The 118,970-nt window shown below is 40.8% G+C and overlaps 2 protein-coding genes across 9 annotated transcripts; one reads left to right on the plus strand and one right to left on the minus strand.

Moving 5' to 3' along the window:
* Positions 1–703: 703 nt before the first annotated feature.
* FYTTD1 (forty-two-three domain containing 1) lies at positions 704–32,576 on the minus strand. The gene is made up of 9 exons (XM_027536952.1): positions 32,365–32,576; positions 27,900–28,028; positions 20,202–20,350; positions 14,168–14,280; positions 11,048–11,144; positions 10,587–10,648; positions 9,142–9,216; positions 4,975–5,101; positions 704–3,114 (listed from the first exon to the last, which is right to left on the minus strand). Exons 1-9 carry the CDS (start codon positions 32,468–32,470, stop codon positions 3,016–3,018), a joined length of 957 nt encoding a protein of 318 aa, XP_027392753.1. The 5' UTR covers positions 32,471–32,576; the 3' UTR covers positions 704–3,015.
* Positions 32,577–33,110: 534 nt separating this feature from the next.
* RUBCN (rubicon autophagy regulator) lies at positions 33,111–95,653 on the plus strand. Of its 8 annotated transcripts, none has more exons than XM_027536940.1 (22): positions 33,111–33,198; positions 58,612–58,765; positions 65,044–65,127; positions 67,643–67,802; positions 68,662–68,768; positions 69,812–69,965; positions 70,599–71,132; positions 72,516–72,560; positions 74,648–74,743; positions 75,456–75,571; positions 76,500–76,707; positions 77,217–77,321; positions 79,376–79,450; positions 86,013–86,073; positions 86,938–87,070; positions 87,953–88,098; positions 88,678–88,742; positions 89,782–90,020; positions 90,554–90,615; positions 91,051–91,204; positions 92,531–92,624; positions 92,855–95,653. In XM_027536940.1, exons 2-22 carry the CDS (start codon positions 58,727–58,729, stop codon positions 93,031–93,033), a joined length of 2,856 nt encoding a protein of 951 aa, XP_027392741.1. In that variant the 5' UTR covers positions 33,111–33,198; positions 58,612–58,726; the 3' UTR covers positions 93,034–95,653. The 8 variants fall into 8 exon arrangements, with proteins under 8 accessions (XP_027392741.1, XP_027392676.1, XP_027392692.1 ...); XM_027536875.1 differs by lacking the exon at positions 33,111–33,198 and adding an exon at positions 44,584–44,844; XM_027536891.1 differs by lacking the exon at positions 33,111–33,198 and adding an exon at positions 44,584–44,844 and having other exon boundaries at positions 69,812–69,905.
* The last annotated feature ends 23,317 nt before the right edge of the window (positions 95,654–118,970 follow it).

Here is a 118,970-nt window from a genome sequence, read left to right on the forward strand (position 1 = left end):
ACAGCAAAATATGATATATCTATCTATTATAACAAAAAATAACCACTGGGCAATAAATTCAAAGTTTCTTCATACTTACAGTATTTTATGATTTGCTTATAATTAAAATTGTGGTGAAGTTTATACCTATTAGAAAAAAATACATAATGTTTGACAAGGAACACTGGCCTTTTCTAATAGGTCTACCTAACTGGAATGAAAAGTGATGAAATCTCATAATTATCACTGGCAGAGTGTATTTACTTACCATGTTACAAATGCTAGAGCATGGTATTACCATTTCTTAGATATCTGACAAGCCACACACCATTCCACTACTTTCTGTGGGTGTTCCATTCATGGAGAATTAAAGATCTAAGCTTAAAAAGTAACTGGATCACACACAGGTCTTGAAAAGCTGAGTATCACTGAACCAAGATGTAAAAAAAAAAAAAACAAAAAAACGGATGATCTCTAAAGGTTCATTCAGTCTAATATATTGCATTCTAAGAAAATTTGATTTTCTATTCTAATTCCCCCTGACTAGTTCTTGTTGGAGCTATAATTGAAGCAGTCAAAAGATAGTTAATGGAATGTCAATATGAGTCTAAATTGATTTACCAATTTAATTGTTTGGCAGCTTTTCAAATCCTAAATGTTATAGTCACTACAAAGTTCTTTGTAACACAAAACAATCTAAAAACCACAACTCAATCTTTTTAGCTAAGAATAAATCATGAGAGACCTGTAATATTTTATTTGTTAAAAATGAACAGCTTCAGATCTAAAGGTAACTTTTCCAAAAAACACCAAAAAGTACAGTGTAAAGCATCTCCTCATTAAATACAAACGTTCATTTTGTGATGCACTGCATCAATGTTTTTTACACACCTTGATGCAAAGGGAAATTTAAGTTGCATCTTGTTTTAAAAAAAAAAAAAAACTTTTAATAACTGAAATAGGATGACTACAACCACATTCTAAGAAAGGAAAAATTTCCTCCAAAAGAGCATATTCCTTTGTTTTTATACAACATGTTAGCACTCAAGAATTATAATTTGGCTGTAACAAAGGCAAGATTTTATATTTAAAAAGAAAATGAAATTACAGATGCATGAAGAGCAAAAGTTTAATATACCAAAGACATTTTGTTTGATGCACTTAATATCAATATTTGGAGGGATTTTTAAGATTTAAAAAGAAGGCATTAATAACAGCTCTGTACAATAATATTTAAAAGAACAAGAAAATGAAAACATCTTTATACCGTATTTTCACAAACTGCTCTAAAGACAGCAAACTCGTGCTCAGTTGTTTTTCCTTTGTTTTAAAATAAGTTATCAATAATTCTAAACCAGTCTAAAATGTATTGTTCATGAATCAAATCTAAGCATTCATACTTGCAAAAATGTTTTGCAGTGAGTCCTTGGCCTACAGAGAGACTGGAGTTTACTTTCAAATTGTATGACTGGCTTCCAATAATCCCTTATCAGTAGACTTACAAGCAAAATACCAGATATTAAGGATCAGATTTAATTCTTTGGTATAAGCATGAAACTGTTATTGATAGCTTTCCGTGGCTAGCATAAACCAAGTAACCAAAGGACCATGAGAAACAACAATGAAATCTAGTATACCCTGCAACGCAGGCAGGAGCCATAACAATGTTTTGTGTTTTAACAGGGAAAATCAACACAAATTATACACTGAAGGGAAAACTAACACCTACTTAGAGGTTTTAACATTACAGCAAATCAAAAAGTTAAGCTTCAAAATGACCAAACTCGTAACCTGTAGTTTGAATATTTTGCTGCATTTTGCTATTATATCATAACTTAAAATTTACAACCATCTGAGGACTTTCAGCACTAGCTTGGCACAACAAATTAACTCCTCCTAACCCTCCAGAGTATGAGGGGGGAAATCCTTTTCTCACCACAAATGCCTGAACTTTACACAAGAAATCAGAAGCAAAGGTACAGAACAAGGTCATAATAATGTTAACTCTATTATAATTTTGCACCTTTTACCTTGTGACATATATATTTTTTTAAGAGCTGTATGTATACTGTTCAACTTAGTAAACTTAAAATTTAACTTTTTCAAATAAGAAGTCCAGGACTTTATGGCTAATTTTCCTATCAAAATATCTATAGAACTCAATCCATTTTAATTATAATTATTCCAAATATCATCTGAAGAATACTTTGTGCACACTAGACTCAAAACTACACTAAATTCAAACAGTATACCTATGACCTAGCTTTTAAAGTCTTCATCTCAGTTACCATCTTCCACCTGCTACTTTCTCTCCACACAAATTACCAGATTTTTACTCTGGACTTTCCTCCAATTAGGCTCTATCAGATAACTTTGTAAACACCCATTTACAGCCTTTAAACACCAACATTTTAAACAGAAGCTAATGCCCGGAGTCACATTTCTTATTAAAAAAAAGTTCAGCATTAAAGATTTACAACTCTGGAGGATTAACTTAATGTTATTTGAAAAATGAACCAAGTTCCAGATATCCCCATAAATCTTAAACCCCCAAACTGAAATTCTAATAATTTTTTATATCCCTAATGCAGAAAAGTCAACTGCACTTATTACACCAACACTATTAAAGTATAAGTGACAGCAACAAAGGGACCTATTTCAAATCTTGAAGACCAAGATTTACAATGGCAAGGTGTAAAAAATGGGCAAAGGTGATGAGATCCCAAATACCACTATCATAAAATAATCAATTTCTATCTTTCCACCTTCTTTCTGCTGCATGAGGAATCAAAAAAGTCAAATAGAGAATTGTTCTGTCTGGGCCAACCATGAAATCTTTAAGAACACATAGGCATATTCCCTGTTATTCTTTCAGGGCATTATTTATACATGTTTAAAAAAAACTTCAAAAATAAAAATAAGAGTTATTTAGCCTTGTGAATATTTTGAAATAAAGTTTCTTGAATTTCTGTGATGAACTCTTCAAGCAATTAAATTTTTAAGAGTCATCACTGAAAAGTTCCTGTGACATGGGATCTATCCCACGGTTACAAAGCGGCTTCCTCCTTTGTTGAAAGTGAGAGTGGCTCTTTGTTCCTTCAGGATCCCAAATCGCTCATTCAAAGTCATACCTGTCTGGAGAAAACAAAACAAAACAAAAATTAACAACTTGACTGTAAGCTACATTTGCTTTGGAACAACAATGTGATCATAATGGTAATTCACAGTAACAATACCTAACATTCATATATATATACACATATATGATATATATGTGTGTATATATATATATATCTGAGCCACCTTTCCTGGTGGCTCAGACGGTAAAGTGTCTGCCTGCAATGCAGGAGACCCGGGTTCGATTCCTGGGTCGGAAAGATCCCCTGGAGATTTGCTTTGGAATAATAATGTGATCATAATGGTAATTCACAGTAACAATACTTAACATTCATATATAAATAAATGTGTGTGTGTGTGTGTGTGTGTGTGTGTGTGTATATGAGGGAAACACCCATATGAAATAGGTGAATTTAGTGAAGTTTAGGGAAGTCAGTTGTCTACTTGGAGGTCTAGAATTGAAACCTAGAGTCAGAATCCCTAAAAGGGCAATGAAAGAATGTTCAAACTCCCACACAACTAAGCTCATCTCACATGCTAGCAAAGGAATGCTCAAAATCCTTCAAGCCAGGCTTCAATAGTATATGAATTGAGAACCTCCAGATGTTCAAGCTGGATTTGAAAAGGCAGAAGAACCAGAGGTCAAACTACCAACATCCACTGGATCATAGGAAAAAAACAGGGAATTCCAGAAAAAACATCTACTTCTGCTTCATTGACTACACTAAAGCCTTTGTGTGGATCACAACTAACTTAGAAAATTCTTAACGAGATGGAAATACCAGGCTGAAAGGAAAGTAACAACAGACAAAATAAGCAAAATAAATTTGGTCAAATTTCTGTCTATACAGAAAATTTTATCTTCATGCCACAGTTGACATTTTAAAATGTAACACTCATTCATGATAAAAATTCTCAGCAAATTACAAATAGAAGGGAGCTTCCTCAATCTGATAAAAACAGCCTACTGCTAACATCAAACTTAATGGTGAAAAACAATGCCTTCTCAAGTCTGGAGACAAAGCAAGCAAACATGCTCTCAACACAGAACTGAATGTCCTAGCCATCATAATGAAGAAAACGAAAAGATTTAAAGATTGGCAAGAAATTCAAAGAATGACATGATTGCTTACAAAGAAAATCCTAAGTAATCTATAAAATTATTAAAAGCAGAAAGTGTATTTTAGCAAGATTACAAGGTTAATAATACAAAAACTGCCAAAACCATGGTGAGATATACCACTTGACATGCATCAGAATGTCTAAAATCAAATGACAGATAATAACAAATGCCGGTAAGGCCATGGAAAAATTCAGAACTCTTACATGTTGGAAGGAATGGTACCGCAGCTACTTCTCTGGAAAACAATTTCGTACTCCCCCAAAAGATAAACCCAGAATTATAATATGATCTAGCAATTCCATTCTTAGGTATTTACCGAGGAGAAATAAAATACACGCACACAAAAACATGAATGCACAGGTTTTTGTGTGAGCATATGTACATGAATGTTCAGAGGAGCATTATTCACAATAGCCAAAGAATGGAAACAATCCAAATGTCCATCAACTGACAAATAAAATACAAGTATATCCATATGGTGGAATATTATTCAGGAATAAAAAGAAATAAAATATTGATATACACAATGGATAAACCATGAAAAAATTATGGTAAGTGAAAAAAGGTTCACACATTATATGATCCCATTCACATGAAATGTCCAAAATAAGCAAATCCAGAGACAGAAAACAGGTAGACCAGTAGTTTCCTAGGGTTAAGGATAGTTAGGACATCCTATTTATTATACAACATTAGTTTTGTTAATTAAAATATTTTCAGTCAATGGCCAGAGAAATACAGGGGGGGAAATTTACCTGTTTTCCAACACTGTTTATGTCAAATTGTAGGGGGACACCTTTAGGAACTTTCTTTATATCAGATTGATCCCGTTTTGTCAAGAATGAGGGCACAGCAGTACGAGTTAATCGTGGTTTCTGAGTTCTATTAGAAAAAAATTAAAATAAGATCAATTAAACAATCAAAAGAAGAGAAATAAATCACCTGGTTCATTAAGACATCTTGACTTGTATACATGTTCAACTGTATGAAGGCTACTTTATTTACATTCTCAATAACCCCGCCAACCCAGTTTTTTTTATTTTTTTATTTTTTATTTTTTCTCCAAATTCCTGGTTTAATAAAGTCTTGTTTATTTTGAGAAAAAGGTCCCAAACATCAGGCTGTTCACAAAAATAACCCACAGTATCAACTTTAGAAAACAAATCTTAAGACTATTACACTAGTTATTTTTCTAGAGGATGCATTTAACTTGCCAACTCTCATTCACAAAAATACATTGTTACATTTGTGTTGAACAGCCCCACACAGCACTCTTATGTGGGGTTTAACACACATACCTCTAACTCAAAGCTGCTCTCAGGTTCCACTCAACTAATGAGGACTGCCTTTGTTGTCAGGGAAGCAACTATTGTATGAATGGAAAGAACTGTACTCCCTGTGTAACAAGAGATTATTTTGGAGACAGTTGATAAAACCATACATCCTTTTTATTGTTAAGTCATAAAGAGGTATCAAAATTAAAAGCAAAAATTACAGGGTAAGACTTAACGTAACTACTAGGAGGGTCAAAGAAGTGAAAATGGGACTAGGCGCAGGGCAATATGAATTAATGAACATGGGAAGGACAAGGATGGGGAGAACCGTGAGCATGTGCTGAAGATACTAGGGGAGAGGATCTGGTGAAAATTTTGATCTTAGACAAGCGCCTAGGTAAAGAAATAATGGGACAAGATTTCTAAACCCCGCTATGTGCTTAAGAGTCATCCTCGCCATTGGCGCTGTCTCTGTCATCCTCTCCTTCCTCAGCCTCTTTTTCATCATCCTTGATCAACTCCAGCTGGTCATCCCCCCGATCTTCATTATCATCATCATCCAGTAGGTCCCCCTCCTCTATTTTTTGAAGTATAGTTAATTTACAATATTGTGTGTTTCAGGTATACAGCATAGTGATTCAGTATTTTTGCAGATATTTCATTATAGGTTGTTATATGATAATGGGTCTAATTCCCTATGCTATACAGTAAATCCTTGTTGCTTATCTATTTTATATATAGTAATTTGTATCTGTTAATTCCATACACCTGATTTTTTCCTTCTGCCTTCTCTCCCCTCTGTGTAACCACAAATTTGTTTTCTATGTCTACAAGTCTGTTTCTGCTTTCTATATACATTCATTTGTATTATTTTTTTAGATTCCATATATAAGTAATATATAGTATTTGTCTTTCTCTGACTTATTTAAGTATAACATTCTCTCGGTCCATCCATGTTGCTGCAAATAACAGTATTTCATTCTTTTTATAGCTGAGTAACATTCCATTGTATATATACATATATATGCATATATATATGCCACATCTGATTTATCCATCCATCTCTTGATGTATACTTAGGTTGCTTCCATGTCTTGACTATTGTAAACAGTGCTGTTATGAAAAACACTGGGGTGCACATATCTTTTTGATTTAGTGTTTTCATTTTTTTCTAGATATATACCCAGGAGTGGAATTGGTAGTTAGTTCTATTTTTAAGAAACCTCTATACTGTTTTCCACAGTGGATGAACCAATTTACATTCTCACCAACAGTGTACATGGGTTCCCTTTTCTCCACATCCTCTCTTACATTTATTATTTGTAGACTTTTTGATGAGAGCTATTCTGACAGGTGAAGTGATACCTCATCGGGGTTCTGATTTGCATTTCTTTAACAATTAGTGGTGCCAAGTATCTTTTCATGTGCCTGCTAGCCATCTGTATGTCTTCTTTGGAAAAATGTCTGTTTAGGTCTTCTTCCCACCTTTTGACTGAACTGTTTTCATACTGACTTGTATAAGCTGTTTGTATATTTTGGATTTTAACCCATTGTTGGTTGCATCATTTGCAAATACTTTCTTGCATTCTGTAGGCTGTCTTCTGATTTTGTTGATGGTTTCCTTGGCTGTGTAAAAGCTTTAAAGTTTAATTAAAAGTCCCATTTGTTTACTTTTGTTATATCTTTTGTCTTTGGAGACTGATCCAAGAAAATACTGCTATGATTTATGTCAGGGTGTGACCTCCCACCTTCGTTTTTTTGTTTTTTTTTTTTCAGAATTGCTTTGGTAATTTGGGGGTCACCTGGGGTTCCATGTAAATTTTATCTGCTCTAGTTCTGTGAAAAATGCCCTGGGTATTTTGATAGGGATTGCGTTAACTCTACAGATTACTCAGTTATATGGTCATTTTAATGATATTAATTCTCCCAATCCAAGAGCATGGGATTATCTTTCCATTTCTTTGAATCATCTAAAATTTCCTTCATCAATATCTTGCAGTTTTCAACATACAGGTCCTTCACCTCCTTGGTTAAGTTTATTCATAGGCATTTTGTAAATACAATTTTAAATCCGTTTTCTTTTTTACTTTCTCTTTCTGATATTTCATTATTAGTATATAAAAACATATTAATCTTGTATCCTGCAACCTTGCTGAATCAAAAAAAAAAAAAAACTTGGTTCTTGACAGACTAATCTAGAGACTAAAATTTATAAATTGCTCACAGAATACCTCTGTAAGTAGAACTACAAACTTTTCAACAATTTGGAATTGGTCATTTCCAAGTCTTAATCTTCTACTAAAATAAAGCAACCTCTAAAACCTCGAGACTCATCTGATGTTTTCATCTCAATTATTAAAATGGATGTATAGGCAAAACAAAAACTCTGTAAACCTAGGAATTAAAAAAAAAATTTATTATTTTAAAAATATGTTCATCACAACTCACATAATTGACTTCATAACCTACTAATGGGTTACACACATCGACACAGACATTTTCCTCTGCTGTGTTAGCTTGAGTACGTCTGCATGAAGTTCCAAGAAATTAGCCAATCTGCTAGACCACTGGCTGATACGGGACTTTCTTTCAATTCTAAGTACACAACGTAGATTTTCATTCCTGATACTTTTTGATGGGAAAAATTTAAGAGTGAGAGTTACCATGTGGTCTAGTGAGGATCCAATGAGGCTTTTCCACGGCTAGGTCAAGTATCAGGTTGAATTTGATAATATGGTTTTAGAACTTTCTTGAAAAGGATCCTTTACCTCCAGCCCAGTGCTACAAGTCTCACATCTTGCCTGTGAACTCAGGGTTCAGCTCAACCCCCACCCCAGGCAATATCACTTCCAGCTTCAACCTAGAAAGTTTATAATGCAATAAATATAATGGAATGGTGAAGTTAATTAAGGTCATTTAAATTAAAGAATGGGCTTCCCTGGTGGCTCAGTGGTAAAGAATCCACCTGCCGATGCCGGAGACTTGGGTTTGATCCCTGGGTCAAGAAGATTCATGGAGAAGGAAATAGCAACCCACTCCAGTATTCCTGCCTGGGAAATTCCATGGACAGAGAAGCCTGGAGGCTATAGTTCATAGGGTCACAGACATGAATTAGCAACTGAACAACAAAAATAAAAGAATATACTATGAAGTCTTTAAAAAGAAGGCGGATGTGTATGTAATGAAGTCCAAAACATGTAACTTTTTTAGTTGTTTTGGCTTTTTTGTTTGCTTGTTTGCTTTGGCATGCTGTGTGGCTTGTGGAATCCTAGTGCCCTGTCCAATCAGGGATTGAATCTGGGCCATAGCACTCAAAGCACTGAGTCCTAACCACTGAAAGTGAAAGTGAAAATGAAGTCGCTCAGTCGTGTCTGACTCTTCGCCACCCCATGGACTGCATCCCACCAGGCTCCTCCGTCCATAGGATTTTCCAGGCTAGAGTACTGGAGTGGGGTGCCATTGCCTTCTCCGCCTAACCAATGAACCACCAAGGAATTCTCTACTTTTAACTTACACTTTGTATTGTTTCCTTGTCTCAGTTTATCCTAGCCTGGACATCATACTCCTGAGCAGAGTCAAATATTTTTCTATTATCTTACATAATGAGAGGTTATAATTTTTTCCAAAAAGAAAAAAAAAAAGACTTACACTGGACACTGCACTGCTCCTGGATTATCAATGGATACAGTCAAAATTCCTCCATTTGTGGTGGAAGTTCGCCATCTAGTTTCAAAAAACCAAAAATTTCATTAAAACGAAAGTTTACAAATCCTACTGTGTGTTCTATATAAAACATACATTTTAAAGTAGCCATTACTTTTTCTAAGTTTTCAGAAATTCTAGATATCTGAGCCCCGACATGATATAATTAATCAGCATATTGGTTATAAGAACTGGACACATGAATTTATAAATATTTTTCCATGTAACAGATATATGCACATAAAAAAATCAAATAATTCAGAAAAGCTTCTAATAAAAAGCAACAATCCTTTACTCCACTGTTCTCCCTTCCTGCTCCCCAGAGGCAGCACTTTTAACTTCCTGATTTTCTGCTTGTTAGTTACCTCCAGTTCACTAAACAAGATACTTAGGTAATAGTATCTTGCTATCATAAGGATTCAGCTCATCACACTATCCTCTAGTTTCTCTTCCTAGTTCGAAACATTTTGATGGCTGTATCACTATTTTATTTTCATTAATTTTATAAATACACTTGAATTTCTTTTTCCAGTAGTATCTCTTGACATTTTCCCCTACCTCCTTTAAAAGAAAGGACAATAGTATTTCTAATTCCTTCCCTCTACCTCTTCACCCACTTTTTATCAGCTTTACTTTTATATTTATATAGGTCAAAGTCTGACATTTATATTACATTGTTACCAAATTAAGTATCTTGTGCTTTGTTCTATACATTGATCCTCAAACTCCAGTGCAAAAGAATACTATCAGCATGAAGTTCAAATAGTTGCCATTCTTATACTCCAACTGCTCAAAATCATGCCCATTCTAGAAGGTATCATATCTGAACCGCGATCATGTGATATATGCTTTGTTTTCTAAGTAGCAGCCATAATTTTAAATGATTTAGTTTTAAACTCTGGTCATACTGATGGAATGTTACAACTCACACTTGCAGTGCAATTCTAAGAGACAAAAATATATTCTTAAAATACCTTCATGGGGTAAGGAGGAAAAAAGCAATATAAGAAGAAAACACTGTATTGTTTTTAAAAATTTATAAATATTCTAAAAGCTCTACTGGATTTTCTTCTACTTATTCCCTGAACTGGTTCATTTGTATAAAGTGATTATAAAAAAATAAAGAGCTATTTCATTAAAATGGAATAAACAGGAAAAAAAATACAGAGTAATGCATTTGCTGCTAAAACGTGTAACACTGACATGTGAAAAACCAAATGTTTTGGGGGGGAAATCAACAAAAACAAAACAGGATTTACTTATTTCAGGCTCAATGGTTAATTCACTCTGGGTCTCATTTAATTTCTTTTAAACTGCAGCACAAAGTAATTTAGGTCACTACTATTCTGGGAGTTTTGAAATGACATCTTGAAAAACAAATTGAAACTTACTGACGAGTTCTCTTTGCTACTACATCGTCTAGCAGTTGTTCTGAGTTCAACTGGGCCTGAACCTGAAGGGGAAAAAAAAAGCAGTAGATGCCATAGAAAGCAGAGGATTTGAATCCAAAGAGCTATCCTGCTCTGTAACTTTATAACCCTGTGTGGTGGGTTTGAATGCAAGAGAGGAGCATGTGCCTATTCTGACAACACCTCTTTCTTGAGGTTCCTGTATCAGAATAAGTAGTAAAAACAAATTTATTCCTAAATAACATGTTGAATTCTTATAGGACACTGCATTGATGACAACAAAAGAGAAAAGAGGGGAAAAAATTAATCTAATGTCATGTTCTCCATATCCTAAACCCAAACCCTACCTTGATCATGGGTCATGTCTATAATTGATGATTACTAAAGGTGGATGGTCAGGATCCTTTGTGTAAAAAGAAAACACTGTCAAGGGTTTTTTATACCTTCAGGCCTCTTCTGAAAAGAAAAGTTGCCTGACGAGTGTCTTTCTGATGACTTAATTTATTTCCACTCCTGGTAAAATTATTTGGAATGTTATTTCTGCAACAACAAAAAAAACACATGTACCATGAAAAGTCTGGGCCACTTAACAACTCTGAAACATCTTGAAAAAATAAGCAAAAATAGTTAAATGCATAGGCGAAAATACTGAGGTATACTAAACACAAAGATTCAATTATGTTCTTGTTTACATGAAGCTATTGAGATCTGATTTACAGGTATCATATAACAATCTGGTTAATTCTGGAGCTAATTTATCTTACAAATATTCAACTGTCTAAAAGAATTAGTACAAAGAAAATCATACCTAGGTACATCATTGTCAAACTGCTAAAAACCAACAATAAAGAGAAAATATTGAAATATAACATATTCTCCAAATCTCTCTCCTTCACTCATATGTATTGCTCTCCTTCACTCATAATACGTATTATATTAATATAAATCACACAAAACTCATACTGTTCCACTGTTTGCTCTCTCCTGCATAGAATACTGTAACCTTAATTATGTTTGACTTTACTTTCACCAATTTCTAATTTCTATAGCAAGTTGGTAAAAGACAACTTTTCATACTTATCTGCTTATTTCTATAAATAAATGTTTAACATGTCACCTCATCTTACCTCCAACCTTATAGAGGCTCAAATGCATAATTTCCCTGGCCATCTCAATTAACAAGGACTCATTAATGGCTCAGGTAATTGACAAATTTTTGAGAAGTTCCTCTTTTCCAAAAAAAAAGTACTCCCAATTGATTCTCAAAACAAAGAGATGATAGTTGAGTAAAGTTACAATTATAGCCATTCCACATATACAAAAACTTCATTTCAGGGTTTTTTTTTTTTCCTTTGAATTGTCTTTTATAAGAGATGAATAAATGGTATTTGAAACTGAAATAATAAAACTTCACAGCTTGTCAACTTCTACTTTATCCTTACAGAGAACAGAGTACCATAATCAGTTCAGTTCAGTTCAATCGCTCAGTCATGTCTAACTCTTTGCGACCCCATGGACTGCAGAACACCAGGCTTCCCTGTCCATCACCATCACCCTGTCCATCCCGGAGTTTACTCAAAATCATGTCCATCAAGTTGGTGATGCCATCCGACCATCTCATCCTCTGTCGATCCCTTCTCCTCCTGCCTTCAATCTTTCCCAACATCAGGGTCTTTTCAAATGAATCAATTCTTCCCATCAGGTGGCCAAAGTATTGGAGTTTCAGCCTCAGCATCAGTCCTTCCAATGAATATTTAGGACTGATTTCCTTTAGGATGGACTGGTTGGATCTCCTTGCAGTCCAAGGGACTCTCAAGAGTCTTCTCCAACACCACACTTCAAAAGCATCAATTCTTTTGCACTCAGCTTTCTTTATAGTCCAACTCTCACATCCATACATGACTACTTGTAAAACCACAGCTTTGACTAGATGGAACTTTGTTGGCAAAGTAATGTCTCTGCTTTTGAATATGCTGTCTAGGTTGGTCATAACTTTTCTTCCAAGGAGCAAGTGTCTTTTAATTTCACAGCTGCAGTCACAATTTCCAGTGATTTTGGAGCCCCCCAAAATAAAGTCTGTCACTGTTTCCATTGTTCCCTTGTCTATTTGCCATGAAGTGATGGGACCAGATGCTATGATCTTAGTTTTCTGAATGTTGAGTTTTAAGCCAACTTTTTCACTCTCCTTGTACTTTCATCAAGAGGCTCTTTAGTTCTTCTTCGCTTTCTGCCATAAGGGTGGTGTCATCTGCATATCTGAGGTTATTGATATTTCTCCCAGCAATCTTGATTCCAGCTTGTGCTTCATCCAGCCTGGCATTTTGCATTATGTACTCAGCATATAAGTTAAACAGGGTGACAATACACAGCCTTGACATACTCCTTTCCTGATTTGGAACCAGTTTGCCGTTCCATGTCCAGTTCTAATTGTTGCTTCTTGACCTGCATATATAGATTTCTCAGGAGGCAGGTCACGTGGTGTGGTATTCCCATCTATTTAAGAATTCTCCACAGTTTGTTGTGATCCACACAGTCAAAGGCTTTGGCATAGTCAATAAAGCAGAAGTACTATAATAGTAGGTCACATTTTAAACAATGGTCTTTTTAACATTTTAAATATCCTTAATTGGTAAAATACATGTGAAGTTTACCGCTTCGGCCAGTTCAGTGGCATTCAATGCATTCACGTCGTACCACCACCACCACCATTTCCAGAAACATTCACCTTCACAGACTAAACCTGTTCCCCTTCCAACTCACTGCCCACCTCCGCCCAGCCCCCAGCCCCCACCCCTCCGCTGCCTGTCTCTGTGAATCTGATTGCTCTGGGGACCTTGCAAGAGTGGAATCACAGGACATACCCTTTTTAATTTAATACCAAAATAATTTCAGCTAGGGACTTCCCTGGTGGTCCAGCAGTTGAGAATCCACCTTTCAATGCAGGGCACACAGGTTCAATCCCTGATCAGGAAACTAAGATCCACATACTCCTGGGTAACTAAGCCTGTGCACCACACTTATTGAACCCACATGCCACAACTAGAGAGAAGCCCACGCACTACAATCAATGAATGATCCCGCATGCTACAACTAAGACTGGACATAGACAAATAAATAATTTAAGCTTAAGAAGTATTCATGAAAAATCCTTTCAGGTTTGCTTTTCCCACAAATAACATACACTATTCTGTTAAGAGCCACTGAGAGTATGTAACAAATTCAGCTTTCAGAATTTTGAATAATTCTGGCTGAGGTGTTTTTACCAAAACAATCACCTTTTTCAGTCTTTTTCTATATGTCAAGAGAAACAAAGAAACAGAGTGATGTTTTTCTTAAGAAGTCTATAATTAAATTCATCAACAACACTGGTTCTAAAAAATAAGGAAGCTGTAACTAAATGCTTCCATACTGAGTGTTCAAACAGACATCCCAAATGACCTGTCTCAAAAATGACCAGACAACTACAACATCACCGCAAATTCATTGATTTGAACTCTCAGTATAAGAAGTCCATCTTTATTTATGAAGGATAACATAATACTGTCTTATATTTGAGTACTTACTTTCTATTTAACTGGTTAGGTCTCTTGAGAGCTGCAACTGGTTTTCTCTGCACTTCATTTTGTCTCAGAAGGTTTGCCTTCCTTTTTAATGCTGGAAAATATCGTTCTATATTCTTTTAGAAAGCAAGAAACTATGTTAATTAGATGGCTTCATGCTCTATAACCTACCATATAAACATTTCTGAAGCAGAATGGACAGGGACTGACCACTACTTAAGATGTACAGATTAGAGAGACAGAGAAGCTAAAACAACTTGAATATTTCCAGTCTAAGTGACCAAAAAGATAACCACATTATACTTAAAATACTTGCAACTAAAGAAGAATTCAAACAGAAGAAGGAATTTTTTCTATTTTGGTTATGTTCAGTTTGAGATACTCTGAGGGATACACAGGTGATGAGGAAACACGGCTTTGGAGCTCAAGAGAAGAATCGAGAGAGCCTGAAATGAAAATCTGGGAATCTTTCATATAATATGATTTTGATGTCAAGTGAAGGTGTAAGAGAGCCAAATTCCTGATGCAGGTGCAGCGCCATCGTGCTAGCCAAGCAATCTCTGATGGTTTCCTTGACTTTGAATGGACTAAAGTTGATCTTTAAGTCAGAGGAGAAGTAGAAGAGATATGTTATCTCTCCTTTGTCTCTTGCTCTCTTAGAGGGTCCTAAGCAGTGTGGCTTGTGCTTCTATGATTCTAGTGTTTTCAGTGAATTTGTGTTAAGCTTTGTTTGGTGTCTATTTGTTTCTATGAGATGTCTAAAGACTTTTGTGGGAACAAAGTGTATTACAGTGTGCTCACAATCACTCTTTCCCTCCAGCATTTAGAGTCAGTCTTCCTTTTAATTAGCTCCCTCCCAGGACCCCTGCAAACAGTCACCTGTCAGGGCATCCACCAAGTTTAAAAAGACTGGTTAATTTCCAGACATGTCTCAGACTCAGCAGTGGCATAACTTGAGCTGTTTCACAAGAGGCTCTTAGACCCCTTGCCAATAGGCTTCTCTGAAATCTATCTTAACAACTAAAGACTGAAATCCTGCAGTGGGCACAGCTTAAACTCAAGTTGAGAATTCCATTATATAAAGAATTTGACACGTTACAAAATGTTTAGAGCAGCTCTGTCTCTTGAGGGCATTCAACAAATATCTATCAGGTATCTATAATGGGACAGGTATATTAGTCAGATATACAAAGATATCTAAGTATAGTCCTCATCTTCAAGTAATCCAGTCTAACAGACAGATGCATATTAATGGATAATTATAATATACTGTGGTAAGTTATGTAATAGGATATGGGAAGTACGGTAATAACATTATAACAGAGACAGATTTGCATATGCACAAAGAGAAAGAGATATGAAAGAGGAAACTATGGCTTTAGATTCTTGGAATGTTGAGGTATGTTTATGGCGGAGAGGAGGGGGTGAAGGTAATGGTGTGGAATGTAGGTTTAAAGGTGGACATAGGCCAAATACAAATACTGCATTCCATGCTAAATAAAATCAACAATTTAGAATCCTTGAAAGATTTAAAACATATTATGTGATATAAATCAGAGAAAGACAAATATATGGTATCATTTATATGTGGAATATAAAAAAATGATATATATGAACTTATTTACAGAACAGAAATGGGCTCACAGACATAGAAAACAAACTTATGGTTATCAAATGGATAGCAAGTAAGGGGAAGAGAGATAAATGAAGAGTTTGGGATTAATATATATACACTATGATATATAAAAAAGATAAGAAACATGGATCTACTGTATGGCACAGGGAATTATAGTCAATATCTTGTAATAACCTATAGTGAAAAATAATCTGAAAACATATATCTGAATCACTTGCTACACCTGAAATTAATACATTATAAATTAACTATATATCAATACAAATAGTTTTAAAAAACAGAGAGAGCTAATTTCCAAAACAAATGTGTGAGAAGAAAAAAAGGGAGGTTGTGATAGCAAAGAAACCTGAGTAGAAATATAGAAATTTAAAAAATTCAATGTCATAGAATATTAGCACATGAAATGTCCACTTTTTCTCTCTCCACATAAATTCAGTCCATCATTAAAGCCTAATTCAGGTTTCCATATTTTCCATGAAGGCTTTTCAAAAGTCTTTGACAATATGAACTGTATATTTTACTTAATGTAGATTCCCTTGTATTTTAAAAATATGAGAAGTATCCCAAAGATACAGATTAAAAATTACAATAATCTTCATTTTCATGAACATTTAGAGAAAAAGTAAATGTAAAAGCAGGAATAAAGAATATCAACCATACAGAAGAAATGCTATGAAATCAGACTAATGATAGCCCATTCTGAGCTTAATATTTTGTCTTTAATACAAATACCAAAGACCGTTTTATAGGTAAATGTAAAAGTTCCTTCTATAATGTTACTGTCACATGTCATTTTCCTTCAAAATACCTGCCATATGATAATCATTTAGTTATCTGTGTGATAAATTATTTAATATTTATTTGAGTTCTCCATGAGGACAGGGATTTTAATACAGAATCCCTTGCATCTAGGACATACTGAGTATTCAGTCAACATGAATTAAATGATGATACATGGTCAAGAACTGTCAATAGTCCAATAATGTATTGGGAAATTTGTGTTCATGAATCTAAGGTTTGTATATGTGTACAAAAGTGTTTACAAAGAATATTTAGCAGTAAGTTTTCCCTACAGAATTTTGATATCAAAAATTATTCCTTGAGGGAAAGAAATTAAGGTAGTCTATTTGAATGTTTTTCTATTAAAGTAGTATTTTATTACTTAAGTATTAAAAGTAATAAAATTTTAAGTGTACAGTTTGATGAATTTGGGTAACTACATGTAGTCATGTAACACATCATAACCAAGATATAAAACAGTACCTTTAACCTTAAATGTTTCCTTATGCCCCCTGCAATTTCCTTCCCTCACATGACTCTAACCCCAGGCAATGCCTGATCTGTCACTATAGTTAGTTCAGCCTTTTATACAATTTCAAAGAAACAGGATCATAGTACATAGTATTTTGTGTTTGAATTCTTCTGCTCAGCACGATGTTTTGAGATGTATCCACACTGTCTTGCACATTAACATTTATTCCTATTTTACTGTTGAATTCCACAGTATGAAGATAAGGTATTAATAAACTATCAAAATCAGACAAATGATCAAAACTACCCATTAGCAGAATATAACTGCTATTTATGCAGTTATTTTTTTAAGTTTACAGAAGTACTAAATAGTTTAGTGCTATTACAGTCCAGTTAAAAGTTCTACAAAACATAACATACCCTCAGTTTTAGGAAATTGTGAATCTAAAAGGAAAATGTTATAGAACTGACACTGACAAGGTAATATATTCCAGTCAAAAAATTCCTTAAGAACTTTCACTTGGCAGATACTTTAAGCTTTCTCTAAATAAAAGAAAAAAATTCATTCTTAGAGATGTTCATTCCCCTCCTAGCACAGTCATTTGCTAGTCATAGCACATCCCACTTAGTATTTCACTTCATCTGTAAGAAAATGTAATTTTTATTGAAATAAAATCTTATTATTTCATATAAACTGTGGAAAGGAAGAGATAAAGGAACAAAATGTCTAATTACGGTCAGGAATTTTTTTTAAGGTATAAAATTTCTAAGTATATTAAAGTATTTGGGTAATTCATTTAATGAATATAAAAGGATGGTATAAGTTATTTATATGTAAAAAGAAATTTCGTAAATTGCTAGAAAATGATCTGCTTCACAAGTACCATAGTCATTCCTTTTCAGATATTAATCTACATTCAGGTTGAGAGAAAGGTTCTTAAGTACCAGAAAATTTCAAACCATACCTTTTCTAAAATCATTCAGTCTTTGAATAAAAACATCTTACCATTCAGTACATTATTCTATAATTTATAGAGCTTGTAAGTATTCTATAATTTAACACTTTCAATTTTCACTATTTTTAAACAACTCAAAAGACTATACCATATGTTGCAATCTAAAATTTTTACTGGAGCAAGTTCTGTGATGAAGTTTTAGAGACAGCTGTTGGTGATAGCAGAACTGAAAAGTTAAGGTGTAAAGAGAGTTGTGGTTAACCAGAATACATTCTTAAAGATATTTTAAGAAATGATTCATGTCCTGAATTTTTCAATTAAAATGTCTTACTTTCATAATCAGAGAAACCAGACAGGTTAAAAAATAGAAGAGTAGAACATTACATTCCTTGGTGGTTCAGACTTACTAAACATAAGAAATTAAAGAAAAACCATGTGTGAAACTATTTTAAGTAGTGCTTTATTTAGCCAATTCGAAATTTACTCCATTGAGATGTAAATAAAAAGTCAATTAAGATTTGAAAAGTAGTTAATTTACAGTGGGTAAATAAATATAACTCTAATTAAAAATATAAACTAGAGGAAACAGTTATCCACCCAAGAGAAATGAAAACCTGTGTCCCTACAGACTTACAGGGATGTAAGCAACAGTATTTACAATACCCAAAAAAGTGAAAACAATGAAAATGTTGTCCATCAACTGGTGAATGGATACACAAAATATAGTATATCCATATAATGGAATATTATTCAACAATAAAAAGAGATGAAGTACTGAGACTTGCTACAACATGATAAACCTCAAAAGTATACAGCTAACTGCCAGCCCATATACTACTGTATGATTCCATTTACAGGGATACCTTGGAGTTACTGGGGATTTGGTTCCAGACCACTGCAGTAAAATAAATACCACAAAAAACTCAGTCACAAGAATTTTTGGTTTCCCAGTACATATAAAAAATTATATTTACACTATAATGTAGTCTTTAAGTGTGCCACAGTATTATGCCTAAAAAAAGAATGTACATACCTTACTTTAAAAATACTTTATTGCTAAAAAAATGCTAACCATCATCTCAGTCTTCTGTGAGTTTTGATCTTTTTTCAATAGTACCATCAAAGATTATGGATCACCATAACAAATACAATGATGAAAGAGTTTAAAATATTGTGAGGATTACCAAAATGTAACACAGAGACAGAAACTGAGCAAAGGCTGTTGAAAATAAGGCACCAACAGACATGCTCAATGCAGGGTTGCCACAAATCTTCAATTTGTAAAAAACGCAGTATCTGTGAAGCATAATAAAGTGAAGTGTAATAAAACAAGGTATGCCTGTATATGAAATGCGTGGGAAAGACAAATTTATAATATATTTACAGCAAGTAGATTAGTGGTTGCTTGGGGGCATATGATGGGGTATGACTGTGAATGGACATGAGATTTCTCTTTAGAGTGATAGAAATGTTTTTCTAAAATTAATTATTGTGATGATTGTTCAACTCTAAATTTTCTAAAATTCACTGAACTGTACACTTAAATGAATTTTATAGTATAAAATTATACATCAATAACCTATTAAAAACTGCAGACACACATCTGTTAAAAACTGTATACACACACACGGGGGCACATGTACAAGCAAAATTAAGAACCTATTAAAAAAAAAGTTTATATTTGATAATGTGGAAGTTTAGGTATTCTTCATGAATGACAATCATTTTTATTTAATTATTAAATTTTTTATATAAGCCCTAAAGTACTACATTAAAAAACCAAAATATTCAAATAAAATGTTCTCTCAAGCTCATTCACAAAAATACTAGTACAAATAAAATTTTATTTTTTTTCCTTAGTTGAAATATAGTTGATTTACATATTGCATTAGTTTCAGGTGTACAGCAAAGTAATTCAGTTGTAAATATATATCTTTTTCAGATTATTTTTTATTATAGGTTATTATAAGATACTGAATATAGTTTCCTGTGATATACAGTAAATCCTTGTTGCTTATCCATTTTATGTATAGTAGCTTGTATCTGTTAATCCCATACTCCTAATTCATCCCTCCTCCCCTCATTCCCTTTGGTAACTGAAAGTTTATTTTCTATGTCTGTGAGTCTTATTTCTGTTTTGAATACAGATTCATCTGTCCCAGAGTTTCTGATTCAGGATTAACTATCATCCTACCTTGTCACTTAGAGGTGGTCGATTCATAGGACTAATTCCTTTTCGAATTCCAGTTGCTTTCCTAGCTGCAAGGCCAGTGATAACTCCATAAGGACGTCTCTTCCCAGGCATCACTCTTCCTCTACGGCTCAGACTATTCTTACCAAAACCTGTAAGGAGAAGAGGAAAAAACAATCTCAGAATCAATAGGATACTGTCTTTCTTAAGCAGGGTGGAGGACATGAGAGTTTTTCACTTATTATTATATAATACTTCTTTTACTATATTGTATAAGCTGCACTGAAAAGGGTTCTGCTACTGGTAATGGACTGCAAAGGACTAGAGGATTCTCACATTTCCTCCTAGCTATCTTCTCTTCAGAATTACTCTCAACAAAGAGAACAGTCTCAACTTTCCCTGTGCAGCTGCTAATCACATATGCTTATTGAGTACTTGAAATATGACTAATCTGAATTGCGATGTAACAAAAGAAAATATATTTCATTAATAATTTCATATTAATCATACATTATAAAGATATCTCAGATGTATTGGGTTAGATAAAATACATTATTAACAGGTGCCTCACACTTTATTTGTTTGGTGGCAACTGATTTAGAGTGGAATCATTATCTCCTATTTACTTACTATGCTGCAATCTGGGTTCTTTGTTTTCAGTCTTACTGTATTCCAACTGGTTTTGCTAAAGTCTGCAGTAAACTCCAATGAATATTTTAATCTCTGCGGCACATGACATTACTTACTTCACTCTTCCATTATATGTCTTATCTATTTAAACATTCATTTTCTAATTATGGAAAAGTAAACATGTTCAACTGCATAAATCTTAAAAATATATAAAGTATAAATAAGAATATAAAAGTCACCACCATTATTAGGTCACCACTTAGAGATAACAACTACTAACATTTTACATTTTTCTAGTATTTTACTTATACACATATATTTCAAGTTAACACTTTTAGAATCAACTGTTTTTAAGCAACACAAAAGACTGTATCACATGAGGTAATTTACAATTTTGTAGTACTGTGGGCTGAGAAAGCAGGCCAAGTCAATCTTCCAGCAAGCATATTTCACACTCAAAATACTACTTTGTAGTCTATGTTAACACTGTATTGTGAATATTGTGAACTACACTAGGTAACAACTGTGATATTGGCCATCCTTAATTCTAATGTCTTTAATATTCACACTAAACCATTTCAGTTACTTCTACCATTACTCTACCATAAAGATTACAATAACACTATAGATAACACATTTTTATACACAGCCATGATCATTTCTTCAATATATAAATTTCCCAAGGTCAAAATGCTGTATCAAAGAGTAAAGCAAATTCTTAAGGATTTTGATTCTTTTGGTAAAAAATCTCCTCCAGAATGACTGTATTTATGTATATTTCCAGGAACATAAGGGTGCCCATTTTTCCACATCATTGACTACTTTGACTATTATTCTTTTTAATCTTTATCACTTTATGTTTGAAAGTAAAAAAAAAATCTCATCACATTTGGTAGTTTACTAGCAATAATGAACACTTTCCATGTGTTTTTTTTTTTTTTTTTTATCTTTCATTCCCAAACTGCCATGTTCATAATCAGTCTTTCAGGATCAAGTTCTAATTTTCTTTGATGCTCTAAGAATTACTTTAAATTTATAATTAATTTTTCAAGGATTGATATCTTTACAATATCCAGGAATGTGCTGTCTTTCCACTCATTCAAGTCTTCTTTGGTCACTAAATTGGCACAGTAAAGTTTCAAGGTTTTTCCCCCATAGGTCCTGTACAGTTCTCATTAAATTTATTAAAGGTATTTCATATGTTATTAATCTCAAAAAAGATCCCTATTAATAATTTTCATATTGTCATTCCTGGGATTATAGAAAGCTATTGAGCTTTCAATAGCTTCTAATCAGCTATCTCACTGAATTCACTTATTAGTTCTAATAGTTTTTCAAATTATTTTCTTGGGATTTCTGAGTGACAATCATATTACTCACAAATAATACTATCTTCTTCCTTCCAATAATTACACCTCGAATTCTTTTACTTCTTAATGCAATGGCCAGAAATTCCAGAGGACTATGCTAAGTAACAATTGTGATACTGGCTATTCTTAATTTTAATTTGTGGGGGAATGTCTTTAGAATGGAATCCTGTGTAATACTATACACCTTCAATGTGGTAACAGGTCTAACAACTTGCTTCACAGTCAAACTAAATAAAATAGTTTACTGTAGGATTTCTCAGGACTAATGTGTGTGATGAATCTAAGTCATAATCATGTATATGTCATTCTCAAATATATAATTCCATAATGCTTTTTTGTGGTGTACCAATTTTGAGACCAGAATTCAACAAGGCAGTTAGAAAAAACCTGTTATGATGGTTGAACCATTTATGAATTCATTGCCTTTACTGCCCCACTTCTGTTACTGGAACATGTCTCTTACCAGTTGGCTTAATATTAGGCTTTGTCAGCAGAGGGAGCTGCAGGGACTCTAGAAGCTTTTCTTTCAAGTTCTAGTGTGCAACTCAAGGTTTGTTTCTGTGGCATAGGACAGTCAATGGCAATCATTATCCCCTCCCCTCAAGCTAAGACTCTGGTGAGGTAAGAGAGGCGCCTAAGGCACAAAATTTGAGAATGAATGACACCTTAAATTTTAGGCCCAAGGTATCTATCTAGATCTAGTCCTAGGTATCACTCTAATTCTGACCCTGCTCATCCTCCAGTAAATTAAAGCCCCCTCATCCCTACAGTGGGAGAAGGCAATGGCACCCTACTCCAGTACTCTTGCCTGGAAACTCCCATGGACTGAGGAGCCTGGTAGGCTGCATTCCATGGGGTCGCTAAGAGTTGGACACAACTGAGTGACTTCATTTTCACTTTTCACTTTCATGCACTAGAGAAGGAAATGGCAAGCCACTCCAGTATTCTTGCCTGGAGAATCCCAGGGACGTGAGAGCCTGGTGGGCTGCCGTCTATGGGGTCGTAGAGAGTCGGACACGACTGAAGCGACTTAGCAGCAGCAGCAGCATCCCTACAGATCACTTCCCAGTGAATTCTATCTGCATGGCAACTCTGTATGGTAGGGAATTCATGTAGATTTGTTCCTTTTTTGGGTGCTCTGCCTTAGGACTAAAAGTAATGATCTTATTAGTTTTATAATCATCAAAAAAACAATAGAGATATAACTTTTTAAAATATTAGGATCAAATTGTTGCTACTCTTCGTGTGATTTCCTTCTAGAATTGCAACCAAATGAAAATCAAGCATGATGGGAAAGCCTCTAGTTCAAATTAAATCTGTAACAACTTGCTATTTTTATTTGTATTAAATAATGAAGGATCTACTACTGTGCTAGGCACTGTTCTGAGTACTTTAAATGAGAACTTGATGAAGCTGATGCTAACATCTCAATTTTGCAAGTAAAATGAGGCAAAGAATAGTGACTACCCAGAGGTCATAGTTAGAAAATGGCAGAGCCATGACCTAAGTGCAAGTTTCTGTGGCTCGAAAAATTGAACACTTTTCCAAACGATTAAAGAATAATAAAAGGCAGAATATAATCTGGTACATTTCCAAAGAGAAAAAAAACAGCTATGACAGAAAAGGCAGGCTCTGAGCTAGCTACAAAACACAAACGATGTGAATAAGGAATAAGGCAAACAGTGACAAGTACAATTCAAAGACATAGGCAAGCACAGTGTACTGAGAGTCTAGAGAAAAGGACAGAAAGTGAATGGATGTGGCAGGCACAAATAAGAGGGCTCTAAGTGGGGATAAAGACTATACTTGAATAGGAATTGAGGGGGTCATGGAATTCATGATTAGATTATATCAGTTTTGAAGCAGTATCTTATACTGAATGGAAGACAGAAGACAGTGAAACCATTCTGGATGCTATTGCAATATTAAAACATAACATGATAAGGGACTGGGAGAGGAACAAGGAAATCTGAATGTATTCCAAAAGAATGAGTGAATTAGTAGAACAAAGAGAAAGTTTAAAGAGAGCAGGAATCCATTATTATACCAAAGTTTGAGGCTTAGATGAGAAAGACTCATGAAAAAAAATCTCATCAACAAGAATAAAAAGAGGTGGAGAGGGAAGGATTGGGAATTTGGGATTAGTAAATACAAACTAGTATATATAGGATGGATAAACAACAAGGTACACTACTATATAGCACAGGGAACTATATTCAATATCCGGGGTAAGCCATAATAGAAAAGAATATGAAAAACTATACACACACACACACACACACACATATATATATATATCACTGAGTCACTTTGCTGTACAGAAGAAATTAACACAACATTGTAAATCAACTATACTTCAATAAAATTTAAAAAAACACACAAATAAAAGGAAATTCTATTTCTAGGTGCTTTCTATTATAGTTACTGTTCCCATTCTCATCACCCTTTCTTTCTACAATCTCTTATTTATCAACAGCTTCTCCTTTACCTTCTAAAAAGCCTAGATCATCCCTTTCTTCTCCTTCCTTTTCTACCTTTGAACAAACTTCACTAGCTCTATCTCAGTTTTAGCAACAGTTCTATTTTTCACCCTTTCCTTGTCATGTTTCATGCAATAGTCTTTTCTCAGTTTTCACTCATTTAGCCCCTTTAGAAAGTTCTCTTGTCTTTCCAGAGTACCTTCATTCTCATTACTTCAACTACTACCTCTATGAAGATCCTTCCACATTTTAAGCTTCACCAGAGCAGCAGTTGAACACTAGTCATGTGTTGGAGGGACATATGGAACTTTAAAAATACCCAGATCATACTCCTGCAGATTCTGGTTCAGTAGCAATGGAGTGCAGCCAGACTATCAGTCTAATTTATAAAGCTCCACAGGTTCAACTAATGTTGAGAATGAAAACTAGACATAGGAATTTTCATCTTTCTTTTGAATCTACAGCCCAATTCCTTCATGAATTTCTTTCACAGACACATCCAGTTGCTTAATTTCTGCAGTCAGATCACTTACACGAAGACTTGAGGGATTTTCTAGAAAATATCATATCACAAAGTGTATGCAATCGTATTACTGGCTCCTTTTCAAATCAGCACACAAACTTCTCCCTGCCTCTTCTGCATCTAAAAGAGACAGCATTCTCAACCTTTTTGGTCTCAGGACCTCTTCATACTCTTAAAAAATTACTGAGGACCCCAAAGAGCTTTTCTTTTCATGAGTTTATGTTTACCGATATTTAGCATACTATAAGGGTGGTATGCTGTTGGCTCAGTGGTAAAGAATCCGCCTGCCAATGCAGGAGATAAGGGCTCAATCCATGGGTCTGGAAGATAGCCTGGAAAAGGAAATGGCAAACGGCTCTAGTATTCTCGCCTGGGAACTCCCATGGACAGAGGAGCTTGGTGGGATATAGTCCATGGAGTTGCAAAACTCTTAGGGACTAAAAATAACAAGCCATACTACAAATGAAAACTAAAACATTTAATAACGATGCTATTTTAAAGTTCACTAAATGTAGGGCAAAAAACATTTTTTAACGAAAAACAACTATTATTTTCCTAAACAAAAATATTTAATAAAAAGAGAAGCACTGATTTGCATTTTTGCAAATCTTTTTACTGTATGGCTTAATAGGAAATTTTCTGTTTCTGCATCCAATCTGTTTGATCACATGCTGTGTAGATTTTGGAAAAGTCCACTGTACATTCATGAGAGAATAAGACTGAAACAATTAATGTCTTACTATTATTATAGAAATAACTTTGACTGTTTACACCCCTTGAGTCCTGAGGATTCCCTAGGATCTCTGGACAACACTTTGATAATCGCTGTTGCATAGTATTCCATCCCTGAAGAACATTTAGGTTGTTTGTACAAATATGCATTGAGTGACTAAATTACATTTCAGGAATAGAATTGGGAAAACTTTATTCTCTTATGTGTTCAGTCATCAAAAATAAATGATTATTTGCTAAGGGCTCTCTGCTTATTCTGTTACCTCAAGCTAACATTCTCACTGACATTACAATGTGGAAATTTGAACTTACCCAAACCAATCAGAGCTTAAGAAAATCCCATCTCTCTCTGAACATTCAGTGACAGGAGCAGCTGTTCTATTTTAGGCCCTGTCACATGGAAGTGAAGAATATACAAGCGCAAATTCAATCTTAAAAGATCCTAAGGCACTTGCAGATCTTTAGCTCAACGCTGAGATCATAATCTCTGTAAAAGGAAAGCTTTTCTGATCCTTCATGAACAGGATCCTATTTCACCTTATTGATTAAATTACCACCGATTATCTTAGCACAAAATGCCTATCTAAAATCCTATAGTACTATCAGAATTTCTCTTATGATATTTCTCAACTCAAGTGTTTTTCACCTTATCTGTCACCTGAAGTTCCCTGAAGTAAAAGACTGCATCTTTACAAACCCCAACAAGCTGGTCAGTTCAGAGCATTTATCAGGTATTTAACAAATGATTAGCATAAACAAATGTATTTCTGGCTTCTATGAACTCTAAAATTATTTTAATATAAATCATATTTAAATATGGTATGTTGAGTAACATAAGAAATCTTGAAATATAAATCACTGGAATTAAATATTAATTTTCTATAGCTAAATACCTGTCACAAGATTTATTCTCTTGAGTCCAGCTATCCAAGAAAATTATTAGGGAAGAATAAATTTTTCTGTACAGTCTAATTTTAGTTATAGGTATATGTTGAGGATATGTTGGCATATCAGCTGTTAAACGTAGGATTAATTATGTTCAATCTACTGGAGATTACTTGTTATGTTTTTTAACATATAGGACAAAAATCACCTTAGGAATTAGTTTATCAAACATTTTTTCACATGTGTAAAAAAGATCTTGAGTTTTAAAAATCTGAACAAATGTTTATTCTGAAATGCTGATGTAACTGCTAAAAAAGTTAATGAGTCACATATAATTAATAGTATTCCCTTACAACCGTAAGTCCATTTTGGAACAAGATGTTATAAATAAATAAGCTTCTAGATTACTAAAAATAACTGTATATGTAGAGTTCCAAAATAATAGACCACATCTAAAGCATTCAATTCTGTGTTACCTTTGGAGAATTTAACAAATCTTAAAGATCCTGCATAAGATAAGTAACGTAGAAATAATTTTCTATGCAAAATAGCAGTCTCCATGTATTTAAAAGGTTTTCATATAAGAAAGATAATTTGCTTCCTATAACTCTATAGAATTAACAGGAAGGCATGATTTAATTCAAATTAAGAGAATCTTCTAGTAAACGGTGTGTCTCCAATAATGGAATAAGTTATCTTGTGAGGTGGTACGTTCTCCCACTGAATGTATTTAAGCTAGAGTTACACAGTCATCCATCAGACAAACTAACATCTAACTGCAAAGAAGACTGAGACTTTATGATATGTAAGATCCTTTACAAATCTATATCCCTAAAAATGACAAAGACTTTATATACTGAGGTTACTTTAAAATGACTTAATGTTTTTAAGACACACGGTTAATCACCTATTTAAGGAAACCTGAATTGCTACCAGATTGTAAGATTAAACAAAACACTGAGAGAAGGAAAAACATAAATCACTGATGTATTTCCTCCATGTTTTAAGTATGTATCAAAGATAGTATACTATGAACCCATAAATAATTGGCATTTTATTAAAGCTTACTTGCAAAACTTACCAGAATTCTGTTGAATACCCCATCTTACTCTCATCCTGAATTGCCTGGCACTACTTTGCTGAAGTCTTCTATTTAATCTCGGGAAATTCTGCTTCTTTCCTTCCTTTCGATTCAACTTGATGATATCATCTGTGATAGACAAAATGTGATGATTATCTTCATTTTAACTTAATGACTCAATTACTCAGTCTCATTTTCTAGTTGACAGATTTCCTATGTCCCTAACTTCTTTTCTACTTTGGAAGCACTTCCTTAAAAGGATAATAATCCTACGAACATAAAAGCTCAAATCAGCCAATATGTTTGGAGCAGTGAAGGAAAGTTTCATAGGAAAAGCTGAAGTCAAATTTCTATTATTCACAGTATTTCTTTTCCTAATGAATGTAAATAAGCAAAACCTGTTTACAAAAATTATCTGTATTTATCTTCTATAAACACAGAAGTCTTCAGTTTTAAAGATGACCAACTTTCAATAAAACCATTGGCAGTCAAATAATAAATCATTTATAAACCAAATTTCTAAGTTCATCTCAAGTTAGCAAATCTTTACTGAGTATATATTATGGTGCAATGAATATATGTGGCAGGCTGTGCCGTAATAGAAACAAACAAAAGTAAAATATGACTACTCTCAATAAATTTAAAATTAGTGAACGAAACAGACATGTAAATAATGAACATAAAAGACATATAAGTAAACAAGTACCAAACAAGTAAACAAGTACTTTTTGTACAGTACAAAAAGAAAACACTACTCGTTCTTTGCTTGTTTAGCACAGCAATTCAGGGTTACCTATTTTTCTTTCTACACAGTTCTCTCTTTTTTTTTTTTGGTCATGCCAAGGGGCACATGGGATTGTGGGATCTAATTCCTGGACTAGGGATGGAAACCGTGACCCAAGTGGAAGCTTGGAATCCTAACCACTGAACCTCTAGGGAATTCCCTCTGCACTGTTCTAAGTCTCATTATCTCCAAAAACACTTTCAAACTGTCCCAAGGTAATTCACAAACAACACACTGCTCTAATATCAAAAAAGAACAATGTGAAGATCAGGAAACTAAATGTACTCCAGATCCTATTTACATATGTTAAAAGGAGATTACTAGCAGACAAAAAATACCTATTTAAAAATATTCAAACAATTTCTCTGAAGTTCCAACTCCAATTCTGAATTGAAACTACAGCATATAAACCAAATAAACTGAACACTGTCAACACTTCTAAATAAAATTAATGAAACTAACAAACTTCAGTTATTTTTTTCCAAACTGCTCTAAATACAAATAATTTAACAACTGTATCAATATGACCATAGTCTTTTCTAAAGTCAAAGACAGATATACAGGGATCTTTTCTCATATAGCACTCCTCTATCTCACCCATCTTTCACATTTAAGACTTTAAATCACATTCAAACAAATAGTCATATAAAATAATTCAAATCTCCTCAAGAAGAGATAAATCTTTCAGCTACAAAAAAATTCATCAAAGTTAAAGGGACTCAAAAACAGTTTTTATAAAATACAAAGATTTCACAAATCCCAGAGGCATGAACATGTTAAATTCCCAGTAAGCAGAAAGAAAATATAGTTAGAAAGCCACTACTTTCGAAGCACTACGTTCCTTTAACAAGGTGCTACTTAGTCTTCACCAAAAGTCTGAAATCTCAGAGTTCAGGAGAGTATTCCCCCTCCAAAATTAATTTGATCTGGAAACCATAAAACAAGAAACAGTAGAGTATAAATCTGCCTAATTAGGTTGATTTAAAAATAGGGCATTACAGAGTAAAACTAAAAATTAAAAGTAGCAAAGCATATCAAATATAAAATTATGTTTTATATTTAAGCATTTTATTACCTAAATCCTCAAGTTAAATGGAGCTACAATGACACAGAAGAGTCTTCTAATCTAAAGAAGAAAATGGCTTTCTCCTAATCAAGGAGAGATAGTAACTGAGTACTAATAAGATGGTTCTTAAAGCATGCATTCATTCAATTCTCACAATAATTCCATGAAGTAACTATTTTAATCCCCATTTTCAAATTAAGAAACTGAGTCACAATGAGGTCAACTACTGATAACCTTGGTAGATAATTCTATATGAATAGTCACATAAACCCGAAAGAGCCACAGTTAGAAATAAAACAAAAAATTAAATTCTAAAACCTATGCAAGCCTGATAAAATGGGATATTCATTTTATCAGGGATAAAGTGGGATATTCACAAAACATAATAATTACTTAAAATATCTGTCTCTTCATCACACCTACATGAAATTCACTTAAAAAAAAAAGGCACCTGACAGAATGCTGTATGTTCTTAAGAGAATAGAGAGACCAAGTTCTAGTTTAGCTATCTACTGCACTTCATCTCTACCTTCAAAGAGAATTATCCCTCAGTTTTCTTCACTTGAACACCCTAATTACCAAAGGAAAATGCATACAAAAAAACTCAGAAACTTAAGAAATGTATTGGTTAGAAAACACACGTTTAACACTTTCTACATCTACATCATGGTGCTCTGAAATACTGATTCCATCATTAACTTGCTGTACAACTTGGGCAACGTTACTTAATTTCTCTATGCCTCAGGTTTTGTAAAACAGAAATAACAATGGCTTATACAGTGTGTGTGTGTTTGTAAATATGGTGCTTACGGTGTACCAGGTACAGTTCTGAGCAGTTTATCCATGCCTATTGACTCTTTTAACACTTACAGCAACCCTCTGAGGTAGGGCCTCACCTTTTTACAGATGAGGCACTAAGAAGCAATTTGCCCAAGATCAAATGGCTAATAAGCGGCAGAGACAGGATTTGAACTGAGACAGTTTGGGATTCCAGATTCCATGCTCTTTACAAGCAGTTATATACCTTATAGGGTTATCACTGGGATAATTTAACACATATAAAAATGCTTAGTCCAGTGCCTGGCAGGTAGTAAGCACTCAATAAATATTTACTATACTTTTTCTTGGCCTTAGTTCAAAAGATGCCTCATGTCTTTGCAAAACTATGATCTTCTGATGATCTGCTTAATTCATGTCTTGGGTTCTAACTTATGGCAACAACAGAAAGCAAGAGTTCTTAATGACTAAAAATCTTGCAAAAAAAAAAAAAGAAACACAACAAAAATGAAAAATATCATCCTTGGAAAAGTTACACTTCTATATGCCCTGTGCTGTGCTTATTAGTCAGCTGCTAAGTCGTGTCCAACTCTTTGCAACCCCATGGACAGTATCCCGCCAAGCTCCTCTGTCCATGAGGATTCTCCAGGCAAGAATACTGGAACGGGTTGCCATGCCCTCCTCCAGGGGAATCTTCCCAACCCAGGGATCAAACCCAGGAAGCCCAATGATACTGAAGTGGGTAGCCTATCCCTTCTCCAGGGAATCTTCCCGACCCAGGAATCGAACCGGGGTCTCCTGCATTGCAGGTGGATTCTTCACCAGTTGAGGTACCAGGGAAGCCCCTCTATATGTCCCCAGAACTTTTTAAATATCCGAAAACTTGTAGGCCTCAGCCAGAGCTAACCATATCTAATGTCATAACCTAAATCCCGATAAAAACAGCATTACTTTTAAACCAACCAAGCCAAACAGACTAGTGCCTCCGTGGTGCTGGGTCTGAATTTTTAACTGAATCGCCCATCTTCCTGCTTTTTACCTAGTTGTCACCAAACCACTCCAACTCTTCTAGGTCCTATGCTTTACTTGTCTTCCTATCAATCCACATAAACCATCCTTCGCTTTTCGCTTCGTTTTGTTCTAATTTGCTAACTTGAAGGACTGGATGAGGAGAAAGTGCTTTTCTGGGCAGCACCTAATACACCACCATTCCATGAAGTCCTTTCTAAGTATCTTTTCTGTCAAGCGCCCCGCGGTGGCCTTGCCGTCTGCTGCCCGTCAGAAATGGCCAACTCTAGGGGCTTCCTGACGCTTCTGCGCGACGCCAGGCACAGGCCAAGGCCCAAGCGCGCAAAACGTCCAACTAGCCCTTCCCTGGAACCACGGATTTAACCGAACCAGCCCGGCTCTCGAAAAGCTTTCCTTAGAAAGGCTGGCTCCGTCCGATCCGTGCCCTAGCTCCCTCGATAACGCCCACACCGAACACGCCTGAGGTGAAACGCGCGGAGTTTTCCTCACAAAGAGCCGGGGTCACCCGTGTGGTGGCGCCCTTCGAGAGGAAAGAGGGTCCGCACTCCTAGATCCCCCCCCAAAGTCCCAACCCAAAGCGCCCTCCGCCCCCTCAGATACAGTCCGGCCGAGGGGATCCCCGAGGCCCTCCGACTTGACCCCGACACCTGCGAGCTCTCCCCCGCCCCCACGTCCCCACCGGCCCTCGCTTGGTTCCGCCCACCCGCAAGAAAACTCCAGCACCCAACCGCCCCTTCCCCCACAAACCACGGCATTTGGTTCCACCCACACCTCCTCCCACTCCAACTCGGTCCGACTCGGCTCCTCACCCAAAGACATATCAATTTTGTCCAGGTTTTCATTGCTGCGGGCTTTCGGCGGCGCAGGCGGCGGGGTTGCGGTGGCTCCCATTAACCGGGTACTAAACCGGTTCATGGCTGGAGACGTCGAGCTGGAACAGTCAGACGAGAAGGCCAGAGGCTGAGGCCTGCCACCTCCCACTCACGCACGCAGACTATCCGCACCGCGAGAGCGCGCACGCGTGCTGACGGAGTCCGCGCCCCCCCCCCTCCTCCCCCCACGCGCGTCTGACGGCGGGGGAGGTGGGGACCATAGAGACGAGCGGCCTGCGAGAGTGGCCCCACCCCCTTTCAGGGACTGGGTCCTAGCGCCCCTTGCTGGACAGGAGAAAACATTTCACCCGCCGCTCTGGCTGCTAGTGAGAGCCACCGTTTTAGCAGTTCGCCTTTCTGCCGGAATTATGCTGGACCGTGAACACCTCAGAATCACATGCCTAAAGTGAGATCATGTTCCTCCGTGCCCTTCGAGTCCCCTCTGCTACAGAAAGGCCCCGTAAGCTTTGGTACACACGAACTTTTCACAGCCCACTGCAATGCAGCCGCAGAGGCAGGGCCGACCCTACGAGCGTGGATTGCAGAACTGTGCCTCAGCTCCCCTCTCCCTGGTCAGCTCCTCCACCTGCAGCATGCGGAATCGCCACGTCTGGACGCAAAGCAAAGCCTGCACTGATAATCCTTGCGTCACCATACTAATAAAAGTATATGCTAACGTTCCCCGTCTCTGTACCACTTCTCAGCCGGCACACTCAAAACATTTTTCACGGTACTAGCTACCTTAAAACCTCACCTTCCTTTGGAAGAGGGGTAAGTACCTCTGCTTATTTGGCTGCATTTTTCTCTAATTCACTTGCGTTGGAAATTGATAGGGGGATTCGATTTCTTTCTAATCATCCCTATGGGAAAACTTCTTAATATTTGATTAACTTCTGCATAAGAACTTTTTTTTTCCTATTTACAAAACGTGATATTCCCTCTCTTCTTACCTCCTTCTCCTCCTCCAAAGTAACTGCGCTTGTGTGGAAGCATTTAAGTTATATCATCCTCATAGCAGCTTAAACTATGTAACACATTTGCATGTAAGAAAAAAATCAGGGACAGGTATTCTGTTCATTTAGAAATCTCTGCCACCTTCCCCCTCTGCACTTCCTAAAATTTCTCTTTGCATAGAAACCAACCAGTGATCTAAAGTGTCTCAAACCCACAATAGCCTTACTTATTTTTTCCCCAAGACAAAAAATACAACCATAAGAGTAGAGTGAATCAGGTGAAGACACACCTATGAAGGGATACAAGAAACTTAAATGGTGGAGGAAGGTTTGGACTCAAAAAGATCCAAGAACAATATTCAGCACGTCAAGGAGAATAACATGTATGCTCCTAGCACAATGTGCTTGATATTACTACTGTTCCACTCTGCAGCTACCACCTCTTTCCCAACTGCTAAGAACTAGGCAACTGTATTGTAGAGAAGTACAAGAGAGCCTAGGTTTTATTGAATGTTTTCACTCACTTCAGTCATTCACCTTGTGAACTTGGGAGAGTGTCTGGGCTTCATAATCATCTTCAAAACAAGAAGTAGTTATACTTAATATATGTTAATCTTTATTATCTCTAAGAGTCCTTACAGTTCTAAAATATTCTAAACACAAGACATTTTTCTACATACTATCCTTCTCTCACTAGAAATAACTTCTGCAATCACTACTTATTGGTAGGAGCAAACTACAGGGAGGAACACTGGATTGAGTTCTTAATTTTATGGAAGAAAATTAATGTATTTAGAGTATGGATACATTTTGTATTTCAGGCAATACAGGACAGAAAATAAAAGTCTCAAATGTGTAAAATTCTTCCCACACCAATTTATAAAGATTCCCTTTTATCCTGGTCTTCTCCTCCAAACTGAAGCCCCATACCAAATCTCTTTAGTTCTAAAAGGGAACATGCTCTGGGGTTTCATGAAGCAATTCTAGCTGTTGTGTTTCTCCAAGGGCTGAGGGTTTCAGAGTCTCAGAGCAATCACCCCTATTCCAAAGGGAAAAACAAGGAGACAAGAGGCATTGTAGTTAAGGGTAGATCAGCCACACACAAAGCCATACAAAACAAAAGAGCAACCTGAGACATACACAGCAACAGAGAGGAGGAAGAAAAGCCAAGAAAGCAAAACTGGTGCACGTCCAAGAAGTTGACCAGCCCCTTACAGGGCTGGAGATAAAAGGTCAACCCTGCAATTTGCTGGGGCACAAGGGGCAGATGTTCATTTAATCATATATTCATTGAGCAGTGGCATTATAATAGGCCCGAGGGTAAAATGCTGAGCAAGACAGATGTTGTCCCTATCTTCATGTAGCTTGCAAAGAAAAAAACATTTTCTGAGCGTGTACTGTGAACATTTTCTCAGCATGTGCTGGACACTGAGCAGACAGCGTTTGTCTTCAGTTCAGCAGTTAAGTCTTCAGACCTGAGTCAAAATAAACAGAATTCAAGCAACTGCCCCTTTTGGAGGCTTAATTTCATACAGTGTAGATAAGACAATGTCTAGGCTTGCCAGACAAAATACAGAACCAGTGAAATCTGATTTTCAGGTAAACAATCAATAATTGTTTAGTATCAGTTTTGTTCCAGGTTTCAGATAAACAGCAATTTTTTTTACCACAAAATATTGCAGTAATATTTAGGATATATTTATATTAAGCAATTATTTGTTGTTTATCTGAAATTAAAATTTAACAAGGAGTCTTATATTTTTATTTGCTAATCTGGCAACCTTAACAACACCATACCTATTAACATGTGCTAGCTCTCTTTTCACAATGTGCATAGAGATCTATATTCTCTTCAAAGGTAAGCACAACTCATATATTTAACTCAGTTTTATTAGTTTGATATATATTTTAAGTCCCCTCCTTTTTTCAACTTTATTGAGGTATAACTGACAGACAATAAAAGATATATTTAAAGTGTGCAGTTTGTAGACGTGTGAAATACATACCTGTGAAAATACCACCATAATCAGGATAATAAATTTATCTATCATCTCCCAAAGATTTCCTGTGCTCCTTTGTAATCCCTCCCCCCAACCTCTACCTAAGCAACCACTGATATGTTTTCTGTCACTAAAGATTAATTTGCATTTTTAGAATTTTATATAAGTGGAATCACACAGTATAAACTCTTTTTTATATCTAGATCATTCACTCGGCATAATTGTTTCCAATCTGTATGCTTTTTATTATCTTTCTTGCATTATTACACTGACTGGGGACTCTAGTACCATGTTAAATAACAATGGAGAAAGTGGACATCTTTGACTCGTTCCCAACACCAAGGGGAAAGCATTCAGTCTTTCACCGTTAAGTATGACGTTAGATTTTTTTGTTCTTGTTGATGCCCTTTATCAGGTTGAGGAAGTTCCCTTCTACTCCTGGTTTGCTGAGAGTTTTAGTTATAAGTGAATGGTGAATTTTATCTAGTGCTTTTTCTGCATCTGAGATAACCAAATGGTTTTTCTGTCTAAGTTTATTAATATGGCAAATTATATTGGCTGCTTTTCAAATGTTAAACCATCCTTGCATTTCTAGGATAAACCTACATGGTCATTGTGTATTATCCTTTAAAAAAAAAATCTTTATTTTGGCTGCACTGAGTCTTCAGTGCTGCATGCGGGCTTTCTCTAGTTGCTGCAAGTGGAGGCTACTCTTAGTGGTGGGGCACTGGCCTCTCATTGTGGTGGCTTCTCTTCTTGTGGAACACAGGATCTAGGTGTGGGGCTCAATAGTTGTGGTGCTTGGGCTTAGTTGCTCCATGGCACGTGGGATCTCAGACCAGAGATTGAACCTATGTCCCCTGCCTTCTCAGGCAGCTTCTTAACCACTGGACTACCAGGAAAGTGAAAGTGAAGTCGCTCAGTTGTGTCCAACTCTTTTCGACCTCATGAATTGTAGCCTACCACGCTCCTCCATACATGGGATTTTCTAGGCAAGAATACTGGAGTGGGTTGCCATTTCCTTCTCCAGAGGATCTTCCTTACCCAGGGATCGAATCCGGGTCTCCTGCATTGCAGGCAGATGCTTTACCGTCTGAGCCACAACTTCATATCAGGGAAGTCCCTGTAACTCTGTGCGACCCTATGGACAGCAGCCCTCTAGGCTCCTCTGTCCATAAGATTCTCCAGGCAAGAATACTGGAGTGGGTTGCCATTTCCTTCTCCAATGCATGCATGCATGCTAAGTCGCTTCAGTCGTGTCCGACTCTGTGCAACCCTATGGACAGCAGCCCTCCAGGCTCCTCTGTCCACAAGATTCTCCAGGCAAGAATACTGGAATGGGTTACCATTTCCTTCTCTTTAGAATTCATATGTTGATGTAATTTGTATTATACTGAAATAAGGGAACTGTTAATAGATATAGTTTGTATTCTATGTAGATACAGTATGTATTAAGTATGTATCAGTTAGGTATGACTATTATTATTATACCTAACTCCGTGGGGCTTCCCAGGTGGTGCTAGTGGTAAAGAACCTGCCTGCCAATGCAGGAGACACAAGAGACATGGATTCGATCCCTGGATGGGGGAGATCCCCTGGAGGAGGGCATGGCAACCATGGTATTTTGCCTAGAGAATCCCATGGACAGAGGAGCCTGACAAGTTACAGTCCACAGGGTGGCAAAGAGTCAGACATGATGAAGCAACTTAGCATGCACACAACTCCCTTAAGCTCTTGTATGTACAGTATGGTTTTCCTTCTCTTTTCCGCTGCAGTACCTTTTCTTTGCCACCTTGGCACAGCTTCCTTTTTCTCTTTTGTATTTCCCTTTTCTTTTGTTCTAAGTGTTTCTAGCTGTTCTAGTCTTCTGCCTTTTAATCTCAGATTTATTCATTCATTTATTCAGAATTTGAGTCCCTACTCTGGGCAAGACACTCTGCTACACAGTACAGCGTTACAGCCGAGAACAGGACAGGCAGGATAGCAGGCGTGGCTGGAGAAATTACTAGTCTCCAGTTCCCTGGTCATCAGTTTTCTCTGACTAGGTAACCTGCTTGGATAGATAGGGGAACTTGAAGGGGAATTCTTCCTGCACTCAGGGGTTGGAGCTGTAGCCTTCTCCTTATTAGGCCTTGTCTTCTCTGGGCAGGACAGGGGTTCTTTCAAGATTCTAGGTCAGTTCACTGAATGACTAATTGTGGAACTTTCTGAAGCTACACAAATTTACATAAATCACACAATTCCCCCTTAGTTACGTAAAGATTGTTTATTTTAAAAAATATTTCTTCAGTTTCCTCAATAGATAAATTGGTAGTCCAAGAAATCTCAGTAAGCTGTAGACAACATGACACTACAGAATATCTAAGGATATTCTTTTATAAAACCATGCCAAAATGATCAAATTCAAGAAACTTAACATTGATGCAATTCTATTCTCTGACTATAGTCCATATTCTAAATTTTGCCAATTATCCTAATAAATAATTATCCTTTATAACAAGGATAATTCTATCTTCTATCTCCTTCCATCAGAAAAAGTTTATCAGCCTTTCTTAGTCTTTTATGATATTTACGTTTTTGAAGGTTGAAGGTAATCAGTGCAAAGATTTTCCTTCAGTTTCGTTTTCTTATTGCCACCGTATGATTAGATTTGGTTATTCACTCTTGTAAGAAATACTATTAATACATAGATGATGTTGGGTCCTTCTCAGTACTTAACATCAGGAGACACATGATGTTATTTTCTTATTGGTGATCTTTGGTCACTTGGTTAAGGTGATATCTGCCACATTTCTTCATTGTGAAGATACTCTTTTCCCCCTATATACAATGAATAAGTAATCTTTGAGGAGATGGTTTGCGACTGTGTAAATAATCTGTTTCAGAACAAATTTTACTAACAGCTTTAGCATCCATTGATGATTCTTGCCTGAATCAATTATTATGATGGTGGCTACAAAACAATAATGTTCTCACTGTCATTCCTCCACATTCATAAGCTGACATTCAGTGGTGAAAAGAGCTTTTACATCCCTTTCTTCCTTCCTTTTTCTATTTATTTATCTATTTGCATACTTACTTATATATACATATAAGTTCCAAAGGAGTTCACAGACTCATCTCATGTTCAGTAACTCTTTTGAAAAGGAAAGGGGTGCAGAGTGTAAGGGTTCTGCTTACCTTTGAAAAGAATGTAGATATGTACACATATCATGAATTAACTCATTTTGATGCTCAAATTGCTTTAGACTTGGCAAGTAGACAACATCCCTTAGCTTTTAAATTTTGAATATTTAAAAAAAATGCTAAGAATAATTTTAGTGGATACAATAAGAATAAAATATTCATGACTTTGATATTTGTTGAATATACTCAAGAAGACTATTTCTTAAAACCAATTTTTTTGGCAAATAGGTAACTGTAATAAGCTTTAAAAACCTGTTATTTGAATAAATGATTCTTGAGTGAATTTTGCTTTCTTCCAGTGGAGACGTGTTCAATCTTTGGGTCAGGAAGATCCCCTGGAGAAGGAAATGGCAACTAACTCTGGTATTTCTGCCTAGGACATCCCATGGACAGAGAAGCCTGGCAGGCTATATAGCCTATGGGAGTGCAAAAGAGTTGGACACAATTTAGTGACCAAACAACAACAAATGGTACTCTACGGCCAACTACCATTCTATAAAAATTGCATCCTCAGTTCAGTTCAGTTCAGTCCAGTTGCTCAGTCGTGTCTGACTCTTTGCGACGCCATGAATTGCAGCACGCCAGGCCTCCCTGTCCATCACTAACTCCCGGAGTTCACCCAAACCCATGTCCATTGAGTCAGTGATGCCATCCAGCCATCTCATCCTCTGTCGTCCCCTTCTCCTCCTGCCCCCAATCCCTCCCAGCATCAGGGTCTTTTCCAATGAGTCAGCTCTTCACATGAGGTGGCCAAAGTATTGAAGTTTCAGCTTCAGCATCAGTCCTTCCAATGAACACCCAGATCTGATCTCCTTTAGGATGGACTGGTTGGATCTCCTTGCAGTCCAAGGGACTCTCAAGAGTCTTCTCCAACACCACAGTTCAAAAGCATCAATTCTTCAGCGCTCAGCTTTCTTCACAGTCCAACTCTCACATCCATACATGACCACTGGAAAAACCATAGCCTTGACTAGATGGATCTTTGTTGGCAAAGTAATGTCTCTGCTTTTGAATATGCTATCTAGGTTGGTCATAACTTTCCTTCCAAGGAGTAAGCGTCTTTTAATTTCATGGCTGCGGTCACCATCTGCAGCGATTTCGGAGCCCAAATAAATACAGTTTGACACTGTTTCCACTGTTTCCCCATCTATTTGCCATGAAGTGATGGGGCCAGATGCCATGATCTTCGTTTTCTGAATGTTGAGCTTTAAGCCAACTTTTTCACTCTCCACTTTCACTTTCATCAAGAGGCTTTTGGGTTCCTCTTCACTTTCTGCCATAAGGGTGGTGTTATCTGCATATCTGAGGTTATTGCCTAGTAATCTTTAAAACAGATTAATCAGGATCAATATAGTTCTTCAGATTTTTTGAACTTTAAAATATTAACCCAGCAAGCAGTTGCTAAGTAAGGTGTTAGTTGCTTAGTTGTGTCCTAATCTTTATGACTCCATGAACTGTAGCCCACCAGGCTCCTCTTTCCATGGGACTCTCCAGGCAAGAGTACTGGAGTGGGTTGCCATTCCCTTCTCCAGGAAATAAGGCCATTACATTTATGTGACAGTTACTGAACCCTAATGCTAGATATTCTTGCATATTTGAATTTTTGCATTTGGGTCTCAGATGCGATGCATAAAGGTTTGTTAATCATAATCCTTGGTTCATGGTATACGCTCATCATTTTCCATGCATGGCCCATTTTCATTTGGTTAGTTAATTATTTTAAATAATTTATTATAATTAGTTATGGCTTCATAACTAATTAGATATTTTGGAAATTGTGTACCTACAAACCTATCACTCAAAACAAAAGCTAGTACAGACAATATCTCTATGACTTGGCAATTTCACTTCTAGGTATGTACCCATGAGAAACCCTTGCTTATGTATAAGAGGTGACATGTAAAAGAATATTCATAGCAGCACTGTTTACAATAGCAAAAACTTTGAAACAAACCAAATGCCTATCAGTGGAAGAAAACATGAATAAACCAGTTCATTCACACAATGAACTCTTATATTGCAGTCAAAATCAATGAGCTATAGCGATACACGTTATAAACAAATCTTATCAATGTAATATTAAGCAGAAAAAGCCCTCAAAGAATAAATACAGCTTAATATCATTTTTATAAAGTTAGAACACAAAAATGTTATGGATAGATTCAAAGAAACTATTTAAAAAGAGAAGCAGTGGAATTATAAACAAGGAATTCAGAATATGGCTACCTGGGGTGAGGGAAAGCAAAATGATGGGATTGGGCAGTGGGCACATGGCTAAAGGTTGTCACGTTTATTAATTGACTGCTTTAAAGAACATAAGTGTAGGGAATTCCCTGGCAGTCCAATGGCTGGGCCTCCCTGCTATCACCATCACTGCACTATCACCATCAGTGCACTGTCACCATCACTGCACTACACCGTCACTGCACTATCACTGTCACCGCACTGTCACCGTCACTGCACTATCACTGTCACTGCACTACACTGTCACTGCACTACACCACCGCTGCACTGCCACCGTCACTGCACTACACCGTCACTGCACTATCACTGTCACCGCACTGTCACCGTCACTGCACTATCACTGTCACTGCACTGCCACCGTCACTGCACTATCACCGTCACTGTACTACACCGTCACTGCACTGTCACCGTCATGGCACTGTCACCGTCACTGCACTACACTGTCACTGCACTACACCACCGCTGCACTGCCACTGTCACTGCACTACACCGTCACTGCACTGTCACCGTCGTGGCACTGTCACCGTCACTGCACTATCACTGTCGCTGCACTACACCATCGCTGCACTGCCACCGTCACTGCACTACACCATCACTGCACTGTCACCGTCACTGCACTGTCACCGTCACTGCACTACACTGTCACTGCACTAGCACTATCACTGAACTACACCATCACTGCACTGTCACCATCACTGCAGTGTCACCATCACTGCAGTGCCACCATCACTGCACTACACCATCACTGCACTGCCACCGTCGCGGCACTGTCACCATCACGGCACTACACTGTCACTACACTATCACCGTCACTGCACTGTCACTGCACTACACTATCACTGCACTACACCATCACTGCACTATCACTGTCACTAGTGCTATCACTGCAAGGTGCCCCAGGCTCAACCCCTGGTTCCTGTGAGTTGTTCCATGTGGACCAAAAAAAAAAAGTGTAAACCCAGTTTGGGACATATGAGGAAATTCCTATTTTCTAGAACTTTTACCACAATTTTAGCTCTAGAATTTCTTGATAAAGCTGACTTTCGTGTAAATATATGTTAAAATCCAGGTGGCATTAATTTGGGATTATACCATATGCCAATAAATGAAGTTCATACATTTGTAGACATAGAAGGTTCTGAAACCCCAATGACTAACACTGCCCCTTTCTTAAAAAGTATAACCCTTTATAAGGAAGATATGAGAAAGTTTGAACAAATAGTATTTTTTATATAAATGGAAGTTGGAAAGCACATTTTGCATTAAAATTCTCTTCCCCTTTTAATTCACAGAAGTTTTCTTAAGTTTGAAAATTCCTAAAAGTCATGTATGATTTTTAATAGAGCAACTAGTCTTTATGTAGTTAAATTAGATCCCTCCCTAGCAGAGTAATGCTGATTCTGTTGCCTTTCCATGGCTCTAATCCCAGCCTCCTTGTTTGCTACAGCTACTGCCCAAGTTTAGGCCTGGATTTGCAAACTAGTAACACAAAGGGTACATTTATTCTATGGGCTTTTTTTTTTCTTGGCCTGTGTATTATTTACATTGGCTTCCTTGGTGGCATAGAGGTAAAGACTCCACCTGCAATGCTGAAGACCCAGGTTCCATCCTTGGGTTGGAAAGATCACCTGCAGAACAAAATAGCAACCCACTCTGGTATTCTTGCCTGAGAAATCTCATGAACAGAGGACCCTTGAAGGCTATATAGTTCATGGGGTCACAAGAATAAGATATGACTTAGCCGACAAACAACTTTCACACTTAAAAAAAAAAAATGTGGCCAATAGTTTAAAAATCGGAAATTTTACTTAAAAGGCGGATTCCAGTTTTACTAAAAGCTCAGAATATTTTCAAACATTCAACCATAGCTGAGACTTTCCTTCTTGAAGGCAGTATGGACAGTCCAGTTCAGAGTTTCAGCCATTCTTCTACAACTGGCTCACTTCACTCACAGGCATTACCTGCTTGGCCTCTCTAGGGATGTCCAACCTCTTCTCATATCCCTTCTTTTGCCCTTCCCTCCAACATAGTACTCTTGCTTGGAAAATCCCATGGACGGAGGAGCCTGTTAGGCTGCAATCCATGGGGTCTCTAAGAGTCGGACACGACTGAGCGACTTCACTTTCACTTTTCACTTTCATGCATTGGAGAAGGAAATAGCAGCCCACTCCAATGTTCTTGCCTGGAGAATCCCAGGGACGGGGGAGCCTGGTGGGCTGCCGTCTACAGGGTCGCACAGAGTCGGACACGACTGAAGTGACTTAGCATAGCATTAGCCAACATAGTACATACCCATTACTTCTCCACATTGTCAAAAAATAGAAAGTGAAGAGAAACTAAAAAGCCTCTTGATGAAAGTGAAAGTGGAGAGTGAAAAAGTTGGCTTAAAGCTCAACATTCAGAAAACGAAGATCATGGCATCCGGCCCCACCACTTCATGGGAAATAGATGGGGAAACAGTGGAAACAGTGTCAGACTTTATTTTGGGGGGCTCCAAAATCACTGCAGATGGTGACTGCAGCCATGAAATTAAAAGACGCTTACTCCTTGGAAGGAAAGTTATGACCAACCTAGATAGCATATTCAAAAGCGGAGACATTACTTTGCCAACAAAGGTCCGTCTAGTCAAGGCTATGGTTTTTCCAGTGGTCATATATGGATGTGAGAGTTGGACTGTGAAGAAGGCTGAGCGCTGAAGAATTGATGCTTTTGAACTGTGGTGTTGGAGAAGACTCTTGAGAGTCCCTTGGACTGCAAGGAGATCCAACCAGTCCATTCTGAAGGAGATCAGCCCTGGGATATCTTTGGAAGGAATGATGCTAAAGCTGAAACTCCAGTACTTGGGCCACCTCATGCGAAGAGTTGACTCATTGGAAAAGACTCTGATGCTGGGAGGGATTAGGGGCAGGAGGAGAAGAGGACGACAGGATGAGATGGCTGGATGGCATCACTGACTCAATGGACATGAGTCTGGGTGAACTCTGGGAGTTGGTGATGGACAGGGAGACCTGGCATGCTGCAATTCATGGGGTCGCAAAGAGTCGGACACGACTGAGTGACTGAACTGACTGAACTGAACTGAAGCCGGTTTGATCGAATCACTTCTTGATTTGCTCATTGTTCTCAGGATAAAATCCAAACTCAGAATGGCTTCATGATCTTGTCTGCCTGCTCACTCACACCATTCTGTTCCTCACCTCGTCCCACCTCTGATTACTACTCAGGATCAGCTGTTCCCAAACCAACTTCCTCATGTCTGTGCTTCCTCTCACCTTTTCTTCCTTTCTCTAGGTTGTCATACTCATCATAAAAAAACTGTTCTGACATCAGTCCTCCAGGAAAGCTTTCCCCAAAGCCTCTCCCTCCTGCTCTTCCTTTGTGACACCAAAGCAACCTGAGCTCTTCTGAGTTTGTGAGTTCTTTATTAAAATTGTTGAGGACCCCAAACACCACCAACAGATGTTAAACCTGGGTAGGCTGAAGTGGGGTTAACCGTTCTTGGATTAAGACCAGCGTTATTTTCGAGTCTAGACCTCTGACCGAGTTTGGCCCCAAAGGTGAAGTGTGACAGGCGTGTGTAAGGGTCCACTCCAGTAGGAACTCTGGAGACTACGGCAGCTTTACTTTTGAGGCCCCTACTGCCCGTGAGGTGCACTAGGGAAAGCTAGCAGCCAGGGTCTGAAGTCCGCGGCGAGCGCAGCTTCGGATTGGATAGGGCGGTGCATGCCGGTAGCGGCTGGGCCTTCGAAGTGCTTGCTGGGAGTTGTAGTTCTCAGAGCCGGAAGTAGGGGGTGGCAGGGAAAGAATCCGCGGCTGAGGCAGCAATCAATGCTGCTGCCGTCACCCGGCCGTAGTGCATCACTCTGAGCCCACCCGCCGTGGGTGCCTCCTTGATTCCCGAGGGGCTCTGGGAGCCCTGAGGGGCGAAGCGACAGGGACGCCTCTCAAGAGGCGACGTCGCAGCCCCGGATGCGGCCAGAGGGCGCGGGAATGGAGCTTGGCGGCTGCGAGAAGGGCTTGCCGGAGGAGAGCAGGTGAGCTCGGAAAAGTCGCGCGCGGATGGATGCGCTGAAGCCGGGAGAGGTTTGGGAAGGCTCCCAGAGCACGAGGAGACGGACAGGAGGACTGCTGTTGTGGGCGACTTGTTTGGGAAGAAATTCTGAAAGGAGAGACGGGGAGGTTAGATCGGGCGGACGAGGGAACGGGCTTAGGGAGAGAGGAGGAAGGGTAGGCTATGCTGAGGGCGGGGGGCGGTGGAGGGTGTGCAGTAGTGGGTAAAATTCAGACCCAGGGCTGCTGCTGGACAGGAGGTGGACATTGAGAGGTGCTGTGGTGAGATTTCATAGGCCAGAGACTACAGATATCAGTAGGGGACAAGGTGGGTGCCCCGACTGAAACTTGCGGTGACAGCAGTTCAGGCCAGTATTAAGAAGGCTGAAGTAAGAATTTCTGGGAGCAAAGGTTGGGCATTGTGAGTGGCCTAGACAGAAGCTTAGGCAAAATGAGTGTGAGGAAGAAGGCGTGAAGGAGGGCCTGTGGGTGAAAGTGGGCGATTGTAAAGGCAGTGGAATGGGAGTGCTTGCTAATGAGACTAGCAGTGGAATGGGAGTGCTTGCTAATGAGACTAGCAATTGCGTGCGTGCCCTTTGTCAATGCTGGATCCCTGTCAGACAGTGACAGGAACCCCCTGTATTTAAACCCGTCACTCCTTACCCACATTGCAGCTAAGCGATTTCCCATTTATTTATATGAAACTGCTATCGAGTTCTTACCTTCTAGAAATTAGAAAAGCTGAATGTTGGCTTGGACTCCAGCTGTACTTCTGTGTAGGTGTTGCTTCATTAATAACTGTGGTCTTAACCTCTTAAGAATCTGGAATGGACAGGATAGAGCAGGAATGTGGCTTAAGGAAGTCCTTCTTGACTTTTAAAAACATTCAGATGTAGTTAGAGTCTCCGGAGCAGCTAGAATCCAAAGACTGGAATATTTACCTCTGAAAAAATATCAACAGGGGAAAATTAATGAGATTTTGTACATGAGTGAAGACCTGGCTATTTTAAAGAGTGACTCCTCTTTTATGTGCACGGTTAGCCTGTGGCTTGCTGTACAAAACCAAGGATGACAGGACTTGGGGTTACTGCATGAGATCTGTGAATGATGTGTTCAGTGAAACTGAAGAGCCTACTTCCCTTTTCCATGTTTCAGTTTCTGCTTATGTATATTTGGCTCTTTATTCTTCCTCCAGATGTCTGTGAAATGCTTCCTGTAAAAAGTCCTATATACTTTATAAACAAATTTTAGGATTATTTTTATTTTCCACTACCAGTTCATGTGGGAGAGGCTAAGTTGGAAATTCAGATTTCCTCCCAGCTGAGTTATTTATTTATTTAATGTATTTAACAAATACTTATTTACTACATGCCAGGCATTGCTTAAGAGCCTTACGAGTGTTATTAAATCCTCATAACAGCTGGGTGAGATAGGTACTATATTATTACCATTTGACAGGTGAGGAAGCTAAGACATAGACAGGATAAATAATTTGCCAAGGTCATACAGTAAATCCTTGGTGGAACTGGGATTCAGGCAGGCTCTACTTCTAATATCTATGCTATACTACCTCTCACTGTGCTAATATGCTGGGACAAAGAAATGTATGAGGTAATAAATTTATAGCATTCTTTGCCTGTCATTAATGTTACTAAGGCTTCTCCTTTGCAGATATCTTATTCTATTATTCTTTCCATGCTTGCTTCTTTACCAAGGAACTTTAGTCAAAACTTAATTTCAGTAGTGGGATTATCCCTACGAAATCACTCTTAATGTTAACATAGTCTACTCTCTGTTGGTGACTAGTTAACTTAGAATAATTTATTTAATGGGACTTTGTGACGCCGATGGCCTCTTTAGTTCTGGGTAGTCAAATGGTAAATAAAATACATGACTCGTGCCTGAGAATTGAGGCGTTGTGGCTGGATCACTGCAAACCTAACCTTCCTTTGGCCAATAAAACACCCAATTCAGAAGACATCTTCTTGATGAGATGGCATCATTTTTTTAAATATATGAAAGATATATTTAATATAATAAAATTATATTCTGAAAGCAGTTGATGGAGTGAAATGTGCATAAGCTTTATAGCCAGGTAGAGCTGCATTTGAATTCTAGCTCTACTGCTTAACTTGACTTATCCAGCCTGAATGGGAAGAGTGATACCTTCCTGACTGGTGAGGATTCAGTAAGATAATGTGCAAAAAGCTCCTCAGAGAGTGCTGATAGGTACTGAGTGCAGAAAATGTCTACTTCCTTCCCCTCCCCAGTTTTCTTGAAATAAGATGAGCGTGTGTTCTTCCACTTGCTGTTTGCAATGATATTATTGCTTGTGCTTCCTCCTTCCGTGGTTTCTCTATCCAAATTGAACAAACTGGGGACTGGGGTGTTGGCCTAGAATTTTTTTTTTAATATTTATTTATTTGACTGCATCCAATCTTAGTTGCGGCATGTGGGATCTTTCATTGTGATGCACAGACTCTCTAGTTGTGGCACCTGGGCTCAGTAGTTGCAGCGCCCAAGTTTAGTTGCTCAGTGGCATGTGGGATCTTAGTTCCCCAACCAGGAATAGAACTCAAGTCCCCTGCATTGCAAAGCGAATTCTTAACCACTGGACCACCAGGGAAGTCACTTGGCCCAGCTTTTAACTTCATCCTTGGAGTGGAATGTCATAGATTCCCCTATTGCTTTCCATCTAGCTAGTAATCACTGGAAAAGTGCTCTAGTGCTTAGGGATGATACTTCACTTTTCCTAGACTTTCCTAAATACCGATTGTTTGGAGGGTGTCTGATGAAACGACTGAACCGTAATAGGAATGGTTCTTCTAGCACTGTTGTGTTACCCTCAGCTGACTTGGACTATGCCATCTCCATCTGATCTTGGAATGCAACTACTTATAGTTTTCCTGGTTTAGTGATTCAGATAGTCAGAATTCAAGTAGTAAGATACTTTTTAGTATCTCCAAACTGAGCTCATTTCATTGACCAAAACCTGTTCCTCCTCTGTCTTCTGTCTCAGTTAATAGGGTTTTCCATTCAGTCAGCCAAGCCAGAAACCTAAGTGAAATTTGATACTTCTTCTCCTTCATTTCCCATATCCAAGTAGTTGAGTGAGTTCTGTTTCTGATTTTTCTCCTGAAGCTTTTTTCCCCTCCATTTCCTCCATTGGCTTATATTGTTTTAGGAATGGCCAAATGTAGGTGCTTAAACAAAAATTTTTCCCTGCCTCTGTGCTGTTTTTTTCTGATGTGTCGGCTTCATTCTCAGCAGTTTTTTCTACAGGATAACCCTTGGCAACTTCAAGTTTAACAATCCATCCAAAAAAGGAAAAGAGCAATGCCAATAGGTATAGCAAAAGTGAAAATTTTTGGACTGACTTATGTTACTGTTTTTTTTTTTTTTTTTTTAATGTTACTGTTCTTGTAATCAGGGTATGAAATATGTTGCTCCATCAGGCCTCAGTTATATGCCCAACCTTGGATCCTGGCATAGGGTGATTCTTTTGTGGTACTTCATGGGCCGGGTCAAGTGCCAGAAGGGTGATTTCCCTGTGAAAAATCAGTATTCTGATACCAAAAGAAAGAGGCATGAATTCTGGGCAGATGTAAACAAAATAAGGCCTTTATTATTTCTCATTGTGGACTCTCCCAGTAGCCTCCTGACTAAGCTCCCAGTCTGAACCCAGTCCCTCAATTCCAAATGGCCTCCACATTGCTACCAACGTAATTTTTCCAGAAGCAAAGTTACTATAGTATTTTGCTCAGAAATGTTAAGTGATTCCTCACTGAAAATAGAAAGTCAAAACTTTTTCTGGTATTCAATATGAAGTTTCCAGTTACAAAACCGTGACATTCACTCACTCTTACATCTCCTCTCTCATCATTCTGATTCCTGCTCCTCTACATTTCCTGCGTTACCTCCTCTGCCTGGAGAGCTCTTAGTCGTCCTTTAAATAATGCTCCTTTAGAAGGCATCGTTGACCTGACCTTTTCCATCTCTCTTTTTACAGTACTTCTCACTCTATAGCATTTTTTTTTAAATGAGTGCCCATTTCCCCCATTGCACTCTGAATACCCTGAGAGCTGAGGACTGTTCTTTTTTAACTATCATAAGCGTGGTGCCTAGCACAGTGCCTGGCATATAATTGGTATTCATTGAATATTTGCACAAGGAATGAAAACAGTAGCAATTCGGTCCGGCTTCTTATGGTCGGGCAGGTGTTATTGGTACTGTTGCTATTGAAAAGGCCTCTTTTTTTTCCCCCTTCCTCTTTGTTCATTTTTCACATTTTCACGTTAGTTTTCGTTTTCTATTTCTTCCCTTTCTTTCCATTTTTCCTTTGACCATGCTCTGAAAGTTTATATAGCACTGATGGTAAAGCAAGTGGATCACATGATTCGGGGGCGATCCATACTGCTAGTCCAATTATTTGTACACACCTCTACCCCACAGAAACATAACTCTGAAGCCTTGGGGGAAAATTCTATTGTCAGAACCCGGGAGCCGGAGGTGTATCAGCTGACAGCATGGACCATAAGCTGAAGCTTTTCTCAGTATCTACCATCCCCACAGCTGTTTCTGCTTTTTACAGCTACTTTATTGCTTCTTCCATAAATGGAGTTTTTTTCTGTTTTTTTTATTTTGTTTTGTAATCTTTCCTCCAGAAACAACCTACCTTGGTGTTTATAGACCAGCTCTGTCCAACATGATAGCCACTGAGGTGATTTATGTCTAAATTAGTTAAAATAAAATAAAATTTTAAAATTTTGGTTTTTTAGTCATACTGCATAGACTTCAAGTGGTTAATGGCCACAGTGGCTGGTGGCTGCCATACTGGACAGCATAGATAGAGAACATTTTCAGCATCACAGAAAGTTCAGTTGAACAATGCTGCTGTGGATTTAAATATGCATTTTTTTCAGGAATGAACTGCAGCATGCTTACATGTTTTTAGTTACTCTGGATCAGGCTCACTTGTAGTATAACCTACAGTTGATTAGGAGAAGAAAAAAATTTTATCATAAGATACTTTTGAGAAGAAAGCAGTAAGAGTCATAATGCCATTCCTCTTTACCACCTTCACCTCTTTAATCACTTCAAGATTATTTTATTTTTGCCTCCTAACCTCCTAGAGAGTCCTTTGAGAGTTTAAAATTTTCCAAGGGTCCCCCCCACCCCGGTTTGTTCTATTTTTGTTATTTGTTCAATGTTTTATTGTTTTCTAGTCAAAGAATATATTTATACTACGTCTACTTTTGAGAATCTGTTGACTTTTTCGTGTGTGCCTTAGTACAAGGCTAGTTTCTGTGACTGTTCTGTATGTCCTTTAAAACAGTGTTCTTAAGGATGTAGTTTTCCAGATGTAATAGAACAACTTTATTCATCGTAGATTATTCAGCTCTTCTAATCACTTTTTTACTTTTAGTTTTCATGATCTTCCATTACCGTTGTTTTTTCTTTTCTATTTCCATTTTTCTTTTTCTTTTCTGCAGTTTTTGTTTTTTGTGTGTGTTGTTTTGCTTGATATGTTTTGAGGCCATGTTATTCGATACATAAGAACTAATGAGAGCTGTATCTTTGTTATTCCTTCTTTGTCTTTTTAAATATTCTTGCCTTGAATTCAACCTAGATATTAATATAGTTTCCTCCTACTTTTTTGTTTGATTGGATGTTTTATTTGAAATAGTTGAGTTTATTCCATTGATAGTTATTTTTATCTCATCTCAAGTCTTAATTCTGTCATTTTTTAAAACTGATTTTTATAATGTTCTCCTGCTGTTTTCTTTCCTTAGCACTTTTTGAAATAGTTTAGTTTTAGTTCTCATGCTCATGCTCAGTCGTGTTTACTCTTTGCAACCCCATGAACTGTAGCCCACCAGGCTCCTCTGCGCATGGAATTTTTCAGGCAAGAATACTGGAGTAGAGTGCCATTTCCTACTCCAGGGGATCTTCCTGATCCAGGGGTCAAGAGAGACAAAAGAGAGACTCTCCAAGACTCTTGGCAGGTGGATTCTTTACCACTAATGCCACCTTGGAAGCACCAGTTTTAGTTCTAATGATGGTAATCTTTTACTTTGAGTTAATTTCAGTTCAGTTCAGTCACTCAGTCATGTCTGACTCTGCGACCCCATGAGTCGCAGCACGCCAGGCTCCCTGTTCATCACCAACTCCTGGAGTTCACTCAGACTCACATCCATTGAGTCAGTGATGCCATCCAGCCATCTCATCCTCTGTCATCCCCTTCTCCTTCTGCCCCCAACCCCTCCCAGCATCAGAGTCTTTTCCAATGAGTCAACTCTTCGCATGAGGTGGCCAAAGTACTGGAGTTTCAGCTTTAGCATCATTCCTTCCAAAGATATCCCAGGGCTGATCTCCTTCTGAATGGACTGGTTGGATCTCCTTGCAGTCAAGGGACTCTCAAGAGTCTTCTCCAACACCACAGTTCAAAAGCATCAATTCTTCAGCGCTCGGCTTTCTTCACAGTCCAACTCTCACATCCATACATGACCACAGGAAAAACCATAGCCTTGACTAGATGGACCTTTGTTGGCAAACTAATGTCTCTGCTTTTCAATATACTTTAAAACTCCCTAAAACTGAGGTGACTGAGGCAGTATCTTTCCTCCTTTGCCTTTGCTATTGGAGTGCTCGTGTATGCACTGGTGTATCTTACTTGTAAAGCACTCTTCTACTCAGACAACCTAAGATGTAACTGTAGGGTAATGAGTTTGGCTTTCTTATGTGACTCACAAAATGAACTCTGTTGTCTTTCATTCTATTCAGTAAGCAGATTTGAGTCTCTTGTATACAGGATCATCCAATATTGAGGAAGTCTTTCTGGCTATCCTGCTTCAGTGAGAGCACCATGAACATAAACAGGGCTTTGGAATCTGTGCTGGAAGAGATTCGGCCCTGGTTTAAATGCAGTTAAGATATTCGTTGGGCATTGAGCACTGTAATTGGTCCTAATTATCACAAACTGTCCAATCCCAGAATTTTCTCTGAAGCAGAATGGGTAAGAAAGCTTTGTACTAGGTACCCCTTCTGATTTAAAAAATTGGGTTTATTAGATTTATGCTAAGAAGGCTTATTGTGGCAAATAGATGGAGGAACAATGGAAACAGCAAGAGACTTTATTTTGGGGGGCTCCAAAATCACTGCATGAAATTAAAAGATGCTTGCTCCTTGGAAGAAAAGCTATGACAAACATAGACAGCATATTAAAAAGCAGAGACATTACCTTGCCAACAAAGGTCCATCTCATCAAAGCTATGATTTTTTCCAGTAGTCACGTATGAATGTGAGAGTTGGACCATTAAGAAAGCTGAGCACCAAAGATTTGATGCTTTTGAACTGTGGTGTTGGAGAAGACTCTTGAATCTCTTGGACTGCAAGGAGATCCAACCAGTCAATCCTAAAGGAAATCAGTCCTGAATATTTATTGGAAGGACTGATACTAAAACTGAAACTCCAATACTTTGGCCACCTGATGCAAAGAACTGACTCATTGGAAAAGACCCTGATGCTGGGAAAGATTGAAGGCAGGAGGAGAAGGGGACAACAGAGGATGAGATGGTTGGATGGCATCACCAACTCAATGGACATGGGTTTGAGCAAACTCTGGGAGATAGTGAAGGGCAGAGAACCCTGGCATGCTTCAGTCCATGGGGGTTGCAAAAAGTTGGACACCACTTAGCAGCTGAACATTAACATGAGATTTATGCAATGGAAGTTCAAAGGAAAAGGAAAGTAATTCTACTATTATCTGCATGATGGTAGTACTTTCTGTAGGTTATTCTTTATTAATCAGCTATTTTATCTGTTTTACAGATAAGGGAACTGAAACTTAAGGAGTTTAGTGACTTGCACAGCTGGTTTGTGCAGAGCTATGCTATGCTATGCTATGCTAAGTCACTTCAGTTGTGTCCGACTCTGTGTGACCCCATAGACGGCAGCCCACTAGGCTCCCCCGTCCCTGGGATTCTCCAGGCAAGAACACTGGAGTGGGTTGCCATTGCCTTCTCCAATACATGAAAGTGAAAAGTGAAAGTGAAGTCGCTCAGTCGTGTCTGACTCTTAGCGACCCCATGGACTGCAGCCCACCAGGCTCTTCCGTCCATGGGATTTTCCAGGCAAGAGTACTGGAGTGGGGTGCCATTTCCTTCTCCATCCTTAGAGCTGAGAGGTGTATAATAAAGTCAAATGTGTTTTTTCTGTAAGCATATTATTTATTTAAAAAGCATCATATAAATATTTAACTACATACTCTACAAGTTAAATACTATATAATTAAAAACAGAAAATATAGAGCCAAATAAGAAAGTTAACTACAAATTAAACATTGTAGTTTCTTGCTTCCTCAGTGTTATGATACTTATTTCCCTAATTATGTTTTTCCTTGTTTTAAGAATGAATCCATTACTTCTTTCCAGGAAATGCTTTCTGGCATTAAAAGTCCTAGGTGCTTGCCTGACCACAGTCTGTCAGCATAAGATACCTTTGATACTTAAGTATTTAAAAAACCCTTTATGGTACTTTCCAGCTTCTTGTTTGCAAACTTGGTACATATTATTGACCTTTCATTAATTGCTAGCCTGACGGAAGGCGGAAATAGCTCCTCTCTTCTCTACGTTCCTTTATGAAACCAAAAGTAAACACGATTAACATATCACTATTTCTCTTAGTATATGTATGTTGAGATCACAAATATAATTTTACATTCTGCTTTTTATACTTTTACATACTTTCATTAGCTTTGGAAACTCTTCCTAATAAAATGTTTTACTGGTTTCATGATGTTCCACACATGGATGTCACATACCTCTCCTCACATTTCAGGGATCAGATCATTATCTGACTTGGGACAGCCTGACCTTCAACTCTGGTCTCAGGTAGATACCACATGCCAATCCAGACAACTGGCATGTTGTAGATGGGATATGCTAATAAGTTGAAGCTGTTTCTTTTTACCACTAAAAAGAGCACTGAATGTAGAAGATATACCAATATATATTTCTTGCATTGAATCTCATTTTACAGTTGCACAGTGCTCACTATTTACTATTGATTTCACTTATTTTTAGTGATTAGTTTTATATTGGTATATGGTATAACACTTCTTTAAAAAATAGCATTTACTTATAACTTTACTGTTTTAACCTGAGTGTCACTTTTAATTGTGATTTGGCATGCTTAAGACTAAGTTGGCATTTAGGGAAACTGTTTTTCTTGGGTATCCTTATTTGAGTTGCTTAAGTAATTCCTGTTCCTTTTCAAAGAATGTAGTCAAAATCCTCTGAAAAGAAAATAGATAGAACTTTATTCTGCAATTGGCTTTGCTGTTTGTTGATAAAAATAATTCAAGTAGAGATGGATTATACTGTCCCTTGCCACTTGGGCCTAGTTCTTCCTTGACATATGGTGAGATGCTTAGAAAGACCTGCTTTTAATTTATGGTGATTAAAGAAGAGCACTTTGTGGGACTTTCCTGGTGATCCAGTGGTTAAGAATCCCCCTTGCAATGCAGGAGACTCAGGGAACTAAGATCCCTCATGCCTTGGGGCCTGCACACTAAGCCCTGCACACTGCAACTGAGACCCGATGCAGCCAAATAAATAAATTTTTAAAAAAAATAATAAGAAGAAGAGCACTCAGTATACTTGCAGAAGTGGCTCTACAAAGGACTGCTTTGAGCCTAATCTAGTCCTTGCCTGTGCCCAGATGAGGTTACATGTGAATGCAGGATACCATTCAAATAATTATTACCAAACAGGTTTAACTTAGGAAAGACTGACCTCAGTTGCTAACAATCTGGGTCAACGATGAGGAGGAATATTTTACTTCCTATGGTGATCTATTGACATCTAAGATTCAAATATGAATGGATTAATCCAGCCACTATGTATGGGCTTCAGTTGAATTTAGTATTTTAACTCTCTGAAAATGAAAACAATATTATTAGGGAAAAGGATCCTAAAAAAGGCAAAGACACTGAAGAGACTGATTATATAAATAAAAAATTTTTTTAAAGTTTACTTTTACCTCTTCATGCTGCTGCTGCTGTTGCTGCTGCTGCTAAGTCGCTTCAGTCTTGTCCGACTGTGTGCAACCCCATAGATGGCAGCCCAACAGGCTCCCCCGTCCCTGGGATTCTCCAGGCAAGAGTACTGGAGTGGGTTGCCATTTCCTTGAGCATGTACCAAATATAGATGATTTGGTACATCTTAGAGTAAGAGCCACATTCTTTAGCTTTGGTATCTCAGTGACAATTCATGTTGGGGAAGAAAAGTTCTTTAGTTCATCCAGAAGTTGTTAATAAATCTGAATGCTCAAGGTTTCTAGAGTTTCAGTGCTCTTTGTAAAATTTTGGGATCAAAGCCCTAGGATTTAGGGTACTTAGTGTCTACATGCAGGATTTATGATGATGTTCTTTGATGTTTAAACTAGTAAGATCAATATAGAATGAATCAGAACACAGATATGCAGAGTCACTTGAGGAACCAGACTGGCTCTCAGGCCTGCACAACTTGATTGTAACCTATTGGAATTGTGTCAGTCAGAACAGGCCAGATTAACCCTGAGGAAGCATAGGAGATGGAGAGTCACGGAAGCAAAAGTTGGCAGTCAGTTGGCCCCTGTGATGGCAGTTTCTTACAGTACAACAGTAAATGGCCTTTTAATGACCACTTCAGTCCTGTGTGCATCTTGGTTACCTTGAAATATCTTTCAGGACTGGTTTAGAAATAGAACAGGGAAATGACCAACAGGTACATGAGAAAGTGCTCCACAAGACCAGTCATGAGGGAAATGCAAATCAAAACCAGAGTGTCATCTCACACCTGTTAGAAGGGCTAGCATTTAAAAGGCAAGAGACAACAAGTGTTGGTGAGGATGTGGAGGAAAAGGGACCCTAGGGCATTGTTGGTGGGATTGTAGTCTGGGGCAACCACTTTGAAAAACAGTATGGAGATCCTTCAGGATATTAAAGATAGAATTGGCATATGATCCAGCAGTTCTCCTTCTGAGTATATGTATCCCAAGGAAACAAAATCACTATTTCTTAAAGAATCTGCACCCCCATTTTCATTGCAGTATTATTTAAAATAGCCAAGACATGGAAGCACCCTAAGTGTCCACTGGTAGATGAATTGATAAAGAAAATGCCATACACACAGACACACACATGGGAATATTATTCAGCCATAAAGAAGGAAATCTAGCCATTTTTAACAGCATGAGTGGTGGGCATTAAGCTAAATGAAATAAATCAGACAGAGAATGGCAAATAAGTATTATCTCACTTATATGTGAAATCCCCCAAACCCCAAATGCATAGAAACAGAGAACAGATTGATTGCCAGAGGCAAGGGATGAGGGGGTGGGGGAAAAGGGTGAAATGGCCCAAAGGTACAAAGTTATAAGTCAGTTTTAGGGGCATAATGTACAGCATGGTGACTGTAGTTAACAGTTCTGTATTGTGGTAATATATTTGAAAGTTGCTAAAAGAGTAGATCTTAAATGTTCTCATCACAAGGAACAAAGTTATAACGGTGTGAGGCGATAGATGTTCACTGAACTTATTGTGGTAATCATTTCACAGTATATACATAAATCATTATGTTGTATGCCTTAAACTAATATAATGTTATATGTCAGTTACATCTTAGTAAAACTCGGTGGGGGGAGAAATAGAACAGGGGAGCCTGGTGACTCGAATGTTTAATGACATAAGGGTAAAAAAACCCTGGTGTCTCCCCATTTGAATAAATTCTTGATCTCAAGGGCTCTAGAGTAGATCACAGTGGCAGCCATCTGGCTTTTCCTTTTTAGATAATACTCCTGTACCAGACCTAGCTTCATTCATTTTATTTGTCTGCCATTACTCTATTCATCCACTTTTCAAGAATGGCTTAGAAAGTGTACAAAATGTAGGAGAGGTTAGTTTTGAGCACTGATGGAGTTAGAAAGGATTTCAATTCAGAACCCTCCTACCCTTGTAGCTATTTAAATGTTGCTAAACGGGTAATGGTAAAAGTCCCTTGAAGAAATTATAACCATCCCCAGGACTGTCCTTGAAAAGGAAAGAGCAGCGTTCTAAAAAGATATGAAAAAGCTAGGCAAAGTGTACAGCATAGCAGTCGGGGGCCCAAGAGGAGGAGTTTGATACCGCATCTCCTCATGTTTTCCTTATCCATTTGATTCTGTGCTTCCAATTCTTTTTATTCAATTGCAGCTGGTTTTGAATTTTTATTGGGTAGGAAGCTGTATTGAGAAAATGCTGGGAATTTGGGAGGAACCTTGAATATCATCTAGGGCAGCAATTTTTAGACTTTTCCACTGAAGTACTTCAGATGATCCAGGAGAATAAGCCAATAGTTGATTGACTTGGGGACGTGTCCTAAGTGGCTTAGTGCAAGCTTAGGACATTTTTGCCTCAATTTTAGCTTAAAAAATCATGGGAGAAAATCATGGGCAATTTTTATTCTTATCTATAATATTTGTGTACAGATATATATACTTAGTACTGGAAATACAGTTAATAAAAAGTTATTTTTTGACTTTTTTGTTCAGGCAAAGGTTTCTGGTTTTCAGCAAATGTCCTTCATCTCTTTATATAGTGCTCACATAATGTCATTGCCCAGAAATGGATCTTTACCAACTGAGCCACTGGGGAAGCCCAGAAATGGATCTTAATGGCTCACAAGCCAAGAAACACAGGGTTATGGGCTACTTGTATGAGGATAAAATGATAGTAGATGAAGATCACCTTACAAAGAACAATATGCTATGTAAATATGAGGGCTTTTTTTTTTTTTAATTTTAAAAACTTAGTGTTCTTTGCAGCTTCAGTCCTCTCAGAATTGGGTCTTCAGTTCAGTTCAGTTCAGTCACTCAGTCGTGTCCGACTCTTTGTGACCCCATGAATCACAGCACACCAGGCCTCCCTGTCCATCACCAACTCCTGGAGTTCACTCAGACTCACGTCCATCGAGTCAGTATGCCATCCAGCCATCTCATCCTCTGTCATCCCCTTCTCCTCCTGGCCCCAATCCCTCCCAGCATCAGAGTCTTTTCCAATGAGTCAACTCTTCGCATGAGGTGGCCAAAGTACTAGAGTTTCAGCTTCAGCATCATTCCTTCCAAAGAAACCCCAGGGCTGATCTCCTTCAGAATGGACTGGTTGGATCTCCTTGCAGCCCAAGGGACTCTCAAGAGTCTTCTCCAACACCACAGTTCAAAAGCATCAATTCTTCGGTGCTCAGCTTTCTTCACAGTCCAACTCTCACATCCATACATGACCACTGGAAAAACCATAGCCTTGACTAGATGGATCTTTGTTGGCAAAGTAATGTCTCTGCTTTTCAATATGCTGTCTAGGTTGGTCATAACTTTTCTTCCAAGGAGTAAGCGTCTTTTAATTTCATGGCTGCAATCACCATCTACAGTGATTTTGGAGCCCCAAAAAATAAAGTCTGTCACTGTTTCCCCATCTATTTCCCATGAAGTGATGGGACCAGATGCCATGATCTTCGTTTTCTGAATGTTGAGCCTTAAGCCAACTTTTTCACTCTCCTCTTTCACTTTCATCAAGAGGCTTTTTAGTTCCTCTTCACTTTCTGCCAAGTAAAAAATTAATAGGGAGAGAATGTTAGGATGTGGGACAGGAGGCTTCTTGTCTTAGACTTTCTTTGACATGGTATGATCAAGTACAACAAAGAAACTAACCATTGGTATAATTGGTGGCCTTGCAGGAGGGAGCATTGGCAGCTGCTGGGTAATTTGAAGACTACTGTGGAGGGTTTAGTGTCAGCCAACAGCCCCAATGTCTGGTCCAAGTATGGTGGCCTGGAGCGGCTGTGCAGAGACATGCAGAGCATCCTCCATCATGGGCTCATCCATGACCAGGTATGTATACTGCTTCTTTTTTTTTTGCCAGATTGGCCAGATCACTTGTTGGAAAGAAACATTTGCATTAAGTCCTTGGCAGAGAGAAGATGAAGGCAACTGCGTATGTGAGCCCTTGGGATCAGGACTGTAATATGATGATAATGAGGAGGAGAAGGACAATGTCATGATGAATCATTAAGGTTTTCCTCTTTAGAGTATCCTAGGATATATCTGAGAAATATTTACAGGATATTGTCCTTTTTAGACTATCCTCTGAACATCATTTTGTAGATAACTGGTTGATGCTTATGAATGATAGTTTTTAGTTATAGCTTACTTTTTTTTTGTATAAACTTTGTTGATGTTGAACTTCTTTTCCTTATATCCTCAAACACTAGCTTTGAGTATTAAAAATGAGTTAAATCTCAGTGGTTTCTGCTTCAATTCTCAGTAGCAGTTACTCCATTTGCAGTGTTTTAAATAAGGTTTGGTTCTGGGTAGAACGGTCAAGTGGGTCATTGGATCTGATCCTCCACTTTTTAAAAATCAAACCTCATATATATATGTGCATAATTTGTGTTCCCAAACACTCAAATACTTCCCTAGTCAGGGCCTAGTCTTCTTTCCTGAAACCTTTTTCTGAGCCCGGCTTGTCTTTCTTTTTTAATCAGAGTTTATTCTCAACTAGCAGTCACAATGGGAAAAAATGAATTGGTATTAAGATATTCATAGTTGATAGGATTTAATATGCTACCTTCCCTTCCAAAATAGTGTGTATTACCTCTAAACAAACTCTTTAAACCAGTTTTCTTGTTTTTTCAGAATTCACTGGAAAAGTTGGCTTATGTTAGATTCTCTTTATTCAGAGTAAGTTCTGAAAGGGAGGCCCTCTTTCTAAAGAATTTTGAAGATCTGAGGACAATTTTTATCCTTTAAAGAACTGAATTCTTCTCAGTGGTCATCATTATTAAACTCTCACTCAAGGAGTTTGGATGCAACATTGTATAGTAGATTGACAGACATCTTCAGAGTCAGACAGAACCTGGATTGAAATTGCTCAGGTCCTTGGGGAAAAAAATGACAGTAGTAATAATTATGGATCTCTGAGTCAGACTGCTCTTCTTTTAATCTCAGTTTCACCACTGTGTGGTAGTGAGTAAGTTACATGACTGTTAGTACTTCTGTTTCCTCATTTGTAAAATGAGGCGGTTACACTGGTATGTATCTCATAGGATTGTTGTGAGAATTAAATGAGATAATACCTGAAAAAGCTTTAGAAAGTGTAATAAGTTGTCTGTCAGTCTTAACTATTAGGTGATGTTATCTTTTTTGAGCTTTTTCTTATCTGTCGAAATAATGATAATATTATTTATGTCATAATGTTTGATAGAAAGATTAAATGAAACAGCATACAAATTGGCCTAACACAGTTCATGGTACATAGGAAGTAATTGATAAATATTCCTTTCATTTTTTTTTTTAAGTTTCAAGTTACATGTTGTCCTGTGAAAAAAAATATGAACATCGGAATCTATAGAACAAATAATTTAACCCACCACAATCTTGTTTCTGCCCTTACCATTGTTGTTCTTGCTACTGGAGTTTAAGTAAGTTCGTGTTACCAAATCCAGCGCACATCTTCCCTCTGAACACTGTCTTGTGTTCTTCACTGTTGAACATCATCAGACCTTGACTCATGTTGCATTATCTTCCAGTCTCATAGAGACCTCTTCTACCCCTATGACCAGTCTTTCTTAGTTTCTTTCCCTGGAATTTCTTCCTCTCAGATTTTCAGTTCAGTTCAGTTGCTCAGTCGTGTCCAACTTTTTGCGACCCCATGGACTGCAGCATGCCAGGCTTCCCTGTCCATCATCAACTCCCAGAGCTTAGTCAGACTCATGTCCATCGAGTCAGTGATGCCATCCAACCATCTCATTCTCTGTTCCCTTCTCCTCCTGCCTTCAATCTTTCCCAGCATCAGGGTCTTTTTCAGTGAGTCAGTTCTTTGCATCAGGTGGCCTAAGTACTGGAGTTTCAGCTTCAGCCTCAGTCCTACCAGTGAATATTCAGGACTGATTTCCTTTAGGGTTGACTGGTTGGATCTCCTTGCAGTCCAAGAGACTCAAGAGTATTCTCCAACACCACAGTTCAAAAGCATCAATTCTTTGGCACTCAGCTTTATTTTTAGTCTAACTTTCACATCCATACATGACTACTGGGAAAACCATAGCTTTGACTAGATGGACCTTTGTTGGCAAAGTAATGTCTCTGCTTTTTAATATGCTGTCTAGGTTTGTCACAGCTTTCCTTCCAAGGAGCAAGCATCTTTTAATTTCATGGCTGCAGTCACCATCTTGAGTAATTTTGGAGCCCTCCAAAATAAAAGTCTGTCACTGTTTCCGTTGTTTTCCCATCTATTTGCCGTGAACTGATGGGACTGGATGCCATAATCTTAGTTTTCTGAATGTTGAGTCTTAAGCCAACTTTTTCACTCTCCTCTTTCACTTTCATCAAGAGGCTCTTTAGTTCTTTGCTTTCTGCCATAAGGGTAGTATTATCTGCATATCTGAGGTTATTGATATTTCTCCCAGCAATCCTGATTCCAGCTTTGCTTCATCCACCCTGGCATTTCGCATGATATACTCTGCATAGAAGTTAAATAATCAGGGTGACAGTATACAGCCTTGACGTACTCCTTTCCCTATCTGGAACCAGTCTGTTGTTCCGTGTCCAGTTCTAACTGTTGCTTCTTGACAACAACAGTCTCATTCACTTGCATTGTTTTAACCATCACCTGTACACTAACAATCCCCAGCTCAGACCTCTATGCTGAATTTTAGATCCGTAAGACTACCTATCTGCATACAGATTTCTCAGGAGGTAGGTCAGGTGGTCTGATATTCCCATCTCTTTAAGAATTTTCACAGTTTATTGTGATCCACACAGTCAAAGGCTTTGGTGTAGTTAATAAAGTGGAAGTAGATGTTTTTCTGGAACTCTCTTGCTTTTTTGATGATCCAGTGGGTGTTGGCAATTTGATCTCTGGTTCCTCTGCCTTTTCTAAATCCAGCTTGAACATCTGGAAGTTCACAGTTCATGTGCTGTTGAAGCCTGGCTTGGAGAATTTTGAGCATTACTTTAGTTTTTAATAGAGTCCAGTCCTATGTCCTTATCTCCTCTTACTTTGTACATTTTCCTGAAACAGTCTCATTCACTTGCATTGTTTTAACCATCTCGTGTTCACTAACAATCCCCAGCTCAAACCTCTGTGCTGAATTTTAGATCTGCAAAACTACCTATCTGCTATACATTATCATCTGGCTGGCTGTCCTACAGGCCAAACACAGCATGACCCCAAACAAACTTATCTTCTCTCATAAGATTGCCCTTCCTCCTGATGTTTAAAATACTAGTCTGTGGCATTGCCAGCTCCTCAGTCTCCCAAAGCCAGAGTTGGGAACTGTACCAAAAGGTTTTATAAAAACCCAATACAGATTTCCCAGACTGAGGACCTACCAGATTAGAGGCTCCATCATTTAGTGGTTCACATACTTGCATCTTGATAGTAAAAAAGTTCTTTTCTTGGCTCTGTTACTAATTTTACATCATCATCTGGAGTAATCATTTTACTGTAATCACAAGACAGTTTTACCATCTGTGCCAGAAAGAGAAAATGTGTCATGATGAAATAGTGAAGTGAAATTCCTGAGTGAAAGATGCTTGGTAAATGCAACACAATATTATTGTTATGAATAAGTAATAAGATCTGTGAAGGCACTTGGTCACCAGAATGAACACTATTAACGTATATGGTCACCTACAAAATAGCAATAGTGTTAGTCGGTGGAAGCAGAGCAGACCAGACAAATCTATCATCCACATACAAATTAGCAACTACAGGCTCAAGTGAGAAGAATTAAATACAAAAGATCCATACCACCTTCACTGCTGCTCTGTTATGCCTTGTAAAGATCTAAAAATTAAAGTCTGTGTCAAGGACTTGTTTTTTCCCTCTCATTTCCTCTCTAAAGATTAAGGCTTTCAAAGGCTTCTAGCTGCTGTGTCATCAGGAAGCTATTCTGGGTGTTGTGCCCTTGGAGGGGGAAGGGATACAATGATTCATGCTGGGCATATTTCTTTTGTGCTTTTCTAGGGATGTGTTATGGAATGTGAACTATGTTTTTTTTTAATCACTCAGGGCCTTAGGAAGCTATAACATCATAACCCTGTTCTTAAAGGAATCTCATTTTCCTTGACATCCTGCATCTGGACTACCTTTTAGTCTTTCCACAAGGCATGGTGTATTTGATAACCCCTTTTCTGCCGCTTGGAAATGTGGAGATGCTTAACCCCCGAGTTTCTGAGCTGACTATAAGTACAGAGATCCCCCCTTTTCCACCACTAAGAAGAAACCTGTAGTTGACATATAGATGTTCCAATTTAAAAATAACAATAATAACAAAAAAGACCTCTTGTGTATGTGTATGTATATATTTGGCTGTACTCTGCAGCATGTGGAATCTTAGTTCTCTGACCAGGGATCAAACATGTGCCCCCTCTTTGGGATCATGGAGTCTTAACCATTGAACCACCAGGGAAGTCCCTGTTTATTTCTTTTCTGAATATGTAAATAACATATGTTTTTATTTGCTGAAAATTTAAAAATTATCAAAGCATTTAGAAGAAAGTAGGTTATTACCCTGTAGATAAGGGCAGCCCTGATAAGGGCAGCCCTGATTATAAATCTGACTGCGTTTGTGCAGAACAGAGGAGTAAGGCTGTCCCTTTCTGTCCTAAATCCTCATGCTCACTTTTCTTCCTTATCAGTTAATGTCCTTTGTGTCATTTTCTCCCCTCTCCCCAGAATAGGGTACTTTCATCTTCATTAAAAACCTGTAGCAGATATCCTTTCTCCTCAGTTCTTTTCTTTTTTTTCTTTCCTCCTCAATTATTTTCTTAACAGTGTCTGTGAATTTGTCTGCTGCTTCTTGGTCAGCAGAAGCCACTTCTCCAAACCTCTTTCTAAACATTTTAAACCATCCTTCGTTGGCATTAAATTCTCCAGCTTTAGATCCTCCACCTTTTTTGCTTTCAGTTGTCACATAATGACTTTGCTTTTTCATGAATCATATTAGAGTCTTTAGGGATGTCTTCCCTATAGCAATCCTGTACCCACATAAAAGCTGAGTTTTCAATATGTGATTAAAGTTATTTCTCAAATAGTACAAGATTTTTGTGCCTGCTGGAGTAGCTACAGCAACAGCTTCACAAATTTCCTTTTTTTTTTTTTTACCATAGTCCTTATACTGGATTCATTTATCTTGAAATGGTGGACCTAACTGCACCTGCAGGCCTCAATCTATGGTGTAGATTCGACTTTTTCTTATAATGCCATGACTTTTCTCTGCTTCTTGGAAGCACTCCCAACATTGCTAGTGGCACTTCGTCTGGGTCCCAGAGTGTTATTCAGAATTTTTGCTATTACATTAAACACAATGGAAAATACATGAGAACTGGGAGAGGTCACTTTTTACCACAATATGTATTTTACTGAAGAGCCGAACATTTCATACAGAGATGATTAGTGTCACATGGCATTTTGAGTGGACACTTGCAACATTTGAGCTCAAACAATAACAGGAGGTGGCTACAAAATTATTATAGAAGTACATAATTACATAAAATTAACTGTGGAATTATGATTTGATGTTCTTCTATATATTTGTTTACATTTCTCGGGACTGCAAATGGCACCGTCTATGGCCCCTAAGTGTTTGTGTGTAAGTTTTCATAAACTTTAACTTTTCCTAATAGGTGTGTATACATTTTATGGTAGTAAATGATAAAATAGGCTAGCATCTACATATATTTTATGCATTCATGAGATATCTAACTTTCCTAATTTTTTTTCAATATTTCCAAGCTATGCAGTTTATCTATGGGTTATTTTCAAATTGTTACAAACCTTCAAAATTTTTTTCCAATATATTTATTGAAAAAATTCCACGTAGAAGAGCACCCACACAGTTCAAACCTATGTTTTTCAAGGGTCAGCTGTATAACCTTCTATATCATATGCATATATTACCTCCTTTAAAGAACAATTAGAATAGTTTTTAACAGCTGATCTTTAAAAGGGTGACTATCTGTATGTGTTCCTTTGATTGCTGTTGAGAACCTTTATTGTGGCAAGGGAAAGTTAGGCTTTTCTTTTTCCTCTCTTGGAATATGGATATGAGAACTAGATGTGGTTCACAATGGTAATGATTTGTTTACCTTATGTGTTCCTGAAACAGGTGTGTTGCCGCCAGACTGATTACTGGCAGTTTGTGAAAGACATTCGGTGGCTCAGTCCCCACTCAGCCTTTCATGTGGAGAAGGTAAGTAAAGGCAACCACAAGGCTTCATTGTTTGATGTTCTGTATGCAGAGTCTCCTAGGCTAGAGGTTTGGCATATGGCAAGGAGAGGAAATTATCCCTGTCAGATTGATTTGGAGAGGAGGATGCTTTAAAAAAAAAAATAAGCCTTACACACTCCTTGCTCTAGGCCACTTTCCCTCCTCTAGGGAAGGGGTATAAAGTTTTGTTATTTTCAAAAGATTTGCATATATGGGACCAGAATGAAGCTTTTCAGAATCCAGAGCAAATGGCAAGAAGTTTTCTGAATGGTTAGGGGTAAGTAGGACTGATATGTGGTAACTGCTTAAGAAGAAGAGGATACACCAAATACAAAAAAATGTGAGGTTCCTGGAGGCCAGTGTCAAATAGAACCTAATACATCCCCAACAACTTTAGCTTCCGTTATAGCCCTTTACTCTCTTGTTCTCTCAGCTCAGTATAGTAGCTCTGATTCCCAGCCAGGGACAGAGCTAGAGCTCCAGGAGGTTAGGTAACTTGGCCAGAGTTACAAAACTAGTCCACAGCAATCACTGTCAAATATATATGTTTATTTATTTAACCCTTGGTTGTGGAAATTTTCAAGCATAGTCAAAATTAGATTAGTGAAATGAACCCAAAATATCCATCACCCGTCTCCAATACTTACTGATTCATGGCCAGTCTTTTTTTTTTTTTTCATGGCCAGTCTTGTTTCATGTATATTACACTTACTGCCAGGTTCATTGCTGAGGCGATGTCTGGAAAAGTAACTTATTTTTAAATGATTAGGGAACCAAATAACAGGGTGGTCACTCTGGCCACTTTTCTGAGAAAAGACCAGAGCACAGTGATTTTCTTACATGGATTTTTTTTTTTTTTTTTTTTGGTCCTTATCACTTTATTTTCCCCACCAAACCCCCCTCTCTAACTTTCTTTTCTAAAATGTGTTGCTATAATCGTTTCCTCTTAGAAGCTACCTGAAAGTGCCATCCATACTTTTTTTTTTTTGCACTGACTGTGGGCTATGAAACCTTGCTTTTAGAAATAGCCAATAGAAGTACGTTTCAAACAGAGAATGCTGTGGTGAGAGCCAGTAAGAGGTGCTCAGGTGGTTTCTCTTTGGTAAAGAATCTTTGGGGGCATTTTTCCTGGATTTCTTACCCCAGGTTTTTCTTGCCTTCTTTTCTGGTTGTTGTTGTTCAGTCATTCAGTCGTGTCTGACTCTTTGTGACCCTGTGGACTACAGCACACAGGCTTCCCTGGCTTTCACCATCTCCTGGAGCTTGCTCAAACTCATGTCCATTGAGTCAGTGATGCCGTCCAACCATCTCATCCTCTGTTGTCCCCTTCTCCTCCTGCCTTCAATCTTTTCCAGCATCAGGGTCTTTTCCAATGAGTCAGTTCTTTGCATCAGGTGGCCAAAGTATTGGAGTTTCAGTTTCAGCATCAGTCCTTTAAAAGAGTATTCAGGACTGATTTCTTTTAGGATTGACTGTTTGGATCTCCTTGCAGTCCAAGAGACTCTCAAGAGTCTTCTCCAACACCACAGTTCAAAAGCATCAAATCTTTGGCGCCCAGCTTTCTTTATAGTCTAGCTTACATCCATACATGACTACTGGAAAAACCATAGCTTTGACTAGATGGACCTTTGTTGGCAAAGTAATGTCTCTGCTTTTTAATATGATGTCTAGGTTGGTCATAACTTTTCTTCCAAGGAGCAAGCATCTTTTAATTTCATGGCTGCAGTCACCATCTACAGTGATTTTGGAGCCCAAGAAAATAAGTCTGTTACTGTTTCCATTTTTTCCCCCATCTATTTGCCATGAAGTGATGGGACCGAATGCCACGATATTCGTTTTTTGAATGTTGAGTTTTAAGTCAGCTTTCTTCCTCTCCTCTTTCACCTTCATCAAGAGGCTCTTTAGTTCTTCTTCACTTTCTGCCATAAGGGTGGTGTCATCTGCATATCTAAGGTTATTGATATTCTTCCCAGCAATCTTGATTCCAGCTTGTACTTCATCCAGCCTGGCATCATTCTGCATATAAGTTAAATAAGCAGGGTGACAGTGTGCAGCCTTGATGTCTTCCTTTCCTAATTTGGAACCAGTCCATTGTTCCATGTCTAGTTCTAACTGTTGTTTGTTGACCTGGATACCTGAAATAGAAGACTCTATGAGAGAACCCTGGGGGTCAAGTTCATTTTTCCTCTGAATATCCCAGAATAGATGCCTCTTTGGAGTTAGAACATAAAGAGACAGATGTAGCAGCTTTGTCCTCTCCTGGAGCTGCATATTATGTCTTAACTGCTTAGTCCCTTTCCAGTGGTCCACACCAGCAGCAGGGCCATTAATCTCTTCCCTCGTTCTCCTTCCTCTACAACATCTAGATGCTAGCTGGAGGGTAAATACCTCTGATTAACTCCTCTGACCTTGCTCAGTTTAGTTTTCATGCCATTAGGCCTCAACTTTGCTGGATTGATCAGGATGTATATTTTGACTCATGCTTCTTTGCTCTCAGTTTATCAGCTTGCACGAGAATGGCCAGAGCAGCACGGATGGTGTGAGTGAGCGTGCCGTGGCTGAGCTGTGGCTGCAGCACAGCCTGCAGTGCCACTGCCTCTCAGCCCAGCTCCGACCTCTGCTGGGGGACAGGCAGTACATCAGAAAATTCTACACAGGTAGGTAGAGGTTACCTCTCCAGGATTGCTGCATGGACTTCCTCATTCTCCTTCACTTTACTATTCTTTATAGACCCACTCTTACCCTGGGGTCTCATACTTTTACTTGATATCACAGAGATTCTAATCAGAAATATGTATCTAGTCTTCTCTCTAACATCTTATGTAAAATACAGTCACGCTCTATGTTAAGGTATTTCCCTACTCTTATACACACAGATCAATAAGAATAACTACTATGGCGGGTAGGAAGGGAGAATGAGGACTTAGAGTGTCTTAATGTGGACAGAGTTTCAATTTAGGAAAGTGATAGGGGAGAGAGATGATGGTGAGAGTTGCACAACAATGTGAATGTATTTAGTGCCCCTGGCCTGGATAGTTAAATATGGTTAAATAGTAAGTTTTATATTATGTGGCTTTTACCACAATAAAAAGCATTAATAAAAGAATTTATACTATTTACTGAGAGTTTTCTATGTTCTAGTCAGTGTTATCTATTTTTTTATACATACGCACTTAACAGTAACCCTGAGAGTTGGGTATTAATACCCCTGTTTTCTAATCAGAGAAGCAGAGCTCAAAGGAGGTCAGGTGATTGGCCAGAATCACCCAAAGCCAGAGATCATATCTGGGTCTTTCTGATTTTGTAGCCTCTTGTCATGGCCTCTTTGCTATACTGCACATGACTTAGCCTCTGCTGTACTTTATTTGTCCCTGGTTTCCCTCTACCCACAGTGATATGATTCTCCTTATCTTTGCCTTTTCCCTCTCTCCTTCCCTGACCTTCTCCCAGGGCCACATAGGGAGGCTGAAGTTCTCCCTAAGGGGCTCTGTCACTGCAGTAGTTTTCTCTCCCCAGATACTGCTTTCCTGCTAAGCGATGCCCATGTCACGGCCATGCTCCAGTGCCTGGAAGCAGTGGAACAGAACAACCCTCGCCTGCTGGCTCAGATCGATGCTTCTATGGTAAAGGGGGCAAGGAATTATCTGTGTCTGTCTTCTGGCCTCCTAGACCTCACCATGATATAACCCTGTGTAGCAAACTACTTCACTTAGGCAATTATGAGCTGCAAGGCTCTCATTAAAAACAAACAGAAAACTTAGAAAAGAAGAGGAGGTACCATTAAGTATATGTTGCAGTGAAAAGCCTATTTGTAAGTAAGCTTAGGTCTGTTTGAGGAGGGAGTTGTCTGTTTTTTTTTTTTTTTCATCCTTAAAAAATCTTTAGTTTGAGTAAGCACCTCCTGAAGGGCAGGCTTGAGAAAATGGCAGAGGGATGATGGTGAATCAAGCTGACTGTAGCTAGAGCATCAGATGTAGTGCAGCCTAATGTAACGTGGAATCATTTTCTCCAAGGAAATTTTGTTATTTTGTGTTGCTTATTTTTCACTCTCCAGGTCACTCGTCCCATCACTAATATCAGTGCCTCGGCTAGAATGGAGTCACAAGCCCTCTTTCTCTTGTGGAGGGATCCCCTATCTCTCCTGGTTTTAAAATTTTGATTCTTGCTTGCCACCTATTGAATATTCTCTACATGCCAGTCATGGTGCTATGCACAATACATGTGTCATCTCATTTAATCCTCACAACTCTGTAAAGTAGACATTAATCTCATTTTATAAAGGAGGCCACTGAGGGACAGAGTAGGTAAATCATTTGCCCAAAGTTTGGACCAAATAATTTGTGATAGGGCCTGGCTTTGAGCCCCAGTGTGTCTGACTTCTGACTTCTCGTTCATAGACTTAAGCCCTTTACTATATTGCCTTCATGATAAAGCACTCCTGGTCTGATCACCTAGGATTCCAGCTGCAGAAGCCGTGATGTTTGCCAAGACTTTGAGATTTCAAAGTTGTGTGCTGTGGTAGAGGGTACCTGTACTGTCTCTACAGGTCCTGGCTGCAGTTCAAACCTGCTGCCAAAGGCCAGTTTCTGCCAGTGTTTCTGTAATACTGTGCTTTTCCTCTGAGGGCCACTATCCTTGATTCTGACACTTTTTTTTTTTTCCATAGTTTGCCAGAAAGCATGAGAGCCCACTCCTGGTGACAAAGAGCCAGAGCCTGACAGCTCTGCCTGGTTCCGCATATACTCCTTCAACCAACAGTGGTCAGCATTCCTACTTTGGGTCCTTCTCCAGTCTCCACCAAATCCCCCACCACAGCTTAGGTATGAGGGCAGTGAGGGATTGTGAAGACATGTATCTCCAGCCTTGGAAAACAGAGGACATAGTGGTTGCTCACCCACTGGCTATAATAGAACCTCTGGTCAGTGCAGTTTGTCACACTTCATGTCTCAGTATGGAAGTCTTAAAGAGGATATAGCAACTAGCCTAAGATAATGCAGTAGAATCATTAAAGTAACAGAGAAAAGAGATGTTTTTAGTTTCCCCTGGGTTTCTAATCCACATCACCAAGAAGGCATTTCAATAATAATAGCTAACATTTCTTCAGTTCCTGCCACATGTCAGGCTCTGTTGCCAGCAGTTTGTGTATATTATCTCATTTAATCCTCAAAACAGTCCTATGAGGTAGGTATTATTATTATTGCTCATTTTATAGAAGGGGAATGCATACTGGTAGGCAAAGAAGCCACTGTCTCAAGAGCTCATGCTTTTGGCTTAGCTGCTTCTCAGTGAATTTTTACTTACTTTGAATGACTTAACCTTTTTTGAGGTGACATCATATGTCCTGGGCACCCCAATTTAGGGAGTTCAGTCCTTAGCTATGGAGAAGCCCTTCATACATACCAGCTCAAAAGCTCCCAGCTCACCTTTCCCTTCTCTTTCTTTTCATATCCTAGAAAGAAGATCTACTTCCTTTTCACTCTCTGGCCCGCCCCGAAAACCTCAAGAAAGCAGAGGGCCTGTCTCAGCAGCAGAGGATCAAACCGTCCTAGACCCTCTCCTTCCAATCACTGCATTAGCCAAGGACTCCCCCTCGACCCCCAATGAGATGAGCTCCAGCACTCTGACCAGCCCCTTGGAAGCATCCTGGGTCAGCAGCCAGAATGACTCCCCAAGTGATGCCAGCGAGGGGCCTGAGTACCTGGCCATTGGCAACCAGGACCCCCGGGGCCGGACCGCCAGCTGTCAGAGTCACAGCAGCAATACTGAGAGCAGCAGCTCCAATTTGTTCTCCTCCAGCAGCTCTCAGAAGCCAGACTCTGCTGCTTCTTCTCTAGGGGACCAGGAGGGAGGTAGGCAGAGCCAGTTGTCCAGTGTCCTTCGCAGATCTAGCTTCTCAGAGGGGCAAACGCTCACTGTCACCGGAGGAACAAAGAAGAGCCATACTCGCTCCCATTCGGACACCAACATTGCCTCCAGAGGAGCCCCAGGTAATGAGAACCACCAACCGCATGTCAGAAAGGTGGCCTCCGGAATTTCCGGTGGAAGGGAGATTTGTTCTTAAGGGTCTTCAAATGGCAGGAAGAGAAGTTATGTTTCTGAAGATATGAAGAGTATCCTGCTTATAGTGAAAAAGAGAAGTTTGTAATATAATGTGGATATCTAAATCCAGAATCTCTCTGAGGATACTTACGTTTGTTCGTTTATACATTGCTAAATAGTAAGTGTTTTCTTGGATTCTTTCATAATTCTTTAGCATCAGAGGATAATGTGACTAATCATAGTCTAAGTTTTAAATGTGTCTCTCAGACAGAGGGGAAGTACTAATGAGCTTTAAAAATAATCCTGTTAAATTCCTTCCCTGAGAAGTTTGGTCAGAATATAATAACAATAAGAGAGAGGCAAACTGATACTAGGGTTCCCTGATTAACACTAGAGATGTAGTGAGTGTCCGGTGACGGGACCTAGTAAACAAGTAGGTGCGCTGACCGCTGCATCAGTAATTCAGGCTGAAAGGCAGTTGGATAAGGAGGCCTTGGCTCCTGGGACCACCCTCACACAAACACCAGCTGCTAGCAGAGAGCACCCCAGGCACGGCCAAGGGGGGTGTCACTGCTTTTAGTGTTTCCCTGCCATCATCTTTCCTAGGTTGTTGGTATCTGGCAGTCTTTGGTTAGGTTTCATTTGTAAGAACATCTCCATAAAAGCAAGTGGAACATGGACCTTTGTGCTGAAATCCAGTTCTGGGTGGAAAAGCTTTGGATATAAAATATCAAAATAAAGCAGAAAAAATTAAGAGCATAAAAGGAAGATATTCTTTACAACTAGAGCTGCTGTTGATTTCTGTTTATAATTTCTAAAAGGTGAGAGCTAAGGCCCTCATCTGAAACTTCTGAATTGCAAACTTTTGTCTCTGTTTTCCCCTCAAGAATGTGGGTTGGCTCATTGGAACTGGTTCAGAAACCAAGAAACCTCCAATTCAAAGTCTGTCTTCCCATGAGCCTTCTTAGATGTGAAGACTGCATAGGTTAGACCCTTACTTCACATCTCCTGGAGCAGATGCGGTGTCTGCTGTACTGCAGGTTGCTGGCCTTTGAGCATGTAAAACTCCCCTCTCCCCATTCTTGAATCCATGTGGATTCCAGAAACCACAGTAACCTGCATTGGAAAAGGGAGCCAGAGAAAACCTAAGCAGGAGGGTCTGAGGGAGTATGGGTCCTGTGCATCTTCTCATACGTGCCATCACTCTGTCTGTACTAGGGTTCCCTCTCAGGAGTTACACCCCCACCTTTGCTGGATAAAAAGACACTCTTTTTCTCACTCTCTGTTCTCGTTTTCTGGACTCTCCTCTGCACCTGTCTGTCTACATACAGGAGGCCCCAGGAATATCACCATTATAGTTGAAGATCCCATTGCAGGTTTGGGAGCCAGTCCTCCTCCTCTCTGTCCACCACCCCCTGTCTCCTTTTGCTCCTCTGTGACCATCTTGCCTAGTGCAGAGCTTCCTTTTCCATTCTGGTGTCAATCAAGCCTGGCTAGTCTGATCCTGCTGTGATGCTTGGACCTGGTCGTAAAATGATACCAATATTTTTATGTGATACGTTTTCTGCTTATGACTTCCAAATGCCTTGTTCCTTCTCTCAGCAGCTTTTGGGAGGTAGAATTCATACTTGTCAATCCCGTATTGCCTAGAGGTGAAACTGAGGCCTGCTATTTGTTAAGACATCATGATGAATCAATGGCAGAATTTTTCTTATAACTGAATATTTATTATGAATTACTTTATTTTCCTTGAATTAACACCAGAATATGTTTTCTCCTCTTTCTGTGATCTTGGATATGAGTGCATGTTTTTGCCTCGCCTGGAATCCCCTGTTTCCTTTTTCTTTTATCTGTCTTCCTTCCCCTGTAAATTCCATCTCCCCCAGCCCTACCCCTTCATTCCAGCCATTGCACAAGATTTTTCTAGTGACTTAAGTCTGTGTCTTTGGTTTTCACAGTGGTATTCAAACTGCATGTGTGTTCCATTCTGGGTACATAATGCATGGAGATACTGATGCTGGAATGTGTCTGCAAGGCAGAGTGGTGAGGGTGAACTGAAAATGATGAATGGCTGAAGACACTGGCAAAGAGGGTAAAGAGAGACAAGCCTGCAAGACTTTTGTTTAGAAGAGCATTGCCCTTAAGGAGATGAGAAACTGTGAGATGACAGATTTCAAGTCAGTATGAGGAAGTTCTGAGAATTAGAGCTGATCAGTTGAATGGGCAGCATCAGGAGGCAGTGAGGTCAGTGAGCAAAGCTGGACAGCCTTTTCATATGCAGCTTCTCGCATACATCATCCTTCCCTCTGTACTAGGGTTTTCCTGGTAAATGAACAGGGTGCTGGTATTGGAGTGTGTGTTGTGCACTGATTTTGACTAGGGACCTCAGAGGTTGTCTCTGTCACGATTTCTCACCATGACATCACGGTCACTGCTGGTGTATAGTGAGGAGCAGAGCCCACTGCCAGGGCCACCAGGGGAACACGGAGTTATTGCTTACCATGTAGGAACATTTTTTGTGAGAGGAGCAGTTGACAGATTGGCACCATCTGTCAGGGAAATGGGTTGGATGCTGCTCAGTCATTCATTCTCCCAGCACATCCTGCTCATTTCTCAGGCACCCACCTGCTTTTCTGCGTGCTCGTCCTTCTGTGGCGCTGGGAAATTTTGTGTTTCCCTTTGGAGAAGATCAGTTTCCATTTCCTGCAAACCGTGCCTGCAGCTGTTCCTCCCCTTTCAGTTCTCAACATTCCTTGAAAACTTCTACCCAGGCACTTCCTACCTTATAACCTTCTTTTGAAACCCCTCCCTTCCTTTTCCAGGAAGGCTGAGTCCACAGCCCTGGGGCTGAGCCCCTTGGTTACAGGGCCATCATCCTTGGCTTCTCTAGCATTGTTTTGATGCTTCTTTTAAGGGTATTGCTGGGTGTTATTTTGTTGTTCTGCCAGTTCAAAAATAGGTTCAATTTGTAAGTATGACAAATTTATATTTCAGGCTCAAGAGAGGCTATATCCTAGTATTTTTTTTAGAGACTTTAACCCTTTGATATTGTTCTAAAGTCTGGTGTCAAGGGATCAGAAAAGCTGCAATGTGTTTGTGAGGACTGTTTTCTAAACTGGTTAATCAAGAGGGCAGACATTGGCTGATATTCCTGAAACACTTGGTAAGAAGATGGAAGAGGAAAGAACCGATCATGAATCCATGTTGATTTCTTTTTCGCCTGTGTTGCTGCCTTCCGGGTCTCGTTTTCTCTCTTTTCTCCTTAGAATACACTGACTTCCCACCTCCCTTCCTCCGTGTGTTCCTGCATTCTTGGATTGTGTCCTATTGGTGTGCCCCCTCTCTCCTGTCCGGGAGGGCGTGGGGAATGGGAGCTGTTAGATGTTGAAACTCCAAGGTTGGGAATATATGTGTTGCTCACCTCGTATGTGTGTTTTTACTCCCTGGTGGCCACTGACACTAGAATCCTGCAGTGATAAGTCGAAGTTGAGAGGCCCCTTGTCCTACTCTGGTCAAAGCAGTGAAGTCAGCACACCCAGCTCTCTGTACGTGGAGTATGGTAAGTGAGCACCAGGAAGGCCAGGCTGCAGTCGCGTCTTTGCTGTGCTCCCCCCGTGCCTGCCACGCTCTGAGCTGTATGGCTCATCTTAGCTCTGTGGAGGGCGCACACCATACAGTCTCACCCTCCCCGTCATCATTTTCAACCCCCGTGCTAGAAATCACACGGCCCCACCATTTTTTCTTGCTCCTCTCTGCTGTAGGAGTCCCACCGTCTCATGCTGTGGGTGCTACCACCGTGAATGTCTGGTGAGCCAGCCACAGTGGCTCTCTGAGTGGGTGAGAGAGACCTTGAAAAGAGGCCTTTGAGTGTCTGAGCCTAATGACCAGAAGATAAACTCCACATTGAAATTATCCATAGGAAGAAGACATTTGTTTCCTTGTCTGATTCGCAGCACAGGTTTTTTGTTTTTTTGTTTTTTTTGTGGGTAGGAGGATGTGTAAGTCATCTTTAAATTTAGGTGGTCAAAGGGTGGTCTCCAGGCTCTCTCCATTTATTCTGCCATTCTCTAACCTAGGCACTTAGTGCTTTGGGATTCTGAGATTCAGAGAAACTGCTTTAGAAGGTAGACATCTTTCTAACCTATTATTGGGAAAGACTTGTGAGCATCTTTAGCATTAAAATCATCAAATTTCTCAAAGAAGCTTGGCTGTAAAGAAGATTTGCTTTTCAGAGCCAGAGCTTTTGACGTCCACATTCCATTTTCCCACAGAGGGCAGTCAGTACCTGTGTTCAGGAGAAGGCATGTTCCGAAGACCATCAGAAGGACAGTCCCTTATCAGCTACCTATCTGAGCAGGACTTCGGCAGCTGTGCAGACCTGGAAAAGGTGAGGACACTAAGGAGCCACTGAAAAGCCCATGAAGACAATGGCACCCCACTCCAGTACTCTTGCCTAGAAAATCCCATGGACGGAGGAGCCTGGTAGGCTGCAGTCCATGGGGTCGAGAAGAGTCAGACACGACTGAGCGACTTCACTTTCACTTTTCACTTACATGCATTGGAGAAGGAAATGGCAACCCATTCTAGTGTTCTTGCCTGGAAAATCCCAAGGACGGGGAAGCCTGATGGGCTGCCGTCTATGGGGTCGCACAGAGTCAGATACGACTGAAGCGACTTAGTAGCAGCAGCAGCAGGGAGATCTAGCCAGAGGGGTATGGTGTCTTTTGTCCTAAACAGGATTTGGGCGCACAGCAATAACATGCATGTAGACTACAATACAGAGAAGTCACCATAAAGATAAGCTCAACAAGTTCTATCCTTGGATAACTCTTCAGGGAGCTTATGCTCCTCACTGAGTCCAAAAATACTACTGATCTTGCCTTAAAAACTCCCTTGGGAAAGAAACATTGAATTTTAGTCACATGACCTTGACCCTGGAACCTTAGATAAAGACTGTCCCTGAAATCAGCTTCTCTATTTTGTTCTAAGGCTCAGATATGTAATAAAGAAAATGTCCCTGTAGCATTTTATGGGCTTCCCAGGTGATACTATTGGTAAAGAACCTGCCTGCCAGTTTAGGAAAAACTTGACTTCTCTGTCATATTTTTATGCGAAAAGTGGGACAGGAAGGCTGGGCATGGCCAGATACAAGAGCAAAGAGAATCTGGAACAGATTTTCTGGCCATCAGCTTTCTTTCTGGTGGCAGTGTACATTTCCTCTGGGTGTTTCGAATGGAAGCAGTGCACATCTTGGAAGTTCCTTTCCAAGAGACCAGTCACTGAGGTGTCCCCTTGTTGGCGCTCTCCTTCCCCAGGAGAATGCCCACTTCAGCATATCAGAGTCCTTGATCGCTGCCATCGAGCTGATGAAGTGCAACATGATGAGCCAGTGCCTAGAAGAGGAGGAAGGGGAGGAGGACAGTGACAGGGAGATCCAGGAGCTGAAGCAAAAGATCCGCCTTCGTCGCCAGCAGATCCGCACCAAGAACCTGCTCCCTGGGTACCAGGAGATGGAGCATGGAAGTGAGTGAGGCTGTGAATGCCTGTTCCTGCCCCTTGAGGGCTTCTGGATAAGACATAGTACCTCGTGGGCTTCCTTTTCTGTCTTTATATGTTCATATGAGATGTTATACCCAAGCCAAGGGTTCCTCTGCTGTCAGAAAGATTTTCTGTGTTGTTCTGATTTTTTTTTTCTACTAGACCAGAGTCCTGGAGTTCATCTATGTTCTACCTCAGACATAGCTTCCAAAAAATAGATTTCTAATAGGAGGAGAACTGAGGCCACTGGTTGCAGATTCCCTTCCCAGAGAGCAGTACTTCCTGCTTATGTGAAACTTTTAAGGAGATGAAACAAGAAAGGGAAACGAGAGCTGGTTTCCATTTCCCCAGCATAACTGCCAGTCAAGCTTCTGTTTACTTTTCTATTGAAGTCCTACCAGTTTGCTTTTCCTGTGACCCTAGAAAGTGTCGGACACTTCTTTCTGTCCTGTTCATTACTGTTTTTTTGTTTTTTTTTTTTTTAACGTTAACAGGCTTTCGGCTCACTTCCAGCAGCTCCCAGTTCAGTTCACGTGATTCAGCACAGTTCTCTGACTCTGGCTCTGCTGATGATGAGGTTGATGAATTTGAAATCCAAGGTATGATTTAACACTTTTCAAGGGAGCTTTCATTAACTCTTTCTTTCAGTTTGGAATCATAGACCGAGAAGCTTTCCCTAAATAGGGAGTCTTCAGTATAGTTCATTATGGAATGTTGTCAGCTGTTGTAAGGGATAACTTCTCTTGTTAAAAAAACAAAACCTATTTAACATTTAAGCAGAAAAGAACACTGAAAGGAAGTGTTCAGTGAAGTGGGCTGGCTGTTGATGTCACCCTGGAGTTTCTTCCTCAATTGCAGCTTTCTGTCAGACTCTTGCTCTAATTTCTCCTCCTAGCAGTCCAAAGCTGGCCCACACCTACGTGAAATTAGATTCCTATTCTCTTGTGCCCCATAATACAAATGAAATTGTTTCAAAGTGTTTAAAAGGAGCTTTATTATAATCATAAGAGAAAAGGTAAAAAAGAGTCCATGGCAGGGAAAAAGCAAAATGGAGGGAAAATGTCAAGTTTTTTTTTCAAAGTAGAGCTTTATTTTCTGTCCTGGCCATGCTAATTTGCATAGCAGAATCACAGATTCTTATGAGCTTCTGCTTAGAGAAGAGGAGGGGCTCTTATCTGGAAAGGCAGTTGTGTTAAATCAGGTTGACCCATGATTAGTGGGTTAATCCATACCTGAAAATCATAAATTTCTTCATCTTCCTATCAGTGCAACCAACAAATGAACAAACAGAAAACCAAACAGTTCAGGGACATAAGCTCTCACCCTATGACTGGAACCAAGAGTAATTTTCTTATAGAGGTGAATTGTGTCTATAGATCTCCTTTGTAACATGATGAATAGATCTTTTATTGCATGAGGCTCCGACTTCCTGTTTATACCAATTTTGAGAACCCATTCAACTGCAGGTGTGGTAGCTGGGTTTCTCCCCCATTCAGAAATACAGTTTTTACGTATATTTTTCCAGGTCTTTGGAAAGTCTTCCTTCTTTGTTCTCCTTAATGCCTCTGATTTCTCTTTATAACAATAATAGATAGTCCCTTAAAACTTTTTTTTTTTGGTATGTGGTTTTCCAACAATTCTCCAGTTTTCTGTACTCCAACTGAATGGCCTACATTTCAGTTCTGACACTAATTCCTGGAGTTAGCACAGAGCCCACAGATCTAGGGTTCAATCCCATGGGGCGGCTCCATCTTTAGATGCTAGCTGCCAGTGGGGTCACCAGGCTGCCTGTACTTCTCTGTGACCAACTGCAACCCCCAGGGTTCCTACAACTGCAAACTCCTAGGGGAGTTCCTACAACTCCCCGCTCAGTTTTGATAATTAAGTAGAATGACTCGTAGAACTCGGGGAAGCACTCTATGATTATAGTTTATTATAAAGGATACAAATGAGTTGTCACGTGAAGGGGAAGTTCACAGGGCAAGGTCCCAAAGTGTCCTCAGACACTGTCCTCAGTGTCTCCATGGAGACAGGAACCTCTGTCTCCATGGAGTCAGGGTATGCCACTCTCCCAGTACATCGACCTGTTCACCAACCAAGAAGCTCTCCCAAACCTCATCATTATCAAGGTTCATTAAGTAAGCATGGGTGATTAAATCATTGGCCATTGGTGACTGAGTTCCTGAGGTGGGGCTAAAAATTCTAATATTATAATTACTTTTTTCTTCTGGCAACCAGCCCCTTCCTGAAGTTGTCTATGTGGCCCCAGGAGTCATCTGATTAACTTAAACTCAGATTTAATGGAAAGGGCTCATTATGAATAATAGACATTCCTATCACTTAGGAAATTTCAAAGTTTCTAAGAGCTCTATGCCAGAAACTGAACAGAGACCAATGTGTGTGTGTGTGTGTGTGTGTGTATATATATATATATTTATAATATATAACAATAATAACAATATAATATATAACAATTTATATATGTATATAAAACTTAACTGTGGATGTAGATTTCTAAAAACAGTGTCAGCTAGCATTTGGAGCAAAAGTCAAGTCCTGATTCCAGGAACATGTGGTATAGAACTGTCATTCTCATCAATTTACTTCCTGTCTGAATACTAAAAGACCCCCTTTTATAATCATTATTACACAGATGGTAGTGAAGGATCTAACCTGACTCACATGTCAAAGAATGGACTCTCAGTGTCAGTGGCCTCGCTGTTTTCAGGTAGCCTGTGTTAGAAGCGTGGGTGTGCTCATACATGCATGTATGTGAATGTTTGCACCAGCTTTTGTACATACCTGTGACTTGTCAGTGTTATGAGAACCAAAAGGTATAGAGAAGTGTCTGGGGAAAACCGAACTTAAGCCAACCAGAAATGATTCACTTCTTTTCTTTTTCTTTAATTTTTATTGGAGTATAGTTGACTTAAAAGCATTGTGTTAGTTTCTGCTGTACAGCAGAGTGAATCAGCTATACATATACAATAGCCGCTCTTTTTAGATTGTTTTCCCATATAGGTTATTACAGAATACTGAGTTCCCTGTGCTGCACAATAGGGCCTTATTAGTTATCTATTTTATATATAGTACTGTATATATGTCAGTCTCAACCTCCCAGGTAATCCCTCTACCCCTTTCCTCCCAGTTACCATAAGTTTGTTTTCTACATCTGTGACTCTGTTTCTGTTTTATAAATAAGTTCATTTGTCCCATTTTTTCAGATACTCCTTTTCTTCTTCCTCATATGAGTCCAACAGTCCTCTTCTCTGAGATTGTCCTTGCTGATCCTTCTCTATAGAGATTCTTTTAGATTAATGGTCATTGTGGCTGATGGAGGTAATGGACAGTGTAGAAATAAGTGGTCAGGTGAAGAAATTATAATTCAAACCTATAGCTAAGTTACTGACACACATTTAGACAGCAAAAGTCAGATAGAATGCTATAGAAGAAGCTTCGAGTCTTCAGAGTTTTGAATTTGCAGAGCCAACTTTCAGAAAGCTACCTCTTCTCCTACTTTGTTTACAATTAGGACTTACTGCTGCAAATGTTTGGTCTTAATAACTGCCTTATGATCCAAACATGTAGACTTTCTGTAGATGGGGTTAACCGAAAACAAGTAGCAGTTGGATGTTCAAAGTGGCTTTAAAACACACAAACAACAAAATTCAGGCTTTTATTAATTTAATTAATAGTTAATTATTTTATTAATTTAAAAATTTAATTAGCAGTTTAATATTGTCAGCCACTTGCATTTGAAATAATTATATGTATAAGATTAAATTAAGATTTAGAGAAATAAAAGGAATTAGGGACCTTTTACTTCTAAACTGTTATAATTTATCCTAATATAGACTTACTTGAGAAGTAACAATCCTAAGCCACATTTTTTTTTTTTTTGGCCACACCTGTGGCTTGTGGCCTCTTAGTTACCTGAAAGGGATGGCACTTAAGCCCCAGCAGTGAAAATTCTGAGTCCTAACCACTGGACTGCCAGGGAATTCCCCTAACTCACTTTTAAACTGGTTTCTGGGACTTCCCTGGCGGTCAAGTGGTTAAGATTTCACATGGTTTCAATCCCTGGTTGGGGACAGTTGGGGAACTAGGACCCCACATGCCGGGTGACAAAAAGAACCAAAAATCAAACAAAAAAAGTGGTTTCTGATATGTTTACAACCAAAGTCCGTTGCATGTGCATTTACTGACTGTCAGCTACTTCTTAATTGGAGCATATTCAATCTGCTTTAGCCATCAAGCATACTTTTATTTGGTCTTCCTAGCATCCTTTCTTCCCCCATTTTGGGTGCTTTAAAGTATTTTTTATAAACCAAGAATATGAACTATTTTTCAACTAAAGTACTACTTTTTCTTGTGACCCACTATCCCACACATTTTGAGGGCTTGGTGGGAAAGTGTCTCCAAAGTAGTGATTTAACTTTCTACACACAGATTCCCAATTATGAAAGCATAATTTGCAGTTCATTTTTCTCTGCTCTAGGTTTCCTTATTGCTCTCTGTTCTTTCTTATTTGTTTCTGATCTTTAAGCAAGTTTATCACTAGTACAAAAGTCTTTCTAAAAAATGTCAGTATAGTTCTCATTAGCAATCTTTCTGATCACGTCTAGAGGTTTCTTTTTGATCACCTTGGGTAATATATGCTATTGAAGGGTCTCTTTGGATTCTATCAAAGGAAGGTTACTTAAGCATCATACTGTAGACATCATCTATGATAAATACTCTGCATAATTATAATACTTTGATTAAAATGATCACTTTCTTAGATCCTATTTCAGCAAGTAGACCTTATGGAGCCAGAAGTGTTTGTGAAGGAAATAGATTTGAAAGTTACTTCTTCCTTGCAGTAAAGTGGATATAAACTTGTAATCATAGAAAGCTTATTCATAGAAAGCTTTGTATTCATTAACATCTATTCCATTTTTAAAAAACAATCTTACTAAGGAATAATTACATATCAAAATCCACTCACTTTAAGTGTACAATTCACTGAGTTTTAGTAAATGTACCAAGTTGTCAGCCACCACCATATTCTAGTTTTAGAACATTTCCATCATCCTCAGTAAGATCCCTCTCATGCCCATTTATAGTTAATTTACCATTTATAGTTACTTTACATTCACACCCCAAGCCCCAGTCCACCACTAATCTATCTCTATAGAGTTGCCTTTTCTGGACATTTTATATAAATGCAGTCATACAGTATGTGATCTTTTGTGTCTGGCTTCTTTAACTTCATCTGTTTCTTCTGATGGTATCTGCCAAATTGATACAATATCTTTCACAGGCTCCTGATCCCAGGCAATTTTCTCAATTTCTTTGGTTTTTTAGGTTTTGTAGTTCCGTTTTTTCCTTCCTTCTTCCTTTTCCACTGCAATTTCATCAGTTCTTTAATCTTCCTTTCTCTAGAATTTCAGTCTTCCACATAGATGTACCTAGTCAGGGTCCATTCAGGAGACAGACACCACATGACAATTTGAATAGGGAAAATTTAATATAAAGAATCATTAACTCTAGTGGGAGATTGAAGTAGTGGGAGACTGGCTCAAAAGGAGTAAAGAGAACTCTAAAGAATACAGGAATAGCATATATAAGCAGTAGTCACCATCTCTAGGGCCGAAGTAGAGGCCACAGGGAGGGAATGTAGAAGAGGGCCCACAAGGCTGAGGTCCAGGCCTCCTTGCTCACTGGATGGTGGAGAAGTTCTCTGAAGCTACAGAGCTGCCCTGAGAGTGTCAGGTGATGTTGTTCATGAAAGCTGCCATGCCAACAACCCTCACCAGGAAACCATTCTCTGGGGTGCTGGGGGAGGCTGCCCCCAGGGAGTGTTGTTCCTCAGAACTCAAGGGGTGTTGGGGGAAGGGGAAGTGGTTCTTGGGAGGTACCAGGCCTGCAGCACCTGCTCTGAAGCTTTCCCAGGAGGTGCAAGGGAAGCCATTTATGAAAACTACCACCAGTGGCACTCTGCTGCACAGCCTTCTGAAGCCATGCTTACCCTGGGGAGTCACTTGCACTACAGGAGTCTGCTTAGGGGAGCATACCAGAAGCAGCGAGAGAATCCCTTTCCTCCTCCAGTGTTTCTCCAGTGCCCTCTGCTGGCAAAGCTTAGCAGTGTGCCAGCTGGCAAAAGATGAGTGTTTTCAATCCAACTCCATTATCACAGAGCAGACAAAAAGAAGGGCAGGTTTGGAGCCGAAAGGCAATAAATTGATAATTGTTACAATATATAATGAAGAAAGTTCATGAACTATATTTTTGGCAAGTTTAAAAATTATATCCAATTCAAGGTAATCAATTGCTCCTCCCCACCCTCCCTCTTTTAATAATATATTTTTTTCTCCTTCTAAGACAAGAGTAATTGTGGTTCTCCATTTTAAAGTGTTTCCTCTTGAATCAGCAGTTGCAGAAAATTCATTAGAGTTGGATTTCTGAATGTTGGATATCCCCTTATCTGCTGAAGGGAAAACAGGTTGAAACCCCCCATCAGATTGCCCAGTAAATTCTGAAGTTGACTCTCTTCTTCTGCCTTGCTTGTTTTATTTAAAAATGTGCAGATTTTGCTAGCATACAGGATTTTAACCAGTTCTTCCCTGATCATTCCAATGCCCATGTCTGGACATACAAAAATTCTTACAACATGTCATTATTTTGTTGTTGTTTGTTTTTATATCGTTTAACTTACCCAGTCCATAATAATAGCTTTATCCTATCTAAAGCATCAGAAATACTTGAAATCATTAAAGAATTTATCAATTATCCTTAAATAATTGATAAAATATTTCATAATTATGTTAACTTCCATTTGGAAGGAGAGCTTCTCAGACTTCTTTCTAAAGTGCTCTCATTTGGGGTACGTTTAACTCATTCAGTTGAGTAGCTTTCTTCTCTCTCTTTACTCCTGAATTATCTTAGACCCTGATCTACTTTTACCCAGATCTTCAGCTAGTGTTCCAACCACACTAAGCTATCATCTGCTTGAATTGACTGGAGAGTGAGCAGGATGCAGCAGAGGCCTAGTATCCACAAGGCTTTCATGGCACTGACCAGTGACAGGTGTGATGTCCCTCTGGTATCAGGCACTGCCTCTCTCTCTCCACTCTTGGGGTAAGATCCTCACTTCCAAACTTGTGTAACCTTCTGCACTCTTGGAAATATTCATGATTAGCTAGGACGTTACTATACCTCTGGTAAAAATGAAGAAACAGGATAAAGTATGACTTCACTTTATTTTCCAAAGACTTTTTTTCTCTCAAAGAACATGAGGATGAAGAACTGCTAACTAGCTTTTATGAAGAGGGTAGTTTTCAGCAACCTTGGATTGTCCACCACCTTTCCTCTCTGGCATGCCATGTTTTCCTTAGTAGCCTGGCCCTCAGCAATAACTGTTAGCTCTTTACTCAAGGATATCTAAGATTGTCTCTTCTTTTTCCTTTTCTATCCTAAACAGGCTGAAATTTGCTTTTTGCTTTGAGCCAATTATTTAGGAAATATTTTTTGAAAACCTGTCATGTACAAAGCTCTTTGAGGGTTTTAAGGACAAGGCAAGACTTACGTACAATCCAAGGCAGTTTAGTGTTACTCAGATCAGCGCTGCAAACCCAGTGGTCTATTGAGATCTGTTATTACCTAGAATTTTTTCCCCTCCAATAGCACTATTTAGAGGGCATCCTTGATAGCTCAATTGGTAAAGAATTTGCCTGCAATGCAGGAGACCCTGGTTCAATTCCTGGGTCAAGAAGATCTGCTGGAGAAGGGATAGGCTACCCACTCCAGTATTCTTGGGCTTTATTTAGAATGAAATACAGCACTATTTAGAATGGAATACAGACTAGCAGTATCTTGGGAACTGGATTTTGGTGGTGCAAATTCAGAGCATATGATATACATGAACTTACTTGTTAAATAGGATTCATTATTTACTAGTCAAAGATTTTGTTGCTGTCTTAAGGTTTTCTATGCTTAAAGAGCACATGAAAGCTAAGAGGTTTCAGTTTTCCTCTCTTGTACTTACAGCTTTGAAGCCTGGCCCTCAAGGCCAGGAATATTATTTGAGTATATGCTTGTATACAGACCACTGTATTAAGTATTTGGGGGCTAAACAGAAGAATTAGACATGATCTCATTTCCTCACAAGGAGATATTATAATCTAATGATCCATACAAATATATATGTGTACAGAGGAAACATGAAGAACAATTGAGCAACCCATGGCCAAGTGCAGAGTGATGTCATTTACGCCTGGTGCTCTATTTAGGGGCTTAAATGCAGTAGATTGGTCACTGTGTAGGTTTATTTAGGAAAAAGTCTTTTCATGAGGCATCAAAGGAAGTGAGGGATGAGACTTATCAGAATAGTCCTATTTCCATGACTTGAACAGGCTCTGTCTGCCTTTCTGGAACATGAATGCTATATTTCCTTCTCTCTATTAAAATTATTTGGGTAGATGAGATCTCTAGAGATTTAATCATATCATTATTAGAAACCCTCTTCAAATTCTTTATTGTAAACAGGCTTTGGAAAGTCTGCCATAATTTCCCAAGACTGTGTTTGCAAGTTCTCTAGTAAAGATCATGTTAAATAGCTCCATAAAAATGTGTTGTTTACCAGGCATCTCCAGGGAGTTGCCAAGCCATAGGGAAGTTCTTTTCTTCCCTGTGCCACCAGACAGGAAGGGAGTCTTTCCATGAAACTTTGTTAAGGACATGGAAGACTTCTCACATTCAGGGCTGATACCACTAGCAGTCAGATATTAGAAGCAAAGTTTCAATCCCATGTACATTTAATGAGTAACCTCTATGATCTAAATTCTGTGCTGGGTACTGATTCTGAAATTAAAAAAGAGCTCGATAGAGTTCTTACTTCTGAGAATTTATAATTTAAGAGGGCTTGAGGTTTAGATGATGAGAGAGAAATTAGAGTAGTTTGTCACTGCTTGGTACAGAGTATGTCCCTGCTTGCCTTTAGGACGCTTCATTTTTTCCTTCACTGCTTTAAACCAAATCAGAGTTTGTGTTTCCACCTGGATTTGTAGCCACTTTGACCTTCTCAATGCTGTGTGTAATGTCACTAATTCAGCCTGGTGTGACCTGAACAGAGCCAAACTATAAATCGTATATAGACCTTCACCTGGACTCTGCTCCTTATCCTGCGTAGAATGTGGCACCTTGCTGCCGCCCTGAGTGCTTAGCTGGCAGTAGCTTGGACTGGTGTCCATTATTATCCTTACCTCCTCCCTTTCTGTTTCCCGTCCCCCTTAACTGTTGTTTCCATTTAGATGCTGACATCAGAAGGAGCACGCCCTCCAACAGCAAATCCTTCATTTCCTCTCAGTCCTTGTAAGTAGCTTTTTTTTTTTAAATAGAACTTTGGGATGGGTGGAGAAATAAACCCAGTTCTTGGCATATGGATGGGGTGGCACCATCTGAATCCACAAAGAAGCAAAGTTAATGTGACCAGCCTGCCTGGTGGTGGTGAGCCAGGGAAAGAGAGAGAAGATTATGGGTTCAAACAGGGTGGACTCTGGTGGAAGTGAAGCTTTCAATGTGGATTATTCCTTCTCTGATAAGTCTGATTATATCAGAGACCCCTAGAAGATGAGGTCTCGAAAGAGAGAACAGTGATCATGATTTCTGACTATGAAATCAAATTGAACAGATTCCCCATAGTAGACTCAGCTAGAGGAGACAGAAGCTCACATGGGAGCAGCAATAGTCTTTAGAGTCCACAGAGCAGTTTGACTCTCTCAACTTTGTAAACAGGTGTTGTCATTCCCATTTTGCAGTTAAAGAAATTGAAGTTTAGGGCTTCCCTGGAGGTCCAGTGGTTAAGACTCCGCGCTTCCAATGCAGAGGGCATGGGTTTGATCCCTGGTCAGGAAACTTAAATCCCATAGGCTGTGTGGTGTGGCCTCCAAAAAAGAAAAGTTTAGAGAAAGGATTTGATACAGAATTCTTAACCAGCATTGTCATGAATGCTAGTAAATGGTACCTGAGCCTAAGTCTTAGAACCCTGTGTGGACCACTGTGTTTCCCACTGTGCACAGAAGTCTGAAAATGATGAGAAAGAAAGCTTTGTAGCCTGGGGTGGCTGTGAGTGTTCTCTCAGCCTGGAAATCACTGCGTAAGTTGTCAGGTCCCAAAGGGAGGGCTCCTGTCCTCCTGTCTTCCCTGTTCAGCCTTCCTTGACTCTCTCCACTTCAGCTCCCACTGCTTCCTGCACTCCACGTCTGCTGAGGCAGTGGCCATGGGGCTCCTGAAGCAGTTTGAGGGGATGCAGCTGCCCGCCGCCTCGGAGCTGGAGTGGCTCGTTCCAGAGCACGATGCCCCTCAGAAGGTAGGTTCTTCAGCTCTACTTCTCTACCCACCGCCCAGCCCCAGAAGGCTGTGAGCCTTCCCGATATTGTTCTTCTTTGTCATACATCCACTGTTTAGCATGAATGTACGTGTTTCCTTCCTGACTTGTAGAAGCCCTTCACTGCAAATGTGTGAAATGAATAAATGAAGGCATGTGTGCATGCTTGTCTTGGGCTTCCCAGGGTGGCACTAGTGGTAAAGAAGCCACCTGCCAATACAGAAGACATAAGAGACACAGGTTTGATCCCTGGGTCAGGAAGATCCCCTGGAGGAGGGCACGGCAACCCACTCCAGAATTCTTACCTGGAGAATTCCATGGACAGAGGAGCCTGGCGGGCTGCAGTCCCTAGGGTCTTAAAGACCCAAGACATGACTGAAGAGACTTAACTCATGTGCATGCCTGCCTACATGCCTGTGCATGTAGGTGGCAGCTCCTTCACTGTCTTTACCCCACATGACTGCTCACTAGACCTGGGGGCAGCACACCTGAGCTGTGACCACCTTGAGACCCTGGAAGAGTATCTGAAAGAACTGAAAAAAAGGTTCTTCTTTGCTCTACAGTTGAATAAGGCATGACGCATCCTGGCGCACCAAGAGGCCCAGGGTGGGCTCAGGGACAGTGTTAGCGAGAGGCGCCACCAACTGGGGTGCTGTTTCCATTCCTTTTGATTCTTGAAACCCAAGGCCCTCACTTCTAATAGCTTGGTCCCTTATTTATTTTGAGGCCGAGGTTCCATGAAGCCCTTGCTCAGGTGTTTCTGAGAAGTCTTTGATCCATTATGTTTCTGTTGTGGTCAGAAGGGTCAAGTGTGTGTATTCCCCAGACTGTCCATGGAAGATCACCTGTGCTTTTCTCCTGCAGCTCCTGCCCATCCCTGACTCACTGCCCATCTCCCCAGATGATGGGCAGCATGCTGACATCTACAAACTGCGTATCCGCGTTCGCGGCAACCTGGAGTGGGCGCCACCCCGGCCACAGATAATTTTTAATGTTCATCCAGCCCCAACGTGAGTAGTCAGGGGCTGTGCCCTTTGGAAAACAGATACTTTCTCTGTGGATTGTCAGAACTGTCTCCTTACCCTCATCTCTCTATCTGCAGCTGTACCTCCCACACAGTTCTAAAAGGCCGAGGGAGAGGATTATCCTTCTTGTCTGCAAGTTTTACTCTTAGACCTCCCATTCTTTCCCAGAGCTAACTGGAAAAGAGGTCGTTTATCACTGGTCTCCCAACCTGTTGCCTTCCACCCATAGTTTTATGAGCTGTTTTCTTCCCCTTCCTCTTAAGAGGGATGGATGCTTTTCTTTCCTATTCTCTCCTCTTTATTTGTCATCTCTTATATTTGTTCAGAAACTGTGGCTCATTATTGGGGAGGGTCACTGCCTAGGCCTAAATTCTAACCTTGCCATCCTTGCTTTGAATTGGCTCTCCCAATAGGCTTGTTTTGTCCAACTCTTAAAAAAAAAAATAGGTGAATTCCCCTCCCTTCCCAGCTTCCGGGAGCCCAGTGTTTGTGTCCTCACCCTGTACATCTCAGAGCCCTCATAAAGCTGGTATCTGCCATCCCCTTTCCTTCCCCTTCCTTCAGGAGGAAAATCGCTGTGGCCAAGCAGAATTACCGCTGCGCAGGTTGCGGCATCCGGACTGATCCTGGTGAGTGTCTTCTCTGACCCTCATGCTGCCTCCAGGGGCTTCCCCCTCTCACACACATGGGCAAGGGAGCTGGTCAGAGAGGCAGTAAGAGGAGCTAACAGCACAGAACTGGGGAAAGGAAAAAAAGGGGCCTGGAAGAGGGAAGGGGTAGGACCAGGCAAGAACACTGGTAATCAGAGGAAAATGGTTTCTAGAAGCCCATTACCAGAGAAAATTGTGTACAGTAAGTCCCCTACATAGAAGCCTTTGAGCTGTGAACTTAGGTATGAACACATGTTCACATGTCCAAGCACGGAAGTTCACGTGTCTGGTGTACATTGTCACATGCGTGCACCCTCTGCAAGTGGCTGTGCTTTTGTGTGCTTTACTGCTCAGTACTGTATAGAGCGAGTTTCCCTGGTGCCTCAGCAGTAAAGAATCCGACTGCCAATGCAGGAGACGCGGCCTTGATCCTTGGGTTGGGAAGATCTCCTGAAGGGAATGGCAGCTCACTCCAGTATTCTTGCCTGGGAAATCTCAGGGACAGAGGAGCCTGGTGGGCTAAGTGAGTGGGGTCACAAGAGTTGGATGTGACTGAGTGACTCAACAACAACAACTGTATAGAGTACAGCAGTACAGTGTCTTTACTTCGAGCCCAGGATGTCCAGAAGCAAGCGTAAAAGCAGCAGTATATAGCTGATTGTGTTAGTTGGATACCTTGGCTAACTTTGTTGAGCTTGTGAACAAGCTGGACTTAACGACCATGCTCTCAGAATGGAACTCGTTTGTATGTAGGGGACTTACTGTACTCTCAGCCAGGTTCTTGGAGACTGGATCTTCCCAACTTGGCAGCGTTTGTTTCCTCAGTGGCCTCCAGTCTGGGACACAGAAACCACAGGCCTCACTGTATGGGTTTCTGTTGGCTTTCAACCAACTCAGACAGAGGTGGTTGGAGTCCACTGACCAGCCCTCCTTCTAATTCAAAAGGAACAGCAAGGCCGCCTCACCAGCTTATAATTGGGAAAGCCGCCTCTGACCTCTTGACCTTCTGTTTTTTCAGACTACATCAAGCGGCTGCGGTACTGTGAGTACTTGGGCAAGTACTTCTGTCAGTGCTGCCACGAGAATGCCCAGATGGTTATCCCCAGCCGCATTCTGCGCAAGTGGGATTTCAGCAAGTACTACGTCAGCAATTTCTCCAAGGACCTGCTCATTAAGATCTGGAACGACCCTCTCTTCAACGTGCAGGACATCAACAGTGCCCTCTATAGGAAGGTCAAGCTGCTCAATCATGTCCGGGTGAGACCCTCGGAAAGGTGACGGCATAAATTACCCCTGTTCTTAGCGGTTTCCCAAGATCACCACAATCCTCTCTGTTGCCATGCAGAGCTGTAACCATCTTATCATTCTTGCTCTCTCTATGCACTTTCTCTTGCCATTTCCAAAGCGTCTAGTTAGTCTCAAACCTGGCAAGGCAGCTCTAGAGTTATAGATAGCACTTGATGGCAAAAGCAGGATTTCTCCCCTTCACTGAAAATATTAAGTGAACAGAGAAGAGGGTATCAGGCCAAAAGTTTGGATTCTGGATTTTTCAGCGGCTCCCAGCTGTGTATGTGATTGGGGCAGACCTAGCAAAGGACCTTCCCTGACTGGGGGTCACTTTGAAGCGTATTGTTGAGTTAAAGGTATAGAGAAAGGCCTGGCTCTGGTTACTGCATGCAAGCTTTCTAGACCTGAATGGTTTAAAGGCACTTTCTTTCTAATGGTTGTTTCCCTCTCCTTCATACCCCCTCCAACCCCTCCATCCACCCCCACAATGCCCTTCTCTTCAGCTGCTGCGGATCCAGCTCTATCACATGAAGAACATGTTTAAGACCTGCCGACTGGCCAAAGAGTAAGTCTTGATGGAGGCCACAGACCTCTGGCTCAGTCAGTGTCTCTGGAAGAAACGTGTCCCAGCAGTTGGCCCTTGTTATGTAAAGCAGGAGAGTAGGGGGATCATGCAGAAAATTCTAGAAATAGTAAACAAGAAGCCTACAACAGTAACTATGTATCCTTCTCTCTGGTTATTCCATCCAGGGTCAGCCCACCACTCTTGGCAAGCTGACCCAAGTCACTCTGCAGAAGGGTGTAGAAGTCACTTCACCCTCCAGATGCCTGGTTGTGGGGAGGGTTGGGGTAGCCTGGGTGGGCTGGGTGTTACCCACCCTCATTATCTCTAGGACCCTTCTCATCCCTAACCAGCTTCTGGATAGAAATCTTTCTTCTTTCAAGGGCCACACAAAGGATTCATTCTCTGCTTCTGCCCACTTCCCCTCATTTCCTGCAGGCTTCTGGATGCCTTTGACACCGTTCCAGGCCACCTGACGGAGGATCTCCACCTGTACTCGCTGAATGACCTGACTGCCACCAGGAAGGGGGAGCTAGGGCCCCGGCTTGCTGAGCTCACCAGGGCCGGGGCTGCCCATGTAGAGCGATGTGTGGTAAGAAAGTCTCGCTCTAGCACGATGCAGGGCCCTTACTTAGGGTTGTGAAGAGAAGCGTGGGTCCAGGGTTCATGCTGTTGAGTTCCAGGAAGTTGAATTGGCCTGTTAACACTGTGAGAGCAATTGCACAGGCTTGCTCTCCCCAGGGTTGATGAACAGCTAAATCATCCAGATCTAAGGAGTCTAGAATTAGAAGAGGATGTGGTGTTGGCATTTCTCCTGGGAAACGGACAGGACTAAGTGGGTCTTCACTAAAGACTTGCCATGATGTGGGAGGAGGACCCTGGATTAGATTAGACTCAGAGAAGGACAGGGTCTTGTCTTAGCATTTTCAGTCACTGTGACCACAGGAAATACCACAGGAAGATCCCCTGGAGAAGGGAATTCACTCCAGTATTCTTGCTTGGAGCATGCCATGGGCAGAGGAGCCTGGTGGGCTACAGTCCATGGGGTGGCAAGAATTGGACACAACTTAGCTACTAAACCACCACCACCACTGTGCAAACTTAAATATTCTGTAGATGCAAGTTATTATTGTTCCTGATCTATCCAACATACCAGAAATTCCATTTTTAGAATTCCCTGTCTTAGAATATGTCCAGGCTGTGTTGCTGTAACAGTCCCAGAATTAGAGCTTAAAATGGGGCACATGTAGAGCTCCTGTGTGGCAGGGGGAATTGGAAAGATTTCACTATAACCTGGCCCAAGGCTGGATATTATTTTGGAAAACTGTCCTTGCTTTTACATTTCATCTTAATTGGTTGTGGTTCCCATTTCAAATCATTACCCACACTGGAATTTTTACTTTAGGAAGCCCTTTGTGGCCCCATTCCTTCCTTCTTGTCATCTCTCCTTTGAGAACCACTCTTGTGGCTGGAGTTTCTCAAACTCGTACCTTTCTTGGTCTCCATCTTAAGACTGTGTCTGACACTGCCCAGCCTGGGCCCAGTTTGGCTGTCATGCTAAGTCCAGCTCCAGTCTCTTTCCTGAAGGTTGGAGAACACTTTGGAGCTCCTCGTGCGTGTGTGCTCAGTTGCTCCAGTCGTATCCAACTCTTTGAGACCCCATGGGATTTTCCCAGCAAGAATACTGGAGTGGGTTGCCATGCCCTCCTCCAGGGGCCTTCCCGACCCAGGGATTGAACCCGTTTCTCCTGTGTCTCCTGCATTGCAGATGGATTCCTTACCACTGAGCCACCGGGGAAGCCCTTGGAGCCCCTCAAGTCTTATTTATATTTTGCTCCTTGCCCCGCTTGTGTTCACCCTCTTGGCCAGTGCCTGGTGAACTTTGCCTCCCTTTTCTGCCTGTCTGTTTCCTCCCCAGCTCTGCCAAGCCAAGGGCTTCATCTGTGAGTTCTGCCAGAATGAAGATGACATCATCTTCCCCTTTGAGCTCCACAAGTGCCGGATCTGTGAAGGTGAGAGCTGGTGCCCAGCATGGGGTCGGCCATAAGGACAGAGCACAAGGGCTTATTAATTTCCTGTCAGTTGCCCCTGTTAACAGAAGCTGGGTTTGGTTCAGCAGCTCCCTGTGTCTCACCACAGGTACACTAAGCCACGGCTGTAAGAAGGGTCCTGGCAGTGACTTGCTTCCAGCCTGAGATGACACAGATTGTTCTCTTCTCTCTCCCCTTCCCAACCTGAACAGAGTGTAAAGCATGCTACCATAAAACTTGTTTCAAGTCTGGGAGCTGTCCCCGCTGTGAGCGGCTGCAGGCCCGGAGGGAGCTGCTGGCCAAGCAGAGCCTGGAGTCCTACATGTCAGACTACGAGGAGGAGCCCACCGAAGCCTTGGCCCTGGAGGCCACTGACCTGGAGACCACCTGAGAAAGCACGGAAAGCGCTCTTCCTAGGGGCGAGGGTCACACATAGTGCGGAACTGAGCCACCCTCCTAAGGACTTTCCCCACTTGGTTTTATCTTTTTTTTTTAACTGTTATCATAATTATTAATTTTTATTATCTGTCTAATGTCATGTGTATTCAACCTTATATAGGTTGGTGGGGTCCAGTCTATTGTGACAATTTGCAGGTACCAAGCATTTCCATCAGAGCTGACATATGGGTCCCTAAGTGAAGCTTCCAGTGCCTCTGTTAGGGGAGTGGACAGTGAGACCCAGTTCTTCCAATATCCATGGCCTTCTCCACTTGGACCAGATCTGGTTTCAGCTGCATCTCAAGAATCATTTCCAGTTTTATTTTGTTTTAATTCTGGAGCTTCTGAGCCAGGCCTTTCTCAGCGAACTCACTTCTCCTTTGCTGCTGAAACAGGAGTGTGGAGTTTTCTCTCTCCCAGTCCTGGAACAGGGTCACACCCTGAGGAGAAGCATCAGAGAATGGGACTGAGTCATGGGCATTCTTATGTAGGTGCTTCTGAGGCCATAAAAACAGTGTTACTGCTACCTTGGACTCTTCAGACACCTCGAAGAGGCAGTAATAACTTTCTTGTATTTTAGGCATAGATGATACCACAGGCTGACTTTCTTTGTCTACCCTGGGGGACTTGACACAGACCAGAATTGATACTTAGACCAGGACTATTTCAAGCATAAGTGAGGCCACAACTCTTGTATAAGGAGCATTTGTTCAGTCAGAGGAGCTGTTGGCCTCCTCTTGGGTGATAAGGTCCCTTTTAGTCAACATAGCTCTGGTGCAGGTTTGACCTTTCAAGCTCAGACAAATCCCTGGTGCCATCTTAAACTGAGGACAGAAGCCCCATCCAGCATCTCATCCGTGAGTCTCTTGCCACTCTGTCCTCTGTTAGGAGGTCACTGCAGTTCTGAGTAGAAGCCTGGCCCAACTCCATGCTCTCCCTTCCCTCCTGCAGTGGGGCTGGGACCCTCCCCAGTGGTTGAGCTCGGGGCTTAGTTTCTTTTGTCAACGTTGAGGTGAAAGCTTCCTGCTATTAGTGGTGTTAAAAGACTTAATAGTTTGTGGCTGTGACCATGAATGTTCCTGTGTTCTTATGATAACAAGAACCTTATGCCAATTATGCACTTAACTCTTTAGCCTGGTGACAGTAGTATATGCAGTCATCCTTATTACTAATTTTAACACACACCCACACCCTTTGTTAATGTGTGTTTTGATGGGAAAAGTTTTTGAAGGGACTGTGTATATGTTTGTGGCATTCTTTAAGTTGCTGTAGCTCCTGACCTGTCTGTAAAGCACTGGTCAGGGTCACAGCTCCAAGGGCTGGCAGCTCTGTGAACTAAAGCCCACAGCATTTTAGTTCTGGGGCTGACTTCTTCCTGGGTGTCTGTCTTTCCATAGTTGGTTGCTAGTAGGGAAAAACCTGCTGTGGGCGCTGCCCCGGGAAGCTGAACAGAAAGTTGCACGTGGTTGGTGGAAGCTGCTGAGTGTCTGAGTCGGAGGCAACCAGGAGTGTCACTGGAAGTAGTAGGGGCGGTAAAGTAACAGAGCTGAGGCTCCCCCAGGACAGGAGGGAGTGGGAAGAAGTTGGTGTCTGGCATTGGTCCCTTTGCCTCAGACTTGGGATCTGAAGGCCACGTCAGGCTGGAAGACCCTGAGGCTGTTCTCCCTTCAGTTCATGGCAGGGGCAGAGGGGCTGTGAAAGCGCTCCAGCCCAGCCCAGTGTTGAAGGGCAGACTAGAAACTCCCTGGTCCATCAAGGAGCTTCGGAATGACATTGTGAAACTCTAGCCTCGCTGAGAATTAGGCCTCAGATTCAGACTGAGATGTTTGTGAAAATGGTGAGCTCTACTTCCAGTCCTGGTTTAAATTGAAAATCCAGCTCCTTACTCCAAGTCACTACACTGGAGGAAAGATGTCCTCTCGTTACTGTCATGCGTGTTTCATGTAGCACAGGATGAAAGGATGGAAGACGCTGACACTTTCTAAAGCTGAGCTCAGCAGTGTGCTCCGGGGTTTTCACTTTTTTTTTTTTTTTTTCCTCCAGCTCCCCAACCCTGTCCCTCTAGGCTGCATATTTGTTTTAGTGACCTTGACATTGCTTTCCTCACTGTCCAGATACCATTTATTTATTTATTTGAGAGTAGGGGGAGAGTGGAAAGAGGATGGGGTGTTTTGAAAGCACTTTGCAACTTATCAGTATCTGAAAATCCCCACTGTTGTGGGGAGAAGCTTTGAATGCACTGAAGAGAGTTCCTTCTGAGAGAAATAGGAGGGGAGATGTGTTCTTTTCTATAAATAAAGGGAAAAAAGAGTTTGCTTGCAAGGTGGAGACAAGATTCAAGACATAGCAGAAGAGTGGAAGGCAGATATTTTCCACTTAAATGAGGCTGTTATTAACTCTGTCTACCAAGACTTTAGAGCTTTTGTTGAATTCACATAAAAGGAGCAAGAGTCTAAACAGAGATGTTCTCGTGTGTGTACAACTCGTGTTCCAAACTGAGTTTCTACTTGCTGTAATTCATACACAGCCTAACGTATCATTGTCACCTTTAATAAACTAAGGAAATGAAATTCTGCTTTTTACTTGCCTATCTTGACTATCAGGAAGTGGTATTGAGTGTCCACTGTAAAGTGGACATGTTGGAAAATTCAGGAAATTTCTGTTACGATGCAAAGAAAATTGGACCTTACAAGTCAGGAAAAGTGGTTTGGAATGCTTTGTCACTGACTTGCCACATGACCTTGAGCAAATCAGTTCACCATTCTAGACGTCTATGTCTTTGTGTATAAAGTACTTTGTAGCACTTTACGATGCATGGGGTGTGCCCACTACCAGTCCCCTTGGTGTAACGGCCCCCTGAAGCGAGTCAGATCTTCCTCTCCACAGAGTCTGAGTTGTCTTAGATGCTTCAGTCCCCACTTCTGTGAACAACCCTCTCTGAGTTTCTCTTTCATGCTTCTGGCCTGCTGGAGCTCCAGTTACACCCTGCAGCTTTCTGAACATTTCCCCTTCAGTGTCCTTTGGTCAGCTCCAGCCAGTATGTCTAAAGCCAACGTAAATATCATATTTCCTCAAACCTAACCATTAGTCACCCTGGTTTGCAAATTCATTTCCTCCTCTGAGTCAGGTGGCATTTCTGACTAGGAAAGCAGTGTCTCCTCACCACCTGTTGTCACGTTGTGGTGATTTTTCTCTTTAAATCTCATTCCTTTTCTACCACTAGCACACAAATTCAGGTTCTTATCTTAAATCTCAACCTTATCCAGCCATGCCAGTCTCTCCCTATTTAATCATCCATCAAATATGTGGGTACCTACTGTTTGCTGGTATCTGTACTGGGTTCAGGGGTTGTCACAGGGACTGAAACAAACATAGGCCCTCCCTCCTCAGGGACTTCGAGTCTTGTGGGGGAGACAGACATTGCCCAGAGTTACCAAAATGAATGTGTAATTATGAGCTGTAATAAATAAGAGCTGTGAAGGAAAAGGGTAGATGCTGTGAAAAAATAACAAGGGGGCCCCTGAGAAGGTGATGCTTTAACCAAGACCCCCAAAATGAGACTCAGAGTAGGGAGAAAAGGGCTCCAGACTGGGACTAGCATATACGATGGTCCTAAGATAGAAGGAGTTTGGGCAAGGAACTGCAAAAAGGACTTACTAAGAATTTCAGGTTTTATTGTATTGGGCACCAAAGATCTTAAATTTTATTCTAAGAACATTGGAAAGTTACTGAAGAGTTTTAATCAGAGGAGTGACTGATCTGGTTAAAAATATCAGCGTCCACTTTTGCAGAAAATAGAGCAAAACAAGAGCAGAAGCTGTGGCTATCCCAGGGAAGTGGGAGAGAAAGAAATTATGTTCGTCCAGACTAGAATGACATACCATTGTCACTGTCATCTCACCAAACCCTCTAAAAAACAAGATAAATTCTAAATGCTTTGTTCTAACTCTGACATTTTAAAATAGGGAGTAAAAAATGGGGGTGGGTGAGGTGGGTAGGGCAAGATATTAGAAAAATGTTTGTATACATTACAGAATCCAAGGAAAATGAGCAACCAGGAATAGAAAGGGCAGAGACTGGAGCAGCTCTGGAACCTCAAATGCAGGATTTGCAGACCTCCTGAGCCTCTGCTGGGGACTCCCTCTTGAGGACTGGGAGTACACCACAAAGGGGAACTGTGAGCCAGGCAGTCATCCTTTGGGGCACTATGTTAGTCATCATTTTCTGTGGCCCCAAATGTGTGTAGGTTTACTTTACCCTCTAATGGTATAAAGAGAGGGCTTAGTTTTTATAGCACCCTGGTTAAAGCGAGGCCCAGCCCAACTTCCTTTTTCCTTAGAACGTTTGACTTAGAGGATGGGAGCAAGGGATCACCATGCCCACCATATCCTGCTGGCTCTTCTGCCAGTCAGAGTCCTCTCCCACTTCTAATCTCCAGGGTATCAAACCACTTATAAAACTTAGGTGAAGCAGCTGCCAGATGGCCCAGGCATTCCCACTGTGAGCTTGATGTTCCTGGGATCAAAGATGAATGTGATTAAAAAGGAAAGAGAATCTACTTAGAGCTACTATTCTAGGAGCGTGGAGAACACGAGGGTGTGCTTGGCATACACCCTTGCCTTCCTCAGTTCTGTGAACTGCTTCTGGGGGAGGAACAGAAAGCAGAGAGCCGCGCTCTGGTTTTGGAGGTAAACTTAACACCAGACCAGCGAGATGAGAGTTCCTGGGTTAAAAGAAGCCTTGCATGGTTGGGAGTTTCTTAGGATGTTGGGAGTACTAGTGACCGTCCCCTGCCAAGAAAGCAGCTACAGCAGACCTCTAAGACTCAAGTCTGAAACAGCACAGCACAGGTGACCTGTAATCATTAGGAAACAAACCCAAGGGAAGTCCTGTCCTTTTCTCAGCCTCTGCAATTTCTCACCTGTTTTCTAGTGATGCCTGTGGTTCCTGAATGGCTTTATTTCCCCATTCCCCCTGGCCCCCTGCAGGAACAGACTCCTGGCCTCTCCAGCAAACTCCTGTTTCCACAGCAAGCACAAAACTGCTTCAACACTAGCAGCGGTGAGGGAAAGAGAGGAAAGTAAAAGGTACCTTCCTCTTCTCTCCCTCCTCACCTCCCTGCCTTTCTCTACTTAGAATCGAAAGAAAGAAATTCAGCCCAGATGCCAACAATAGATCTCTCTACACCAAGGTCTGAAAGAAAAGTTGTGCGTTTCCCTTAACCACTGGAAGCCCTTAGCCACTGAGCTCACCAAAAGAAAGTTCTGGCAATACGAAAGCAGAAATGAAGCCTGCAGAGGGGAAAGGGAATGATAGAGCCCCCCACCCCTACCTTTCTTTCCCTCCCTCACTCTCTCTTTCTTGGTTACTTAATAATATTTAAATGTACTTTTGTAATACATTCACATGATTAAAATCCACAGAAAAGAATACAGTGAAGTCTCTTCCATTTCTGTAGCCATGTGTCCAGTTTCTGCCTTATCCCCTTTGATAGTCACTTGTGACTTTTTTTTTCATCCATACAGAGTTTCTTTATGCAAATAAAAGCAAATTATATATATATATATATAATTCTTCACACTTCTTTAAAAACTAGCATACTGTATACACATTTCTGTGCCTTGCTTTTTTCCCCCTAACGGTGTATCTTAGAGAATTTCCTACATCACTCAATAAAAGTTTCTCTTATTCTTTTTTTAGAATCCATGGGGGTCACGACTGAGCAACTTTCACTCACTCACTCACTCATACATTTTCCATTGTATGGGTGGAATATAATTGATTCAACCATTTATTGAGAGACATTGAAGTTGTTTCCATCTTTTATTAATACAAATGATGCTGCCATGAAAACCTGGTCCTGTGTCATTCACATGGGTGCAGGCATATCTGTCAGGTAAATTCTCCAAAGAGGAATGACTGGCACAAAAGATTTGTGCGTTTGTAATTTTGATAAATATTGCCAGTTGCCCTCCAAGGTGGGAATAAGGAGATTGGAGCAGTGGGAAGGAAGAAAGCATTACCATGGGGTCTTACTCCCCTACCTAAAACTCACCAACAGTTCTCTCCCCACAAGGTAAAGTTGGGTTTCTTCTGCTGGCACATAAAGGACCTTTAATCCATGACCACACTTCAGCTTCATAGCCTGAGCTCCTGCCATTCCCTGAACTATTGGCTGTTTCCAAACTGCACTTTCATCTGTCCTCTATTGAGAGCTCGCTCAGCTACATCACAGTGTCCCCTGCCTGCATTCTACGCTACCTGCCCACTGTGAGCCCTTGGCACTCTCTCTCAACCTCCTGTTAGAGCACTTGTCACACAATGTTGTTATTTAGTATTTTCCCAAATAGAACAAATAAGTAACTGAATGAAATGAATGAATGTAAGGAATCGCCTGTTCTATGTCGAGGCAAGCAGACATGAAGTGCCGCTTCAAGGATCTTTCCTGACAAGGATCTCCTTTGCTGCAGCAATGGTCTTTCCTGTCCTCTTTAATCACCCTGAGCTCAGCAGCATTTCCTCTGCAAAATCCCAGTGATATCCCCAAAGACGCCACACATGGCCTTCCAAATTAAGCCAGAAGAACCTATGCTGAGGTCTTAGAGGAGACCCTAACAGGGTCAGCCCACATTTGGGTCCTATAGTCAGATGAATGTGATCAGTTTTCCCCTTTGCCACATGGATCTCTGTAATGACTGTTCTCTCTCTACCTCTTTACTACCAGCAGGAGCAGGTCTGATTTCTTCCAACCAAAGAGCCCAAACTCGTCCAAATCTGAGATGACTATAAAGCCAGCTGACCCTGGGGCTCTCTAGTCTGTCTGCACTACTTGTCTTTAAGGTGTCCCTGCTGGTTTTCCCCAGATCAGAGATCTCCAGGGGACTCTCCTACAGACAAGTTCTATGGGTGCCCACCCCTCTGTCTTTGAATGTTTTCCCTCTCTGCCTGTCAGTGGGAACAAGAACCAACAAGAAGGACATTGTAAGACAGGGGATGGGATTGTTCTGACCTTGCATCTGATTACCTCCCTTCTCAGCTCTCTTGTCTTTTCTCATGCCAGCAAATATCTGCAGTGATTGCTTTCCCAAATCTTGAAGTGATGAAAATGTCTTCATCTCCCTTCTCCTCCCTCAACTTTGTCTGCAACTGTTTCTGTTTTGTTCAACAGTCATTATCAGAGTAGATAACATTCCAAATGTCCTTCACTCACTTTATTATTAAACTGCCAGCTTTTTCTTGCCAGGAGATACGATGATATTTACATGCCCTAAAAATATACTAGGTATTTAAAAATTGTTATGTCTATAAGGTAAGCTGAGAGAAGAATGCTGAAGACATGCAAAAGACTGCTGAAGTTGATAGAATATCCAAATGTTTTCCAACCAGAGATAGAAGCTACAGTACAAAATTTTTACTTGTTCTGAGGTTCTTTGTTTATTGTTACAAACTAGATGTGATTCACAGGAAGCCAAAACTTGATTTTCAGCAAGTTCTCAAGCTTCTCTTTACATGCTTAGTTGTTCAATCGTGTCTGACTCTCTGTGACCCTATGGACTGTAGCTCTCCAGGCTCCTTTGTCCATGGAATTCTCCAGGCAAGAATACTGGAGTGGGTTGCCATGCCCTCCTCCAGGGGATCTTCCTAACCCAAGGATCAAACTCACATCTCCTGCATGGGCAGGTGGATTCTTTACCTCTGAGCCACCTGGGAAGCCCTAAGCTTCTCTTCCCAATATTTAACTTAGATGTGAGATCTTCACAGGCCAAGAGTGAGAAGACTATTCAACAGGGGAGGGGAAAGGGGCCACTGCAGCCCAGCAATCATTCATTTATGTATTCATTCATCTATCCATCCATTCCCTTGCTTTCTCCATGATTCAGTGAATGCTGGCACTTTGATCTCTGATTTCTCAGCCTTTTCTAAACCCAGCTTGTACATCCGGAAGTTCTCGGTTCACATACTGCTGAAGCCTAGCTTAAAGGATTTTGGAGTCACCTTACTTTTCACATTTTCCTATAGTAGACAGTCTCCTCAAATTTCTATGTCTCAACCTCCTCCTGTTCTGTCAGCATTCCTGTGGTGTAGACAACTTACACCAGCTAGGGGGAAATAGAGCTGCCCTGCTGATTTTCCAGGCTGATGGGCCCTTCCAGGGGCATTTCTGAATTCCTCTACTACATTTGGTTTAAAGAACACTGGAGTGAGCCAGGAGACCAAGCTCTACACCTCAGCTCTATAATAACTGAGCTGTGTGAACTTGGGTTACCTCTTGTCTTCTCTGGGCCTTATAAGATAAGATAGAACCTTATCTATATAGAATGGGCTGGTCAGACCAGATGATCTCCATAGTCCCTGGCAGCAATCACTCTGGTTTCTCTGATTCTGCTCTTCCCAAAGGCCTGGAAACACCAGGAGATAGGAAATTTCTTCTTGGCACATTACCTCTGCTTGACCAAGCTATTCCAAGCAGCTGGAACACCTGTGCCCCTGTCTCGGTGTGACACCCCTGCCCTCTGCCAGTGATGGCCCAGGTGTCAGCGGGCTCCTCCCTGTGAGGTTGCCAAATGACCTGATTGGAAAGAGTAGGTATTAAAAGTCATGTTCTTGGTCCCTGAAACACTGTCTCTGCTTGATGCCTGCAGCCATGGGGCTGATTCTCCTCCTCCTACTGTGGCTGAGCCCTGTGGCCCCAAACCAGGAGACAGGTGAGAAGCCAAGCTAGCAGGTCAAAGGGACCTGGCCTCTCGTCTCTTTCTTATTCATTCATTCATTCATTTACTCAACCATTTTTGTCCCTGGCATGATCCTTTTATGTTTGCTAATTTATTAATGAAATAATTCATTTGTTCAGACATTTACTAAGCATCTACCAGTGCTTAAAGTGGCTTCTCTATGTACCACATCCATATTTATAAGATGTCTTTGCGTGGTTCACTTGAAAAAGTCCATTTTGGTTGGAGAGTCCAGAGGAATGTCTAGAAGAGGTTCTTATGAGTGGAGGCAGCACAAAGCTCTAGAATGTGCCCTGTCAGAGGGCTAGGAGTGAAGGTGGTGTGACAAGCCCAGATCTGGATTCAGAGGCAGACTCACTGGGTACCAACCCATGTGGTTTGCTAAAATATTCCTGGAAATGCAGTGGGATGGAGAAAGCTATATCTGCTAGAATATCTTTTGGGAGGAAACTGGGTATCACTGGTAGGAATACTTTTTGCAAGGATGGGAGCCTTAAGATGTGCGTAAGCAACAAAAGATGTCTTAATACGTTGCTTGTAAAAACTGTAAAGGGAGGAGGAGTCTGCCTCATGCCCCCTTTCCACACCTTTCCCTGGCCATGCTTACCCTCTTCTCTATAACACTGTCAAACATATTTAAAGAATATTATTCTGAAGGGCTGCAAACTATTAGCATTGGGTTATTCACCTCACCTTATTTGGGGCTCTTCCTGGCCTCTCAGCCTGTCACTGCTATAAGCCTCTTCATCTGAAGCCAATGGGATGGTCACAGAGGAGTCCCTGAGCTGTCACCTCCCCACCAGAAAACTGTTTCCTGATGGGTGCACTGCCTCTCCGCCAACCCCACAGCCCTCTCCTCTTACCTGTGGTGTAGCACTTACCATGCAGTATGGCGATGCTTTGGTTACCTGTAGTGGGATGCCTCTCCTTTCACTAGACTGAGCTCCTGGAAGGTGTTTCTCTGGACTGTCGGGTGGGGCAGGGCAGTGGAATGTACCTCCATGATCCCCCACAGTACCCGGCTCAGAGAGTCACTGAATAGAATAAAAGGAATAAATGAGTGAATGAATGAGTGCTTGCTCACCATGGGGTGGACTTCCTCTCCCTTTTACTGTGCTGTCATTTTTCTGATGGGACTGGTCAGCGCTGTTAGGAAATGTAAATCTGTCCTGACATTTGGATGCCCCTGGGAGCGCAAGTGTGAGCCCAAGTTCAATTCAGATCTTTTGAACTAAATATAAATTACTTGATAATGAAACTACAGAGATTCATTTTCTGCCTTTGATGAGCTGGTAGGACGACAGATACACACTTCTGGAAAGAAGATGGTAACAATGATTGAGACAGGGATTAATGCTATGTTAATGTTAACATAATGAAATCAATAGGTTTTAAGGGTAAAAGGAAAAACTTAAACTCTACATCCCAGCTAGGGGATGTAGGAAGTCCTCTCAGGATAGATCATATTTATTTTAAAATTTTTTTATTATGAAAATGTATTCATTAAATTTGATAGTTTAACGAACCCAGTGGACCTATTGGCTAGCTTGAAAATTATCAACACTTTGCCCAAATTCTTATCTACCATATTAAAATAATATAACCACAATACCTTATCAGAGCTCAAATAATGAAAATAACTACTACCACTTAATACCTATCAGTTTGCATATTTCTCCAACTGTCAAAAAGGCCTTTGTGCAATTGGCTTATTTGAATCAGGATCTAAACAAGGTCTACACATTACATTTAGTTGTTATATTCTTAAGTCTCTTTAAATCTATACCAGCCCTTTTTCTTTTTTATGCTGTTTATTTATTGAAGAAACCACGCCATTTGTCTTGTAGATAGCCCTGCATTCTGGATTTGTCTGATCTGATGTTTGTGGGTGCTCCTCTGTCCGTTGCATTACCTGAAATCTGGTAGTTAAGGCTCATATCTTTTGGTGAGAATGTTCTGCAGGTGACGCTGTGTGCTTCCCACTGTATCGTGAAGGAGACGAGCAATGTCTGGTCATCTCACTTTTACTGATGTTAAACTTCATCAGCCAGGTGCGTTCATACGTAGGTCTGTTCAAAAAAGGTCCCCCTCGATCTTTCTCTAATGATTTTAACTTCCAGTGATGATTGTCACCTAGATCCATTTTTTCATTCATAAAAGGGGCTTGGGAATTGACAAATGGTGGTTTTCTACTTCTGTCATTCCTTCTGCATTTGTTAGCTGGAGTTCTTCTATAAAGAAGACCTTTCCCTCTTCAACTATTTGGTTTGTGTGGAAAAACTGGATAAATGAGTCTTCATTTATCACTCTCAAAATAATGAGCTAGTTCCTTAGCAACCCTGGGAAGACTGAATTTAATCGTGACCTTGAAGGATAAGAATGTTTTCTTCTACTGGGTGTGAGAGGGAAGGGCCTTCCAAGCAGAGGAAGCAGCTTGAACAAAGGCTCAAAAGCAGGAGAGTGCGGTGTGTTTAGAGAGTGCCAGAGGGCAGTGGCCAGTGCATCCGGAGGCTTTTTGAAGGTGAACCTTGTGCCTGGATGTTGTGGGGAAAACAGGGAAACAGTCAGGATTGCTAGTTCCTCTCTCAGCTCTATCACCCACTCAAGCATGACCTTAAGAACATGGCTTTTCCATTTTTAGATCAGTGTCTTTCAAACTTCTCTGGCCATAATCCACATTAAGAAATATATTTCATCCTTTGATCCAGTACTTAAATACATGTATATAACAGCAAACAAAATTTTCAAAAAGAAGTCCAAGAAACTTACACTTACATGTACAATATATGTGGATATTTCCTATTCTATTCCACTCCACTCCACTCCATTCCATCCCAAACTGTTAAAATAAATGCTGATATCACTAGACCACTGACTTGATCTCTGACTCCCACGTGGGCTATGGTCCTCATTTGTATGGTCCCTGGGACTGCTCCTATCTTTGAAATGAGTGATTAAAAAAAAAAAAATTTGTTTAGGTGGTTCTGGGTCTTCATTACAACACATGGGCTTATCTAGTTGTGGTGTATGAGACTTATAGTGCGTGGGCTCAGTTGTTAAGCCACTTGTGCTTAGTTGTAGCATGTGAGATCTTAGTTCCCCAACCAGGGATCGAACCTGGGCCCTCTGCATTGGGAGCATGGACTTTTATCCACTGGACCACCACGGAAGTCCCTCCTGGGACAATCTTTTGATTGATTCCTGGTCTTGGTGACAACCTGACCCTGAACCAGGCGTTCGGGAAGGGGGCTGGTGTGAGAAGGGAAACTGATCATTAGCAGGAGGCTGCTGACCAGAACATGAGGCAGAAGCCAGACCAAACTCAGAGGTCACCACTCCAGCCCCTTCCACCATCACCTTGAGAGTGGGTTGGTCTTTGGCTCCCTTTTCACCAGACACCTATCTGCTGGCCTCTGTTTCCACAACAGAGTGGGTTAGCCACACCTGGCCCCACATCCTCTGTGTGGCTTGCTCCCTGTTGATCTTGTCAGCTCTGGAATGTCCTCCAGCTTATCCCTAAACAAAGCCCCAGGCAAGTGCGAACCTAATGAGAAGGTCAGTTCAGTTCAGTCGTGTCTGACTCTTTGCGACCCCATGAATCGCAACACGCCAAGCCTCCCTGTCCATCACCAACTCCCGAAGTTCACTCAGACTCACGTCCATCGAGTCAGTGATGCCGTCCAGCCATTTCATCCTCTGTCGTCCCCTTCTCCTCCTGCCCTCAATCCCTCCCAGCATCAGAGTCATTTCCAATGAGTCAACTCTTCGCATGAGGTGGCCAATGTACTGGAGTTTCAGCTTTAGCATCATTCCTTCCAAAGAACACTCAGGGCTGATCTCCTTTAGGATGGACTGGTTGGATCTCCTTGCAGTCCAAGGGACTGTCAAGAGTCTTCTCCAACACCACAGTTCAAAAGCATCAATTCTTCGGCGCTCAGCCTACTTCACAGTCCAACTCTCGCATCCATACATGACCACAGGAAAAACCATAGCCTTGACTACGTGGACTTTTGTTGGCAAAGTAATGTCTCTGCTTTTCAATTTGCTATCTAGGTTGGTCATAACTTTCCTTCCAAGGAGTAAGCATCTTTTAGTTTCATGGCTGCAGTCACCATCTGCAGTGATTTTGGAGCCCCCAAAAATAATGTCTGACACTGTTTCCACTGTTTCCCCATCTATTTGCCATGAAGTGATGGGACCAGATGCCATGATCTTCGTTTTCTGAATGTTGAGCTTTAAGCCAACTTTTTCACTCTCCTCTTTCACCTTCATCAAGAGGCTTTTTAGTTCCTCTTCACTTTCTGCCATAAGGGTGGTGTCATCTGCATATCTGAGGTTATTGATATTTCTCCCGGCAATCTTGATTCCAGCTTGTGCTTCTTCCAGCCCAGTGTTTCTCATGATGTACTCTGCATATAAGTTAAATAAGCAGGGTGACATTATACAGCCTTGACGTACTCCTTTTCCTATTTGGAACCGGTCTGTTGTTCCATGTCCAGTTCTAACTGTTGCTTCCTGACCTGCATACAAATTTCTCAAGAGGCAGATCAGTTGGTCTGGTATTCCCATCTCTTTCAGAATTTTCCGCAGTTTATTGTGATCCATGCAGTCAAAGGCTTTGGTATAGTCAATAAAGCAGAAATAGATGTTTTTCTGGAACTCTCTTGCTTTTTCCATGATCCAGCAGATGTTGGCAATTTGATCTCTGGTTCCTCTGCCTTTTCTAAAACCAGCTTGAACATCAGGAAGTTCACAGTTCACACATTGCTGAAGCCTGGCTTGGAGAATTTTGAGCATTACTTTAGTAGCGTGTGAGATGAGTGCAATTGTGCGGTAGTTTGAGCATTCTTTGGCATTGCCTTTCTTTGGGATTGGAATGAAAACTGACCTTTCCAGTCCTGTGGAGGACTGGAAAGGTCAAGGCAATGAGAAGGTCAAGGGAAAGGGAAAACAACATTGAGTTCTGGGCATGAGAGCACCTGGGGCACCTTTCAACCTGAGCCACAGACTCACCAAGTTACTTGGGCCATGGTCCCCACCTGCCAGCGCCTTGTCTTCCTCGTCTTACAGAAAATAACCCCCTCATCTTGTAGTGATAAGCATGTGTTCATGTGCTCAGTCACTCAGTCGTGTCTGACTCTGAGATCCCAAGGACTATAGCCCACCAGGCTCCTCTGTCCATGCAATTTTCCAGGCTAGAATATGGGAGTGAGTTGCCATTTCCTTCTCCAGTGGATCTTCCCATCCCAGGGATTGAACTGGCGTCTCCTGTGTGAATTCTTTACCACTGTGATAATAATTGCATTGAAGGCCTTGGGGAATTAGCAGGAACTGGGGTTGGTGAACTGTTTTGTGAACAGGACCTTGGAGACCTACTTCTAACTGTGCGGGTTTCTCTCTGCCCCCTTGTCACAGCTCTTCCCTGTTCTCTCTGTTGCCTCTTTTTTCCTTGCTGTCACTCCTGTCGCTCTTGTTTTGTCACTCTTCTCTCTGAGTCTCTTTTTAGTAACAATTTTATTGAGATATAGTTCACATAATGTGAAAGATATCCTTTTAAAATATACAATTCAATGGTTTTTAGCATATTCACAGAGTGGTGCAACCAACACTGTTACCTAAGTTTAGAACATTTCATCACCTTGGAAAGAAATGCTGTATCATTGACAATCACCCATCTATTACCTACACCTTCCCACCCCTAGCTACCATTAATCTACTTTCTGTCTCTGTGGATTTGCCTATTCCAGACATTTCACATAAACAGACTCATACAACATGTGACATTTCACGGCTGACTTCTTTCATTTAGTACTATATGTTCAAGGTACCTCCCTGCTGTAGCATGTATCAGCATTTCATCAATTTTTGTGGCTGAATAGCATTCCATTGTGTAGAAATACCATGTTTTGTTTTGTCGCGCGAGTATATGTTCCTCGGTTCTTTGTCTCGTCACAGCAAAGATTTGGAGCAACGGACATTAAAGCCCTCGGCGCTCTCAGGTCTTGGACAAACCGTGCTACAGCTCTTAGGCAAATCAGTGTTACAGCTCCATTTTATTTAGAAGATAGCAGGAGAATCCAAGACTTGAAGAGAAGAGAGTGGAGGAGTGCGTGGGGAGGGAGAGAGAGAGAGAGAGAGAGAAAGAAAAGAGGGCACGCACGCGGGAGAGAGAGAGTCCGTGAGAAAGCACTTATATGTTTTTTCCTCCACCTGGGCCTGCCCTATGCAAATTGGGCTTAGCCAGGAGTGCTGTTTGTTCTGTTTGTTCTGCCTGAAGTCTTCACTCTGGTCCTCGGACCTTCCTTTGACCTTCCTTGTCTTTTAGGCACCACCATTTTGGACTCCTTTTCCCTATTCTACCTACCTAACAGTTTTATCTGCTCATCAGGTGAACATTTGAATTAGTTCCACTTTTTGGCCATTATGAATAATGCTTCTCTGAACATTTTTGGACAGGTTTTTATGTGAACATATATTTTCAGTTCTTTTCAGTATATACCCAGAAGTGGATTTGCTGGGTCGTTTGGTAACTCTACATTTAACATTCTGAGAGACTGCCGAACAGTTTTGCAAAGTACCTGCACCCTTTTACATTTCCACCAGCAATGTAAGGGGTTCCAATTTCTCCACATCCTTACCAATACTTGTTTTCTTTTTCATTTTAACCTAGTGGTAGTGAAGTGGTAACTCATTGTGACTCAAATTTTCATTTTCCTGATAATTATGTGCTTATAGGCCATTTGTATATCCTCTTTGGATAAATTTTTTGTTCATTAAAAAAAATTTATTTATTTTTAATTGAAATTCAGTTCAGTTCAGTCACTCAGTTGTGTCCGACTCTTTGTGACCCCATGGACTGCAGCACACCAGGCTTCCCTGTCCATCACCAACTCCGGGAGCTTGCTCAAACTCATGTTCATCTAGTTGGTGATGCCATCTAACCATCTCATCCTTTGTTGTCCCCTTCTCCTCCTGCCTTCACTCTTTCCCAGCATTGGGGTCTTTTCCAGTGAGTTGGCTCTTCCCATCAGGTGGCTAAAGTATTGGAGCTTCAGCTTCAGCATCAGTCCATCCAATGAATATTCGGGACTGATTGCCTTTAAGATTGACTGATTTGATTTCCTTGAAGTTCAAGGAACTCTCAAGAGCCTTCAACACCACAGCTCAAAAGCATCAATGCTTTGGCGCTCAGCTTTCTTTATGGTCCAACTCTCACATCCATACATGACTACTGGACTATAGCATTGACTAGACAGGCCTTTGTTGGTAATGTCTCTTCTTTTTAATATGCTGTCTGGGTTTGTCATAGCTTTTCTTCCAAGGGGAAAGCATCTTTTAATTTCATGGCTGCGGTCACCATCTGCAGTGATTTTGGAGCCCCCCAAAATAAAATATATCATTGTTTTGATTGTTTCCCTATCAACTTGCTATGAAGTGATGGGACCAGATGCCATGATTTTTGTTTTTTGAATGTTGAGCTTTAAGCCAGCTTTTTTCACTCTCTTCTTTCACCTCATCAAGAGGCTCTTTAATTTCTCTTCACTTTCTGCCATAAGGATGGTGTAATCTGCATATCTGAGGTATTGATAGTTCTCCTTGGAATCTTGATTCCAGCTTGTGCTTCGTCAAGCCAGGCATTTCTCATGTTGTAATCTGCATGTAAGTTAAATAAGCAGGATGACAATATACAGCCTTGACATACTCCTTTCCCAATTTGGAACCAGTGTGTTGTTCCATGTCTGGTTTTAACTGTTGCTTCCTGACCTGCATACAGATTTCTCAGGAGGCAGGTAAGGTGGTCTGGTATTCCCATCTCTTTAAGAATTTTCCACATTTTGTTGTCATCCACACAGTCAAAGGCTTTAGTGTAGTCAATGGAGTAGAAGTAGATGTTTTTCTGCAATTCTCTTGCTTTTTCTATGATCCAGTGGAATTTGGCGATTTGATTTCTGGATCCTTTTCCTTTTCCTTTTCCTTTTCTAAATCCAGCTTGGACATCTGGACGTTCTCGGCTCACATACTGTTGAAGCATAATTCATGTACATAATTCACGTACTGTTGAAGGATAATTGCTTTACAATATTGTGTTGGTTTCTGCCATACATCAATATGAATCAGCCACATGTATACATGTATCCCCTCCCTCTTGAGCCTCTATCCTTTGTTCATTTTTAAATTGGGTTATTTGTCTTTGTTGTTATAGAGTTTGTGAGAGTTCTTACATACTCTGAATAAAATTCTCTTATCACCTATATGATTTGCAGATGTTTTCTCATCCCATGGGTTGTCCTTTCACTTTTTTGACAGTATCCCTAGAAGCACAAATCTTCTAAATTTTCATCAAGTCTACTTTATTCTTTCTTTTGTCACTGTGGTTTTGGTGGAATTCTCCAGGCAAGAATACTGGAGTGGATTGCCATTGCCTTCTCCAGGGGATCTTCCCAACCCAGGGTCAAACCTGGCCAGGTCTCTTGCATTGCAGGCACATTCTTTACTATCTGAGCCACCAGGGAAGTCCACATCTAAGAAACTACTGCTTAATCCAAGCTCATGACAACATGCAGAGTTTTATAGTTTTAACTCTTACATTTAGGTCTGTGATCCATGTTGAGTTAACATTTGTATATGGTATGAGGTAGAGGTCCAAATTCATTCTTTTGCATATGAATATCCAGTGTCCCAGCACTATTTGTTAAATCTATTTCTTTAAAATATTTTTTTATTGATTGATTTTTGGCTGGGCTGGGTCTTCATTGCTACACTGGCTTCTCTCTTCATTGCCACACTGGCTTTTCTCTTCATTGCTACACTGGATTTCACTCATGGTGAGTGGTGGCTGCTCTCTAGTTGTGGCGCACAGGTTTCTCATTGTGGTGGCTTCTCTTGTTGTGGAGCACAGGCCCTAGGGTGCACGGGCTTCAGTAGTTGTGATTCCCCAGCTCTGGAGCACAGGCTCAATAGTTGTGGCACACGGGCTTAGTTGTTCCACTGCATGTGGGATCTTCCCAGACCAGGGATCGAACCTGTGTCTCCTGCAGTGGCAGGTGGATTCTTTACCACGGAGCCACCAGGGAAGCCCAATCTGTCTCTTTTTAACATCCCTTTTTCTCCAGGCAGCTGCTTCCAATCCCAGCCCCTCTGCCGCATTGGAATGGATCATCAGTGCAGGAGAGGAAGCTGTTACTGTGATGAATTCTTCCATGTGGTACCAGACTGCTGCCCAGACCACCAGGCCCTCTGCAAGCCCAGGAACGCACATGCAGGCTCCTTTCCACCCCCAGGAGAGCTAGAGGCTGTGACTGACAGAGGCAAGCCCTTGCCTATACTTCAGGCCAAGGCCAGGGTGTGGACTGGGTGATTCCTAAGGTCCCTGACATTCCCAAGATCCTGACATTTTGTCCATTTCATGTCAAAAGGGCCTATACATTCCTCCCAGCTTTCTTTGCCCACTGTTCCTCGCTACCTGCTGCTCTTCCCTGAGCTACTTTTCTGGGTCCCACAAGGAGAGGTTCAGCTGTTGGTGGTTGGGGAACAGGGTGGGGAAATAAGGGTGGCTTGGCTCCCCTTAACGGTCCCTGCTTCTCCTACAGTATAGATGCCTCTTGACCCTTCCTGGGTAGACTTCTGAGGGCAGACAGGAGTGGGTGGGAGGCAGGGATGAGGACAGGAGCTTTCACCGTGTTTTCTCAGCTCCTCAAACTACCAGCATGATGCTGCAAATAGTGCTGAGGATGGAGAACCCATCCAAGGCTGTCAGAAGTGATGTAAACTGGATGCAGAGCATGGTGAGTGCCCTGGAGATGCCCTTAGAAGGGGTGGCCAGCAAGCTGCTCCTGCCTCCCTGGCCTCTAGAACCCAAAGTTAAGGAGCAATTACCAAAGAGGGCAAAGGGCCTGAGGTGGGTGGGGCACCATGGCAACCACGGATTTATGGTAGAAGCCAGGGTTCCTGCCCATGAACACTGACACTTAATTTCATATGATTCTCATGTGTCATGAAATACCATTCTTATTTTGACTTTTTTCAACCATTTAAAAACGTAAAAAAAAAATTCTCAACTTGTGATTTATACAAAAAAACAGGCAGAAAGACAGATTTGGTCCACAGATAGTGGTTTGCCGTTCTCTGCCTTAAATCATCCTCTGTCCTTTATTTTCCTTTTGAGTCTTGGCTTCAGCCCTGATCTGTCCAGCTGTGCTCAGCATTGGAGGAAAGCTCTTGGCCCCCACCCTGGCATGTTACAGCATTGGGCAGAAAGAAAGGCATCCAGGACAATGGAAAGAGCTCGGACAGGTCCATCTGAATCCAGATAGACCTGGGTTCAGATCCTGGCTAACTTTAAGCCCTCAGCCTTCTTAACTTTTCTGAGCCTTCCTTTCCTCATCTGTATCCTAGAGCTTGCCTTGTAGGGTTCTTGTGCAAAGGTCTGCTTCTTGGCAGATGGACAAGACAGCGCTGTGATTTGGGGAAACCTAATGGAACAGGCCTTCACTTACTGCTCACTCAGGTCCGGCAGTTTCTCCAAACCAACCTCCCGGGGCTGCCCTTCTCGATCACCATGAAGGGACTCAAGAAGAGAGCCTGATGCCTGCCTGCAACTCCTCCCCTGCGCTCTACCAGCAGGGCCCCTGGAGCAGAGCTCAGCCTCCCGCCCTGGACCTGCCAGGGCTGCAACACCGGGCCCAGTGGTGCTGCAGCTCTCCCCGCTGCCAGCCCCCTGTCTGCTTCCCCGTTGGTTCAACCAGAGGAAGACAGAAACCTGCTGTTGTCCTAAACATGTTTAAATGTGCATAAAATCAGTACAAGAAGTTATAAAACAGAAATTTGGCTCATGATATTTATTGTTTTGTGATGGTTACAGTAAATATAGTAAATGTGTATCTTGAAAGCAGGAAGTAAAACCCTAGTGGTGCTGTGACTGAATAATTCTTGCCTGTCTCCTCAGTATTCCTTCCCGGGCTCTGTAGTACTGCCTGTGAGTCCTGACATAGCCTGGCCTGAGGCCTGTGACCTCTTGCCCACCCCCTTCTCTTCCCACGGCGCCGAAAGTGGCAGGGGACCTTCCTCTGGTGTACTGGAGTGGCCTCCTTGGGGTCTCCTTGAGCAGGATTTCAAAGCACTAGAAAAAATGATGCCGCTGGCTTTGGGGTCCACTGAAGCCGTCTTTTCCTCCTGGATCTGCTTTTCCTCCTGCTCTGTGCCTGGTGCCCTTCCTGCCAGCCTCCTGGACTCCAAAGCTCAGGAGCATTTTTCACATCTCTATGCCCTGGTTTTCTTCTGCAAGGTGCCAAGTATTTTGAATTCTACCTCACAACACAGTTCACATCTGCCCCCTTCATATGCCACTGCCCAAGTCCTACGTCACAGCCCCTTACTGGGCCTCTTGCCCTTACTGGTCCCAGCCCACACTGTACCACATCATACCCCGCAAAGCAGAGCTCTGGTGTTGTCAGTTCCCCTCACTCAGAAACCACCACTGGCCTCCCACTGTCTCCAGAATAAGGCTAACCGCCCGTGCATGGCCTGCTGAGTCCTGTACTCTATGGACCCAAGGCACGCTTCTGGCCTTATCTCCTGCTGGTCCCTCTCCCACACCTTGGTTCCAGCTAGACAGAATGACTGGTCATCCCCATCCAAGGCTCGCTCTAGACCTTTGCTAATCCGAACATTGGCTTCTAGAAAATGATAATAGCATAGGATGCCCTGTCAGCACAGAGCCTAGTTATTGGGTAGTGGCTCTGTTTTAGTTTAGTTTCTCTGAAAGCAGAGCCTGAATGAGTTATTTAGAGACATGATCCAGAGGAGTGGGGAAAGGAGAAATGGCACAGAGCAGAAGGGAGAGCCAGTCAAAAGGTGTTAGCCAGTTGGCCCCCGCTATGGCTGATGGCTGCTCCATCCTTGGGACCTTCCAAGAAGCGTGTCTGAGAACCATCTGTCCCAGTAATGAAACAGGGAGCATCTGTCTGTGGGCCCCCATTCCCCTTGGCTCGTGAGTTGCTCCCCAGGGCCCAATTCTCCCAGTTCTTCACTGCTGAGTGTGAGAGCTGAATAGCCCCCAGAAGCATCCCAAGCCTCAGTATCAGGGAGGTCCTGGAACAGAGGCCAGATGGCACGTGGCAAGGCTCTGCCTGCTCATTGGTGGGAAGTTGGCCCCTGCAGCAGTGGCTGAAATAGGCAGCAAGGCAAAGAGGACTTGAAATGGTGCATGAAAGCTGTCCCACCTGGCTCTATGGAGCACATGCTTTATGCCTCAGCTCTTCCAGCCACAGATGTCTTTTCCTGCCCAGGGATGTAGGAACGTGAGGGAGACAGCCCTGGACCCTGTTTGGGAGAGCCCCACCCACACCTCCAGAGCCTGAGATGTCCTTTCCTTGCCAGGAAGAGTTTTTCAGGGCAATGTGGAATGTGACCTCTCCAGTGGGGATCAGGCTGTGGGCCTCATAGACAGCCCAACAGTGCTGATTTGCAGGCCCTTTCTCCTTTCTTGAGTCAGTGCTCATTCCTTCCAAATGCCTAGAAACTCCATCCCATTCTTTCCTGTCTCTCCTTCATTATCCCTCACCCCAACCAGGGTCCCTACAGATGTTCCAGTACCGGCACAGGCTCCGCGTTAGTTGAGTGTACAGGTGGTGCATGTGTGCATGCAAATTTGATTTCTACCCAACCCTCCATCATTCCTCCCTGTGTCCCTCTAGTATCTTTCCCATGAAAGTCATTTCCCTAGCAGTGGCATACAACCTGGGCAAAGCCCCGAGAAAGCAGAGGGCTCCCTGTAATGTAAGTCAAAAATCACAATGAGAAATTCAGGTCCACAAAAATGTCTAAAATTAAAAGGACCAGTGAGACCAGTGTTGATGAGAATATGGAGACTGGAACTCTCATATGTTGCTGGTGTAGTATAAGTGGGCACAATTAATTTAGAAAACTGTTTGATGCTGTATATTAAAGCTAGACATGTGACCCAGCAATTTCATTCCTGGGTGTATGTATACATACCTGAGATATATACAAGATTATTGATAGTGGTATTATTCAGAATAGCGAAAGACTAGAAATAACCCAGAAATCCATCAATAGGAAAATAGAAAAAATTAATTGTGGTATATTTCTACAATGGATACTACCTTAAAACAAAAAAAGAATGAACCACTGTTATACACAACAACATGGGTGAATTTCCCAGGAATAAAGTTAAGAAGTCAGATGCAAGAAATTATGTATGCATAGTCCCATTTATTTGAAGTTCAAAAATAGGCAGAAATACTTTATGGTGATAGAGGTGAGAATGGTGGTTCTTGGAGGGATATTGACTGGAAATGGACACAAGGGAGCCTACTGAGATGCTGACAACATCCTATATCCTGATCTGAGTAGTGAATGCATCCTGAGTGTTCAGTTCAGTTCAGTCATGTCCAACTCTTTGCAACCCCATGGACTGGAGCACACCAGGATTCCCTGTCCTTCACTATCTCCTGAAGTTTGCTCAAACTCATGTCCATTGAGTTGGTGATGCCATCCGACCATCTCATATTCTGTTGCTCCTTTCTCCTCCTACCCTTAATCTTTCCCAACATCAAGGTCTTTTCCAATGAGTCGGCTCTTCACATCAGGTGGCCAAAGTTATTGGAGCTTCAGCGTAAGTCCTTCCAAAGAATATTCAGGATTGATTTCCTTTAGGCTTGAGTGGTTTGATCTCCTTGCTTTTCAAGGGATTCTCAAGAGTCTTCTCCAGCACTGCAGTTTGAAAGCATCAGTTGTTTGGCACTCAGCCTTCTTTATGGTCCAACTCTCACATCTGTACTTGACTACTGGAAAAACCATAGCTTTGACTATATGGACCTTTGTTGGCAAAGGAATGTCTCTGCCTCTTAATACAATGTCTAGGTTTGTCATAGCTTTCCTTCCATGGAGAAAGTATATTTTAATTTCATGGCTGCAGTCACTGTCCACAGTGATTTTTGAGCCCAAGAAAATAAAGTCTGTCACTGTTTCCATTTTTTTCCCTCATCTATTTGCTATGAAGTGATGGAACTGAATGACATGATCTTAGTTCTTTGAATGCTGAGTTTTAAGAATTCACCAAGCTGTATACTACTTGAGATTGGCAGAGCTAACTCTATGTGGACTGTATCCTAATAAAAGAAATGAAGGAAGAGAGGGCTCCCCAGAAACAGAGGTTTCCGTGCTATAACCCAAGGAAATAGGGGTTAGGGTATGGAGGGGTCTGTTCTCAGGGCTTTGCAAACTTAGATGCTTCCTCCCACCTCTCTTTATCTACACATTTGGTACCTGCAGGGACTCATTCAGACCCACAGACCTGGTATAAATATTAATATTTTTAAAATTCATTTATTTGGCTGCACTGAGTCAGGATCTTAAGTTTTGGTATTGGAACTCTTAGTTGCAGGGATTTACACCCCTGACCAGGGGTCGAACCTTGGGCCCCTGCATTGGGAACTTGGAGTCTTAGCCACTAGACCACCAGAGAAGTATAAAGATTATTTGAAAGAGGAAGCATTTGACCTACAAAAGATGCAGAAAGAAATGTTATCTGAACTTCTCTTGTCTGACTAAAGCAGAGCCTTCTAAAAATACAGCTGCCATTAATCCCTGTCCAAGGGACTTTCCAGCCAATTTCAGCTGACATGGAGATAGACTGCCAATGGTACCTTCCATGTTTTCCCACAGAAGTGCTAAGCTCTGTGCCTTTGTTAAAGGCGATGTAGAAATCTTTATCTCTGGTTTTTCGGTGAGAACAGCTTCGTGGTGCACGTGTAAGTAAACTTTGTCTCTTCTTCTGTTCATCTGTCTTTTCTCAGTTAGCTGGCCTCCAGTCACTGCACCCAGGTTGGACGAGGAAAAAGCTTTGCCTCCCAACAAACACAGAACTTGTTTGCTGCGGCCTGTGGGGCTATGCTATAGCTCAGTGGCCTAGCAGATCTAGAACCTTATATTTCAAGGACATTTTACTGGGTCAACTCTTTTATCAGACCCTTTGCAGGCCAGTGCTTAGGCTTTACTGGATACCCTTGTCTTGAGTCGAATTCATCCCTAAAATGTGCACTGGCTTATTGAGGGGGAGGGAGTTCTAAATATTCTTGATGAGAAAGCCAGACCCAAATGACAACTGCATCCTTCCATTGGTTCAGGTTGAGAAATCTGTAGTTTTCTTGGTTTCTCTCTTCCTTTGACAGCCCACATCAATCTAGCAGGAAATCATGTCAGCTCTACTTTCAAAACATATCCAGAATCTGATTGACTCTCACTACCTCCTCTGATACCATCATGGTCAGAGCCACCCTCCTCTTTCACCTGAACTAGGGCAAAACCTCCTAACTCCCAGTTTCTGTTTCAGCACAGGGCTGTTAGAGTGGTCCTTCCAAATCCCAAGTCAGATTTCATCACTCCACAGCTCAAAACTCCCCAGGGGCTGCTCCCAGCTCACTCAGAGAACAGCCCCCAAGGCTGGCAAGGCCCTTTATCACTCATGCCTTATCACCTACTCCCTTGACCCCCAACTCTGCTCTCTCATGAGGCTCCAGTCACATGGGCTCTTTGCTGTTTCTTGATCTAGGTCCTGCCTTAGTCTCTGGATCTTTCTCTCTGAGTTCTGCTGTCTGAAGTGTTCTTCCCCATGTATCCACTTGACTAAATTTCTCACCAACTTGGAGTCATGGCTCAGGTCCCATAGTGTTATTTAATACTGCAACCTGCCCCTCATCTCTGCATGCCACACACATCAGGTTCTTCTTACCTATCTTGCCCCCCCCCCTTTTTTCCATAATATTCATCCCTATACCATTCACTTACTTATTATGTTTATTGTTTGAACTCTCTTGGTTCACCAGGGAGTTAGTTCCACAAGGGCAGGGATCTGTTTTACTCAGTTGATGTATCCAGGGTGCCGAGAACAGTGTCTGACATCCAGTAAGGTGTTCCACACATGTTTGCTAAACTAATAAAACTAGCCTCCTATGCTCATTCAGGGTGAGACCTGAAATGGGCTGAATAAAATGCTCAGGAGCTTTCTGGTTAAGACTATTATGGCCTCAAGGTCAAAAGTCATATGTCCAGCCTTGGAAATTCCCCCAGGTACAGAGGAAGATGGACTGACAAAATTCAGCAAAACCCAGGAAAGCATTCAGTCAGGCTTCCCTTTTAGTAGATTCCTGGTTAGATCCCATGATAGGCAACTGGGCTGGAGCTGAGCTGTTGATTACTAGATGATGAAAAGAAAAAGGAAATAGAGAAGGAAATCCCATGGTGGGGGGTGAAAAGGGTACCTGGAGTACCTCGGTCTGTAGTTTAAGCCACCAGCTGCTGGAATGAGGAAGTCTCTCTCCTCGCTGGGGTGGGGCAGACAGGTGGGTCAGGAGGAGAGGGAGGTGGCAGAAAGTAGCACATTCTTGCTGAATTTCTCCTGTTTTCTCAAGGGTGAAACTTCATACTAAATCACTCACTCATTACTGTGTGCATGCTCAGTCACTCAGTCGAGTCTGACTCTGAGACATCATGGACTGCAGACCGCTAGACTCATTACTAGATCTGATCAAATAGAATTCAGGTCTTTGCTGTGGCCCCAGGGCCTCCTAAACTCCCCCAAAGGGAAATTCATTTCTCCCATTTTATAAAGTGAAGGACTGAGGTTGAGCAGGATGGTGGAAGGGCTCAGCCTGGCAGGAAGCCTCTACAGATTAACAGTGTGGTTGGAACTGGGGTCCAGAATCCCTGATCCCAAGTGCTGGGCTGAGTCCCAGACAGACCCCCTCTCCTCTCGTTGAGTCTTCTTGCCCACCCTCCTCACCCCCACCCTGTTCCCTAGAATGACTTCCTTCTCCTTCCAGGCCACAGAGCCCTTTATCCCAACACAGGGGAGGTTCTGTTTTTAGTTTACTTTTAAAAATCTTTTGGCCATCCTTTGTGGCATGTGGGATCTTATTCCCCAGTCACGGACCCAACCCAAACGCTCTGCATTGTAACTGAGGAGTCTTAATCACTGGACTGCGAGGGAAGTCCCCAGGGTGAAATTCTAGAATCCAGTGTCTTACAGGAAGCAGATCCTCAGCCGTCAGGGCCAAGATGACCTCAGAGGCCATGACAGAGGCCCATAGAAGCCAAATAACTTGTGCAAGATCACACAGCCCCTAGGCCATAATTA

The sequence above is a fragment of the Bos indicus x Bos taurus genome, chromosome 1, assembly GCF_003369695.1.
Source record: "Bos indicus x Bos taurus breed Angus x Brahman F1 hybrid chromosome 1, Bos_hybrid_MaternalHap_v2.0, whole genome shotgun sequence".
NCBI classification, from domain to species: domain Eukaryota; kingdom Metazoa; phylum Chordata; class Mammalia; order Artiodactyla; family Bovidae; genus Bos; species Bos indicus x Bos taurus.

Bases quoted from the DNA above. Each gene is read 5' to 3' on its own strand.
- FYTTD1 (XM_027536952.1), bottom strand. From the start codon at position 32,470: ATGAACCGGTTTAGTACCCGGTTAATGGGAGCCACCGCAACCCCGCCG. The intron at 28,029-32,364 runs GTGAGGAGCCGA...TGTCTATCACAG, and splicing joins CAAAATTGATATGTCTTTGG to ATGATATCATCAAGTTGAAT. The intron at 3,115-4,974 runs GTAAATTTCCCC...TGTTTTCTCCAG, and splicing joins TAAACAGTGTTGGAAAACAG to ACAGGTATGACTTTGAATGA.
- RUBCN (XM_027536875.1), top strand. From the start codon at position 44,780: ATGCGGCCAGAGGGCGCGGGAATGGAGCTTGGCGGCTGCGAGAAGGGC. The intron at 58,766-65,043 runs GTATGTATACTG...TTCCTGAAACAG, and splicing joins ATGGGCTCATCCATGACCAG to GTGTGTTGCCGCCAGACTGA. The intron at 92,625-92,854 runs GTGAGAGCTGGT...CAACCTGAACAG, and splicing joins CAAGTGCCGGATCTGTGAAG to AGTGTAAAGCATGCTACCAT.